The 144179-nt window shown below is 33.4% G+C and overlaps 2 protein-coding genes across 7 annotated transcripts; one reads left to right on the top strand and one right to left on the bottom strand.

Moving 5' to 3' along the window:
- Window positions 1-2393: 2393 nt before the first annotated feature.
- Window positions 2394-66646, top strand: LOC129221154 (probable phospholipid-transporting ATPase IIA). Of its 6 annotated transcripts, none has more exons than XM_054855605.1 (26): window positions 2394-2419; window positions 6506-6679; window positions 15193-15334; window positions 16744-16857; window positions 18518-18685; window positions 19921-20067; window positions 21869-21949; window positions 24666-24815; window positions 29659-29748; window positions 37797-37867; window positions 40979-41144; window positions 42595-42651; window positions 43492-43767; window positions 46411-46572; window positions 48040-48132; window positions 48256-48339; window positions 48427-48597; window positions 51962-52150; window positions 55144-55288; window positions 57507-57660; window positions 59735-59866; window positions 60851-60959; window positions 61051-61108; window positions 62046-62249; window positions 63518-63673; window positions 66273-66646. In XM_054855605.1, exons 1-25 carry the CDS (start codon window positions 2394-2396, stop codon window positions 63649-63651), a joined length of 3297 nt encoding a protein of 1098 aa, XP_054711580.1. In that variant the 3' UTR covers window positions 63652-63673; window positions 66273-66646. The 6 variants fall into 6 exon arrangements, with proteins under 6 accessions (XP_054711580.1, XP_054711579.1, XP_054711578.1 ...); XM_054855603.1 differs by having other exon boundaries at window positions 2396-2901; XM_054855601.1 differs by lacking the exon at window positions 66273-66646 and adding an exon at window positions 64718-65468 and having other exon boundaries at window positions 2406-2901.
- A 329-nt stretch (window positions 66647-66975) lies between these two features.
- LOC129221155 (protein CBFA2T3-like) lies at window positions 66976-108829 on the bottom strand. Its single transcript, XM_054855607.1, has 10 exons — window positions 108395-108829; window positions 83566-83649; window positions 80698-80900; window positions 79893-79982; window positions 79021-79208; window positions 77174-77391; window positions 75585-75649; window positions 74302-74491; window positions 73191-73360; window positions 66976-71548 (listed from the first exon to the last, which is right to left on the bottom strand). Exons 1-10 carry the CDS (start codon window positions 108438-108440, stop codon window positions 71297-71299), a joined length of 1506 nt encoding a protein of 501 aa, XP_054711582.1. The 5' UTR covers window positions 108441-108829; the 3' UTR covers window positions 66976-71296.
- Between the last annotated feature and the right edge of the window lie 35350 nt (window positions 108830-144179).

Below are 144179 nucleotides of genomic sequence, written 5' to 3' on the forward strand. Positions count from 1 at the left end.
GGATTCGAACGTTTTGAGGTGTGTTGAGTTCATTTCAACTATTTTTGGAAAATGTCTGTCTGTCTGTCTGTGTGTTTGTGTGTGTGTGTGTGTGTATGTGTGTGTGTGTGTGTGTGTCACGTCTGTGTGTGACCAGTTTACAGCTCTACAGCAAAAACTACCGCATGAAATCGAACGAAATTTGGTACACATATGTGCCCCTATTTGAACTTATGCCCATTGGCTTTTGGCGTGAATTCCTCCAAGGGTGGTGGAGTAATGGGACGTTTTTTGAGTTACGCGTGCTTGCTATTCCTCAGAAAGTAACAGGCGGAATCAAACAAAATTTGGTCCATATGTTGCCATTAACAGGAACAGGTGCTGATTCAATTTTGGTGTCAATAACTCAAACGGGGGTTGAGCTATAGAACGTTTTTTGTCGTCAATTGTGACTGCTGTATCTCAAGAAATAATGAACGGAATGAAAGAAAAATTTATCGGCAAGTAGCCCTTAGTAGGTATAAGAGCTGATTTTATTTTGGTGTCAACAGCTAAAAAGGGGGGAGCGCAATCGCCCGTTTTTTTTTTTTTTTTTTTCCATTGTGAGTGCCCTATTTCAAGAAGTAATGCTATGTTCTGGTTGAAATTTGGAATATATGTGAATCCATACGTAAACAGGCTTTGGTTCAATTTTGACTCCAATCGCTAAAAGAGGTGATGATTTTTTTTTTTTTTTTGCGAATAAAAATAGCTTTATTAATGCAACAATAAGAAAGATAAATCGTAATAGATTGTCGTCTGCGTATTGCTCTTGATTTTAATTGTATGGAAATGATCGAAAATATTATCTCAACTAGTGATACCCGCACGGCTTTGCCCGTAATAGAAAAAATCAAAAGGTCTTTTGGTTCGCCTGTATATTTACAAATAATGTATGGTGAATTTTCTCGCCAGTTGGCTTGTACCCATCTTACGGTTCCACGTTATGATAATTTCGTATCTCGCCAATTGGCTTGTGCCCATGTTACGGTTCCACGTTATGATAATTTCGTAATTTACTCGTCCATCTTATGATATTTTTTTTCTTAAAATTGGAATAGAAAAAGAACCACATCGAATTTCCGAAAAATCGCTTCGAGGTGCACACCCCCATGCTACATACTAACTTTGTGCCAAATTTCATGAAAATCGGCCGAATGGTCTAGGCGCTATGCGCGTCACAGTACAGACATCCAGACATCCTCCGGACAGAGAGACTTTCAGCTTTATTATTAGTAAAGATAAAGATAAAGAAGATGATTTAAAATTTTTAACTGTTGCCATCTTATGTTTGTTAACACATAAAATATTTGTAATTAATTCAAGCAAGACTTTTAAAATAACTTTCAATTTTCGCTCTTTGCTTTGCTTTTGCAATAATTCAGACATTGGGATGGTCGTCAAGTTTTTGCATGAGTAATTTTGTTTTTGTTGGGAATATTGCTTCTTCGTCAAGCATTTGGAGGAATCAGAAAAAAAAATAAAAATATAGAAGAAAGTTTCGTGATGGCCACAATATACTAGTTTTTAAATAGTTTTGTTTTAATTCATGATATTCTACGTTTTGGACATTCTTCACATTGAATTCAGTACTGGAAATCGGTTGAATTCAGTACTGGATTTTCGCTCTTTGCAACCTAAGTTTGCAGTTTTCAAAAACCTGTGCTCGTCTGCGTAACCTGTGCTCGCTGCGCACCGGTCTACCGGTGAGGAACCGGTTGCTAACTGCAGCGTTCTTGAGAGCTACCGGTTCAGCTGGTTGCTTCACGTGATTAACCAACCGGTCGTGCTCGTCTAACGTAAGCTAATTAATTATTTTGGTTACATTTGACAAACTCAACCCGTTAGTAATCGCAGCGTTCTATGATCTATTGGTTAATGTAATGCACCGGTTACCGTTTTAAGCTGTTGATTGAAGCAAGTGATCATTGCCTGTCACGTGATCAACCAACCGGTATTGACCGATTGAGATCGTCAAATGTAAGCTCTGAGTTAAAATCAACAAATAATTCAGAAGGAGCTCTTGAAAAATAAAATATTTGTTGCTTTTTAAAATAGAAAAACCTCAAACTAAAAAGATAAACGCATTATTAAGTTTTTTTTGAAGACCATATGAGTGCAGGAAAATAGCTTTGATGTTTGCTTCAAATGCAAGCGCGTATTTCATATCTGCTTATTCAATACTCGAAGCATTCAAAAGCCTCTTTATCTTTCCGAAATCTATCTGAAACATAGATATTTTTATATATTTGTCTTTTCAAGAAGCGAAGCATCCATTCCAATCCTGTTACTGCTCGAAAGCGTCACAGATTTTTTTTTTTTTTTTTCGCGATTGAGAACGCTCTGCTCAATGTAAACACTTTTCTGCTTCAATAATGGCCCTTTCGCAGAGGGAATTGAAGTGAGTTGTCATATGATAATAAAGATTCTTTTCTTATTAATCAAATTAGGATTTGTTTCAGACAAAATTTATTGAAATATATTTTCTAAACGCTGCTTAATCAAGTATTATTTTAGTCATTAGTTTCATGCTATTTGAATGGCACACATAAGATGCAGCACTCCCATGTATGCAAATAAACGTTTGAGAGTTCAATTCAATTTTATACTAAGTTTCAAATCCTTATAAGCTTCTTCATCTGTGTTAAATAATTACAATTGATTGTGATATCCAAGGTGGAAACTGTCATTGTGTGTCACGTGAAAGTTGCTGAATGAACTTTATCATAGGCAAAGTGAATGACAGGTGGTTTTGTGATGTCATCCTATACATTTTGTTGTAGTGTGTATTCAGGTTTTTAAACTCTAAAGATGTGAAATGATGACGCATAAGTACACCGTGGAAAGTACCGCGGAAAACATCGGTCTGAAGGCGCGATCTAGGTAATTATTTTAAAGAAATCTTATAGTATCGTTCATCTTGTGCTTATGCTGAAAAAAGTTCCTGTTTCCAAGTCGTATCGTGAAATTGCTTTTTTGACATTTTTCGTTTGTTTTCCCATTTATTTTTGAAAATGGAATATGCATGCTACATTTGTATGGGAGTAGAAAACATTTTATGCCTGTCCCACTCTTGCATTTTCGCTTTGTGATGTTTCAGAAACTGGACTGCTTGAAGATAAAAACATTCTTAATATTTGCTTCTTATAAATTTAGCACTTTTTTTTTCAACAAGTTCTAATATTTTATTTGTTTGAAATTAGTTAAGGTTATTGCATCAAAACAAAATGTAATCTTAATGTAAACTAATATTGCTGGATCAGTTGTAAAAAGAAAAAAAAAAAAATACTGGTACTTTTGTGTATGTTTTTATTGTCAATGTCCCGTGTCATATGCCACACACAAACAGCTTGCTGTATTACAGTCAACTCTCAATTACTCGAAGTCCCAAGGGACCGGCTGAAATGTCCGAGTTGGTAATTTGAGTTATGTGAACACTCTACAACAGTCTCAAAAGTCAGGGACCCTAGGAAAACTTAAAGATAAATTAGTATTCGAGTTATTGAAATCTGACTGTATATGACGAAACAGTTCTAAAAATATTTTGCCCAAAAATATTTTTATTTTGAAGAAAACAAAACAATATTTTTTTAAAGTAATTCTAAAAAGAGGTTATATACAGTAAAACCCCTCAAATGCAGACACAAAGGGGACAATTTTTTTTTCCGCATTAGAGAGGTTTAATAATGTTATTTGTCTTGGAATCGGGGAATTAAAAATTGTCCGCATGTGAAGGGTGTCAGTTAGGAGGGGTTTTGCTGTATTAATGAATAAACAAATATTGCAATAAAACTTGAACAAATAAAAGTTATTTGAAAATTGAACATATCGGTGTCTTGCATGCTGTCAGTAAAATTTATATTACTGGATTTGCACATTTAGAGGGGAGAGGTAATGAATGGGCCAATCTTTGGTTTTTAATCTTTGTAATTTTTTCTAACAGTTTTTTTAAACTCATAATTGGCTCTAGTTACTTTACTTATTTGGTTATATAAAAGAGTTATAAACGTTGGATTAGAAAATGTCTATAATGAATGATAACAGAAAATAAAAATATAGAAATTTGGCCCATTCATCCCCACCCATGGGGCTGAATGGGCCACTTAATGAATTCAATGAAAACATGTGGAATTTATCTTTTATTTGGGTCATTCTCCAGAAAACGTAACTTTTGAACGCAAATATTTTTCAATTTCAAAACCTTTTGTTTTCTTTTTTTTAAATTCTTACATGAAAGTGTTCCTTACTAGAAGTAGCTATATAAAATGGCCCAACTAAGTTCCAATTATTTTACTCATAAATAAAAAAAATTAAAAATGCCTTGTTCACCGAAAAAAAAAATTTAATATTAAAAAATCGAGGCCAATTTAGCATCAAAGTAGCAATTCTGGTAATTATGCAAACAATCAGCTATTTTAATGATTGGTGGGAATATAATGTGCTCTCTCAATTAAAGTATGGCTTAATTAGTAGTTTCAAATGTATGTAAAAAAATATTTAGTAAATTTGAGAGCAATTTATAATTTTAGTAGAAAGCCTATTATTAATGTATTACCCCTCCATCATTTATTTTCACCTCAGAAATAATGACATTGATAAGGTCTGTCACGAAGGTGAAATTCATGGAGATGAGGAATTTTCCATTAATATGGGCCTACTAGATACATTTCCAGGGCAGTTTTGTTTTCTTCATTGCTACAATCTGCACATGTTAAGCATATGAAAGCATGTTTATTCTTTTTTTTAACATTAATTTACATCCCTGAAATTCAAGTTCACAGAGGTGAGAAGTCGGAATAACCACACTAAGTTTTCAAAGCAAAATCTACATTCTTGTTTTTTGACGAAACTCTCACAACTTCAACTATGACTGAAAACAAACAAGGGGCTCTCTTGTATCATGGAAAATAAAATTTCATGTCATAACGGCCACGTGTTAATGAGGAATGGCATTTTGTGTTTAGGTAACGGAGATGAGAATTTATGTGTGACATGACTCCTTGTCCTACTAAAACAAACTAAAATGCATTTAAGAAAATATGCTTAAACAATTAGTATTTGAGCCACTTGTGAAAGGAATAGTAAATAAATAAGTATATAATTTTAATTAAACAAGTTATTCAGCAACCTAAACAGTCACACAAGGTGTGTGACATGCCATAGAAGTGAGAATTCATATGTTGTGAACCAAAAATGTACTAAAATAAAAATTATTATTAAAAAATTGTTGGCGGGTTTAAATAACATATATATTTTTGATGAAATTAAAAATTATTGTTAAATGAATTGTTGCTTAAATTTTTACTGTAAAAACCGTGTGACAGCAGAGTTACACTTTTTGCAGAATGACCCATTTACTAAATATGACAAAAGGAATGGAACTTGACAATCAATTTATTGATTTCATTACAATTACTTTTCAATTTTATATATATTTTCTAATTACAATTTTAATTGCTTTTCTTAAAATTCAATATTGTTGTTGACAAAGTGTTAGTAATAAATAAGAATTATAACCTAGATTTTCAATTGGACAAGTAATTTTTTTTTAAAAAAAAGTATTATTTAAGTATACACCAGCTTAAAAAAGCAAACAATAGGACATTTTCAAAAAATTATATGAAATAAACCAAGCAAAAGCACTATTCTACTCTAACCTATTTATTAAATACTGAATGGAATCTCTCATAGCAAATCCAAATGGTGAAATACTGGTAGGTGTGGTCAATAACTGGACAGTTCATTTTAATCATTGATAAACTTTCACTTATGTTTCTAATAAATAGCTAATATTTATTAGGGTTGAAATGTGCAAATTATTTTTTAGAAATTACTGTAAACCTATTCTAACAAGACAGTAATATAAATCTATAACAGCTAGTTTTGTTTCATATTAAAGAGAAAATCAGAAAACAAGGAAGAAAAACATATTTTGGTGGCCCATCCATAACCATGATATAGTGGCCCATTCAGTCCCATCTTACTTCTGATTATATTCAGGTTTTTTAAATACATTAAATTCAAATAGCATGAAAATACATCTTAAAATTAGTTTACAGGTATGGAAAGACTTGCTAATGCACATATATACAGTGAAATAATAGATACTTTTTAGCTAATATTTATTTTTCTGGCTTCTCTCAAACTATTGAAAATTGGATGAGTTTAGTATAACAATTAGCTCCATCTATTGATGGCATCTAAAATAATTTTATGCAAATCCTTTTTCATATTTTGTTAGTGGCCCATTCATCCCCATGGCCCATTCATTACCACTCTCCCTATAGTCAAAACAGCGTACATTTTTTACATTTGAGATTCTCCCAATTTGGCAACTCTGGTTTTGAAGAGTAATGCAAAACATTATGTGATAAATTTTTTTTACAAAATTAGTACTGGTGTGTTTTAACTATGACTTTCAATTCTTCTCCATGTATTCATTTGCTTTTAAATTCAGCAGTAATAACTATTATTTTTTTCTTCCCAGCAACCGGCACCTCATAAACGATTCTGTCGAGACCATCGTGAGTAGTGATGAAGGCTTTGAAGCTGGGGAAGATGATTCTCTCCTGGAGCCCCATTACATGCTGAACAATAAGAGGAGTTTTAAATACAAGTTTTTTTGCTGCATATGCCACTTATACCAACTGTTGTGCTCAAAGTAAGTTTTAATGCTTATTCATTTCAAACAATCACATGTCTGCAGATGTAAGGGCTCTGCCTCTAGGTGCTGCAAGCTGAGAGACTATACTCGGTGACATATAGGCTCTGCTTTATCCTTGTGATTGCTAAGTAAAATGATGCCAATCAAAGCACTGCTTGAATGGGGTGGGTCAGCGGTCAACAACTTAAATTGACTGAGGATCTACTTTCCAAGTTCGGTGAATGCAAAGATCGACTTTTAAGAGGGAGGGGAGGTAAATGGTCGTGTTGCATTCGCGGTTAAGTTGAGATTATACTGACTTTGAAGTGTAGGCAAGATCTTATCAAAATAGACATTACTACTTATTAAATAGTTGCTTTAGTTTGAAAAAACTAGGGGGCTCTGCCCCCTGCTTGTTAGCGCTCACCAACCCACGAAGATCTTATTTGATTCACAAAGATTTAAACCGACAGTCAGAAAGAAACAGATTAAAAACGCATTATGAGCTCCCTTTATATTAAAAGCACCCCTTCCCTGGGTTTCAAAAGAACTTGTACCTACTTGCAGAGCCATAAGGGCTAAGGGGCTCCTAAGCATAGCAATATTGCAGTTTTATCAGTAATATAATTATGCTTTTTAGCTCGGGGCTTGAATTGAGTTGAGTCTAAGATTTTCCGTTAAAATCAAAACCCTTAAAGTTTGTGAATAAAAGAAAGAAGAAATATGCAAATCGAAAAGACATAACTATGGCAACACCAAATAAAACATCAATAATTTTAATGGAGATGAGGATTATTCAAACTTTATTTTTAACGACTTGTAACTTTTTCCCTTTGGAGATAGAAGCTCAGTTTTTCGACCATAGGTCAAGTTAAATCTGGAGTAAAGAACACCGCCCTTTTAAGTGGTGTCAAAAAGAAAACTGTAAGACGATTCTTTAGCTTTTTACTGAAAGATTTAATGAAGAAAGTAGTGCCTAAATTTTAGCTATGCCTAAAAAAGTTTGAGCTAAAAACGCAAATAACTCCCAATGTATTTAAGTTACAGCAGTGAAACAAATTGCGTAGAATGCGGAAAATTCTACCCTTTCCAACGATATATAATATTAATATGTGCAAGTAATTTTTACCCCTTTAATAGGCAATAATAGGCAATTTACATGAAATTTGAGCTTAAAAAATTAATTAGAAAAAAACTAATTTGAATTTAAAAAGAATAAAACCCCAGGTGCACACCTCTGGGGCTCAAAGTAATTTTGTACAAAATTTCAAGGCTGTAGGTGCTATGGGGTCTCCTGGACGCCCATCCGCCACAGACTTCCTTCTAGAATTTCTTTGAAACCTTACTTTTATTTACTATAGAGATAATGTTATGTGAGCACTGTTAGCTCACATAGAAATATTTTCACCCATAAGTATATTGCTTGTTTTAAAACTGATAAAATAGTGACCATGAAAAGTTCCACAGAGAGTAAAAAGTTTGGAAATTTTTCAAATAATTTGATGTTAAACCTAATTTTGTTTCAAAAAATAGTATTCTGATAGAAAGCAAGGGAAAATATTCTCGCTATCGATTGAAACTAGGATCGATCGATGGGTTCTCGACCGCTACCGTATATCATTTGATCATCATTACGCACAAAAATTTTTTATTTGCTTCAAAAATCGTGATTCAGTTTTTCTGATAGGCCAAAAAGAAATGTATAAAGTTATATTGTCAGTTTGGGTAGAAGGAGATATGGGATAAATGGAAACCAATATTACCCAGGGGCTTGCACAGAAATTTTCGGGCCCGTCACAGATTACAAATACAAATACAAATACAAATGTGACGACCAGCAACAGACTCTGGGCCCAGCTAGGCTGGTCCTAGTCAATTAATTAGTCTCCAATGAAGATCAATGGCCCTCTTAAAGCTATCCACTCCCTTGCTCATTACCGTCTCTTCCGGTAAGCTATTCCAAGTGCCCACGACCCTGCTAAAGTAGTAGTTTTTCCTGATTTCCAAGTTAGCCTGAGATTTAAATAGCTTAAAACAGTGACCCCTTGTCCTGCTTTCCCTGCAAAAATTTAATCCATTTACATCTTTCATTTTGATAAATTTAAATAACTGAATCATGTCCCCTCTGACTCTCCTTTGCTCCAGGCTATACATGTTAAACCTATTAAGTCTTCCCCATTGATTGACCATAAAACTTTTTATTTAGGGAAAGTTATATTAAGTTAAGATGCAGGGCTTGCTGTTATATATCAGTCAATATATATCCGATATTTATTTTGAAAATATCATGATATTTTGATATTTTCGATATTAGTTTTTCAACTACAGTATTTTCAATACAAAAATTATATCAATCATTGTAATATTGTTCATTTACTATTCGAAATAACCAAAAAGCTATGTACTATATTTTTATGATGCATTAATACATCATTAATGTAACAAAGTAATATATTCCTTTTTTATTTCATTTTCATAAAAGTATTAGTAAGGTGACAATTTTAATTCATATTACAAGTGCCTAATTAACTATTAAACATTAGTCAGAAAAGAAGAATGTGTCTTATGACTGTGCACTGACTAATGCATATTTTTTATGTCTGAATCATATAACTTCGTAAAAGTAGCTAATAGAAGAAAAATGAGTAAAACAGCTAATGCTAAATTAACTCCATTAAAATTGATAAAAATGTCAAATGAAATATTAGATATAAATAATGAAAGAAACCGTAATTTTAAGTCTACATATTATAAAAACAATATAAGAAAATAAATAGTGATTTAAGGATGCATTTACTATTTTGAAGACTCTACCTTGTGCTGATTGAAAATATCGTATATTTTCGATATTTTCAAAAATATCACGATATTTTCCAACCCTAGTTAAGAGTTAGGCAGTCTTTGTATATCTAGAAATATGGTGGGGGGCCATTTTGACCCCCGAGAAGAAATCTGCATAGTTCCTTACAAAATATTATGTATTCGTAAAAACTAGTTTAAAATAAATATATTTATAATAAATGCAGTTTATTTAAAGGATGCAAAGATTTTAAGGATATATAGCGAAGTGTTTAAAAAGTTTAAAATTCCCTTAAAATAACCAGTGCTGTTTCAGTTGCATTTCACAAACTTCAGTTCACAAACTTCAGTTGCATTTTCTCAAGGGGGGGAGGGGCATGCCCCCCCCTTGAGAAAATTTCAGGAATAGCTTAAAAAACCCTTTTTGAGCATAAATGCAAAAATCTTCCCTTATAATGCATACAAAGTCTAACAATAAGGAAACAATGAGAGGGGGGCCATCGTTACTCTGAGAAAATTTCAAAAAATAGTTAAAAACCATTTTCAGAGTTGAATATTAAAAAAATCCTTATTGTTCCTCAAAGTCTAACATGAATATAAAAACAGTGCCGAGGGGCCATAAAACTACACTGGAGGAAGTTTCAAGTGTAGTTTTTTAAGCCTCTTTCCTCGCTTAGATTTAAAAAAAAATTCATTGCAATTCATGTGAAGTCTAACGTGAATAGAAACAATGAGAGGGAAGGCATGGCCACCCCACGAAAATTTCAAAAATATCAAGTGTATACCAAATATTTGAGTTCATTTAGCACTTATGACCGCGGTGTCTCCCACAAAGCAAGCAAGAATACCCAGATGGTTTCCGGTCTCTCTGGAAGGCCCACTTTTTTTTTTGCTATGTCAGAAAAAAAAAACCACAATTTTGAAATCTAGAGAAAATTTCTGTCTAGTTTCATATGTAATTCGATATAAATATATGGTATTTTAAGAAATAGATTCACACCCCCGACAAGCCAATTTCTCGCTACTGGATAAAACGAAAACTATTTTTTCAGCCCCTAATTTAAGAAATGGTAAGTTATTTTAGTAATTAACACCTACACAGATTAACTATATTGTATGCAATACTAAGTTAACATGCTATACTAAAGGTTAAAGTGCTATACTAAAGGTATTCCAATTTGAGAAAAAAAACATAAGCGCAATTAGATCCGAAGATTTTGTCTGATATAATGTTTTTGTGTTGTTCTTTTTCATATTTTAAATGCGTTTCATTTCAAAAACTTAGTTTTTCCAATTTTCAAACTAAAAGTATGAATTTTGCTTACAAATTTACATTACAAAAAACCTACGCTTATGTACATTGGACATAAAAGCAACTCCTAGCTTAAGATTCGAAGAAATTTGCACAGAAATTTTTAAAGAAACACTTTCTATGTATATAATATTTTAAAAATATTTTTTTACTCTCCTGTCAATAGATATACTACCTGTTTTAATGTTCCATCCGAACAGACGAACGAAAATTTGTGAATAAAAAGTTAATAATAAAATACATTTAATGATTGCACATTAAGTTAAAGTTAGATTTAAGTTTTAACCTGGCTTTATGCTGTGCTATGTAATTATTCTTCATTCCCTTTTTAATATGGGACCCTCCAAACCACTTCTCTTGTTAATATTACCAAAGATCGTCTACAAAGATCGGCGTTTAAAAAAGTAACTTGTAAAAGTTTCCAGGGGAGGGTTCCCCACCTCTCATTTTTGCTAACATCGTTCAAGATCGGCCTAAATTTTGTTTTAAGCGCTTGAGTTACAAAATGTTTCTGGGGGAGAACTCCTCCCTCCCTAACATCATTGCAAGTCTTCAAGAATTACGTTTCTGGAGCTTCAATTTCGAAAATTACTGGTTCTATAAAAGTTACTCGTGAATCATGGATTGCCTACATTTGCAATTTGAAGAGTTCAATTTTGAAAAAATTTGGAGAGTGGGCCTCAGAATTTTTTCAATTTCTAACCTTACCAAAGATAGATTAGAATGTGTTTTTAAGTCTATAAATTGGTGAAATTTCCTGGGATGGGCCTTTTAATCTCTCCTCTCCTTAACATCACCAAAAATAGCCTGAAACAGCCTTTTTAATGCTACTATTTTGGGGGGAGCGCTCCAAACAACCCCCTTACCATTACCAAAGATAATGAGAATGCATCTTTAAGCCTGAAAATTAGAAAAATTTCTTGGTATGGGCCCTCAAATTTCTAATCCACGTATCATCACGAAAAGATCGTATTAAACTGCGTTTTTGGCTCTACAATAGGAAAAAAAATTCGCCGGAGAACACCGAATCTCCCTCTTCTTAACATTTTTGGAGATAATGTTTGCATTTTTAAGGTTCCAATTTCAAAAAATGGGGGGGGGGGGGGAGTCGCACCCGGAGCCCTTAATATTACGAAAGACAGTTAAAATGCATTTCTAAGATTACAAATCAGAAAAATCTTCTTTGATGGGCCCTCAAATCTCTCCTCCCTCTAACATCATCAAAGATCGTCTAAAACTGCATTCTTAGAGCTTCAATTTCGAAAAATATGCAGGGGAGCGGCATCGAATCTCTTCTCCCCTAACATTACCAGAGATCGTCTAAAATGTGTTCTTAAGACTACAAATTTGAAAATTTCTCCGGAGGAGAAACCCCCAGACCCCCTTTACTTCGGAGTTAATATTATACTTACGGTTGCTTCATATGGGCTTCCTCTTAAAATAGAAGTCCTATACAGTCGCCTTAGAAACTACTAGTACTAATTACAGGAATACCACTTTGAAGTGACGATATATGCACACGTTTGTTAAGAAAAGAGGAAAATTATTGGGAAGGTTATACAGCCTTTGTGTTCAACTTGTGTCGCCTAATGAAAATTCCTAAAAAATGCTCTAGTTAAAAGGTGGGCTATATTGATATTTGTTAAATTCTAAAATTTCCCAAGCATCATATTTTTCCAAATGGCCCCCTCCGAAAATTCTGTCTGGATCCGCCCCTGACTAAGACTTTAAGAATGCCGCATGTTCTTAGGATGATATGCTCTAAGAGGCATTTTTCAGTTTCTATCCTGTTTCAGCATCAATAAATGTAATCGCATTTCTTTTTTCTCAAAAGGATCGAAATAAAATCTGCCCAAACTTTTAAGCATAATCCTTAGTTTGGGTTTTTAAAAAATACATTTTTCTTGAGAATTTTATATTATTACACAGCACAATGACTTGGGAAAAGTCAAGGAAGGATTGAGCTTTTTGTGAAAATACAGAGGAGCAGTTAGCAACATAAGTTGACTTGAAGTCAAAATAACCCCTCTCATAATTCTACTGTTTACTTACAATCTCCATGTCAAGGGACGCGGAAACATCCTTGTTCTCCAAGGATGCCAAATGTCTACCTCCTAGGAAACCAAACGTTTACCATCGGGAAAACCAATATTTATTTATACATGTTGTTCAAATCTTGCAACTAGAGACGTACTGAGTACTCGGTAACTACTCAGTACTCGGCCTACTCGCCGAGTACTCGGTACTCGGCCAATACCAAGTAGTTGCAAAAAATTGAATATCGTCCAAGACAGATACTAAAATTTATGAAAAAAAAGAACAAGCATTATATTCTGCAATCATTTACAATTAAAATTTATAAGACAAATTTAAATTTTGAGAATAATGAAGTTTGTAATGCTTCAATGGAATAAATCTTTATTTTAATGTCCCCAAAGTTAATAAAACTTGTTTATTAAAAATTATGCAAAAAATGTAAGTATAGAAAATATGGAATTTTTATATTAAAAATGGTCTTTTGCTACAAACAAAAATTAGTTATAAAAAATATAAAAATACCTTTGCTTAAAAAAGCACAGTGTAGGAACACTGCAGACATGTGTTTTGGCGTTACAAAAAATTCCTTTTTCAATGCACAAAATGGGAGCTTGTGGATTTAAAGGCATCCAACAAAAGTCGGATTTTTTTGTTGAATGTCTTTACATTCTTTAGCTCACATGTTATGCACTGAAAAAGACGTTCCTTGTAACGGGGGGGGGGGGGGGGGGGGGGGGGGGGGGGGCAGAAACACATGGTCTGCAGTGTTCCTGCACATTTGTTTTATCTGCTTTTAAAAAATATTTATGTTTGGCGGACTAGAACTATAATTGGTATACAGTGAAACCCCTCCTAACGGACATCCCTCTTATGCAGACAATTTTTAATTCCCCAGTTCCAATGCAAATTACATTATTAAACCCCTGTCCTGCGGACACCTCTCAATTGGGGACAAAAAAAATTGTCCTGTTAGTGTCCGCATTAGAGGGATTTTACTGTAATTTGTTTTAATTCCAACTTGATTAATCAAAAATTTTATTTATTTTTAATTTTAAGAATAATTTTTTAGTAAAATTTTTGACACAAAAAAAATTGTTTATATAATGCGGAATTAAACTTCAGCAGGAATTTAGTTTTAAAAACTATTATATGGACAAGGAGGTCTATACTACTATTCCAATAAGTTCAAAATTCATCACATGTGTGTCAGTGGTTCTTCTTAAAACATAATTGATACTTGGTAACTCGGCCGAATCGTGAAAGGCCGAGTACTCGGTACTCAGCCGAGTAGTGAAAGGCCGAGTACTCTGTACTCGGCTACTCGGTACGTCTCTACTTGCAACTCAATTTTCACCTACCTCCGGTGATCAGAGTATATTGAAAATTGGTATGCGACCTGATGTTAATATAATATTCTATAATAAAATCAATTTAATTAACTATTGATTGTTAGTTGATTTCGATTTTAATCAATGTTTTTGCTTAAGTCCTATAATTTGAGGACTAAAAAATGCTCGTAAAAATTTGATTAAAATATGTATAGGAACCCTTGATTTTATGCATCAGATAAAATTTGTTCCAATGTTCTAAGGTAATTAGAATGTGAATAATAATTGTTTTAAATAATTTCATGCTAGAATGTTGCCTTTAGTTAGAAATTCATTCTTGATTATGGTCATTGTTGAACGATGCTTTCATTGAAATTTGTATTCAAACTTTTAGATTACCATTATCTCCAGCTTTTTTAAAGCATGATAAAAATGATTTCAACACACTGGGATCAACTTGACCTAACTGACGTGTCTGTGTATCTGTAGCACCGTAGCACCTAAATAGATGGTCCAATTAAAAATTTTTTTTTGGAAAGGAGAGTTGATGGAAAGTTTTTTATAGCTAGGTTGCCTCTTCGGATGACATTAATTAACAAAGATATTAATTTAAAACCTCTAAAATGTTTTTCACAATTTTTGCCGTGAAAACATATTAAAAAATTTAGTACCAAAATAAAGAGTAGTTTTTTTTGCGTCTAATAGAATGTGTTTTGAACTTCCATGTTGTATAGAATTCAAATTATAACGCTTTTTAAAAGCAGATTTTAAGTACGGCTAAGCCTTTATTCACGTTATTGGTAACCAAATTCATCATTGGCTGACAAGGAGAGGAAATGCAGTGATTCAAAATTTTTGTCTGTTGCTAATTTCTATTTGTTAACAAATAAAATATTTGTAAGTGATTTTTAATTGTGTAAGGCTTTTAAAAGAATTTTCAATTTTCCCTCTTGATTCTACATTTGCTACTCAATCAAGGGTTTTTAAAAATTTTAATTTTAGTTACTTGTTATATATGTTACTTGTTTGACACCAGAATATTTTTGTTTTTATAGGTGCTGTAAAGCTATGCCAAAAATTTGTGGTGAACGTGAATATAAACCTCGAACTGTCTTTCTTGGAAGAACAAACAATGAGAGCTTTCCACCAAATATCATTAAAAATCAAAAATACAATTTCTTTACATTTATACCATTAGTAAGTATATATTTGATTTAATGGGTGAAATTAAATATTACTTTAATTTTAACCTTGGCTTTAATTAATATTTATAATTTTAACCATTTGAATTGTTAAATATATTACGGAAACATCTTTGTCTATATCTTACTCATTATTTGACAGTAAAAGGGGTTTTGTCCAGCTGTCAGACATCAGACACTATGACTCAAGATAGGCCCCATGATTTTGTTACACAAAGTTGTTACTTGTTGAGTTGACATGATATGAGCTGTTTAATCTGAAAATGCCGGAAGTCCATTTTTGGGGATAAAAAGGAAGATACTTATTGCAGTGGTGTTTCTACAGGGGGAGAGCGGGAGGAGGCAGTCCGCCTCGGAGGGGTGACACCCTAAGTGGTATTGCAAGTTTTTTGAAAATATGAAGCTAAAATACATTTTTGAGACTACAATTTTGAAAATTTACCGGGGGGAGGGAGAACCCCAGACCTCCCACTTTTATCTATTTTTCGTACATTAGCGGATTAAAAATTTTGTTATAACACAAATGTAGTTTCTGAATTGCATGAATTTCATGTTTTATATATTTTCTTTTGTGTTTGTGTGTGTGGGGGGGGAGTGACAAAACAAATTATTGCCCCGGGGTAATTTGTTTTGTCACCCCCCCCCCCCCCCCCCCCCGGGTGTCACCTATGCTAGGTACGTCACTGCTCATTGTGCATTATAAATTATACTTAATATGAGGCTGTAAGAAGCAAAGGGGTGTAAGTGGACATTTTCAAGTTTCAAGTAAATTGCATCCTAGGAGGGCTTTCATTGATTTTTTTTTTTTTTCTAAATCATGCTGTGCAGCAGCACCTACCAGGGCTACTAGTACTCTTGTCCCAAGACAGAGGAGGGGTTCACCTACCATTTGTACTGATTATCTCCAAATTTTTCATGTTGCCACTTGACTTGCATCCCTTTGCTTCTCACTACCTCATATGATCTTTTTACCTGTAAACAATTTAGAGTCAAAGTAATTGAAAATCCTAATATTTGGAGGATGAAAGTTCTTCATGAATAATGCTACTCGTTGAATCCCTAAATCTTTAAAATACTAAAAGTGTATGTTTTCTAAGTTCAACTATGAAGCATCAAACTTTAAATTTTGTGAAAAAAGTGTTTTCAGTACAAATTTTGAGCCCAGGTTCAAAACTGCGCTTTTAAACTTAATTTAACCATTTTTACTGCAGCCTTTTTTGTGCATTAATTTAAGCATGAATCAAATTTAATTTTGAAACCTTGGTTGATTCTATGTCATTTTGACCTTGGAATTAAAAAAAAAGGTAATATTTGCCCTTTTAGTGTGGCAAAATGCTATATAATTTTGAAATGTTTTGTTAGTTTCAATGTTATTTCTTAAATTTGTTTTATTTATTTTTTCAGGTCTTATTTCATCAGTTCAAATTTTTCTTAAACCTTTACTTCTTAGTAATGGCTCTTTCACAATTTATAAAAGATGTTAGAGTAGGGTTTTTGTACACATATTGGGGCCCATTGGTAAGTTTTCAGCTTCTCATTTTTTGAATTGAATTTTATGTAGATTAGTTAGTACTTTTTTAGTACTTTAGAATTAGTAGTACTTTTTGTGAGATAAAACTTAAAATGTTGTACATTTTTATCAGAGGTGATCGTGTTTCTGGTTGCATCCAGAATTCTGATTTTTTTTTTTTTTTTGTGTTAATACTAAAATTCCAGTTTGTGTTTTTATGTTTCCATCTCCGTTTTTTTCCCTTGCTCCAAATTTTCAAGGATTGTGTCAGTAATTAATGATATTCATCACATAGACCTGTTAAAATAAATTTCTGAAATTATTTTAATAAATTCTTTTATTTTAATTTTTCTACTTTTGATTCAGTCTTTTTGAAAATGCCTTCCTTTGCATCTGATATAATTGAATTTTTCTCATTTTTCATGTTTACTACGCTTTCTTAGGAGGAAAATAAATAAAATTAATTTTCATTTTTACTATCAACATAAATTTAAAATTTAGCCTTGTCGATTGTACCTTTAAAATACATTCCTAAAATAATACATTTAAAATACATTCCTAAAATAATTTTACTTAAATGCTTTCATTTGCCATTTTTATACTGTTGATGCCTTTATTTTTAAAATTACAATCTTTTTGTATCCCCAACGAGAATCCGATTGTCTCATATTTGATGTTTACTACACTTTGTTCAGAGACAAACGAATAAAATTTATTTTTAGTTCTCCTAAAATCATAAAATTGAACAGTTTCATGCTCCTCAAAAGTGTCAAAACTAAAAGTTAATCACTGCCTTAATTTTCTTTTTGTTTCGATTATTTTAAGTTTTTAAATGTCGTCGCCTCAGAGCGACAGTAAGACATCTAATCCCATAAATAACACTTAGATATCTTACTGTTGCTGTGAGGCAACGATGTGTACAGCATTAAATGTATTGTAAGATTGTTCAGGAAAATAAAAACATTTATGCAATTTAATTTCTAAAATTTCCAACAATTTCAAAACATCTTATTTTTTCCCCCTTATTTCAAATGCATGGGAGAATTTTTTTCTATTGTGCTCCACATGAGACAAACCATGTGAACTCAAGGTGCGCTGCAATTGGTTTCACTTGACTTTCTTCATTGTGGCACAAAACATACTTGTGACTTTTCATGAAAATCATGAATTTCACTCTGTGTTTTCAATGAAACTAAACTTTTGTTTTAGTTGAGTTAGTTTTAGCTTTTTTTGTAAATAAATTGTTAGATATGTGCTGCTATCCTTTCCATCAAAAAAATATTTTGTGTTAGATCTAGATTTTAGAGTGCTAACTGGCTCCATGGAGTGAAAATGATCTTTTTCTGGACTGCTGCTTCATTGTGTATGTGCATACCTTTTAAGCATATCATAACCTGAGGCTCAATGTAGTGGCATACAAGATAAAGATGAATAAATATCTGAAAATACTTCAATTTTTAACAGTGTTGTTTAATTGATCAGAGAAACTTCAGAGTTCATGAAATATCTTATTGCTGAGACAACTAAAATTTATTTTACTATATCAAATTAAGAATTACATTGTATTTTGTTAGCATTCAATATCCCTTAAATATATGAGTTGTGTACCATCTTGAATGTTCTTCTGAATTAATGTATTAATTTTGTTGAAACTTTATAAAATTTCAGGGGTTTGTATTGACTGTTACTTTGATAAGAGAAGCAATTGATGATTTCCGAAGATATATGAGAGATAGAGAAGTCAATTATAGAAAATACAGGAAACTAACGTCTAAAGGTGTTGTTCAAATTCCTAGTGCAAACATAAAGGTTTCAGACCTCATTATTGTTGACAAAGTAAGTTTTATTGTTGTAAATAGTTGGAGGTTATGTTAATTTTTTGTATCTTTGCAATAACTGAGTTGGGCTACTAATTAGTTTTCTGATCTTTAACTTTTTAAGAATAAATTTTTTACTTTTAACTCTAATTTTTTATTTAGAAAAAAAGAAATCAAGTGATTCTTTTTGATGTAGCACAGTAGCAATTTTTGTGCTTTTTGCTGTATTATAATTTTAGTGATGTATATTTAGACACTTAACATGATTATACATTAAATTTGTGTTCAAAATACATTGTTCCACAGAAATTGCTCCAGTGAACTTTCCAATACTTGCTGAAGTTAAATCCTTGTGGAAGAAGATTTTCAAGTGAAAAGTTTTAAGTCTACAAAATTAGTTCTTTAGGGAAAAAGACATGTTTTTACTCATTTTTATCAGAATTCTGAAGTTTTTAATTGTGTGTTTTAGAAATCTGAAACTGTAAGCAAATTTTTGTTTTGTATTAACTTCCCAAAACAAGTGTTGAGTATTGTCATGCAAAGATTCTTGTGTATAACTCATTTTGTCACAGCTACCTGAAGTGTTTTTTTCTTATTTGAATTTCTGGATATCAATGATTCATAAAATGATCTTTAGCCTTTAAAGTTGAGAAGTGCAGAAATATTATGTGACCAGGGGTGCCCATGGGGGGGGGGGGGAGATTATGGCACAAGTTGCATCATCAAAATTTTTGAGAGGGGGATTTTTTAATTTTTTTAATTTATCTATTTAAATGTATTTATTGATTTATATTTGATTTAAGTTATTTATTTTATTCTGTTTATATTTCATTTCATTTATTTATTTAGTTTGTGTGTGTGTGTGTTTGTCTTTGGCGTAGCAAAGAACTTATCTAATAAAATAATGATAATAATGATTAAAAATAAATAAGCAAATAAATAAAAAATTGTTAAAAAAAAATAAATTAACATATTTTCAAAAAAAAAAAAAAAAAAGAGAGAGAGAGAGAGAGAGCTAGAAAATAAAAAAGGGGGGAAAGAGAGTTGAGAATTTTTTTTTTGGGGAGGGGGGGGGGGAATTTACACTATTGAACTTGGGGGTGATAGGCACTCCTGTATGTGACAAAGTCAAAGAAACAAGGAGTTGTAAATACTTCATTGTTTATGATACAGATGTCCCTGCTGGTTATAGAACAAAATAGTGTGTTACAGTTTCAAATATTTGAATTTGAATTTTTCTTCGAATCATTTCAGGATCAAAGAGTTCCTGCTGACATGGTATTTTTATCCACAACAGAAAAAAATGGATCTTGTTTCATCAGGTCTGATCAACTAGATGGGGAGACTGACTGGAAATTGAGAGACGCTGTTCCTACTACCCAAAGACTTTCTTCTACTGAGGTGAATGCTTTTTTGTTGTGGCTGGCCATTGAATTTGATGTTCAAAGCTTGAATTATTTGCAGGTTTTTTTTAACTATATTAAACATACCAAAAAAAAAAAAAAGAGGGAAAATGATAGAGAATGCTTTGTGCTAATATATGAGTAAAGTGAAAAGAACAATGTAAGCAAAGCAATTTTTCAGAAAAAAAGAAGAATTTTAGAAGTATTTATAACACCTTTCTTGCTCTAATAATGGGGTTCTGCTGTAGCTTGAAATGGGCTATTTGCAGCATCCTATTGAAAAGTTGTGTTTTATTTACTTTGTTTCTTTTATTTGCCTTATTAAAAATGATAACTTACTTCAATTTGAGTTCGAAGTTCAATTTCAACTTCATTGAATTTTTCTTTAGCTCTTGGCCTTGATGCAGCAAATATTGTAAATAAGTAAAATTTTATTCATTATGTGTAGGAAAAATGTATTAACTGAATGTGCATTTTCTGTAAAAAAAACTGTTAAAAATGAATTTAATATTGTTTTATTTATTTGTGTTTACCTTTTGACTCTGGTTGAGCTCCAAAACTTAACTACATTTTAGTGTTCTAGTGTTTAATGAAAAAACAGGTATCCCTCGTATAACACGGTTAATTCGTTCCATGTAGTATAGAAACCGTGTAATACAAGACTTTTTTATAAATGTTTTTTTACTCATTTTTTAACCTAATTAATCATGTACATATCATAAGTCATGTCAATATGTACTGTGTTGTATCGAAACCGTGTTATATGAGACCTTGAAATAATGTAAATCAAGGAATGTGTACCGTGTTATATTGAAACCGAATAATAAGGTATAAATTTTATAATAGCTGGAATTTCAGCTCAATAGAACATACAAACGAAAACTGGCAGCCAGAAAGACAAACTGATTTAAAAATAAGAGTTGTTATAAAACGATAAAACTTAATTATTTTACATGCCTCAAATTAAAACTGTTATGCACAACAAGAAAAAACTTTATCTGCTTTTCTTTCTGTACTAAGACAAAATGCATTGTATAAGAAAAAAAATATCAGAGCTTTTCTGTAGCAATAAAGTTCGTCTGAGCAACAATAACAAAACCAAATTCAAAATGAAATAAATAGAATCATTCTATTTATTTTATTTCATATTTTGTTTCGACTACATTTTAAATTTATTGTTTGCCAAATTTAGCTTATGTTAATTTCTTACAATGCATTGGAAACAAAATAATATTCACCTTTTTGCTTTTAGAACACTGATGAGAAAAATCAAATATATATTTAAAGTTAAAAGTTAGTGTTGTATGGGGAAACCAAACTTTTGAGCCCAAGACAAACAATTTTTCGTAAAAGTTTCATAAAAACAAAGTAAAAACTTATTACAGTTGTTACCATACTTTTTTAAGAGTGTATTGAACAAAAATTAAATTCCTTCTTTTAAAATTCATGTTACATAAAAACCATGTAGTTATGAATTAAAGTTTTGTACTGTGTAATGTCGAAACTGTGTTATAATAATCACAAATTTGGTACCTTGTAATATCGAAACCGTGTTGTGGAAGTACTGTGTTATACAAGGGACGTCTGTACATTGCTTTTTTATTTTATAATTTGTAAATACTTAAAGTATTCTCACCTTGCAATATTGTTCTTATAAATATTTCTACAGTACATGAGAAGAAATTATGAAACATAATGCTTTTTTTGGTGTAATTCAACTATATAAATGTTTCTTAAAATGAACCTGCTAACATTCATTTCTGATATTAATTTTTAACGACATATTTATTGCTTTTCAGGAATTATTTCTAATGGATGCATCAGTGTATGCGGAGGAACCTAAAAAATCCATCCATAGTTTTGTTGGAAAATTCACAAGAGTAAGCACATTTCTTAGTGTCCCTATTTTGTTATTTTTTAAAGTGTGCTTTGTAAGCTCAGCTAATGACAATTAAAAGTCAATTAACCGCCATCCTGGATTTTAAAAGCATAATGTAATGGGGTTTTTTCCATCAGGCAAAAGTACTACTTTTAGTCACTGAAGTTGATAAAATGAGCAAAAAAAAAAAAAAAAAAAAAACATGGAGCGAGGGAAATTTTTTATTTTCAAAACATTTAATTTTTAATTAATTTTTTTAAATGTCCAATTTTTCAAATAAGGCGTGGTGTATATGACATCACAAATGATGAACTTGCTCACTCCACTGGCGCACTAAATGTTTACGCTTGCTGTCTCCCGTCTTTCTAGGTTATGATAATTCAGAAGTGAATTAAATATTGTACTAATGGCATCAGTGAATGGCATTTCATCACTTATGATGTCATGTGCAAAAGCCTAAAAAGGGAAATTGAATTTGCGCACTGATTAAAATAGTTAAAAAAATCTATTAAACTTTGTCATATTATTTTTTAAATGGTCAAATCCTATGTTTTTAAGTGTGCTCTTTCAGAAAAAAAATACTTTTAAAATTTTAAATACCACCCTATTATGAATTTTTGCTAGTATTGTTATGCTCTTTCTCCATAAAATGCATCCTGCACATACCCTATGCCCTTCTCCCTGGAAAACTTTGAAATGACAGACCTGTTTACATCTCTTTTCTTTTTTCTTCTTCAATTTATTGCTTGTGCTGCCTTTTGATTGGTTGATGCAGCACTACCAACGTATTTTGGGGGCTTTGCCTCCTTCTTACCGCCTGAGGTGGAACATTAATTAATCCCATATTCTACCATGGTTAACATCAAACTTTATGGACTTTCACACCAACCATGAATTATTGAACCAAGGTCAAGTTTTCTGTTATGTCACTTTCGCTCGAAGCAGATAAAGGAATTATTGACAAAATGCCAGTGGTAGTGTTTCAAAGATTTTGAAGAGCATGAGAACTCACTGCGAATTGACATTTTTATCAATGTCTGCTTTAATTAAAATTGTACAAAGGTATGACTATGCTTATAAGGTTTCCTGAAAAATTATGAATCTTTTCGTATCTGTATTGAGTTTCAGCTCTTTTGTTCTCAGGGAGAAAGACATACCTTCATAGGTACAATAAGATTTTAATATAATAGATTGATTTATGTGTATGGAGCTCAATTGTGCTTCCTTTGATTCTTGTATTATTTTCCAGTGTTTTAACCTTCAACTTTCTCAAATTCAGTAAGAGCTGTGGGAACACATCATATGTGTGTTAATTTTTTCCTCAATTAATTTCTCAAAAGTTCAGGACTTGTCTTGTTCAGGATTGTAGTGTCACTAGCACTACTAAAATCTTCTGGGTAGGAGAGGGTTGGAAATAATGTGTTGCTTTAGCTTTATTCTAGGGATGTGTGGTTCACGAACGAACGGGTCAAAAAGAACGAATCCTTAAAATGAACGGATCTGTTCGTTCACTTAAAAAATGAATGACCGTTCTTTTGAACGGTGAGCAGTTTGGAACATTATTTTGATGCATTCGTGATAAAATCTCATTTTTTAAAAAAATTACATTCATCTTCAAATTTTTTACTCTCAATCAATCTCAAATTTCCTTTTTCTCAGTGCAGTACAATATAGTCACTCGAACCTTTTTACTCTCTGCTTTATTCATCATTTTCCTTTAATCATTGCAGTTCATTTGCAATTTTCTATTGTATCCATTACTAATGTTTTGTGTGACTTGTTTGGGCTACTAACAAAATGTTTGGACATTCCACTGCCTGTCCCACTCACCTGCTAAAATCCTTGTTGCGCTTTCTGCCGCCAAAATTATTTCTAAAAATACCTTTTATCACTTTTCTGGTAAATCTTTTGTCTTCTATACCATCCGTATCAACTACCATCTATATTGATGTGGCTTTATTTTGTGATAATTATTATTTGTCTATTTTTCCCCCTATTTAAAAAGTGTTGCGTTTTTTTCCTGTTCTCATCGGCACTGTGGAATAATTTTGAAGCTCCTTAATATTGTTAGGTGGGTCTTTTTTTTTTTTTAAATTAAGTTATCTGGTACTCTGGCTGAGATACCAAATTATTTGTTGCTACCATTTCCTTTATACATGGTCTATTGGTAATGTAATTATATATACAGCGCTGTAGCTGAAAAAAATTAATAACTTAGTTTTTTGACACGCTGAAATGGAACCTGCAATTTTTGAAATGGAAAACATACCATTTGGCAATTGAGAAATATCTTACAAAATGTACTATAATTGCTTTATACATTTAAACCTGAATAAAAAAGATATTTATTCATTTTTCACAGGCATATTTTCTTTAAGATCATTTTGGTTATCTTTCTTTCAAAGAATATTACTGATCAAATGTAACATTTCGAATGTGCGTGAACATGTGGTGCAGAGAGATCACCTGCAACTTTTTGAAATGAATGAAGTCGTTCAAATGAACTAGTTGAATGAACAGATCGAAAAAATGAACGGTCCTCTGATGAACGGATCATTAAATGGAACGTCATTGGCCACTTCTGTTTTATTCACTAATTTTTTGATATTAATTGAAACTACAAAAATATTTTAAACAAGAATCTAATGTGGTGTAGCTTTTACTTAAATTTGCAATTTTATTGTTGAATATTCAACTTTGATTTTTCCCTCCAACAGCATGATGGAGATGGTGCCGAAGTTTCACTAGGAATTGAAAATACCTTATGGGCTAATACAGTAATTGCATCAGGGACTGCTATTGGGATTGTAATCTACACTGGAGCTGAAACTCGCAGTGTTATGAACAATTCTGAGCCAAGAAGTAAAGTAAGTAATACGTTAGGATAGTTAAGAGTTAGAGTAAGATTTGTGTAATTCATACAAAAATCGGTTGTTATGATAACCCTGTACAAAAACAGAACTTAAATTGTTTTTACTTTGTAAAGGATATGATTTCAACTAAGTACTGTAAGTCAAAAAAAAAAAAAAAAAAAGCCTAAGTGTTTGTCTAAGCTTGCATTAATAAGAAAGTATGTGTGCACTCAAATTCTGGTTTAGTATCCATTTCTAGTGCTAAAAACTTCTATTTAAATTAAAAAAAGACAAGTGTGCTTGATAGAAATGAATTAATTAATTAGTTTGATGCAAAATTGCAATTTTCAGAAAGATGGACATCAGCAAAAAAAAAAAAAAAAAAAAAAAAAAAAAGGATTTTTTGACCTAATTTTTTAAATTCTTTCTTAAAGTTGAGTGTTGTGCAATTTTTAACACATATTTGAGCAAATCATGGTTTTGTTCCCTGTCTTTTTTTTTTTTTTTTTGATTTTATGTTCATGTTTAGTTCTTTTTTTGAATCTTGAGGAAAGTGTTGAAACGCGTTGATTCAGTGCAAAGTTCCACACTTGTTTTCAACATCTAAAACTGCTATTGTAGTTATTGTTGTGTAAAGTTAACTGCAGTTCTTTTCAAATATTTGTCTGTGTTGTATCTCTAAATGTTTAGGAATTAGGATATCTTGATGAGAGAAGTTAAATCTTCTAATAAAAGTTTATTGATACAGCTTCTTTTACTCATTTATGTTGTTTTATTTATTTTGGAAGATATTTTTTGTATAAACCTTTGTATTGCATGTATACTAATAGGATCAAATTAACCATGCTTGATTTTTTTTTTTGAAGGCATCAACTATTAACTGACTATGTTTCCAAGAAGAATAAAGAGTCTCATTAACAAATAACAGGAGTAGTTACCATTAATTTACGGGCTCAAAGGATTTCAATAATCATAATTGACTTACAAATATAGCAGCTAGACCAAAGCATTGTTTCAAAAATTAAAGCTTGTGTAGAGCCTAAGAAAACAGGGCTATGGAGTCAAAGGAAAACTGATTGACTCCAGCTCATGGAATTTTAGTCTTTGACTCTGACTCCTTTACCCCAAAATCAGTGTGACTCTGACACATATTCCTAAGTCCTGGAAGATTTACAGACTTGGAGGGAAAATGACCAACTCCGACGGCATTCTAGTCTTCGATTCCCGACTCCTTCACCCCCTTTCACCCCCTTGTGGGAAAATTATCAAAAGTGTTAAAGTTCAACAGCCTTGGGGCACGTGTTATTATTGACCGATCGACTTCAAATTTTTGCACACGTTACTTTTTATTAAAGTGTCACAAAACTAGGGGGCATCACTTGTTGAATTCCGAAAAAAAAAATTTCCCATATAAATAAGGACCACCCTAATATATATATATATATATATATATACACAGTATAACTTCAATTTATAACCATACCCGATCAAGCAATTTCCTCAGTTTAATGATACATTTCACTGGTCTGGATTTGACTGCATTGAATGTCTATGTTCCTCAATTTAAGGATATCCTTTATTTAACAATAACTTTTCCCAGTCCTTGACAATCATTAAATTGAGGTTATACGTACAGGGGTGTACCTCATATAACACGGTTAATTTGTTCCGTGTAGTATCGTAACCGTTAGGGTGGTCCTTATTTTTGAAGTTGCAGATATTTTACGCGACGCCTCCTCAATTTGTTCCATTGTACAAATAAATGATCCTTGCAAAATTTAAAGTCAATCCATGAATATTAACACGTGCCCCTAGGGCTCCCTTCTTTGAGTTTCGAAGAAAAAATTGCGGATTTTCTCATTTTTGTGTAAAAATTTTCTAACGTTTTATATTTAAAGTAATTTTGAACCTCAATAGGTGCTGCTACTTCCAGACCGACCATTCTCTCACTTTCATTCTGTAAAATTTAACACACCAATGGCCTTGGGTCAAGCGTGCCGCTCTTCTGCGCTTGTTCCAACCAAGCGGTATCACATCACACCCGAGGGTCCCCTGTTCCTATCACACTAGTGACTTTCCCATATTAGGGACCCTCGGGAAGGCAACCAAGCGGCAGGGGAACGTTTCCTCCCATCAAGATGGACACAAGGGATTCTATAGGCCATTGTTGATTTACAAAATTCCCTGTGTACATAATAGGTGTGTCAAATAGAGTCGCAAGGTTTCAATGCTATAAATATGAGTAATTGCAATTATATTTTAATTCGCTGTTCTTAAGTTATAAACATACCTAAATGCTTATGCAATTTTTAATTTTTAAAATATAAATTTCGAAAAATCCTCCATCACTCCTAACATAAAAATACACTGTCTTTTCCATAGTTAAAATATAAATTTAAAAAAAAAATTCAGATCGGAACAATGTAGAAATCTATACTTTAAATTACTTTTCTTCTATTTCAGTACGTAGTCCTTTATTATCATCAAATTCTTGCGATTCACAAGATTTAGAAACCGAAATGGGTATCTATCCCAACCTGTTGAACTTTTGTTTTCTGCAGCTGGTCTACTACAATGCAAAAAAGCTTGACAACTATTGATATCTGCTCGCCTTTGGTCACTTTTAGACAAATGTCATATTAGGGATAAAGATGTTCATTTATTTACAGCCTATGTAGATGCAGTAAATTTAAATCCGACTGACCTAGTGATCAATCGTACATTCCTTAAGAGAGCAAAAGAAAATCTTCGAGAGGTAAAATTAAATTTCATGAATTTAAATTTAGATTTTGTGGTTATTCACTGGGATACAAAGCTACGTCCATATGTAACTGGAAAAAGAACGCCGACAGGACTACCGTGATAGCTTCAGGTCCTAATACTGAACAGCTACTCGGAATTCTTTAGATATTCTTCAGTTCTATATGATATCTTAGATGATAGCTCTTTATTGCTAACTGTTCTAGCTGTAGTGTTTGATGCAACGACTTGCAATACCAACCGTATAAATTGTGCATGCAATTTTTTAGAGCAAAAACTGAACGGTGATATATTACATTTGGATTGCCATCATCATGCACTTGAAATCGTACAGCAGAGTGTGTCCTTAAAGAATTTCTTGCCTTTCTTAGTTCTTAATCAGATATTTAATTACTTAAGCGCTGCAAAATTTTGTAGAAAGATCTCCATCATTCAGAACTTATAACATTTCAATCAAGTGCACATACCGCTTAAATTCTAAAAGACGATGTTGATGACACATTATTGTTCGTAAAAAGCGAAATTGAGAAAGATTACAGAGAATTCTCATAACTTGTAATAATATTTCCTGGTGAATTTCCTCCTACAGGGATATGTTTTCGGCAACCTGGAGCTTATCCCTGAGCCACATGGGTGGCGAAAGGAATTTTTTTTTTGAAAATTTTTATGTTTAGGAAACAATTTAAATTGACCTTACATGAAAAGAAAACCCTTCAATGCTGTTTTACAAAGCTGTTTTACGAATAAATGCTGTATGAAGATATGGTTTTTTGCAACAACCCAATCGAGGCTCCTTTGAATAATATAATATGTCTGAAAAACTAGCAACGTACAAAATGACAACAAACATGCAGCAGAAGCAGTGATTGGAAAATTCATAAATCACTTATGGTATTTAGGGGATAAACTAGTAGTTTTGTCCGTATTGGATGAAGGAATTAACTTTGAAGATATGAAAAGACTAGTCCATAAAATGCCTGTGATAAGGAAGACGTGTCTGATGAAGAGTCAATAAAACTGTTTGATAAGTTGCTAATACTAAAAGAGTTTTTCCTATTTGATCCTGATTCATGGCAAAATGAAGGAAGCTATTTAAAGGGAAGAGAGATCGTTAAAATACTGAAAATTGTGAATGATACAACTGAAAGAGGAGCATAATATTAATCGAAGAATTATGCAACTAATTTTCCAAATATGAGTCACAAAGCAATTTATTTTACAGATCGTCCAAGACTGTCGGAAAAAAATACACACTATCGGGATACATTGAGAAAAGCGTATGATTAAGGAAAGTTTCTAAAGCATTATTTCATTCTTACACAACGTAAAATCTTTAGATGATGTACAGTAATTAAATAGATTAATTTTAGTGCTACCTCACTGTAAAAATATTTTGAAAACCTAGGAGAAACGATGTACTGGGTCTGAAGTAAAAACTCGGAAGACTTGTGGGAAAATTATCAAAAGTGTTAAAGTTCAATGGCCTAGGGGCACGTGTTATTATAGACTGATCGAGTTCAAATTTTGCACACGTTACTTTTTATTATAGTGTCACAAAACTAGGGGGCGTCACTTGTTGAATTCCGGAAAAAAAAATTTCCCATATAAATAAGGACCACCCTAGTAACCGTGTTATATGAGACTTTTTTAAAAATAACATTTCACTTGTTCTTAAGTCTAATTATGTATGTGCATGAGAAAAATCAGGTTAAGAAGTATCGTGTTATATTGAAACCGCGTTCCATGCTATATTGAAACCGTGTTATACGAGACTTAGAAATAATGTAAATCTAGGGATGTGTACCGTGTTATATCGAAACCAAGTGTCATAAAAACAAAGTAAAAACTTATTAGATTTATCAACCATTAACAGAATGTATAAAAAAAATGAAATTCCATCTTTTTTAAATGTAACATTCGAGATATATCAAAACCATGAAGTATTAAATTCGAGTTTTGTACCATGTAATATCGAAACCATGTTATAATAATCTTAAATTTGTTACCATGTAATATTGAAACCATGTTGTAGAAGAACCGTGTTATACGAGGGACGCCTGTATATATAAAAATGATTGTGATATTTTTAATTTATTAGGTTGGAATTACTGACCTTGAACTAAATCAACAAACAAAAGTATTATTTGCTGCTGTCATTGGTCTTGCTCTTGTGATGATGGGCTTGAAGGTGAGCTTTGTAGAAGAAACCAAGTATTTTATAACTATTGTAAATAAATATCTTTGTATAGAAAAGATACAAACTTCATTTGCACTCTTTGGTTAATAATATTTAGATAAAATAGTTTTGATTTATATTTCCCTTACAAAAGAATGGTGTTTATCAAGTTTATTTTACAATCTCATTTAAGGCAGTGAGAAGCAAAGGGATTAAAGTGACAAAATTATTAATTTGCAAATGACCAATGCAAATGATAGAACCTTCCCCTCTGCTTTGGAGCAAGAAATAATACTGGTGGCCCTAGTAGGTGCTGCTATACAGCCTGATGTAGAAAACAAATTTGATAAATGCCTACCCAGGGTCTGAACTTCAAACCCATTTTACTCGAAACTTGAAAGTGTCCACTTGCTTCTCACTGCTCAATTTGAACATAGAACACATGCAATAAAAATGCTTATCCTCCAACTGCTATGGAAGTTCTGTAGTCACTACGGAAATGGGGCAACTTCAAAATAAATGAATATTGAAATTGATTTGGATATTCTGACAACTAAAAATGATTTAAAATTTAATGACATCCATATTTGGCAAAGGGTTTTTTAAATGTGGATTGTGTTCGTGTTATTGTTATTTTTAATAACCAGGCGCAAGTTCGATCCATATATTTAATGAAAGCAATGATTATATACAGTGTGATGAATATATTTGCATATGAAAAACATTATGAACTAAAATATATAATACATAATCGCCTACCTTTGGTAGTGCATAGAACGAAACATGTGGTATATATAATGGCTGACTGGAGAGTACTGCGCAGTTCGATTCTCTAGTGTTACAATTAAAAAATGATATAAGTGCGTTTATTAAAGACGCTTAAGGCGACATCTGGTGATCTGAAAAATAGTTAAAGGAATTAAAATTCTACATTAAGTTTCTGTAAGCAAAATGTTCTATCATATCCCCTGGTTTTGTTATAGAAACTTAAACCAGGTTCATTTTACCCCTACAGTACTGGTATTTCACTTTAGGAAGAGGTTTAGTCATTATATCTGAAAGCATCTCATTAGTTGGAAGATAGTCCAAGTCTATAATGTTTCTGTTGAACAAGTCTTTGATGTGATGATACTTCGTATCAATGTGTTTGGTTCGTGAACTGAATTTCTCAGACTGCACCAGCTTTATTCTGGGATTGGTTATCTTCAAACACTTTTACTGGCAATGACTGAGAAAGTTCCAAATCGTTTGTGAGTTTTAGCAGCCATAAAAGTTCTTGCATTGCTTCAGACAGAGCTATATATTCAGCTTCAGCTGACAATAATGAAACTGTAGTTTGTTTCCTCGATGCCCATGAAATTAGTGAGTTTCCGAGAAATATCAGGTATCCAGATGTTGATTTCCTGTCATGCTGGTCTTGTGCAAAATCTGCATCCGTGTACACAGTTAAAGTTGGTGCTGATTTTGCTGTTAATTGTAAACAAATTTCTTTTGTACAGTTTAAATATTTGATGACTTTCTTTATTGCGTTCCAGTCCTTTTGGGTAGGATTATTGCATCTTCTGCTTAATATGTGAACTGCTGAAGTTACATCTGGACGTGTAACAGTTGAGATAAACATGAGACTTCCAATTGCTTGCCTGTATTGATCATTCGAAGTTAGAAGATTTTCTTCCTTTTGCAAACTGTAATAATTCATTTCCATTGGTGTGCTGGTTGGTTTAGCATCATCCAATCCAACCTGTTTCACAAGTTGATCAATTTTATTTGTCTGTGAGAGCACAAAGCTTCTGTCCTTTTTCCTGTTAACTTCCATGCCTAGAAAATATTTGGTTTCTCCCAGTGATGTTATTTTATAACTTTTCTGCAAATCACCTATTATATTCTTGATTAACTTTTCCTCTTTAGCTGTTATCAAGATATCGTCAACATAAACGATTAGATTTTTTCTATCTTCATTAGTTCCTTTTGTAAATAAACAAGGGTCAGCTTTGCTTTGTGAGAATCCGAGATTCGTTAATGTCTTCTCAATTTCAATATTCCAACATCTTGCAGCTTGCTTTAAACCATTAATTGATTTTCTTAGCTTGCAAACTTTGTTTTTATGATTTAGATCTTCAAACCCTTCTGGTTGTAGCATATAAATTTCTTTGTCTAGTTTACCATTCAGGAAAGCTGTTTTAACATCTACTTGATACACTTTTGCCTTGTTAATTGCTGCCCAACTAAGAAAAGTGCGAATTGTTGTATGTCTGACGACTGGCGAATATGTTTGATGAAAATCAATTTTGTACTTTTGTGTAAAACTTTTTACAACAATTCTTGCTCTGCATTTAACTTCTTGACCGTTTTTGTCATATTTAGTTTTGAAAATCCATTTGTTTCCAACTGCACGTTTTCCTTCAGGTAGTTCGGTCAGTTCATAGGTATCATTTTCTTTTAAGGACTGTATTTCTTCTTTCATAGCTGTGAACCATTTTGCTTGCTCCAATTTTGGTAATCTCAGTACTTCAACAAAAGATTGTGGATCTCTATTTTCATGTGACACAGGAAGATTTGTTTCAGCCTTGTATATCAACCTTTCTGGTGGAATACCTTTTGTTTTTCTTCTTGATCTTCTTTGAAGATTTTCTTCTTCCTCTACTTCTACCACTCCTTCATTTGTTTGCTCATGTTCTTTTTCTAACACTTTTTCACTGCAGTCTTCATGTTGCTGAGGCAGATTAAAGTGAATTAAATCCGATTGATTGATGTAATAATCTTCTGCTTTTTCCTTCGATTCATGTATCTCTTCAGAAAATTTTACTGTTCTGCTTACTACTATTTTTCTTCCACCTGTATAGATTCTATATCCTCTACTTCTCATATCATATCCTACAAAGGTTCCTTCTATTGCTTTTTCATCAAGTTTCCTCCGTTTCTGTTTAGGAACTTACATATATGCTTTGCATCCAAAAACTTTCAAATGACCCAAATTTGGCTTTTGTCCGTTCCAAAGTTCGTAAGGGGTCTTCGGAGCTGCTTTTGTAGGCAATCGATTTTGAAGCTAATTTGCTGTTGAAACTGCTTCTGCCCAAAAAACTTTGGTAACTTTGAGTTTATAAGCATAGCAATAGTCATTTCAAGTAGAGATCTGTTTTTGCGTTCAGCCGTTCCATTAGAAGACGGTGAGTAAGGAACTGTGGTTTGATGAGAAATTCCTAGCTCTTTGAAGTAATTTTCCATTTCTTTGTTACAGTATTCTCTTCCATTGTCGGATCTTATTGCTTTAATCTTCATTCTGAATTTATTAGTTGTTGATGATACGTATTCTTTGAATTTATCGAAAACTTCATCTTTTGAAGAAAGGAAATACACATGAGTATACCGCGAATAATCATCGATAAAAGTTAAAAAATATCTTTTTCCGCCTAAACTTTCAACTTCAAATGGGCCTGCTAAATCAGTGTGGATTAAATTTAAAATCTGTTTTGATGTATAATTAGCATTCTTAGGATATGGTTTCTCCGTTAACTTAGCTTTAATACATGTTGAACAATCTAAGTTATGCGAGCAGTTTTTAATTTGCAGACATGCCGATCGCTACGGATTATCCGTAGTTACTACGGAAAAATTTTTAAAAAGTAAGTTAACTACGAATTACGGAAAAGGCCCTTTTTTCTACGGAAAATTTTTGTGACATCAACAAACGCTAAATGCGATGAAAAAAAAAAAAAATTGGCGATCGCCAAAGCGAGCGAGTACTGACGATTATGGAAGTCTGCAGTCGCAGACAATGGGAGATGGAGAAATGGCGACGGTAGAAAGCAAAAGAATCCGGTTCTAACCGGAAATTCTCCCCACCACGTTGGGTGATATTTGCAGCAACCCTGTTCGTTCGCTTGCTCCTTCTTGCTTCTTCGCACGTGTGTTTTTAGTCTCTGGTGTTTCTTTTCTCTGATTTGTTTATTTTCTTTAATGGATGGAAACACTCGATCGACGTCCCCTCTTCCCGAGAGTCGGGCTAAAAAAAAAAAGTTGTCAGAAATTCACAGACGTTTGCACCAATGAGTTTCCTTGCTTGGAAAAATCTAAAATATCGGAAAATATGGCGTTTTGTACGATTTGTACAAAAAACTTCAGTTTGGCGCACGGCGGCCGCGACGATTGTCGGCGGCACGTTTCAGCGAAGTCGCATGTTGAAAACTCCAAGGCGGTGCAGAACACTAAAGAAGTCTCCACTTTCTTCAGAAAAAAAAGATGAAAACTTGGAAGTCATCAAAGCAGAGTGTCTTTTCACTCGTTTTTTGATTGAGCATAATTTGCCCATTGCTACTGCAGACCATTCTAAACAGCTGTTTAAGGAAATGTTCCCAGACTTTTTTTCTTCAAGTTGTTTAAATTTTTCAGAATGATTTTTGTTGGAAAAAAAAAAACAACCGAAGGAGGAATTAGTCAGCACAGCATGTTTAACTATCTTCTGTTTGGCTTGCAACAGATTTCTAAAATTCATGGACTCAGATTAAAAAGTTCAATTATTTCATCTTTTTTTTTCCTTTAAAGACTTTGCTTTAAATGTGTTTTAAAATATCTTAAAAAATAAGCTGTATATAAGTAACAGTCATCCTCATGTGAAAAAGGTATGTCATTTGAAAAATTTAAATTAACTTTTGTTATTAGTTCTGTACATATGAATAAATATTTTGAAAATTGCTTTAAGCTTTTCTGCCATAGCACACAAAATTATTTAAGTGGATTCATAGTATTTAATATTAGATTCATGAATGCTCTTGATACAAAAAGGAAATCATACTTGCATTAAGCAGTGAAGAAATTCAAATTATTATCCAGTGTATATTTAATTCCGTATTTCCTCTTATAATCTTGATGAACAAGTTTACTTGGTATAATACATATAACCTTTTAATTTTCGACGTCGCTATATGTTTGACTTTCGACTTTTGTGTTAGCGTTTGTCGGGCATTGTTAACTACTGATAAGCACTGAAAACTACTGAAAATTTTTTGAACTTCTACTGAAAGCTTGAATAAGAGAGTGGCATCTCTGAATTTGTATTCCTCTTGCTAAGTCATCCTTCATTATTTTCTTGGTCGCTTCAAAACTTCTGTGACCTAATCTTTGATGCCATTTTAAAATACAGTTTGAATCCGAGCAAGTAACATCTTTTTCAGATACGGTAAACGATCTTTCATCACTTTTAATTATATCCAATTTGAATAAACCATTAGTTGGTTCTCCTTTCAGTATAATCTTATTATTTTTCGTAACTGTGCATTTATCACTTTCGAATTTAACAACACAACCATTATCAGTACACGCTTTTACAGATAATAAATTGCTATCCAAGTCTGGCACATATAAAACATTTTCCAACTTGATTCTGTTTGTGTTGTCAAAAGTTTTCACTTTGAAACGTATATCACCAATACCTTGAGATTTTAGTTTCTCGCCATTCGCAATAGTCACACTTTGTTTCTTACTTTTATCTAACTGACAAAAAAGATTTAAATTACGCGCCATGTGTGAAGTAGCACCTGAATCAATCAGAAATTCAGTATCTTCTGCTAAATTAGAATATTCATTTGTTATTAAAACCGATTCATCTCACTACAGTAAGCATCCCTGTTATTTAGTGCATTGGTTTCATTCCCGTTATTTATGGCTTCAGCATTTATTTTATTTTTGACATACAGATTTATGGCTTCAGCCAAGCACACTTGCTTCTTTCTTCATATTTTACTTCTGCGTTGGAATTATTTGGCTTGTACTGACCTTGAGCGCTGCGGAATCTGCATTCGTTAGTGAAATTTTTATTTTTGTAGTTTTGTTTCGGCTTTGAATCACTAGAGGCGCCGCCTGCTTGTCGATTTAAATAATAGCATTGCTCTCGAAAATGGTTATTTCTTTTACAAATATCGCAAAACTTTTTCGTAAATCTTTTACTGGTTCCTTTCAAAGCCATAGAATCTACTTTGTTAAACTTGTTTCATTTCTTCTCTACGCGTATATTCGTCTATTAATTTCCCTTTTACATATTCTAAAGTTAATTCATCTTCCGATTTACTTTCTATTGCAGTTATTAAATTACTGTATGAATTTGGCAATGAACATAACAGAATCGCTATTAGGTTATTTTCTTTCACTTCTTCGCCAATGCTTCTTAATTTTTCTGTTAATTCTAAGACTTTGGTAATATGATCTTGAATTTTTGAGTTTTCATAGTATTTAATAGAATATAATTTTCTAAGGAGAAATAACTTATTTGTTAAATTTACTCTCTCATGCACAGATTTCAAGTGTTCCCAAGTTTCTTGTGCTGATTTGGAATGCAGGAATCGCTAATATTTAGGCAAATTAAAGCCCTAGCATTTCTATCACTTTTATTCCATTTTTCATCTACTTTTTCCGGTTTTGCTTCGAACACTACATCTTATAAGCCTTCTTTAATTAAAAGTTGTTCCATTTTAAACTTCCAAATTGAATAATTGCTATCATTAAGTTTGTCAATATACATAGCATCCTTTTGAGCCATTGTGATAAATTGAAAGATTTATGTAAACACAATTTAAAATACACAACAACAATACTTATAGCGAAAAAAATCTTCTTTAAAGAACTAGTTTTTCTTTTTTCAGTTTTTACACTTGCGCCTTTTATTTTCTTTTAAATCAGCCCTTTCAAAATTTATACTTTTTTTTAAAAAAAAGGTTAAGTTTCATTTTGAAGCATTTACAACTTTAGATTTACTTAATTGAAGTTAAATACTAAACGTCAAAATCTTCAATCACTTCAGTCTCATAATTAAATGTTATTTTTAATAACTAGGCGCAAGTTCGATCCATATATTTAATGAAAGCAATGATTATATACAGTGTGATGAATATTTTTGCATATGAAAAACATTATGAACTAAAATATATAATACATCATCGCCTACCTTTGGTAGTGCGTAGAACGAAACATGTTGTATATATAATGGCTGACTGGAGTGTACTGCGCAGTTCGATTCGCTACTGTTACAATTAAAAAATGATATAAGTGCGTTTATTAAAGACGCTTGAGGCGACATCTGGTAATCTGAAAAATAGTTAAAGGAATTAAAGTTCTACATTAAGTTTCTGTAAGCAAAATGTTCTATCAGTTATGTTGGGTGTACTTCAGTAAATGATATGGATGACTAGATGGGCAATGTTGGAGGATATGATAAGAAATATTTAAAATGTGGCTATTGAAGCTATGCTGTCTAGTAAGGTATTAAATTTGAAATTGCACCTTTTATTATAACGCAATAAGTTATATACACGGAATAAAGTTAATTATTGGCAAAAGCTGTAAACTCTATAAGAGAAATAAGTTACTTTTTGTCCATGGAAAAATGGACTTCAGGTAGCTTTTTTCTTCATTGGAGTAACGACAATGAATCCTTCAAAATAATATCAGGGGAGAGGGTTTTTTGAAGTGTTATTATGTGCCTATTTTTACAAAATCCACAGAGCTCTTAACAACAAATAAATATTATCGATTAAGTGGAGTAATAAAAAAGAATTTAATGGCATTAATTAAATCTTAAATGTAACGTTTGTTCAAATGGTGTATTGCAAGAAAGTGGATACTGTTGAAAATAATATGGAAAATATTTTGAAAAAGATATCTGCTTTTCATCTCTTATTTGATCAGTATTTCATTAAAAGCATTCATTTGCATTATTTTGTTAATTTATTTATTTTTCATTAGGAGTTTAACAAAATAATTAATAGAAATTTCAAAATAAGTATTTTTCATTGGATGTAAAAATAATATAGTAAGGCAAAATCAGCAGGAGAAAGAAAACAGAAATGTTTTTGTTACGTGTTGCTATAAAAGCGTATTTTTTATTTAAATCTTAGTAAAATAAATGAAGTATTCATAAGTTATGATATGACACAATTTTTTAATTTCTTAAGAGAAGATACCTTAAATTTTCATACGTATTCAACAGTGTTACGTTAAATTTTTTCAGTAATTATATTTAAAATTTTATTCATCTGTTAATGGTGTCATTTTAAATGTATTTATTTTAGGGCTTTCATGGATTATGGTACAGATATTTATTTAGATTCATTTTGCTGTTTTCATACATCATACCCATCAGGTAATATTTTTCATATTTTGTTACTTTCTTCAGTTCTTATATGTTATAGTTTCTTTTACCAATGAATGTTCAAACCCAGATTTAATATTATTAAAAAAAGTGAAAAGAAATAATGCCATGTGTGGAAAAACATGAAATTAGGTTTACAACAATCTTTATTTCTTTTAGTTACTTTATTTTGTGTTAGGTTTCTATCATCTGCATGACATATTGCAATTTTAACTTCTTTAAACTTTCTTTCCATTGGAAGGAAAGCTTCCCTGTGAAAAGGAATTTTTATTTACCTTGTGGTCATCATTTTGCCTTAACGAAACCTGAATCTGCCGAATCATTTAGTCTGGTCTCTGATAGACTTTTTTTAAATCAGAAGCTAGATAACTCTTGAAGTTTATATCTAAAGTAGATTGCTTCTTTTTTTTTATTTGAATCCTTGTTTTTCAAAGATATTTTACCCTCATCTGCAAGCATGTTTCACACATTAAGAACTGGAGATGCACCTGAAAATTTTGTCGAGCATATTTTTACATTTTGTATTTTAAACAAAAATTTAGCATCCTGAAATGGTGTGGGGAAGTTATAGGAATATTTTACAAATTACATTTTAATGTTTTTCCTAAGTTTTTTAAATTCAAGATGTCAAACATTCTAGAGATTAAAAATTGCAAATGCAAACATTTCTTCTATTCCTGCCATCTTCCATTTCATTCTTTCTTCAGTTCTTATATGTTATAGTTTCTTTTACCAATGAATGTTCAAACCCAGATTTAATATTATTAAAAAAAACTGAAAAGAAATAATGCCATGTGTGGAAAAACATGATAAAAATTCCTTTTCACAGGGAAGCTTTCCTTCCAATGGAAAGAAAGTTTAAAGAAGTTAAAATTGCAATATGTCATGCAGCTGATAGAAACCTAACACAAAATAAGATATTTCTTTTTTCTTCTACTTCTTTTTTTTTTGAAATTGATCACTACTATATTCCTCACGCATTGTTTTTGTAGTATTCACTCCTTTAAAACAAATTTCAGTTCCCCCCAAAATGCCAAGCAGTGTTTTCATGCCTCAGGCAAAAACCCTAGCTCTAGTGTTAATCAGTTTTGATTATTTATTAGAGAACAGAAAGTCATCCTTTCTTGATTACTTACTATGGTTTAAAAACAAAAAAAGTATTATTAAAACAAATTTAGCTTTAGATGTTTAGTATAGTCTCATAAAGTGGGTATGTGATTATCAGTTAACTACAGATTAAGTAGGGATGTGTATTTAGAAAGCATATAAAAGTAGCTAAATAAACTCAAAGAATTGACGAAAACTGTGCACAAACAGTACATTATAAAAAAAGTTTTTTAGAAAAAGTCATGAAATATAGAGAGCTTCTACATAATCTAAATAAGAAGAGAAAGTAATATTAAAAAAAAAAAAAACCCTTATAATAAAGCAAAAGCAACCCATTATCTCTAAACTAAAAAATACAGGGTTCGTACGGGTCATGGAAATCCTGGAAAGTCATGGAAAAAAATTAACAGAATTTCAGACCTGGAAAAGTCATGGAAAATTGAAATTTTCATTGAAAGTCATGGAATTTTTTTTCAAGTCATGGAAAAATGTCCTGGACAAAGAGAAAGGAACAGTAGCTAAAGGAGCATTAGAAATCTTGAGTGATTTAACAGTATAGCACATAAAAGCTATTAAAAGTGGAAAACTGAACGTTTCAAAAATCAAATCTGAATTTTTAAATCTCATTGCATCCACTTCTGTCGCAGCCGCTTGCCATTTTTTGCGATGTGATTTTACTGCCTGGACATCACTTATTTTGAATTTTTTGTAATTTTCAACACTTTTTATGTTTTATATTCTGTAGTAGCAAAATTTCACGTTCTTAGTTTCGCCACGCCCACTCAAAAAAAAAAAAAAAAAAGCCATTCAATTGCATGCAAGTTCGATTCCATCACTCGTAAGGACTTTATTATTAAATTTATCAGAGTTTATCTTAATTTGTTGAATGTTTTAGAAAATAAAGATCTATAAGTCAGGCGATAGAATACAGAAAAAGAGGAATTCTAATGCTCTAAAACAGTAGTGCCCAACATACTACAAACTAATGCATGCGACCCACTGCTACGTGCAATGTCGGGAATTAAACGTGTTCTGCAATTTCTGAACCTATCAATTTATGTGCATTTGAAAATATGCAAATTTGTAAACAAAACAAATATACTTTTGAATCAGAATATTGATTCATTACTAAATGGTTTTTTCAAAGAAGATCTGGTTTAGAAACATAAAGAACTAAACTATGTGGCTTTACTTTAAAGAACCAAAATACTGTCAAGTTACGTGGATGATTAAAGGCACTGTTGACACTAAAAGGTAACTTTTGAAGCAAATTCATTGAAACTTAGTAATGACTCATTCAACCTTTTTCCCATTCAATATCATTCTGCCTGTTTTTATAAAAAAAACATTTAAGCATCATCATATTTGTTTCACTGCATTTTTACTTTACGAAAATTTATATGTTGAAGAAGACAAATAAGAATAGTTTTTTAACTGTGCACTTATATTTTTTCCACTATGAGTAAGTGCTTCAATGAGGCTGTGGCATTCATATAGACATTTTGCTAATGCTCATTTCCAAATATTACCAAGTTTGAGATTAAATAGTGCTATTCTCTTCGTATAACGAGGTCATGGAAATTTTCATTGAAGTCATGAAAAAGTCTTGGAAAAGTCATGGAATTTTTTCATCCAAATAGAGTATGAACCCTGAAAATAAGTCTTATTTTCAGTGTTATTTGACCTTAAATGTATTGTTTGAAATTTACTTGCAATTTATGTGCAGCATTTATTATTTTATACCAGAAGTTAATTATTTTGTTGATTTCTTGGTTCTTTTCAACAAAGCATAACTTATTAACACTAGTCCAATATTTAAAAAAAAACATTTAAAAAAAATGCAATGTCTTGTACATTTGCATTATAACGACCTCCCGTTATAGCAACTGATTTTCTTTTTGCACTACAGGGGTCTTTATTATGAACATAGACTGTATATTTAAACATTTCATTTCTATCTCCATAGTTCTAAATATTCACAAATAAATCTTGCAGCCTTCGAGTCAACTTGGACATGGGAAAAATGGTTTATTCATGGATAATTCAGAAGGATCAAGAAATACCCGAAACTGTCGTCAGAAGCACAACAATTCCCGAAGAGTTAGGTCGATTAACATTTTTACTCTCTGACAAAACTGGTACTCTGACAAGGAATGAAATGGTTAGTGGATTGAATATCGTGTGTGGTGCCTGTGATTTAAGTTTTGCTTTGAAAATTGAGCTTGTTGACTTAGTTGAACTCATATTTTAATCATTTTTAAAAAGTTCTTTACATGTTTTAAATTTGTTGTAGTTTATTGAATAGCTATGTCTGCAGTCCCGTTTTCCATTCGTGTTGGCTGTGTAAACTTTTTGCTTATTTTAAAGTAAGGGGGGAAAAAATATGTTTTGTAAATTGTGTTAAAGTTTATAGTTTGTGTCCAGTCATTTCCCCATCTATGACATAATTAATGTTTTTACCATTTTTAGATCAGTATTAATTTAACAACATTTGTTTACATCATTTTACTTATCTATTTTTTTCTTTGGGAATTGAAATATTGTTATTTATTTTAAGATAAATTGTCTTGCATTAAGCATAAAAATCATAGGCAAAATTAAAATCAATCAGGTTAAAATACTGGATCTTAATGATTAAAGTCCCATTTTAAAATAAGATTTTAATTATAAAGATTCAGTTCTTTTAAGAAAACATTATTATCATCTAAAATGTTTTTTACCCATGAGCAAGGGCGTGCACAAAGGGAGAGAGGGGACACCTATTGGCCCGTGCTCGAGCCTGAAGGGAGCCCGAGATATTTTAAATGAGGGATGACATATATATATATATATATGTATATATATATATATATATATATATATATATATATATATATATATATATATATATATATATATATATATATATATATATATATATAGGGAAGTAGGGGTAAATGATATGGAGGGGAACCCATAAAAGTTATTTGTGGTGGGCCCCAAAATATCTGTGCACGCCCCTGCCCATGAGTAGTTTTCTGTTTTATTTTGATACTGGCTTTTTTAGAAGACAAAAATGTGCATGTTCATCAAATTTGTATCAACTGTAACTTTTATTCAGGGGTGGATTCAGATGCAAATTGTGTCTGCTTTGCAGCTGCTTCACAGAATTCTATATCGTAAAAAAGGGCTTTTCAGAAAATTTCACATCTCAAAATTAGACCTTTCACAAAATTTCATTTATTAAAACAATTTTTTCATCACTTTTAAGCTCAGTCAGTTTGTCTAAGAGCAAAATATCAGTAAAAACAAACTTCTAACTTTTAAGTCATTCCCAGTAAAGTCATTTTTTCAAAGGAATTTCAGATTAGACTTTTGCTGTGTATAGGGAATGTGCATGCTGTATATAACAGGATTTTTTACAAGAAATGAATTAAAAAAAAGTGCCGGAAAAAAAAATTTCATGAGAAATTTTTTTTACATTCCCCCCCCCCCCCCAAAATAAAAACAAAAGCGGACCTTAAATCAACACCTAAGATCAACCCCTGTTATTTTCAGAGCATCATTAAACTTTTCTATGATTTTTAAATGTTCAAATATTTGGGTTCTTGTAAATATAATTTTACTTTCAGGTATTTAAAAAGCTGCACTTAGGCACAGTAGCATATGGATCAGATTCATTTGATGAGGTAAAACTTTTAATTTCTTTCTTATTTTTTTTTTAAATATATATATATTTTTTTACTTCCATTTTATTAATTAAATATTTACTACAGTCATTCAGAGTAACTTTGAGCTGTTCCAGTTAACATTGCCACTTCATATGTTTTAGTGTAATTAATTGAGTGTTTCTGCTGTTGTATGCCATAAAATTCTATAAACTCTTAAACTACGAAGGGGCCGGTTTAAAGTGGAGAAATTGGTCTCAAAGTTACCCTGAATGGCTACTGGAATTGGATTGAAATAAGTATTTCTATTTTGTTGTGCTGTGATACCAGTGGTATAGCAAGAGCATTTTTACAGTGTAATATCTAAATGCGTGTTGGCAAATGTACAATTGGTTTTGTTATCTATTATGATTTTGCAATAGTTACTGAATTTTTTGCATATTTGAACAAGAAACTGTTTAACAAATACAAATGCATTAAACAAAATCTTGGAAATAACTTTTGCCGAAATACTTTTTGACTATATTTAAGAAATATATAAAATTTTTGTTAAAACAGTTTAATACTCCACTCTCTCATAATGTCGGTGTTTTATCAGTTTATTTTTGTGCGATGTGCTCAAAACTTTTCACATTAAAAGCAATTAATTATATGTTTTTAAATCTAAGTACATTGCTTACTGAACAAAATAAGTGATACAAAGTGAAGCAAACATTGTCAAAATAAATAACAGCATAAATAAGAAGGAGGGCATTTTTTTTTGACAGTTTGCATTTTTCTTCTGTCAATTTCTCATTTAATTAATTTTTTTAAACAAATAGCATGTTCTTTTTTTCTCATTCCTTGCTCACTATTGTATAGGTGGCTTCCCACGTAAAAACTGCATATGCCCCAATCCCATCTGGAAGTTCCTCTTCTGGGCCTTCTCCGGCCAAAATGCCTGTGCCAAAAATGCGGAGAACGGTCGTGACGAGAGTGCAAGAAGCGGTGAGAGCGTTGGCCCTCTGTCATAATGTGACGCCTGTTTATGACGATCCAGTTGTCAGAGAAACTTCAGAGTCAGAAGGGGACTTTGATACCGAGGCAGACCAGCAGGGGAAGCAGTCTTTTGTTTATCAAGCCTCCAGCCCTGATGAGGTCAGGTATCATTTAATTATTCAATCACTTTAGAACCTATCACCTTTTGTTACAATGCAAGCAGAATACCTTTTATGAGATTCTTCCAGAAACATATTCAGGAATAAATTTAATATAAATGATAACTGATGCAGCAGGGAAAATGTTAATGAGGTTTTAGTGGTTGAGAAATTAGTTGCTTTGTTTTCTTAGGTAATTGGTTAAAGATGTTTGTTTGCAATAGCCTTTTCATAAATGTAATTTTGTTAAGCAAAAAGATGTTGACATTTTAGGTGACCCAGTTATCAAATGATTGTGAGATACTAAAATCAAAAACAGGAAAAGAAAGCTTAAAATTCAGAGATCAAAACGAAAGCTAATAAAGATAATCTATATTATTATTTATTGTCAATTGGCAACAGTTAAATGTAAACATAGTTGCATTTTAGAAAGCAGATTATATTTGATTAGTTTGCACATGATTTTTCAACCTTTGCTCAACATTCTAATGTAGCTGAAAATATAAGTAGAAATGCTCAGAAAAAGGCTCACTGTGATTTAAATCTCTACTCATACACAGTAAAACAGACCTAAATGAAATACTAATAGACCAAATAAATATTTTAAGAGTCATAAAGCAACTTTGAGAAATTCATTAAAATGTGAAATAGTCTTCTAACTCCATTTTTTTCCCCTAATCTAGCTAAGCCGACCACATTATCGTAACACCACCCTTTTGTTCTCGAAATAAATCTTAAAAACAGTCGTGGCCATAATAATCTGAAAAATTAGAACAGCATGAACTTTGTAAGTGATAGTAATAAGCAATTCGTGATTGCTCAAAAAAAAAAAAAAAAAAACCTCAAATAAATGAAATTACGCTGAAAATATTTAAAAGAGCGTATTTTGGAGAAGATAACCATACTTTATTTACATTAACTAAATCAAATTTACTTTTAGCATCTCACTGGAATGAAATATTTTGTAAGAATCTTCTTTCAAAACAACCCGTAAAAACTTCATTTCCCTTCTTATTATGTCAGCGTGGCAGTTTATTCATTTGTGTATCAATTTGATCCACGTTGGTGGGTATAGTTGATAAATTTCGAGAAGAAATTTAAGATTTTATTATTGTGAATACATTATGTCAACAAAGGTTTGAAATCATTATTTAATAGGAAAATAGTACTTGCATCCAATGAAATTTTGATTTGGTATGTAGCACCAGTAACAAAAAATATAACTAACAAATGTAACAAAAATCAAAATGTAAAATGTGTATAAACTACAACAACCGGTCTAACCTATTATTAGTTATCCTTTAAGTATGGATTTCTTTATACTGTACGATTTTCAAGCAAGAAACAAAAGCAAATACTGTCTGACCATCATGAGAAAAGCCATCGTCGAAATGTCTGCGCCTGTCTACTGCTATAGCAACAGACTTCGTTCATTTTCTGTAAGGGTTAGCAGGAAGGCTTTATGGTGCCATTTTGCCACTCTGTTTGTCTTTGTGCAGTCGTGGTGGTTTTTCCAATATGTTAAGCTTTCCTTGGAAAAATGAGACCTGCCTTGTTACTATAGCAGTAGACAGGCGCAGACATTTCGGCGGTGGCTTTTCTTGTGATGGTCGGACAGTATCTCACGAAGTTTTTCATCAGATTTTAAATATCCCGTAAAGTTTGTCTACAGTTGCGTTTTTGAAACTACAGCTTCGAAAATTGGGAAGGGGGAGGGGAGGATTTGATTTTTCGATCTATAGTTTTAAAAAAAAATCAATTGGAGGCAGTCCCTGAGCTTCATCCCTTACCCTAACATCAATAAATATGGCCTATAATCGCGTTTTTAAGGCTTCAATTTCAACAACTTTCCGCTGAAACTCCTACACCCAGGACCAGGTCTATAAATTTTGGACCTCTGCAATAAAATCTGTAGGGCCTCAGAGGCCAGCAGTGTATATTTGTAACGTTAATAAGTCTTAGTGCTAGTTTTTTTTTCAGTTTTTTCTTCAATTTCTTGGGCCGTATTTGGGGGCCCCAAAGGGCCTGGTGCACCCCGGCACTGCGGATGCGCAGATCCAGGCCTGCCTGCAGCTGCACCTTTTTGCTCCCTAACATCAGCAAAGATTATCTAAAATCGCATTTTTAGAACTAAAAGTTTAAAAATTTTCCCGGGGGGAAAACCCCCGCCGCCCCCCTTTTTCCTCATTTTCCTTATCCGATCAGAGGTTCTCTCTCTCTCCTTTTTTTTTCTTGCCAAATGAACCCCCCTCCCCTCAAACTTGTTGCGCTACTGAGTTACGTGCATTGGAAAACAGGGTAAAGCTGGGATCTTGCTAGATACCTGAAATTGGAGCTCCCTCCTGCATTACTTAAATTACGAAAAAACAGAGAAGACAAAAATTTTCACAGTAAAGTTTTTTGGTCAGAAATGTTATTGTTTTTCCCTTTTAAATAAGAATGTAACTACCCCCACCTCCGAAACTTATTAATTCAAAAAATAAAAAAAAGTTATGGTTTCTTGCATTGTAAATATTAGTGAACTACATAATTTTTGTTGTGTCAATTAGAGGACTTCCGGATCTGGCTTCGCCTGGGGCCTCAAAATCGCATGATCTGCCCCTGCCTATGCATCTGACTTATTATTTCAATTTTGTTTCAGTAGGTTGCTTTGGTTAGCTGGACTGAGAGTGTAGGATTAGCCTTGATTCACCGTGATCGATCTGAATTGAAACTGAGAACAGTTCACAAAGAAGTACTGAACTACACTATTCTTCAGATATTTCCTTTTACCTCTGAATCAAAACGAATGGGTATCATAGTGAAGGTAAGTTAAATTTTTTGCTTTTTTCCCCTTGTGCCATAAACATATCTATGTTTCTTAAACTATATTTTCTTTATACTTATAAGTGCAAAAGATATTCTGTGCAGCAGAAAGTGGTCATCTGATCAAAATGTTGGTTCGTTTTTGATATTAATGAGAAGAATGTAATGAATTAAAACCATTAAGATTTGAGTTCTCAAAGAATGATCTGTTTTTTTTTTTTTTTTTTTTGTAATTTTAGGTCTGAAACCTAAACTAGGTCACTTTCAGACATTTTAAAGATTATATAGAAGTTAGAAGCCATTACTGCTGCAATTCAATTGTGAGCAATAAAAATTAATGTACTAAAATGTTTGCTACTAATTTTGTGAGGATATTTGGTTTCTATATTTTCTTAATTAAAAATTCAAATTTATTAAAAACGTTTCTTTTGTATACTATAAAAAGTTTTTCTTTCTATCTATAATTCAATGATTTATACAAATGTCAAAAAATACCCATAATCCTCTTTTTTTTCTTTTCATTTCCAAAACGAACATGCTTTTAAAAGTTATTGTTGAGTCTCTCTATTTTGGGAACTTATTATCCATAGTTTTTAACATGCCATTTTTTCGCTTGTAAAAAGGAAGTAACTAGTACAGTTTAACTTTGCCACTCTTGAAATGAATTTTATACTTTACTGGCATGCAGAACTTTAAAATGGTTGCTAAAAAAATTCTGAAATGAAATTACAAATAGTTTTTACATTTAATAGAAAAATTAGAACATTATTCAACAGAACAAGTTTAACCGTAATCGAGAGTTTATCATTAATTTGCAATATAGTTTCAAAAGCACTTTTAAAGTAATCATAACAATTTATGAGATTGTTTATCAAATGTAGCACTTACTTCACTAAAGCAAAGGCAATATTTTGAAACAAGTAACTGTGACTTTCATGAACTACAAAACTGCATATAGAACTAAATTTTTGATATTATAGCAATGAATTCTCGATTTTTATCATTAAATAATGAAATTAAGTTAAATTACTTATCTTTTTAAAAACGTTTATTTATTAATTTTGTTTTTTCTGGCCATGATTTTCAGGGGTAAAAATCAGATTTCTTAGTTTAATTAACTGAATTAAAATATGAACCAAGGGTTCCCAATTATCTGAACAATAAGCATTAAATAAAATTAAAACATCATGCTTGCAATGCTCTGGGTTGAAAAATGTTAGCTATATTTATATTTTTTATGAAATTATTTATATTAAATTAAGTATTTTCAAAAGAGACATTTTTTAAAAATTAAATCAAGTATTTTTAAAAGAGAGAAATATTAAAATTTGGGTAAATGTCCCGAATCTCATATGCGGGTTTTCTAATGTAGCTAATTGCTATTTCAAACATCAAATTATGTTAAAATTTTAATGTTTATTTATTTTTTATGTCTAAATGTTTTCATGAATATTTGAATTTATTTTAGGAGGAAAGTACTGGCGAAATAATATTTTTTCTAAAAGGTGCTGATGTTGTTATGTCATCCATAGTACAATATAATGATTGGCTAGATGAAGAGGTAACTTCACTCAAACTTTTCAGAAATTGCTGAAATTTTTTAAAGTTTTGATTTTTATACTCCATTGAAATATATTTATTTTTAAAAATTATTTTTCTTTTGTTTGATAACATGTTTTTTTAGTGTGGAAACATGGCAAGAGAAGGCCTTAGGACTTTGGTAGTGGCAAAGAAAGTTCTTACTGAAGAACAATATGCTGATTTTGAGGTTTGTTTACTTTTAATTTAATGCAATATTGTCTTAATTTTTTCCCAAAATTTGTTTCAGAACAATTGCATTTACTTTTTAATTTAGGTCCGCTATAATCAAGCAAAGGTCAGCATACATGACAGAAGTGCCAAAGTCACAGCAGTCATTGAAAGCTTAGAAAGGGATTTGGAACTTTTGTGCGTGACAGGTGTGGAAGATAAATTGCAAGATAATGTCAGGCCAACTCTAGAGTTACTGAAAAATGCGGGAATCAGGGTATGAAGTATTTAAATCCAAAGAAAACATTTTATGTTTTAAATGAAGAAAAACATAAACTAATGCTGTATGTAACAGCAAAAAACTTTTTGTTTTTGTTTCTTTCTTTAGTTATATTTTGAGTGTTAATTTTAGAGAAGGAATAAAGTTTTGCAGCAGTCAATCAAATCAATGATAGGTCATGACGTTGAATAAAAGTATTATGAAACATTTTACGCTGTTTCGAAATGAAGGCTTACCCTAAGTTTAGCTTCAATCAATTTTAAACAATTATATTTGAAGTTGTAATTACCTTGAAAAATTTGAAAAAATTTCATATCCGGCAGACAAATTAGGGCTTTCTATTGATACATAATTTTAATATACAGTGAAATCTTGTTGCAACGAATACCAATGCAACAAAATTTTCGCTTCAATGAAATGAATTTTTATTTCCGATGTAATTGCTGTTGCATTGCTTGAATTCCATTGCAACCAAACTTCTGTTACAGCAAGAAATAAAATTTGTGGTCCCTTGAAGTTCGTTTCAACGAGATTTGACTGCATAAGTATTTTTTCTCCCACATATTAGAGTATTAATGAAAATTTTGCTTTATATTAGAATAACCTCATTATTAGGGCTTAGATAATTAATCTGATTATGGAATATTGAATTGTCACCATCAGCTCATTGCTCATCAGCTTTTAAAAGAATTTCAGCACAGGAAGTGGGTGAAAGTTTAATTGAAAGACTCCAATGAAAGGGTTGAATGGTTATTAGGTAGAAATGTCAGGATGAATTTCTATTTCATAAAACCAAAGTAGAAAAATTTTGAGCAAAAACTAACAGATCAAAGACTATAACTTTTGAAAAATATTAAAATAATAATAGGAAAGCACTGTTATACAAATTTGTGGCGTAAAAATTTTGTAGTTATTCAACAAAATCATTTGAAGTTAAATTAGGCTCTCAGTGATGGGAAATGTATTGATACAAGATGGCGCAGATAAGTCGGGTGGATTTCTAAAATCCACCAAATTATCAATTTTGAAGGTATCGGGGTGAAAAAAATTGTAAAATGTTCAGTGACAATGGAAATTTATTGAGGGAAAACAAATTTTATTAATTATGACAGATTATGTCCATTAAATGTTTTCCTTCTCGGACGATGCATTCTTAGTGTCGGGACATCCGAAGCACTTGAGCTCTAAGTTTGGTTGAGTGATGAGGGCTTGAAATAACATCAACTCTGACATGTTCCACATTCACTGTTGTTCGTTTTTTATTCCTGTTCCACGTCGCAACACTTGAACCCATTGCACAGAATTTTTGCACCCACTCCAATATCATGTCTTGTTTAGGAACAACACCATGAGGAAGAATGTTAAAATGAAGGTAACAATAGACTCGTTATTTCAAAAACACTGCTCTACCTCGAAAACAAGATGCTCGAACGGCCAGGTGGCCATGCTGACTGAAATTTCCGATCCTCCCCGCCAAGGGGATGAGGTTGGCGACCTTGCAACCCCCTCCGTTCGGCTGTACCTTTCTGTTAGAAAAACACCCGATCTCTGAGCACCACCTTATACTTAAGATTTTGGCAAAGTTGCAAACTTTGGACATATTTTAGCAAGATTAGCTGAGTTGAAAAAATGAAGTGTCCAGAAAATATTGCTATTATGAACATAGTATTGAACTCTTACTTGCTGGACAAAAATGATGTTGGTGAGGGGTTCTCTGACTTTGCCGACTCACGGCCACCCTTTAAAGAACTACGAATTTTTTCACGGCACCCTTGTTAATTTTCAGTTCAATGATAATATCCTCGCCTCAGAGCAACAATAAGACATCTAATCTCAGGAATAACAGTAACATACCGTCAAATGGTCCAACTATGGGCCACTTTTTGATGTTTTCAATGAAAATTCCATGTATATCTTTGATTTAGAAATTTGAGAACTTAAGCAATGGTAGCTACACATCTCATCTTTCATATGAAACTTTTTAAAAAAATCTAAGTTGGAAAGAAGAGGAAGGGGAATTTTTTCTCCGTGGTCCATAGTTGTACCCCTACTGGGTATAACTATGGGCCGCCTCATTTTAACCTGGAAAACACAGTGAAAACTTGATCTGGCTTATTGTTGTCTGAGACTACATGTTGTCCTCTGCTTGAAACTATTCCCTCATTTACTTTTTTTTTTTTCAATTTTTAAGACTTAATCATCACTTGTCGTTTTGAGAGATTAATAAAGTTCAACATGGTAATCGTAGGTAACGTTCTTTACTATCTGCCTAGGTTTTGACATAGAAACATTTGAAAACTAGAAAAATCTCACCAACTAGAAGCTAGGTACCTTTACATAGGTCTCAGAAAATATGTAGGTCTGACAAATTTTAAACAAGATCAAAAAAAAAAAAAAAAAAAATTGAAAACTAAAATGAGAAATCACATTTCTAATTCAAATCTCATCAAAATAAATAATTTTTAAAAATTATCTCAGTTTGTATTTGGTCCGGCTTTCAGTCAGCACCTTCTTCAAAAACTCTTAGTACGGGCTAATGAGAACAGGCGATAGGGCCTTCCCCAAGCCGCGTTCTTTCTTTTCTTGCCATTATTTACAACAAATAGCACAAAATATGACGAAAGCATCCCTACAGAGAATAAAATGAAGCTCTAAAGCCACTAAAAGCCATGAAAAATAGGTTTCCCATTGTTGTACTCAATTTGTGTATACCCATTGGTGTACATTCCCATTTTCGATAAATGTTGAGAGCTTGTGAAAACTACGAAACAATTTAACAAGTTAACAAGCGGCTCAATTCATAACTGACAAATTAGTAAAGCAAATCTGAACTTACTAGATCTTGAAAAACAGTTTTAGTTGTCTGCCTAAAGGAGACTTGGCTTTTCCACAAATGAGTCGAATCACTCGCTAAGAACGACTAAATTATCTGAGGCATACAAAAGCAATGGCAATCTGAAGAAGCGTCTTTAAGTACCTAAATGGTTACACTACTTGGTGATTTTTTTTGGAGCTCGCAAGTTTGAAAAAAAGGGCACTAGAGAGCAAAGTTGTACCATTTTATGGTATTCTACTGTTGCTTTGAGACAACAATATGCAATTTTGTATGGATATATGCATAATAACAAGTTTTAAAGTGTTTTGTTTTAAATTAAACATTGGAAACGAATCTTTTTTTCCTAATATTATAATTATATGCTAATCCAACAGGTGCAGATTTCCTAAAACAACTTTTTGCGAATGTTGAAAGATTACTGTATTTGCATCTTTTAATTAGTTACTTAATCTTTTAATTAGATGCTTAATATTTGAAATTTTTTGTAAATTAAATTTTAATTTTTGTTAAATATTTTAAAAATAGATATGGATGCTTACTGGTGACAAATTAGAGACAGCCATTAGCATAGCTAAATCTTCTCGCCTGGTTTCCAGAACTCAGCAGATCCACGTGTTTGAGACAGCTGCATCTCGCACAGAAGCCCATTTAGAACTCAACGCATTTAGACGAAAAAATGATTGCGTCCTAATTATTAAAGGAGATAGCTTAGAAGTAAATTTATTGCTTTTGATTTTAGCTGTTTTACATACATTAAAAAGAGTTCTTCTTTTCAAGTAGTAATTTATACTGAACTTGTGAATTTTAGTACAATTAGCAAAGGAAAAGGTACTATTGATTTTTTCAAGAATAGAATTATATCATTAAAACACTGATGGAGCTTCTCAAAAAATAAACAAATATTTTATTGAAATTAAAGTGACAAGAATGAAATAGGATAGGTGTCAGAGTGTTTGAGCAGAAATATAGTTAAAAAGGTAAATTTAGGTTAAATTTTATAAATGCTCCAAATTTTAGTTTCTGCTGAAATATGTGCCCTTGCCATTAAATTTATAGATTGATGAAGCACTATTCTTTTTTCTCTTCTTCCATGGGAAATTTAGATTTATTTCTAATTTTAATTCATTGTTTAAAATTGGTCCATATCATCATAAAAACTTATCTTTACTTACTTATTTCTCTTTTCTATAAAGTGTCTGTATTTTCAATTTAAAAATGTAGTCAATGTTTCATGTTAAGTGTTAAGTGTTTTGTGTTCTTCTCTGAAGAAGTCACACATAGGAAACTTTTTCCGGAATTGAGGAAGTAAAAAAAAATATTAACAAATAATTAAGTTCTTTTAAAAGAAACATTAAAAGATTTCAAATAAATGTGCATTATGACCAGTTAGGTAGAATTTATAAAGCTGCGACATTACTGAATAAAATATGAAATTATTGTGCAATTAAGATCTTCCCAAGTTGACTGGCATCATAAAATCAATGTTTGATTTTTATCATCTCTTTGTCAGGGTTGATAGTTAAAAACAGTGAAGGATTATCATAAATCAGTCAAAAAGTACATTAATTCAACAGGACTAAATGTTCTTTTAATCTTAGTTTTATAAAGATGAACATTATGCCAGAACATTTACGTATAATTTATTTATTTTTAATTTTCTAAATAACATTGAAATTTATGGAAGAGAAGAAAAATACAAACTAAAAATTATTGTCGCTTCAAAGAGAGTCGTAACATTGAACGTAACAGGATGCATGGGTCAACATCGCAATCTGTAGGTTCCACACCGCTGTATGAGTAGTTGAAAAGAAAAATGACAATGAATAAACTTGAATAGGAATCAACTTGGGAGAAAAAATCTAGATTTGCAGATTTGTTGAAATAAAAAAAATATTAATGTGTTTTAAAAAAAATGAAAGTTTAGCTCTAGGTCAATTAAAAGAGGGTATGAAAAAACACTTGAAAGCCGCTGTAGACAAGACATTATGGAAATGACTTTTGAACAGAATTTCATATCTGTAGGAGCTGGTCAATTGCAAAAACTTGGAACTGTAGATCTTTGAAAGGGAAAAGAACGAATTTTAAAAAGATAACAAATTCAAATGCTTTCTGGCTACTTCATATAAATTAGTTCAAAAAATTATTATTTCTGTTTTGTTTCAATTCTCTCTTTGGGAAAATACTTGTGTTTATGCTATAAGGGTTAGAATGTATTTTCAGTTTGGTTATTCAATTGTTATTTAATTAACTATGGTTAGGCTACGTGTTTGTAATCGAACAAAATTTTGAATTGCCCCTAAAATTTTCCTAAAATTTTGCTGAAAAGCTCTTAAAATTCCCTTAAAGTTTTGAAAAAGTCTACTGAGACCCTTGTGAAAAGGTCTCATTCAGGCAACATGAAACATATTTTGTTTGTCCACAAGTTTACACACTTAAATACATACAGACATTATGCAAAAAAGTAGGGAAAATTCCTTTAGGAGTCATTAAAATAGAAATTTATGTTGAAATTTCAGTGATATATTTTTGGTGAAGACAATACATCCTTTTGTACAAAGATGTAAAAAGTGTGTGTTCTTAGGTCGCCCGTTTCAATCATTAAGAATTTTTCTGATAACCTGAGTTTTCAGTAATCTGAAGGAGCTGGTTCGGCTGTAGCATGAGCCGAAATTACCTCTAATTTTCAAGACTCTGCTGTATAAGATTTGAACCTCACTTGCATAAAACTGTCTGACACCAAATAATTGACTGTTATGGGAAGATAAAGGGCAGTAACTGCACATTTTTCATTTTTTTTGCATATTTGCCATCTATTGTACATTAGCTTTATTGTGCGAGCTTGCTTATTTGGTTTCAGCTGAAAAAAAAATCTAATTACAACATTTCTCTATTGTTGGTATTGAATCCAACACACATTTCTTCAAATATCTCGAAAACTCATTTCTGCAGATGCTACCATTACCTGCCCACAACAATATGCTTCATTATTCTAGTGGAGTGTGTCAGCAAAAATGAAGACTTTTTTCTAGATAGTGTTAGTGGACAAAAAAGTAATTTCACATCATGTGACTAAACAAAAGTTAAAAGAGGAAATGCTAAGAAAATCATTCTTGTAAACCCCTTTCTGAAACTAAATGGTTCTGTGGTGTCTAAAAACCAAATTTTAAACAAGGTAATTTTTCTTGGGAGGGGAGAGCAATTTTCAAGTTTTTAAAAACTTTTTGTCATTTTGCCAAGTGGTTGTTCTTGTTTCTGCTCCCCCCCCCATCAAGCATCACTTCTGGTATATAATGAAATGTCTTGTTTAATGTACTCATGTACAATTGATTGAAACATTGTATATATCCTGAAATTAAAGCATTTTTTTAGACACTTAAATAGAACTTGTTTCTAAATTTATAATAAGTTTCCTGATAGTTTTCTTCAATCACCCTTTAAGTAGGAAAATTGCTCTTTTATTTGATAATTTTCATGAAATTTATGAAATATTTTAATTTTCATGGCAATAAACTAATTTATACTTTTTGTATATATCTCAAACTTTTGATGAAATGCAAAGGTATTTTTGTTTTTGCATATTTAAAAAATATTGATGTAACTGTATGTAAAAACCTGCTGTATCCTTGCACATTTTTTTTCTTCTCAATGACCATTTTCAAGGTATTTCCTGTGTATTGATTTCCCCTTTTCCCTATCAAACTTTGTAGATGTGTTTAAAATTCTACCCTAATGAGTTTATGGAACTAGCCTGTCAGTGTCCAGCAGTAGTCTGCTGTAGGTGCTCTCCAACTCAAAAAGCTGCTGTGGTGAGGCTCATACAAAATCAGACTGGAAGAAGGACATGTGCTGTTGGTAATGTTTTCTCACTCTCTGTATTCCAATTATTTGCCTTGATACTCTTCTATTTACTTTAATGGGGAAAAAAATCCCAAAAATATAAACTAGAAGAATTTTTCTTGTGCCTGGTTCATATCAACTCTGAAATAGTAAAAGGAAATAAAACAATGTTATTAGGCACAAGTTTTCAGGAAACCACACACAAAGTTTTTTGGGATAGGTTTTCACCCATAAGCCCATTTTTTAGCCTTCTTTTTCAATAAAAGAGAAAGAAGAAAAAAGCATGAAAGAAGGTCTTAAAAATATCACGAAAAACAAAAAAAGTCAAAAATAAATAAAATAATTAAATAAATATCGAAAAATTAAAAATTGGAAAGTAGGGTATTGAGATGGGAAAAAATGTCTGTCGGTCTGTCTTCTGTCCCCCCCCCCCCAATAACTTTTGAATGAATAGTCCGATTCGAACAAACTTTTTTTTGTTCGAAAGATCTTGGCAAGGACAAGTCATTCCCATATTTCACTTTTTGGTTTGAACTATTTTTTGTTCAATTTTGAACAGTTCAAAAAAACTTAACATTAGCCCCTGTGGGGAAATTCCAGGCAATTCCGAACTGTGAGGCGAATTTGCTTCAAACAAACTTTGTAGGAAAAAGATGTTGATGAAAAACTTGTATATAAAATATGCTTTTGATTGGAACTATTTCCTGTTCAATTTTGAACTGTTCAAATCTCTTAACATTAGCGCCTACCAGGGAACTGGAAGTCAATGTAGATTCTGTACTTGAAGGCGGATTTACTTCAAACAAATTTTGTTAGAAATAGCTCTTGATGACAAACTCGGACTCCGACTCCTGTGCCCAACAATTAGTCGGAATCCGACTCTCCGACTTCGACCCTGACTTCGTAGCTTTGTCAAAAATTTATACATGGAGGACAAATGACTGACTCCGATTCTTGGATATTCCACTCCGACTCCTTTATCTCAAAATGAGATTGACTCCGACTGCGCCATGGTTTTAACTGTGAAATAATTATTATTAATATGACTTGTTTTTATTTTCACTATCAAGTTTTAATTTAGGTATCCAGTTTTCGGCAGACAAACTCGAAGTCATATATGTTTCTACATAAAGATATATGCAGACTTTTTTTTTTTTGACTGTTAAAATTATTTCTTTAAGTTGACATTTTATTGTTTTTATTTATTTTGGTGAGTGCATTAATTCGTTTAAAAAACTATTGTTGGCAAGTGGGGGAAAAGACGATTTTTTTTGACATGTATTTATTTTAATGAGCTTATTAATTTTAATTATTATTTTTTCGTTTTGAAAGCGGATATTTTTTTTTCAATGGAGAAAAGTGAATTAGCTGCTTTGTTTAAAAGTTGCTGCTATTTTATTTGTTCATGTATTTATTTATTTATTTTTTATGCATCTAATTTTTTAGACGAGTAAGGCATATTTTATTCCTAGAAATCAGCTTAAAAAAATATGTTTGAAACAATTTGCAATTTTAGCTATTTTTGAGAATATTAATGAGATACTAGGATATAGTATAGGTATATAGGAAAGTAGGCTCGTTTAGTTCAAGACGAAACTTCTTGTTTTGCTTTGGAAAAAGGGTTCCTTGCAACCCTGAAATGCAGTTCAGCAGTTTCCTGCAAATTTGTGCCTATTAAGATTATTTTATTTTTTTTTTACTTTTCAGCACATTTAATTCAAATTCTTAATGTTTTAATTAAGTTTGAAAGTACCATTAGTGAACTCCAACTGACCTTTATTTTTTAGTTACCCAATCTTTTTTTTTGTATGTAGTGGAAATAAATGCAAACTTAGTGCTATCTCCGAGTTTTCATAATGCCGTGAGTTGTTTAGTTCTGTATGGAGTATGCAATTGCTAACGTAGAACTGCCTTGCGACCCTTTTGCATTCCTAAAAAATAATTAAATTATAGTGACTCACTTAAATATTTTCATTTTCGTGCCCCTTTCATAGCCTCCACATGGGAAGGTTGAAAGGTATGACAGCAAATGAACTTATTGATAGGAAGGGCCCAAGATGAAAAAAGTTAGATTAAAACTTAATTATATTGAAAGAAAATTTGACAAAACTAAAAAGAAGACCGGTGGTGATTTAGAGCAATGTACAAGCGACAAACAATCAGTGAACAGCTAAAAAAATTTCTATGTCATTGTATTCACTTGAAATTTATTTCATTTGACCAATCCTTTCAGGTGATGGGGGCAATGATGTAAGTATGATCCAAGCTGCAGACGTGGGTATTGGCATTGTAGGCAAGGAAGGGAAACAGGCATCGTTGGCTGCCGATTTTTCTGTTTTACAATTCAGTCACATTGCTCGTCTTATACTTGTACATGGAAGGTATAGGTAAGCAAGATAATTTTATTCATGGTATTTCTGCAAAATATTTTATTTTATGAGCCCTTATGTTTGAAAATTGTTTTTTGATGTCTGAAAAAACATCTTTTGAGTTGTTTAAAACAAAAACTGAGGAAAATTTCTGAGGTTGTCACATGTCCTGCAGATGTCAATGAAAGCATGTTGTGTAATACAGTTCAATTTGAATGATGTTGTAATTATAGTTGAGGCAAACTTAACCTGGTAGCATTGTGAAGGCTATACTGATCCTAATTGCAGCATTACAACTGACAAATTAGGTTGCTCCAACTTTTTGGCTGGATGTAGAATTCTAGAAGCAGCACCTTCTAGCACCCACCGCTGTAGCATAGGAATGAGGAATATGAGCAGTGTTGCCAGATTGGGGGAAATTTCCCCATTTTGGGGAAATCTGGTGCTCTCTGGGGAAATTTTGGGGAAATGGGTTTTGAGGGGAATTCTTTGGGGAAAAATTTTTTCCTTGGGGAAAACCTGGGGGAAAAAAAACCTCGGGAAAAAGATTTTTTTTCATATTTAAATTCGCGTCAAGTAGTGGGAACATTGTTTGTGTATCAAACAGCGTTGGGTTAGCTTTGCTCAACTTTATGGAATTCGCATTTCGCATTATGTGGAATATTATGCTATGGAATTCGCATTAATGTTCTGCGTGATAACTAGTTAATACGTGAAACAGGTAAAAATAAGTGTGATGAAGAGTGTTCTTGGATAAATATATACAAAAATCATAGTTTAAATGTACATACAGAAGCAGAGTAGTAAATGTAAGTTGAAAAAAAATATTTGGTTATTTCTTGCCTCTCGGTCAGGTGCTTGTATTTATGACGAGTGGCACTCGCACGGCTTTGCCCTTAGTAGAAAATTAAAAGGTCTTTTGGTCCCCCTGTATAATTACAAATAATGCATGATGAATTTCTCGCCAATTGGCTTGCCCACGTTACAGTTCCACGTTATGATAACTAGGTAATTTACTTGTCCATCTTATGATACTTTTGCTCGGGAAAATGTTCTTAAAATTGGAATAGAAAAAGAACAAAATCAAATTTTCAAAAAATCGCTTAAAGGTGCACATTCCCATGCTACAAACTAATTCTTTGCCAATCTTCATGAAAATCAGCCGAACAGTCTTGGCGCTATATGCGAGTTAGAGATTCCGACAGACAGAAAGAGATCCGGACAGAGAGATATCCAGAGAGACTTTCAGCTTTATTATTAGTAAAGATAAAGAAAGATAAATATAAAGAAGACAAAAAAAAAGTTGGAATTTTATAAGAAAATTTGGCTATTTGGGGGGAAAAAAAATTTCAAGAGACAAAAATATTAGTGGAAGTCGATTCATTTTATGAAAATATTAGTGGAAAAATAATTTTTGCATTTGGGGAATTTTGGTAGAAAATATCGCTTTTTGGGGAAAAGTTCGAAGGGAAATGGGGAAATATGGATTTTACCATCTGCAACACTGAATATGAGGTTTATCATTTATTCACGATTGTCAAAATGTGACTGTAAGAAATTTTATACGTACTAAAAATCTACATTTGTTCTTTTTTTTATAAATGCATTATTGGGCCATACTATACAAGTATCAATTTTTATCTACTTATTCTTTACTAGAAAACTCCATGCTGCGCTTGAATCCATTGGAATTCCAATCTCAATGGATCCTCAGAAAGAATTTTTTTACTTCATTTTACAGGACTGAATAATCTTGCTGTCATTGAACTTCGAATTAAACTTGTTTATGTAAAAAAACAGGTGTTTATGAACTATTACAACTTGCTCTAACTGTATCTAATGAGGAAATGACCAAAAATGAAGAAAACAAACATGATATAAGAAAGTAACCCACTTTGTATTTTTAACATCAGCAATATAGTGAAAGTTTTTGTTCATGTCATGATCCCTTGTGATGAGCTTGAAAAACCACCTATCTGAAATTTTAAGATCAAATTTCTTTGCCAATATTGCTGTAGTTGTGTTTAATGGCTTAACATTTTTTAAATCTCTCAAGTAGTTTGGTCATTAATCAAATTCTTTCAATTTTCAGTTACAAGCGATCTGCAGCTCTTAGTCAATTCGTCATTCATCGAGGTCTCATCATATCCACTATGCAAGCATTTTTTTCTGCTGTGTTTTACTTTGCATCTGTAGCACTCTATCCAGGAGTTCTCATGGTTGGGTAAGTTAAAATATTAAGCTCATTTTTTAAACTGATTAAGGAAAACTATCTGTTGACTAACTGATGGTGAGCCCCACCAAAAGCAATATTGCAACAATTCAGTTGAAAACAAAGCATTGTAGAAAGTACGGTTGTTTAAAGTGTTATTCAAAAAGTAAGCAAACCCTTATTAAAAGGTATTTTAGAGTTGAAATAAAAAAGGTAAGTTCTTTTTTTTTTTTTTTTTTTTTTGTGTTATGATTTTGAACTTGTCTGTCAATAATTTAAAACGATGTTCATTTATTCTCATCAAATTAGTAGTTAACTTATTAAATATGTAATTTTATTACAAAATATTGCTTGATTATGTACTTTTAACTGTTCTGGCTAACAGGCCACTTGGGCTATGACAACACTTTCTTTAACAGTCCTAAGGGTGACCTGATAGCAAGGTTTGAATATACAGTGTCGTCTCAGAGCAACTGTATAAGATCTAAGCTTTGAAATAACAGTAAGATAGTCTACTGTTGTTCCAAGACGACAATATGTTCTGTATGAGAAACTAAGATTGTCTCAAGCTTAAACTAAAACTGCATGTACCTTTTTAGTGTTTTTCTATTTCTAGTCTTGATTTTAAAATACTTTTTACAGTACACAATATAATATTTAAAGTTTGTAATTTTTAAGATGCTAATCCTGTAAAATTGAAACAAATTGAGTAAATTTTTGAATGTATTTTAAGGTTTGTGTAATGTGCTGTATTAAGCTTTATATAATCGTAAATATATAAATTTAGTATTCAAAAAATTGTAGCAAAGTAAGCCAGTATTACAGATTTTTTGATTGTTTACAGATATGACCATTTCCTTCCATTAAATGAGAAATGTTTTAAAATGAGGAACTGTTTGTGTAAAAGTAAAATAAGTGAAGAAATATAGTAACTCTGAATTGCCCCCCCCCCCCTTATTACACATAAAATATTTATGAATCCTTTTATACCAACAGATATGCTACTATTTATACCATGTTTCCTGTGTTTTCCCTTGTTCTGGATAAAGATGTATCATCTGAAATAGCCCTTACATATCCAGAACTCTACAAAGAATTGTGTAAAGTAAGTTCAACTTCTTTAAATTTTAAATATTACGTTAAATCAATTTTGTGTTACCAATTTATGAGCAATTTGTCTTTTTTTCTCCTCTCAGGGGCGGTCACTATCTTTCAAGACATTTTTCATCTGGGTCATAATTAGTGTTTACCAAGGTAATTTCTTGAAATTTTTACTAAATTTCGCCAGATTTTGTGTTGCATTTCAACATGTATTGAGAAAACAATTTTTTTAATTGGAAATTTAATCCTGTATGAATGCATTGTTTTATAAATTTGCTATTTCATTGTTCAGTTTTAAAGTATGATTTATCAAAGATTTGTGATCCTTTTTTTACTCTATACAAATGAATGTTGTTAATATTTATTTCTATGTGAATATTAGAATGTGTTTAAATGATCAGTAACACATATTCTAATATTCATTTGATTGTACTGAAGAAACACATTGGTATATATTTTCTTAATACTCAATGTAATGTAATGAAATATATATTATTTCATTGAAATATATATTATTTCATTACATTTCTGCTTCGTTCTTATTACCATAAAAAAGTCTAAAGTACCAATCATATTAGGAAACATTTTTTGGCTGTTATGCACTAATAGTGTGCTTGAAAAAAAAAAAGGATATTTTACCTAAGACAATTATTATTTCATAACTGTGATAAATACATTAATAATATTCTTTGTACACATTGCTCAAGAGCATTGCCATTATTTCAGTGCAAAGTTTTCTGCTGCAATGTCATCATGTTAATGCTAATCACATCCTGACTTTCTTTAACATTATTTTAGCAAGGTTACCAAATTAATTGTGTTCCATTGTTTTTTTTTTTTTTAATTTCAAATCCAATTTTTAAAAAAGTTTTATGAAGAAGAATCTGTTTTCTCCTTCTTAGAATGACGAATCACATTCAAGGTGCAGACATTTTAAATTCCGTAAATTGTTTTGAAAATCACCACTTCTTGTTCCATTGCTAACTTTTCAAGAAAAAATCATCTTAAATGTGTCATATATATTGCCCTCAGATTTTCTGAATTTTTTTTTTCACATTTCTTCACTTATACCTGTATCATTCTTTTATAGGTGGTATTATCATGGGCGGAGCTTTGCTGCTTTACCAAGCTGAGTTTATCCACATAGTGTCCATCAGCTTCACGGCACTCATCTTAACGGAGCTGTTGATGGTTGCACTGACAATAAGAACTTGGCATTGGTTCATGATCGTTGCAGAGTTCTTTAGTTTGACAATCTACCTACTTTCTTTACTCTTCATGAGACAATATTTTGGTAGGTTTTGCATTTTTATTGTTTCTATTTTTGCTTAGTTATGTAAATACAAATGTGAGAATCAGCAACAGGCTCTGTTTATTTGTGAAATATTTTTAATGTTGTTGTAGAAAAAAATAGATATGTGAAGTGAACCGATTAGCTGAACAAAAACAAATTGTGTCACTTCTAATCCCCATATTGAGTTGAGTTAGTCAGTGTGCTTGATACCTTTTCTTTTAACTTTCAAAGCTGATCCATTTAATCCAACAACAATTGAATGATTGCTCTCTTCAATAAATCTGATAACTCATAGTAATAAAATTTTTTTTCATTTTGAACCTTTTTCTTTTTTTTTTTTGTGACTTTTGATTTCTAGAACAATGTCTGCCTTATTCTTCTAGCTGTATTCATGCTTTTTTTTATTGCACAACTTCATATTTTGTAAATTGGATGTTCGCAATCTACTTTTGTTTAGAAGAGAAAATATGCATGATAGTCTGAGCAGTAAATTACCATTTTGCGCAATATCATTTTCTGAATTTCATAATATTGCAGATTTTATAACGGTGGATTGAAATGGTAGCATTTGGTACTCTTGACAACAAAACAATTTTTATTAGGAAATGTATAGGAGAATTTTTATGATTCTGCTTCTGGTGTTTTTTTTTTGGGGGGGGGGGGTTACATATAGTGGTGCAAACCCCCGGCCAATGAACATGTCTAACCAGTGAACAAACACAAAATTTTCTACTCCAAAAACATTTGGGATTTTTGCTTGAAACCAGTGTTTCATGTAAGACCTACTCAGTATTTTTAAAATTCTCTTTTGTTTTATAGTCTGCTTATTGCTCCTGTGATTTCATTGCTTTCTGGTTTTGTTTTTTTTTTCTCTTCACTTTTCAATATGTTTTTTTTTTTTCATAGATCCTTTCCTTTTTTCTTCCTTTTCTCTCATTTTTGAAACTGTAACAATGGAAGTAACTGCTATCAATTATCTAAGTTAAAGTCTTTTATGTCCTCCTTTTTCTCAAAAATATAAGCTCTTCATTCACTGGAGTGTGTTTGTTAACTTTGTTAAACCAAACCTGATTTAAAAGATAAAATATGGTTGAACATTGTGCAGACAGGATGAGCCACATTTACTGTATTTATGCTACTTGTGGAAAAAATGTAATAGGTAGTCTGAAGAGTGGGTTAATATTTATTTATGCTGTATTTTTATGTGTCTTTGAAATTAATGTTAAATTAAAAAAAAAATATATATATATATTTTCTGCTTTCTTTAGATTCAGAATTTATATGGTCTTTGGACTTCCTATGGAAAGTAGCACTGATAACCGTGGTCAGCTGCGTGCCTTTATATTTCTTAAAATATCTGCATCGAAAAGTAGCACCGCCCAGCTACACCAAGCTTACATAATCCTCTCTAGTGATTTTATAAGGTATTTTAAAAATGTGTATAAATTTGCTTTTCAAGTTTTTACGTTATGTTTTTGGTGTTCCTCACTCAACTTTTTTGCCCATTTTGTACGTGATTTAGAAACAATGTGATTTTGTTCCTTTAATTTATCCTTGTATGTTCCTGTCTGAAGAGTGTACACTTATTACTTTTGTGTTTGATGCAATGTGGTGTTTTTGAGTATGAGCCCAAATACAAGATGATTGTGTTACCCCAGGCTGCTGATGGGGTGGAGATGAAAAAGTAATTTGCATGGGTAGGAATAAGATTTGGTACCGTTTTATCAATCGAACCATTTTGTGCTTGCTGGCATTTGTCATTATTTAAAAAAAGTTTTATTATTCCATTCTATCATCATTAATTAATACTCATTCCTTTTTACATTTTTTTTTGTCTGAATGTTGTTCTAAGTTTGTGTTCTCTTTGAACACAAGAATGTGGATGAAGTATATTGTGTCTGTATAACAATAAATTCCCAAATTTCGGAAAGCCAAATTCTATTATTTCTTATTTAAATTGCTGCTAAAATCCTAAACAAATAGATTTGATATAGTTGAAATTTAAATTTTTTAAACTTTTCTGTAATTTTTTTTCTTTTACAGTGGGAAATAAGCATACATAATTTCAGTCAGTTGCTATAATGCAGCTATCTTTCAGCATCTGCTTTTAATTTATGGTATATTTTATTGTTTGTTAAATTGAAAAATTAATAAATAAATAGATAAAGAGAATAACATTCGAAATATGAAGCTGTTTCTCCTCCAACCATCACTTATCATTCTTCCCTTTATGTTGAAATACATCCTCAACATTACACCAATATGTGATTGCTTAGAAGAAAAAAATAATAAACTTTTGTTTGTGTTTTTATTAAATGTGTGAAATTTACGAAAATTGCATGACTTGGTTTTGCAGGCATTCTTTAAAAGATAAATAGCAAGTACTTTCTTCTATCTCATCCCATCTCAGTCATTATGTGACATTTCTCTCTCTCTCTCTCTCTCTTATTCTTTTTTTTTTTTGACAGTGCAAGACTAAAATCTGTGATATTGCTGTGAATCAACATTGGAAATGAAATTGTTGTTAGTATTTGTATTGAAACTTGAAAATATTGTTTGAATAACATAAATGTCTTATTTTCTAAATTTTTATGCAAAAATGGTGTGTATGTACGTTTGTTCATTTAATAATTTTCCTTCTCCTACTCTCCTTTTTTTTAAATTTTCAAAACTCTTTCCTTGCAAGATGTAATGTCAATTTTCTAATGATTTTCTTTGATATGAATTAGGTTGAAAGTTTAATCTGAAGTACATTTTTTACTTTTCTAGATTGTCATTTGAATTTAAACTGTGTTTTTGTTTATCTTGCTTGTACTTAAAAAAAATAAATAATTTTTGAATATTTCTGCTAATATATCAATGTTTTCAAATCATAAATGCTTACAAAAGTAGCTTATCGTTAAATCTTCTGTACTCAAATTCCTGTAAAAAAAAAAAATTGTAAATTGATTATTTTTTTCAAGAAATGTCCTGTATCATCTTCTTTTCTTTATATCTTTAATCACAAATCAAGATAGTACAAGAAAGTTTTAAATCTCGTACACTACTTACCATTTCAATTTTTCTTTGATAGAAATTTTGACTTTTTTTTAAATTTAAATGTTATTTTGTGTTTGGAGGTACTGTGAGAAGAAAAGATAAAAGTAAAATAACTATTAAATAGTGACCAATGATAAAGATTCTGACCAAGTTGTACGTTTTAATCTTAAAAGAAAGAAAGGGAAATAATATGCATCTTGCATTCTGAAAAAGTAATCATTTAATTAACAAAACTAATAATAATAATCGAGTTAATGTATGGTGTCCCTGATCAGTATTACTCAATTGTGATTATATTAGATTAAATTTTCAATTTATGCAATCAACAAACGTGTCATGTTTGTCAGAACTGAACAAATATAATGTGCTCGCTTTCATAAACTTTTGTGCGTTTGATTCTGTATGCTTGGTTGAAAACTGAACTAAAATGTAGATTCATCTGATTTTTTTTTTGTTTTGGAGGGGGGGGGGAGTGTGTTAATGTGCAATATTTTCCAATTACAAAAATTTTATTGATTTTGTGCATAAAGGACGAAAACAATAGGTAAACAACTGTATCAATGTCGAGTTATTGCATGATGACTGATTGGTTTCTATTTAAAATAATATTCTAAAACAGCGCTTTTTTTTAAATTAGCAAAATCCACTATATGTATTTTTCTCTAGTCTCCAAACTACATCTTTTGTTCCGAGTTTTGTTTTGTTTGTTCTTAGGTTGGCTAAATTTTGTCGTGATCATAGCAAACCGGGGCAGTGACTTGTTAAAAATTACTTATATATATATATATATAATTGCCGATTCATATTCCACATAAAATTATGACTAATCAATTAAAATTCTCAATTTTTGAAACTTTTGTGATGTACTGGTTTTTTTCCCATGCTGTATTTGTCTCGTGAGTCATGTGCCTTTTTAGTGTTACCCAGAAACCAAACAAGAAAATTTTCTGCGACATTAATTTTTTTTTTTTTGTATTTGTACAGTAAAACTTGGTTTTTAAATGGCAGATAACCTTTCAGACTTGCTACTTGGGAGACGCTTGACCTTTAGAGACATTCTTTGTGATTTGAGAAAGGTGCTGCTGGTTGTGTAAAAACTCTTGTTGATGTACATATTTATCTACAAATAAAGTAATATTTTAAATTCTTTAAACTTTCTTTGTTTTACATGTTTTAAGCAATCATGGATAACTTATTGCTTTTGCGTAGATGTAATTATTACTTTCTTGTTACTGCTCTGTACTTTCTTGTTATATCCTTTTAATGTTGGGAAAAAAGATTTTGTTAAACTTTATATTTTGTCTCTCTCTTTACGCAGAGCTGCCGAGTCAGAGTTGGACTCATTTTGGGGTGTAAAGAAGTAGGAGTTAGCCATTTTCCCTCAAAGTTCTCAACTCTGCCAGTGCTTGCGGAGTCAAAGATTTTAAATTACAAAAGTCGGAGTTGGCCATTTTCCTTCCAAGTCAACTCTGCTAGAGTTTGCGGAGTCAGAGTTGGGCTGTTTTTGGGTAAAGCAGTGGGAGACGCATTCGGTCATTTTTCCTTCGACTCAGCAGCCCTAGCCGTGCTTTTACTGTTTTCCGAGATCAACTCCAGGTAGAGCATTTAAACTTTTGGTAAGAAAAGAAATACTCTGATAAAGGGAAAAGTTATCAATAAAACACTAGTGATTGCACATCAGACTTCATTACATATAGATCTTTATTTTCCTTTTATATACAATAGCATTTTAAAATGTAAAATATTCAATGCAAAAACACAAAAGGTATAACAGCCGTGACTAGACATAAATGATCACATGAGATGAGAATAACAAGCATGCTTAGGCCTACATGAAGCAAATCATGTGTAGTTCCATTTACTGTTGTCCGTGCAGACTTGACTTACAATATTCGAAAAGGGCAACCATCAGGAACCTTGCCAAATTGTTTGGCCACAAACGTTCAAATCTGGCATCTTAGCGAGCTTGGGGTACAGTTTGAAGAATACTTCTGATGACCAAAATTTGGTCAAGGTTCGAATATCAACAAAAATGTCCATAACTGAAGCAATTTCTTCAGAAGAAAAAGTGAATTTAATTTTTTATTTCTGTTGGTTTATTTATTTTTTCCACAACAACTGAAGGGTTCAAAGGGAAAACATTTCATTTTTAAACTAAATATTTTTATTTATTTATTTTTGGTATCTTTGATCTATAAAGTTAATTTTGAACTTGTAGGATGCATATCTTACCCCGGCAAGGAAAGTGACACTACTCAAAAAAAAAAAAACATTCAAGAAAATTAACTTTTAACTAGTAGCTTTATGTAGTTTCATCTCAAATACAACAATACAAGTAGAAAAATTATGATGTGATGTTTAGTGGTTAGTTTTTGTTGCCTAAAGTAAAAATGCATACTTAAAGTTCAAAAATGTTTCTTCTAAATTATGAAAATTTAATGATGTATCAGTATTAGTCACATTGTGCAAGTTTTGGGGCAAGAAAGAGCATTAAATTTATATTTTAAGTCAGCAGCTAGTATGTGTTTCACAAATTTTGAGTTGTGTTGCTTTCCTTGCTATGGTGCAATGTGTCCCATGGTCCTCATGTTTTAACGGGCTTTAGAAATTAGTCTGCTCAGTAAATAAAAGATTTTGTCTTAAAAAGGAAAAAAGCATTTTAATCGTTAAAAAAAGCACATTACTTATTAGCGACTAAAATGCACCTGCAATAATTCTTCATGAAAAAAGTGCTTCAAACGACTTTCCCCCATGAACCCTACATTTATTATTAGGTTGAATTTCAGTCAGTGTTTGATGCAGAATTATTGTGAAGTACATATTGTAGTTTAACACTTAAAAATCCTGCCCATTTTTCAAATTATTAAGTCTTTCAAATAGGATGTGTTACAAGCTGTGTGAATTAATAAGAGAGGTTCATTTACTTAGAAAAATGTTTTTTTACTCAAAGAGATGAGTGTGTTTGTTTAGACTGATACCACATTTGAATTGTTATGACAGACACATAATGATTTCTGATTCAATAATAATTCAAAGCGAGAAAACTGTTGTGTTCATTAGAGTCCTTACAGCAATTGATTCCAGTGCATCAACGCCTAACTTTTTACATATGCTGTGGTTCTGCTTAGAACTTATAGCACTTCTTGGGTTACATTTTGCAAAGCTAGCTTCAGGGAGGGAAAAAGTTGTAAGGGGCTACTCTAGAATTCCATAATGTTTTATTTAATATGTCTAGGAAGAAAAACTTTTGATTCTTTGGTTTTTCAGAAAGTTTTTTCCACGACAGTACTTTTAAACTAATCCTTTCAAACAGTCATAAACGGTTCAATTCGAACAAATTTAATCGTTTAACGATCACTGATGTTGTTACTCACCTTTTTGCATTAATCATTCTTTATTGTGTCTTTGTTAGCTTCAATTAGCCTTCCAGAACAAGGCGTCTTTTCAACATCAAAATTGCCAAATTAAAATTTTGCGAACTAGGCTCTGGTACTGGCATACTGTCAATATATCTTCTCCTTGTACATCAGTTTTTTTTTTCTTTTTTTTTTAATTTTTTGAGCGAAAGTTTTTCCTTTCCAATAGCAAAAAGTAAGATATGCTGAAAACTCTGCTTACACCCTTCATATTTGAAATGTCACCTACCAAAAATTACTGCCTAGATTCAAATGGACTTTTTTTTACAAGTAAGCCTTGCTACAGTAGCTTTCAAATTATATCACAGTTATACGGCATAAGTGCGAAAAAATACAATGAAATTCTGTCGGAGGGTGGGGGGAATGAAATTACTTTCCAATCGAATAATTTGTTTACAGGTATCCAAATTGGCAATAATTAAGCAATACAATTTTATACTTATGTTAATGCTACCTAAAATATTATTAACATTTAGTTCCACCAATAGCTACCCAGAGCATTCTTGTTGCGGGAAAAGTGCTCAGCATTCTAATTTTTTTTTTTTTTTTTTTTGCTTAAGATGCAGAATATGAATGAATCCTTATTTTGGCTGGAGAGGGGGGGGGGGTAATTTTCTCAGGCAAGTGATAACCATACAGCTGTTTTGTTTTATTTTTGACACATGTAACACTTTTCTGCATCTTGGGAACTATACTACATTCACAGGACAGATAGACTAAATGTACACAAAGAAATGTGCCATTTGGCGACCTCAATCAGGTGTTTGGCTTGGAGAAGAAATAGTATGTGTCAAGCAGCTAGCAAATATTATTGATTTAACTTTTTTTTATTCCAGAGTAAATCTTCAAAAGTGGCCAAATAGCAGTAAACCAAACCTTTTCATAATCTGGTTGTTTTCTTTTGATATAAATTTTCTGTGAACGGAGTACAGGTCATCTACCTCTATTTGTGGTATAAATAATGACTGCAGTAAGAATTTTATCTTTCTTACAGTGATTGCACAATATACCATTTTAAAAGTTTCCTCGTTCTTTGGTCTATTCTTTGGTTTTCTAAACTCTTTCCAACAACATTTTCCACAGTTGAAAGCCATGCAACAACTGACAATGTAGATTATTATATACATGATTTGACTCCTGCATTTCACAAAACTTAAAACTGAGAGAGAATATAAAAAATGCTCATGAATATTTACAAATGTCACGTAATAGAAAGACAATTTCAAGCTTGAAGATCACACATTTGAAGCAGTTATTCAGCTTGTGATGACTCGAAATCAATCTAACACAAACATATACATTTACAGTTCAATGGTGAAAACTTACTTCTAGAAACATAAATGCAGTTCTGAGAAAGGTGCCTGCTTTTCATGAAATGCATTGAAAATAGTTTCTTTCCATCCATTTAGAAATACAAATGTCAGCAAATAATATATTTCCATTGTGTCGGCCATCTTATACTTGGATCTTTTTTTTCCCATTGAGCAACGATTCTGGTAAGAAAGAAATTAATTTGAAACTACAGGCTTCAATAATTTTGATTATAAACTTCAGCTTTTACATCTGAAAACCTTTTTTCATTCTTAATGAAATGAACAGGCCAAATCATACCACGAATTCAATTCTGGTTCTCTGTGTCAGATCTATCAAATTTAGATCTAGTAAAAGTAACAACTTTGTTTCAGTCTTTGGTGTATTTGAGAGTTGATTAACTCACAATGTTTACAAAAGACACATTATTTACAAAATGATTTCTGAAAACACTTTCTTGGCAAAAAGAATCAAGTGCTGTTGTGCGTCTACAAGTGTTACAACTCCTCCCATCTAGTTTTTCGACTTGAGCTCACAATTTTGCTTTGAATTGCGAGTAATGAATTCCAATGGTAGCCTCGAATGATTGCACATATATTCATCAGGGTTGCCAAAATAAAATACTATTTATAATCAAAATGTAAGCCATCAACTCAGCGTTTAGTCTTGAGCTTGCAAAATATTGAAAAGCATTTGAATATTTGGCTGGTATAAAACGCAAAGTACTTTCTAGTTGTTTCAGTTCCAAAACTCTCAAATATTCAAAGCAACAATACACAATCAAATATACACTAATAGCACCAAAAACAATTATAAAAAAAATTAAATCACACCCATTTGACGACAGTTACTGTCACACAACTGAATCCTTAGTCTGTATGCAGGCATAAATAATCTTTGCACTAGTATCTTGTATTATATAATCAGTAATGTTTTGTTTTCTTTTTTTTTTTTTTTTTTTTTTTTTTTGCTCATTTGCCATGCATAAGTTTTGGATATATCACAGTAAACTTTACAGATAAAACAAAAACATAGAGAAAGTCCCAATAAAATATAATGGCAGTTAAATTTTGCAAATAGTCATTGTTCAAATTTCAACTTTTTTTTTCTATGATGGAGTAAATAGAAACGATAACTTTTATGAATTTTGTACTAAAAAGACGAATAATTCGACGATGTGAGCATTAGATGAAATCTGGCAACCCTGGCATCTATGGAGGAACGATACCTTTCCAGACCCGTATTAAAAAATCAGCCATCATTTTGAGTGTATGATTCAAATCACATGTTGTCCAGCTTGATGGGTGGTTTGACATCGATGAGATTGTTGATTCGAGGTGGGCTGGGGCTGTGGTCGGCAGTGGTCCTGGGGGGCGTACCCACGGAGGGGGGCCCTGAAGACGATGACCCTGACTGCCCGCAAACGCGGTGGTGGGACTCCCAGTCTTTGTGCTGGCAAAAGGAGCCACAGTAACGAGCGATATTGCAGCCGCTGCAGGTCTCGCTGGCCTTCCGACCGCAGTTCCAGCAATTCTGAAACAAATATGTACTTGAAATATCTATACATAAATGCAAGGTATGCATAACAGTAAAAGCTCATCTATCCAGCATTTCTTTTAAATAAGAAAGAAATAATGAAGAAAAGATAACATTAAATAAATTATACAATTTATTAAGCTAATTATTTGTTTAATGATCAAATGGCTATAAATCGCTCGAGTTGGGTGCAAAGAAATTTTTCATCTTATACTGTTTGCAACTCATTCATAACAGATTGACCATTTTTGTTTGAACTTGCAAATTTGAGCATTCTTTAACGCCTATAACGACCTACATGTCTCTTACCAATTAGACAATGCATTGTTTTGACGATAGTGCAAAAGTTGAAAGTAAATGCTTTGACAAGAACAAATTTGAATGAGAACCATATAAGGATTCGTGCTCCTAAATGAGAATGATTCGTTTTTGAGGTGGGGTGTTCGTCGTGGGGTGGCTTAGGTTCGTTTTTTGGAAATGCGATCATTGTTAATCGTTCGATCTAATTCGAAGCAATAACATTAAAGGTTTCTTTTTAATTTTAGCTGTTGCTTTTACTGATTATTTTTAAAAGAGCTCGAATTTCCACGACCTCGACTACCCAGCTGTGAGACACCATCTTTGAGCTCTCTATGTCATTGTATCTCAAGGGGTTATGGATTTAATTTGTTACCCCTCTCACTGCGATCCCAACGAGCAACGTAGGAGTTGCAAATTTTGCTCTTTCCATGTGCATAGCGTATTCTAAAATCTTATCCGGCAATTTCATCGTTTAAATGTCAGTAATATGCTTTTCTGAAAGTATTTAGATTGATTACTCGTTCATTTTGCAAGCCACATACCTCATAATTAAATCAAGAAAGACTTTCTTCGAAAGTGTGTTGTTTGGTTCTCAAAAAATTGTCTGGAGGGGGTTTCTAAAAAAAATTGAATTTAATATGAAGTAGAACTTTTCCTTTAACTTTGTTTTGAGTTTTATCATACTGAAAATAAATTTTAGTGATATTTTTGTAAACTTAATACATGTATTTTTTTATATACATAAAAAATATGCATACTGTGGCATAGTACGCTTTCTGTCAACGGATGCCACTGTTTCCCACACTTTTTACTCATTCCGACGCTTCAAAGCCAGCTGCATCGAATTCTTTCAAATCCATAAAATACTATGTTCCGCCCCCAAGCTGACCTTTGGCCGTTTTGGCTCAAGTTTAACATTCCGTTCCCAGGGTGATCACCTGCATCCATGGACCAGCAGCATCCTTGGGAAAGGACAGAGAGAATCCCCGTTTATATTCCAATAAAAAGGGGAGATGAATTTTGCGGGGGCTGGGGCGCGGCTGACTCGGAAACGTGGAGAACGATCAAAAACTTTGGAGAGGTCAGTCATGCTTTCTGACTCTCCAGAAATCTGTCTAACTATGGATCATTTCTAAATCTTGTAAATAGCTGTGTAAATAAAAAATGTTAAGTTTACCCCTGGTAACTACTTGCTTTCCACTCAGCATGCCACACATACTACCAACACGCCACAATACTATTTTGAAGTGGCTTCGTAAAAATAATTGAACAATCAGAGAGTTAAAAGAATGGAGGAACAGCGAATTGGTCAAGGGACAGCTAAAAAAGCAAAACTTACCTCTGTGGCCTCTTCCTGTTGTGTGGCCAGGGCAAGGGCGTCCTCCGCCGCCTGTCTTCGGGCTTCCGCTAACAACCTCTCCAGACGGTATCGCTCTCCAGCCATTTTGCCCTCACCCAAGGCAGCTACCCTCTGCAACTCCTGCCGCTTTGCCTCCACCTCTTCTGCCACTGCAAGATAAAACAGACTATGATCAGACGCTACTACAATACTGATTCGACTCAGAGTGCAACAGCAATGAAACTTTGTTGCCTAATGCTACGGCAAATAAATGATTAATAATCGCCTTTGAAATGTCCCAAGATACAACTCTCTCCTACCCTGCTCCACTTGAAATAACAGGGGGTAAGCAAAGCAGCGCGATATACAGATTTCTAGTGGTATTGCTGTCGGCTTAATGCTGGGAAGGTTGAAAACTATGAATTGGACGTTTTGGAGACATGAAACTTTTTAGACTTTCGCTTTTTCTTTCTAAGTATCATTTTAAAAGCAATATGTTCCAAACTAAACAAGTATCCTCTGAAAGAAGGAAAAGTGAGCTTCTTTTTGGGTAAAATTTATTAGGTGGAAACTACATCGTGCATTAGTAGGAACAGAACCTTCATTCGGCAAGGAAACTAAATGTGGCAAACATTGGAGACAAAAACAGCAATTCTCTTTGTATCCAAGGGGGCCCATATGCAAAATTGTTGGAAGGGGGGGGGACTCAGATATTTTCTACATCGTTTAGCGGGATATTTTCCCCATGGAAACTGATTTCAGTGCAGATTAGAGTTATTACAATTAGACATTTTTGATAGCTTATTCATTTCGGCTGAAGAAATGTTTTCACATTTTTGCAAAGAAAAAAGTACTAAAAGCAAGGAAGTTCTAAAATCTATGGGGGGAAGGGCTTGAGCCCCCACTTGCCCCCTTCCTCCCATATGGGCGCCCTTGTTTGCATCAGCTATCACTTCTCGTAAAATAAATTATAGCTATAAACATTTCAGATTGGGGGCCCGACACAAACGTTTGGAAAGTTGCTTGCAGCCGAAAGTTATCTTTTTGATCCATGTCTGTCTTTTAGGCTAGTAGAATGTAGAATCAAATTAAGAAAGGCATTACTCCTTACCTGCCCTTCTTCGGGCCTCAGTCACTCTGTCCTCTGCCCTTCGGAAGTGGGAGGCGATCTTCTTTGGATCCGGGGGGTCGGAGGGTGGTCTGGGGGCCCACACGCTCCCTCCAGAGAATTCCGCTCTGTGCTGCAGGATGCAAAGTGCCCTCTTTGTCTTTTCCACCATTCCCAGAATACAGCTCAGCATCTGCATTAACATAGAGGGATACCTTTTGAATGGTATAACATGCATTGCAACTCTACAGATTAGATTTAAATTTCTAATTTAAATATCACGTCTTCCTTTAAAAGTGAAATGCATATGAATATTAAGCCAACAAAACAAATGTTCCTAACATTTGCTAAAGCGAATCAAAAAAGATATCTCATTTTTAAATCTTTCAATTCAAGAACTTATCTAGAAATGACAGTGCACGAAGGAAACAAAGATATAAGGCATCGTTTTTAGTAATTGTTAGATTCTCTCAGTACTAAAGCAATCATTTAAACTACTGGGTTTTACTCGTAAAAGACACAGCTGAAAATTTAAAAATAAAAGGCGAATCAGGTAAGAATTAAGGGCTATGAATTTCTTTAAAAAACGTAAAATATACTTGAGATGAGTGAAAGTTTTTTTTCCTGTTTGAAGGTAAAGTAAAAAATCATTTATGGTAGTATAGTAATTATTCAAGTATATTAGAGTGAACATGTGCTAAACATTAGGTAGTTAGCTATGTACATAATTAATTTTGTAGGTACAGATATATTCTGATGTTAATTAAAACATTGAATTTTAAATTTTGTAAAGATTAGTAAGAGAGTATTAAAAATATTTTCGCTAAAACAGCATTTCAGGTAGTAAAAAAACTTATAAACATTGACTTATTAATAAAAAAAAAAGATTATCTTAATACTTCTCTTGCCACAGTTAAGTGCAGGTTATTGAAAACTTTCCATCCATTTCAGTACTATGAAAGGGTTATCTATCAGTGTAGGTTGAAATAGAATGTTGCCTTTCAGGGTTTCAAATTTGCCGGGACTATTCGTCTTGGATGTTTGTAGAAAGCAAAACAAATCTCTGTCATTTATAACTACCCCCCTTGAAAAACAAATACACAGCGCTCCCCTCTGTCTGGGGGGGGGGGGTGGAATCTGAAAACCTTACTTGAATACTACTTATTCTACTGAATATTGATAGTATATAATAATATAAATGAAATGCATAACTGATGGTCACCAACATTAACAGAAAAAAAGTTTTTGCCGACATATAAAACATATGACATCAAGGTTCAACGTACTGTGTGGATGTTTCGCCATTCTTCGTCCATTTCTCTGTCTTCTACAAAGTCTCGGCTCAAGTGTCCTGTTTGAAAAGGAAGTAGAATTGTATGGAAGTGGAGAGGTTAGAGAAAATATGAGGAAAATATTGTAATCAGGAAACTATAGGATAATGAGCATAATAATTAAAAAAGAAATTAATTAGTAGCATACTGCACTGGGCATGTAAAGGGCAATAACTGCAAGTTTTTCATTTATCTTTTTTTTTTTTTTTTTAAATTTCAACTATTCCCTATTGTTAATATTTAATCCGAAACGCATATCTGCAACTGTCTCTAAACCTCATTTCTGCAGAAACTGCCGATTACCTGCCCACTACAGCATAGTAAAACATGTTCCTGGAAGCATGAATTATTTTCCCTCGTATCTCCGTTATCGAAATATTACGAGGTCTCAAAGTCTGCTGAAGATTTTAGAAAACTCCAAATTTAGCAACTTTCGTTGAGTAATGGAAGACGTCTTCCACACGCTTTGCAGATGGATGATCTATGCCATATGCAGAAGATGAAATCATATGGTGCTTCCAATCTCTCGCCAGATCTTTAAATTTGGAGCTTTTCTCAAAATTTCGGCTCATAAAATCTTGAAAACTGGGGCTCAAGGGCAAGTAATTTTTGCATCAAAAAATGTCTTAATATGCTGTTTCAGTAGCTACCTATTACAACTTTCTTCATTATTCTGCTATTCATGAGGTTCTTTCGTAAGCAACAGTAAAAAATATTAAATTAACAAGAAATTCACAAATTTATACAAATGAGTACTCGGGAGTCACATATGCAGTCGTTTATAGAAAAATTTTCACTTTGAAATATCCATAAAAGGGAACACTTTCCAAATGTGACCAACTTTGTAATATTTTTCAAGAAGGATTTCATTTCCAGCAAAAACAAAAGTTGAAATGCTTATCGGCGGAGGATGGCGCTGAGTGCAATATTGTTTTTTATACGATTAGATGCAAAATGCAGACTTAGATTTAAAACATTTTTATTCGTCTTTAAAACCCCACTGATAATGACGGTATTCAACTAGGAATAAACAATATGGCTGAATTTTAAAATATTATTTACCCACACGTTTGTAAGATTTTTTTTCTTGCATAATAAAAGCTATTCAAAATTCTAGAGCTTGAAATTGCCACTTTGCAGTGATTTAAGAAATAAGCCAAAGAGGTAAAGCATTTTACATTTTCGCGTATAAGGCGGATGTCTGAGGCCATATCCCTACGGAAGGTGCATGGTCTTGGTTTTACCTCTTTCTGTTTGGCAGAAACTGTTAAGTTAGTCTCATCAACTTAGAATGCAATAATGTTAGTGTTACAATTCCCCTCTTTAACGGGGGAGATTGAAATGCTCATTAAAACAAACGTATTAAAATACAGCAAGAACAATCCAAACCCATCCATGATCCTCTTCTCTCCATTGCATGAAGAATTTTCTTAACACTGTTTGAAAATGCCTCCACTGACCAACTTTTTAGTCAATGTAGTCAATTGGCTCATACAGACAAAATGGAAAAAGTATTTTCAATTCAAAATTTAGGAAAAACTTACCATAGAGCGGTCTATAGAACTCTCGTTCGAGCCTCTCGTATCGGTCTAGGCGCCCGTCCCTGAATGCATGCTCTTCGGCCAGGCGTAGGCTTAGTCCTGGAGGTAGTGCAGAGGTGGGACTTGTCCTGGAGTTTGAAGGGGGGAGGGCAATCTGGTGGCGCTTGGCCGGGGGGAGATCCCCGTTCAAGTCGCCGTAGTCGGGATCCAGCTTTCCATTCCTAAGGACGAAAACAATGATGCATCAGCTTCATTTACTAAATTTACCAAATTTTTTCTAGTTTTATTTGATCAAATTTTATTGACTGCTCTAAAGAAACCCCAGGGTTGTGGAGTCAGAGTGAAAATGACCGACTCTGAGGATTTCAGAGCCTTCGACTCAGACTCTCTACTCCAAACTTAGTCTGATTCCGACCCCACAAGAACTGGCAGAGTTACGGGACCCTTTGTGGGAGAATGACAGACTCCAACTTTTCTAACTTTAAGTCTTGGACTCCAAACTCCGACTCTTCAGCCTTGAAAAATTTTTTTCACCTTGGTTATTTACTATGAAGTTATACTTAAGAGTAGTAATAAAACTCTATCAATATCAACACAGAGACTAATCAGCGTATAGATAATGATTAGCCGTGTTTCAATGTACTTATTTATTTATTTTTTGATTCCACCCGATGTATCTTGAGCAAACAGTTTTGGTGCATCTTTCAGAAGTTTTGAATTAAAGTCCTTTGTCACAGTGTAGTGATGAGTACCTTGGGATAGGGAAAAAAGGCCACTTAATGATTCAAATGAACTTGATATCCAAACAACTCAAAGGTGCCCTGATAAGGAAGCAAGGGGGGGGGGGAGGGGGGCTCGAGCCCCCAACCCTTAGAAATTAGAACTTCCTTGCTTTTAGTACTTTTTTTACTTTAAAAATGTAAAAACATTTCTTCTCCTGTCATTAATGAATAAGTTATTGAACATTTTAAATTTTAATGACTCTAATCTCTGCTGAAATTAGTTTCCATGGGGAAAATATCCAGCTAAACCATGGGGAAAGTATCTGAGCCCCCCCCCCCCCCCCCCGCTAACAATTTTGCATATGGTCACCCTTGAAACAACTGGATTAATTCATATCATCCATAGAAGGCAAAATGCGGCATTGTGTTTACACACAGTGATGACAAAAACGAGCTCTAGTCCTTCCGGATTGACACCATGTGACATTTTTGAGGGGAACTGGGACATAATCCAGTAATACATCGTGTCGTTGAGTTGAAGTGGTGGAATTATTAGTTAGTAAGTCAGAAGCATTTTTAGAATACTTGTCCTCTGCACCTCAGATTGCTGTATAAAAAATGCTTCCTGAATATTCATATATATATTTTACTCTGCCTCAACCCTTCTGGCGTCATGCGTCAGGATGGAATATATTGGGGATGGTCAACGGAATTGAACATTTTATGCACATGATTCTTCAATGCATCCTTGGCATCGGGATTCAGGACAGTTAAAGAGTTCAAAGACAATTTGTATTCAACCGCAAGTTCTGTAAAACCTTTATTTCTGTTTCACTTTTCTTTTTCCACCTCGCAAAGGAGGGCAATTTGCTGAGAGGAGTGTCTTACACTCAGAAAAAGTATAACAATAAGCTATTATTCCCTTTTGGAGCTACCTATTTTGCGAAGACAAGTCATTTTCTTCATTGTCACATGACAAGCTTTCGCACTCCTCTTTCAATCATTGGTTGGTTCAAGCTTGTTTTATGATTCTCACCTAGACAGAAACAAATATGCTAGAAACAAAACCGGTTTTTCATTGGTGTCTGGTAGGCAACCCTGTGCTGCCGCTATCGGATGTGTTCTCACCTGTGCAGCGGCGATCTCCTCTTCCCGTTGTGCTGTGGTTCTCTGTCCTGGAAGATCTCAAAGGGAGGCTCCGATCCGGACAAAGAATCCAGGAGGGCGTGCTCGTGCTGGCGCAGATACTGCTGGGGGCTCTGTTTTGCCAGACGTGCAAAATGCACCAACTCCGCTTGCAGCAATGGTAAGTGAGACTAAGGGATATAGAGAAAGGAAAGTTAGAGAAATGGTGATATAGGACATATTTCGACTGAAATTATGTCGTAGTGTGGATTTAGCATGGGCGTTAGACTTGCTGCCATACATATGTTTAATCGAATGGAAATAAATAAGGACTTCTAAGGGTGGATATCTGCAGTGCGTCGAACGAGAAAAAGCTTGAGAATCTCCTATCCAGCTCACTAAAATGGCTTTTGAGATCAAGGACAAGGTTAGAGCCCGGGACTTTTGTTTCCAAGCCAAATGCTTGGCCATGAGTCAGAAAAACTCATTTTTCAAATACAATGAGTTTTATACCCCTGAACTGAATTATGTACAATATTCTAACACAATTAACTACTCCTATGATTTTTTTACTTCAGCATTATTTTTTCTGAATCAATGTCAATTGACTTCAGAGTAGCATTCCGTTGGTGCACAATTAAATTGGGGATCACTGATAGACGTATTACTATTTGTTAGCATTAACTTAAAATATAAAAAATACCTATTTATTTCTTTGAAAAATTGAAATTGCATCCTGACTGCATTCAAATTTGGCGTTGCGACGGATTGTTACATGACATTTAAATACAAATTAATTTCCTGTTAGCGGTTGGGAAGCAGTCCTGTGCTACCGAAATCAGATGTCTTAAGAGTTTAGTAAACGTGACACTTACTTTTAGAAAAGGGACTGCAAACGGCCTCAAAGGGTAGTTGGTTATTTCTTGGATCTTATGGTGGAAGTCTTCGACAGATAGCGAGGAACTCTGAAAACAATAAACATAAATGAATAAACATGATATGACTGAGAAAACATCTGTAATTATGCATTACAAGTGTACAATGTGCGATAAATAAAAATCCTTTTCTAATCAACTTACTTGCTTAGTGACATTTCATTTCTAAGCTCTCATTTGATAATGTTATTCCCTTTAAATTTGCTTTTATAATCACAGTTAAGCATGGAAAGAAAAATATTAATTCTCGGAAGCTAATCTGAATCAGTGAACCTTGCAATTGTGCAGTGGCGGATTCACCACGTCGCAAATGTTGTAATTGCGATGGGTTTCCGCGACATAAGAGAATCGAAATTGACTCAAAACTGCACATGTTAAAAGGTTTACGCCAAACAAAGGGGCTTCAAAAATGCATTGGGGCGTGTTCCAAATTCCGTGAAATATCTTACTGTGGTTTTCGGATTTAAATATCTTACTGTTGCTCCGAGACGACGCACAAAAGTGATTTTTCTATTTTTCTCCAGTTTCAGCATAGTACTTGACAAAAAGATCTTACATGTAATTTATGCATATTTACTGATTTTTTTTTTTTTTGTTTGTTTGTTTTAGTCTTATTTAAGACTTAATAACTGACATCAACGAGAGATAATCTAAATAAGTCCTATTCGTGTACAAACTAGATATTTTTATACAAGTGGAAATACAACGCAGCAACGATCGACTCATGCTTTTTCGCGGCACTCACCACGAGTCCTATGATGAGGCTGTGGACACGATCGCCCGTCTCTACCGACAAGTCGGAGGCGAACTGCCTCAGCGTGGCCAAGAAACGCTTCACTTTGCCCAGCGCCCGGGTACCGCCCCTCGTCCCCCCATCTGCCCCGGAAGTTGGGGGAGAGGGCGTGCCCCCGTCTCCGGGTGGGTGCGGAGAATGGCTGCCGTTTACACCTGGAAAAAGAAAACAATTTTCAGTTTATAATATTTTAACATAAATCAAAAATTAAAAACTTTACTATTCGTTCGTTTTTATTTTGATAATGTAAAAACTAATAACAATAAAAAATAGTTGCACTGAATTCCATAAAAGAAATCGGTGCCAAAGATTAGGCTCTAGATTAACGGTCGCAAATTGGCGACCATTTCATTGAAAATAGCTACCAAAGAATCAAATCCAACTCGCCGAAAATGGTAACCAAGTGTTTCTTTTTTGTTGAAAACAATATCTATAATAATGGGGTCGTTTCCAAAATTTTAAAAGTATTTTTTTCTGAAAGAGCATGTTTAAAAACATAGGATCTGACCATTTTTTAAATTATTGGTTTAAGTTAAATATTTTTAAAAAATTACTTAAATCGGTTCGCTTTCATTATTTGCGCTTCAGCCGGATGACATCACAAATTATTAAATGCCATTCAGTGTTGCCAAATACAGAGCTAAATATTTAATTCTCATCTTTACTCACGTGTATTGGCATTGATAATGCTGATAGCAAGCGTAGAGCGCAATTTTAATTCGGTTCTTGATTATCATAACGTGGAAACGCTAAAAAGAAGCGCCAAAGAGCTTCATTTGTGACGTCATCAAGACCACGCCTTGTTTGAAAAATTGGACATTTAAAGAATTAATTAAAAAATAACTGTTGGGAAAATGAAAGTATTTTCTAAGCCTATATATTATTTTTGCTTATTCTATTAATTTCAGTTACTAAAAGTAGTACTTTTGACTGAAGGAAACCACCCCATTCCTAATGTTTCCACAATACCCAGTGTTTAAAAAAGGTCTGTTTTTACAATCGCGATTTCTTTTCTTTTCTTTTGGTAAAGGGTTAATTTTTTGCGTTTACGGCCTTTTACAATTCAAATTCCATGAAAAATAATCGTGTTAGGTGAAACATTTCGGACTAATAAATAAACCAAAACCTGCATAAGCTGTCACATGTTTTCATTGAATGCATGCACTTTAAAAAAATTGTAAACTGTTTCCTATTTCCTTTTGTTGTATACTGATATCTTTATATTAAAAAAAAATTCCAATGGAATTTTGATCGTTTTTTCCTTAGAATATCATAATCTTTTACGTTGTTAATATTACTACTATCGAATAAGGTATTTACTTTTCGCGCTGCGTGCATACTTTTTCTTAAAAACGGCTACCAGAAGTAAAAAAGTGGCTACCATTTTTTCTGACTATAGTAGTCAGTGGCTACTATTCATAAATCCGGGTTAAAGCATTGATAAATGTTTCGCAGACAAACGCAAACGCTTCAACAACACGCTTGATTATTTTCAAACTTAACTCATCTACCCTTTTTCTCTTGAAATGTCGCATCGAGAATGCTGAAAACTTCTAGAGAACACAACATATCTCTGGCTAAGTATGATAAATTTTGCCCTTTAAAAGTTTTCTTAGTACTTAAAAAAAGTTGAAATAACCACAAAAAGTATAAAATAAAATAAGTGGAACAAGATTATTTCTAAGCCATAGAATGATGTCCCCAAAAAGAACACCATTCACGCACTTATCGTGCTTTCAAAGGGCATATTGCCACAACCCGACTCAGCACTCAGCATTTATTTTACCTTGCAATCGACAACACACCACCTTGAGATTAAAAAATAAACACTTGCAATTAAAGTGAAGTAAAAAACTTTCAACAGAGCGTTAGAATCATTTATTTCTGTGATAAATCTCAAAAGATAAAAATTTTAATAGTCCTTTTTACTGAATGCGTACTCAATCTCTTTATAGTGTGTCATTGATTACAAGAAAATTAAAAAGGTACTGTATAAAAACATGAATTGTTGACACTTAAAAAAAAAAAAAAAAAAAAAAAAAAAGCAGTTTGGTTTCTTATGACTTTGATTTATCGCTAAAATGGTGGATAAGTATTGAAGTCAAGCCAATCCTACGTTAATTGTCAGTTGAATTTAAGAACTCTGTAGAAGTTGTTTTTCTGCAAGAACAGTGCTAATGCAAAGGAAACAACTTGCCCGTGATCCTCCTCTCCTCCTGCACGATTCCGATAGCTTCTAGCAGTTAGCAACCTGTTGACATCGATGTGCCGTTAAACGAGCCTGAACACTGCGCTAATTCTATTGTATGTCTGCTTCAAGATAGAAGCAAATCCATTGATTATTTTTTTTCTAAATCAATCTGTTTCGCACCAAACCGTTTTATTTTACTAAAAAGCTTTAAACCATTTTATTGGATCAAATTAAGTTATTAATTCAATTCCTACTGGTTCACACTTTCACAAAAATATGTTTATGCATCTTGTTCGAAATTTCAATCGTCAATAAAATATTTTTTATTCATCCACTCTAGTTTAAATACATTTTTTAAAAATTGTAGTTAATATTTAATGCCAATAAAAATTTTCAAACATTATTCCACTAATTAAATTTAATTTCTATTTTGCCACTTCACATTGTGTGTCATACGTACATACATATTTATCTCAATTGTGATTTTTAAATAACAAGTAACTAAAATAAAATTTTTCTTTGTTGACCTAAGTAGAAATTGACTTTAATTACTATTTTACATATAAATTACTTGTTTTATATGTATCGTTAGAGAGAGAGAGAGAAAAATAGTTTGGTAGTGGACCCACCTGTGAGACTGCCATTTGTTGCAGATGTGGTATTTTTGATGAGAGTGTCAGGCGATGACGGCATCTTGACGCTCAGGGGCAGATCTGAAACACACAAAACAGCACGCATGAGTAGAATCGGGAGTATTTTTAAATGCCGCAAACGCAAGGAAAAGCAGTTTTAACTTTGTTTATCGTAATTAAATTATTTCTTAAGTTTTAGTAACATATTTCAATGAATGTTTTGCTAAAAATATAAGGAATAGGCAAAACAAAGACTTTCGGGAAAAAAAACGTTTAATTAGTTAATAAATTTAATGCTCTGTACACACTACATCGTTACCCTTAATTTCGAGCTTTTTTAATGTTTTTGTGCAACATAAAAATATTACCAGAATTGTTAATTTCTGAATTGTTGTGGTAAATACAGAAATAAATATACTTTGATGAAAAATAAAAAGCTCTTTTGTTTTTAATCTCCTTCTTCTACCTATTAAACGTATGTGAGCATTTTTAAATATTGATATACAAGTGGAAAATAAGTAAGACCTTTTTAAAAATTGTAAGGTATATACAAATGACGAAAATAATGATAAACATTTACACGGTTCCCCCCAGTTCCCCTAAATAATCCTCCACCAGTGATACGTGAAAATAAGATGAGGCATAATGACTTCATTTGAGTGTACCTAGTTGATTCCTTTTAATCAGTCGACTGACACAGTGGCTTCAACAGAATCTAAAGGGTGTTTTTTAGAGGTATAGAAGTTTAAGTTGATAACACTGTTTGATATGTGTGCCATTTTGATAGCTGTCACTTGTTTTGTGTTCAGTTCGGTTTGCCATTACATCATGAATAGACAACAAGGCGATGCAACATGCCACACAGCGCGTGTCACAACTGATTTATTGAAAGAAACGTTCGGTGAACGAATAATTTCGCGCAATGGACCCGTGAATTGGCCTGCAAGATCATGCGATTTAACACCGCTAGACTACTTTTTGTGGGGCTATGTGGAGTCTCTGGTCTACACCGATAAGCCACAGACGATTGACGTTTTGGAAGAGAACATTCGCCACCTTATTACTGACATACGGCCTCTATTACTGCAAAAAAGTGAGAAAATTGAACTTTCCGATTAGACTTTCCCCGAGCCACCCGAGGTGGCCATATGACAGAAATCATATTTAAATAAAAATGGCAAAGAATCACTTTCGAATAAAGCAACATTCATGGCAATTAACAACATTTAACTGTGTTTTATTTAAACCTAAAGTTCTCTACCTCTAAAAAGAAACACCCTTTACTTTGCTCTCAGCCTATCTCAGCTCAGTAATTTTATTTTCTGTGCCTCAAAGGGTTGCACATCTTCAAATACTAGAACAAGGTAAGTGTGTAAAAGGAAAAAAGCAACGTTTCGTTGCACAAAATTAGAGTACTGCAGAAACGTGTTTCGGGGTTTCAAGGAACCGCCTTTTCAATGCAAAATAGTGAGCTGTTGGACCGGATATCTTTACATCCAAAAGCTCACTATTTTGCTTTTAAAAGGAAGTATCTTGAAACCTCCAAACACGCGTGTCTGCAGAAATCTAATTTTGTATTACAAAACGTTGGTCATCTCCTTTTACACTTCTCTGCGCAAAGGTATTTATTTCTTAAGGTAAGTGTGTTTGGCACTTTAATGGTGTAACCATTAGCAAAAAAAAAGAAAAAGGAACTGCACTTTTCTGTTCGTTTCTTGCATCAAAATACTGCTCTTTTTCTTCTTTGTTATATTTTGCAAAACGCTATTGAGGAGTAATTTATCAAAAGGAAACATATCCACTTTTTAGAAAAATTCATTTTATGACATTTTCTAAATCTTTCAGATGACCTTTATGAAATTAATTACTCTCAAGAAATCCAAACGTGGAAAACCCTCTTTTATTTAAGGGTAAAGTGTGGTTTTTTGATCAAAAGGTAACAAATCCGTCCCCTGCACGTTTTATTTTGAACAAAAGGGGACACATCCTGAAAGAATCTGTAGTACGAAGACTTTTAAATCCAAAGGAACACATGCTCAAAATCCTCAAATTTTAATCCACTACTTTTAGGTTCATGTACTTTGTTAAGAGAATATGAGAAGGTGAAATGTTGGAGTTTTGGTGAAATTGGAATTTTTAACATTCAGGTTTTCGTTCAAAAGGGCACATATCCAAAATTAAGATGGCTATATCTCCTTGTTTTTTTTTACACAAACATTCATTACTTTGGGCCATGCCTTGCTGCGATTTTGTGCTCAATTTTGTACCCAGAAGTTGATAAAACTGTTTTGCTCCTTACCCTAATTCATTTTTCTCACCTCCTGAACATTTTTCGAAAATGGATATGTTTCCTTTTGATAAATTAGTCCTCTACTATCTTGTGAGAGGTCGTCTACAAGCGATGTCTCGCTTTGAGGAGGGGGGGGGGAGGTTCGTGACATTATGACGAGGGGAGGGGTAAAGTTAAGTGTGACACTTTGTGACCGGGGGGGGATCAAGTTTGAAGAAAAAAAATGTGACATCATTTATGGACAGCTATACAAGCGTAAGAGTGAGAGAGAAAGATAGTGCATGTGCACTGTACAATACAGAAGAGATGAAACTCGGAATAAATTTTATAAGGAGAAAGATATGATAATTTGTGTCACGGCAATTTACTATCATTTTCTCCCGATAATAAGGAAATGAGGTGCTACAAATGCTTACAACAATCAAATTCTTTCCTATTCATTAGTTGCAAGGCCTGATTGTTCAATAGACCATTGACTAGCGCCCCCACTATTTAGGGGCTACAAAACAGCAAAAATTGTTAGAGTCAATGGCTAAAATTGTTCTATCCAATGGCTAAAATTGCAATGTTTGAATACAGAGGGCCCCAAAATATTATTTAGCCTTAGACCCCCAGACATCTTAACAGGTAACCGGTCCCTGATAAAAACTAACTCATTATCCTGATCAAGTAACGTGATTCTTTTCTATGTATAAGAATGAGAAGATGAAACACATCACTTTTGTGAAAAACCAGAACCAGTTTCATCGATCGAGATTTATTCTTCGAAAAAGCAATCTGTGGCATATAAATCACTAGTGCTTTAAATCATCGGAAGCGAAAATGAAATGATTCTAAACAGATTCTTTTCTGGAATCTCATTTACGAAATGGACAGCAGCACAAAGAAGCAGAGAAACAACTTGATGATAGAGAGAGCTGTATCATAGGCGCAGACGTTTGAAAAGAACAGACAAGGTTTTAAACGTTACACTCAATAAGAAGCTATGTTGTAAATTCAATTATGGATTCGTAAGTGGTATCACATAAAATAATTTATCTTTCCTCTCCAAAACAGCTTGATGATACGTTAAGCATTTGGGAAGTGTGATGATGTTTCTCATAAATTTAATAAATACGAATAAACAAGCTTTTTTGGAGAAGATTTTTGTAACATTTCCACAAATGTGAGAAATAAGCAAACGAGTTCTTATTCTTTGAAGCCTCAATCTGTTAAAGAAGAAGATTTTTAAATTGAAAGCACACCAAAAAATCAACAAAAGCAGTTTTCTTATTTAACAAAAACCGATATAATAAGTTTACAATGTAATTAATGGAACATTATTTGAATTTCTTGATTCCAGGACAAAAATTTTAAAAAGCAGTTTTTCCACATTTTTCTTTTTTCTTTGAACTTCGTTTAGCAACGCACAACAACAGCTCTGAGCAAAAAGCATTTCCATTTAAAAGTATTTAACGGGATTTTTTTTCAATGGATAGATGATGCTCTAAGGTGCCTTACCTTTGTTAGATCATTTTTGTTATGGGCAAAAAACAGTAAATTTCATGTAAATAACTTCTTCAATTTCATTCAACTTACATTCCCACCATAATAACGATTAAAAGTGAACTTAAATATGCTTATAAAGTAGCATTAATAAATAGATATTTATATTTATGGAGATACACCGCTCCATTTTTTATCACTTCTTAAAATAGTGAAAAATAACGGGGACAGTTCATCCGCAGAAATATAAATATTCATTAATGCTATACTATAAGCATAGTTAAGATTATTTTTATCTTAGTTATGTCAGTGAATTATGTTGAATAATACGGGGAGGTTCTTTATTGAAGATCTGCAATGCAACTCTTACTATGCAAAATGCGATGCTTCCAATAATGTTTTTTAAAAAATTTCACAACGTAAAAATTTTTTCGAGTATGGAGCTCATAGGAGTGAGTCCAATGCTCTGGTTTTATGCCTAAAAATGAGAGAAAAATTTGTAAAACAAATCGCTAGAAAAAAAGATCAGTTTTCATGATTTAAAAAATATTTTAGGGGGGAATACCCCCTGAGTCTCCCAACTTTCCCAAAAGGTTCATTGAACTTTGCACCTCTCTAGCCCCTTAAAAGAGTGTTAATGGATAATATAATGCTTCCTCTTCCCCCCCTCTCCTCGAATAAAAATAACAATCTCTGAAACTACCGAAAACTGAAAAAAATTGGAGGGCGCTATTCCGAAAAAGTGGAATGTGTAGAAAGAAAACGGTGGTCACATTTTGACTCAGGGGGTCTCTTACATAACTAAACCACGCATAAATATATGTCAATCAATAAATTATGCAATGCAACGTAATCAAAGCGTGGTATTTTTTGTTTTAAGAAGTTACGTTGTTTTATTTAAAAAGTTGTAAAATAAGTGACAGAATATTCATCATGGTAACTGTTATGATTGTGAGATTGGGCTGAAGCATATTGATATAGCCGTTATCTCGAGTTTCATTGATGAAATGGAGCGTCAGGACCATTATCGTCCTGTAGAGAAATTTTCCACTCAAAAGGAAACCAATTCGCATTAGGCATTATTAGCCACACTAATTATACAAGCTCAGTATTGTTTGTTTTCCAAATCATTTCAGCTCCCCTCCCCCCTTTCTTACAATTTCTTGCTGAATTCAGATTTCCCTCACATCCGAAATATCATAAACAAATTGGAAGTAACTAGAGTGGCGTAGCTGGGGGGGGGGAATATTGACGTGAATATAGTTAGTTTTAATTATTTTCTTTGATTAAAAAAAATGAGTTTCGGTGATTCCCGAATTTAGGAGCCGAAAATTCGAGAGAGAAGAAAATTCCTGAACGGGAGGGGGAGGGGGAGATTGCGAAATCCCCCCTCTAGGGTATGTCCCTGAAGGAGTAACCATTTCTCAACCTTTATGCGCAAACCTGTGCATGAGACAACCTTAGTTGAACAGTACAAATTGTAAATTAAATTGCGTACGTACGTTTCGGAAATGCAAGAAACCTCGTAATCAGTGGGAAAAAGTTTTCAACTTCCGGAACCAATGCATTACTCTTATATACCACAAAAAAAAATTCACGAAATATTACTTTTCACATTTAGTACTCTAAGTACTTGAAAACTTAAATACCTAACAATGACATATACAATTAAAATAATTACTTTCGTGCGAAAAGTTAGAAACGTATAACATAAAAAATTGCACGAATAGCAGTACGAATTGCATGCACGTGTTTTGAGGTTAGAATTAAGCCTTTTTTAGTGCAAAAAGTGAAAACAAGAAATCTCTGTGGAAAGCCTTTTCCCCCGTGATTAATTTTTCTACATTGAAAGAGAGATCCCATGGATTTCGTTTCTTCCATAAGCTCATTTTTCCCTTTTGCACTGAAAAAGGGCTCATTGCAAACCCGAAACGGGTGTCGAGTTCTGACTGATTTTTGCGTTTTGTGGACGTTACAATATTTTTTATTGTCATGATTAGAACTGAGACTGAAGACACGTCCTTTTTAACTAATCACTGCTACTGAACAGAACCTCTAAGCATTTTCGCATTGTAAAAGAGGTGCCTCCCCGAAACATGCCAATTACACCACGGTCTTCAACCAGAAAAGTTATTAACAAAGAACCGTATGTTTGCAACGACAGCTGGCAACCTGCTTTGAAACTTAAAACGTTCGTCGTTGATTTTCTCATAAACAACTTTGAAACAATTTGATATCAATTGTTCTCTTTTCAGTCCCTTCCACGTTGCATCGCATATTTGATTGACATGCGGCATGAAATATTCGACCGCAACAATCTGACAAGTGTAAATGTGATGTGGGAAAAGCAAGTACGAACCATAAATAGCCCCCGAAAAGTAGAACTCGTTCAAATTCATAGCGCACAGTCAACAGTAGTCCAAATTTCCTAAACAGGGCGTGGGTAAGATCTCTGGATGAGCCACATGTCCTCTGGAAGCACTCGATAACATTTCTGGCACAGAAAGGCTTGAACTCTTGCAGGAAGGATTCGGAGGCGACACCTGTTTCTCGGGATTCTAAAAGAGTGTGTGAAGGGAGCAAGTGTCACGAGGCATTTCATGCGCACTTGGGGGAAAGTGTCAATCTGCCGCTGTGAGAGTGCATCACCTGCTTATCGCCGGGGATGATCCAATAACAACTGCTGCCGATCTGACGAAACGAAGGAGGTCCTAGATACCAGGGCTGATGAGTCAGAAGGAAAATGACCGACTCCGACTAGTTTGGAGCCTTCGACTCCGACTTCTTTGCCTCAAAATCAGTCTGACTCTGCATTCATGACAGATTGCGGACTCTGAGTGAAAATGATTGACTCCGACTCTGACTCTTTTTTAAGCTTTCGAGCCATTGTTAAGTCTCGAGTCTTTTTTAAGTCTTAAGTTTTTTAAGTCTCTGAATTTTAAAGCCTTTGAGTCCCATCTTCAACGCCTTTACTCCAAAATCAGTCTGACTCTAACCCTACGACTCCGACTCCGACGCTCGTAGAGAAGAACTTCCGTACAAGAGAAAGATCCACTATTGCAAGGACGCAACTAGATTTTCCTTGGGAGGGTGCTTTATTCATGAATTCAACTTCAAAAAGTGATTTCTGGGCAAAATATCGATTTTTCAGTATATATTTATACTTCGATCTTTAATATCAATTTTAGAAAACAGAATGCACTAATAGCTTCCAGTGCAAGAAATTAAACATTTGTTTAAACCAGTGGTGTCCAACCTACGGTTCGTGAGTCGCATGGGGCAAATGAAACTGATTTATGTGTACCACCATTGTTATGTTCAATGTAACGAACCGAAAACTCACCAGGACCTTTTTCTTTTGTATGTCAATGCAAGTCATTGACGCGAAAAAAAAAAAAAAAAAAAAAAAAAAAATCAGCATCCAGCCCCTAGCATTAATTTGAGCTTTGACGATTTGAATTCAAATTATGTTTTTCGCAATCACGAATTGCGATAGAATCCTGCTCGTCGGGTTTCTTGTTTCTACGAATGAAATGTAATGGAAATGGGGAAGAAATTCTCACCCTTCATATCATGACTGAGAATTTCCTAGGTTAGGTAATACGAGCCATATCAAATAAAAGAAGTGGTAATTAGGGTGCGGTAATAAAGATGCGGTTATTATGACCAATTTGCATTCTTACACTTATGATAAAGATTATATTTACAGCGTATATACAAATTATGATATTTTTATTTCTTATCAATCGTAAATGATAGGAATTAGCAATCAGGAAATTTTGTATTTGTAAACTTTCACGTTTTCAAAAAAAAAAAAAAAAAAAAAAATGGTGATGATTTTCTGAATGTAGATAAGGGCACCCATTTTAACTTAACAAGTGCAAAATCTATTTTTATACATTCCTACATCTTCCTTGTCCCTCCCTTCCAATGATATCAAGCCTTCCAACTTCACCGAAACCCGACTGATTTTTAAATCAGCACTACTTACTGCTTTATATTTACTCTATTTACTGATTTTTAGATCTACATTACTTACGAGCGTAATCAAGTGACCAGACCAGTTTGTTTGAAAAAATTCTCCACCCCTTCCTTACGTGTTTTTGGTGTAACCTAGCTTGAACGGTTACAGTTCATCTGTTTGCAGGATTTACTCGCATTTTTGTGTAATCCGTTTGCAATAATGAGCGAACCCTTTTTTTTTTCTTTTGCATGCTTTTTTACATGCACTGTTACAGCTTTCGCAAAAGTTAAAATGTATACAAGTGTATGATTGCTTTTAGCTATTGCTTACACTAGTGGTAGGAAAAGCTACATTTTCTTTGTAGCGAACTACAATTACTTAATTACAAGTGTAACTAACTTCAAACACAACTACTTTTTTCAAAATGTAGCGACTACAAACTACTTTTGAAATGCAGCTGATGCTTAGCTACTTTTTGAAAATTAAATAAAAAACATACACACCGTTTGAGGATTGAACGAAAAAATTCAAAAACTGGTTTACATTAATAAATTGGCTCATTTGAACATGGTAAATTACCAATGATGTTCCCATCAATTTTTCTGAGGGCATACTTCCAGTAATCCACTACGCACAATTTGTGTATGTGATCATATACATAGTATGTCATAATATGAAAATTTATGAAGCTTGAGAGTATACGCTATATGTCTAAAAATGTTTGAGAGCATACGGCTTATATGGAGTATAACTCTATGGGAACACCACTGAATATTAATAAGAATTATTTATTCTTTTCCTTTTTTTCAGCCAATTTGTTATTCCAAACATTTTTTACGATTCTTACGAATATTCACTGCAAGAAAGGATTTACAACTTGAAAGAGTTCAACCTTCAAATTTTTAATCCTTTCCTGGCAGCGAATATTTAATTTAAGTGCAACTCGGCTACTTGAAAATGTAAATAGATTCAGTCATAATTTGATTTAAGTTTTTCATAGACATACATAAACATAAAATTGATTACATGATGAAAAACCTCTAATAAACAGAAAAGAAAAACTTTCATCATAGGAGTTAATTTTATAGGAACTTATATTTTGTAGGAACTAATTAGTTAATTTTGAACTTCAAGCAAGGGGTCCAGACTTGGACACCATCTCCTTTCTTACACCACTGATAAAATGAAATAAAAAGGTTTTTCAATCCTACCGTATTCAAAAACTTACAATATTTATTAATTGACTTTTATTATAATAATATCAACACTCAATCAGTAAAAAGGCAAAAATAAAGAAGTATGAAAAATATCCTAAACGGTACTAGTATTTATTATTAAATATTAATAAATATCCAAAATATAAAACATATAACTAAGAATGTTAAACTTACTTTAATATGCAATTTTAAATTTTACGGATGACATTGATACTAAAAGCTTTTTGCTTAACGGGCGAAGTTTGCATGAGACGGAAAAATTTCCTTTGTCATACTTTTCTTTTAAACTGTAATATTTATTGTTAGCCGGCCAGAAAGAGAGCAGTTCAGTATCATTTTCTTCTATAACATTTTACTGTAGTTTACATATGAGGTGAATATTTGAACAGTAATATCATTGAAATCTAAAACGTTCATCCACGGATCATTCTTGGCGGTCAGAAAACACAAACGTGGCACTAAATTGGCAGTTAATCTCTTATTCTTTTCTTTCTAAGCCACGCTCAATTCAAGTCAAATATTGCGGAAACATGAAAATATCGATGCCACTAAACAAACTAATGGCGTCAAACAGATAGAACGTATGGCGCCAAAATAATACGTCTGAGGTCAGCTCGTATTTTTATGAGTCTTAATTATCATTGCATCCGCTGATGTAGTCGCGTAAGATTTGCTTCAGTAAGATTCGTTTGAAATTCTTCTTTCTTTCTTTCTTTCTTTTTTTTTTTTTTTGAAAATTTTATTAAAAAGTAGTTTTTAGAAATCGTGGTTATTGCGCCATCGTATTCCACGGACAATTGAGAGTTTACTGTAGCTAATTTTCGTAAAAAGACATGAATTCGCTCAAAGTCACGTTTTTTAATGTAAAGTTTGCCTAAATTCAATGCAGACGATTTGTAACCATAACGACGAAAATTAGTCTCTAAATAAATGTTTAAAGCAACGAGCTAGACTTATTCTCTTCTGAAAAATGATTGAAATATCAAAAACGATCTTGATATACAATTTGTCATAGCTAAAAAAACGAAAAAAGAATAAATGAGAGAGACGATTCAAACATAATGAAGTAATCTATCACATATAGCATACTTCAACTCACATAAATACGACTGACGAAAAAAAAAAAAAGAGGTGAGGGAGACGTATCAATCTGTACGGTTAAATTCTCTTTATTTTACGTCGGTGCAAGCGACTAATTAAAACAAAACGCATATACGAGAGGGACGCATAATTACTTTAGTTTTTCATTTATACGTTGACGTAAGGGATTGGCCAAAATGACGCACAAATGAGATTGACACATCAATCCTCATACAGTAGTATGAGGCAAGTGTACGTCAGAGTACGGCTCTCGCTTGTGCACGTCAGATTATGGGACTAACCAGTGTTGTTCCCACAGGGTGTATTCCATATATGCCGTGTACTCTCAAACAAATTTTAGACACATAGCGTATACCCTCAAGCTTAAAAAAATTTCATATTATGACATATTTTGTTTTTGATCGTATACACATATTGTGCATAGAGGATTACTGGGAGTATACCATCAAAAAATTTGATGGGACATCACTGGGCTAACCAAAAAAAAAAAAAAAAAAGATGAATAAGTGAGAGAGACGCATAAATATAGCGATAAATCTTTCTGTTACTATACGTCGACACGAAATTCAACTTGGTTAATAATTAAATAATAATAATGATTTAAAGAAATATCAGAAAAAGTAGAACCGAATTTGATTTCAATGAAACTATTTTCCTGCCAAAAATGTTGTTACCTGTAATAAGAAAAGGAAACTTCACTTAAGTTGCCACATTGAGCAACTTTTGAAGCATTTTGAAGGGGAAGATACTGACGTATCAGTGAGAATTTATCAAAAAGCATAAGGGAAAGCGAGTAACGCCTATGGATTCTAAGGAGAGGGGGTGTAAATTCTGTTGCGATATTGTACTATCGACTCGATTAAACGATAGAGACGATAAAGACAGAACTTCTGATATCCTCGCATTTCTCAGACACTTTTTCTTTTTTGTCACCCGAGTTGATAAAGACAATCTCATTAAATCATTTATCTTTACTAATAATAAAGCTGAAAGTCTGTCTGTCTGTCAGGATCTCTGTGACGCGCATAGCGCGTAGACAGTAAGACCGATTTTCCTAAAATTTGGTCCAAATTTGGTTTGTAGCATGGGGATGTCTCCTCGAAGTTATTTTTCGAAAATTCGATTTTGTTCTTTTTCTATTCCAATTCTATGAAAATTTTACCGAACAAATTATCACAACGTGGACGGGTAAATTACGAAATTATCATAACGTGGAACCGTAACATGGGCAAGCAAATGAACACAGCAAATTGGCGGGAAATTCATCATCCATCATTTGTAAATATACAGGCGAACCAAATGACCTTTTAATTTTATACTACGGGCAAAGCCGTGCGGGTACCACTAGTATTTAAAATATCAGATGCTGTCGCTTCCTTGTACGCCTATATGCAATAGCATCGCTTCACATGAAAAATGCTTCTGACACTATTCCTGCTGCTTCTCACGAGAAATGACTTCCTGAATTCAAATATGATAACGGTTTTCCCTCCATCACCAACCACATTTTGAAGATAGCTGCCCTTTATTTCTTTTCTTTTTTTCTAATACCGATAGTTTCCCAGCCATTATTTAATTTAAAGGAGAAGGGAGCTTTATATTAACCGTTAGCATTCTTCTGAGGGCCTAAAAAGGTAAAAGTTTAAAAACATGCTTATTTAAAACAAAGAAAGAGACTTTGGAGAGTATTTCCCCCCAAAATATTCAAAAAACTATCAAAAGCGATCCGTATTTTCTTGGGGATTTTCTTCAAAAATTTTTCATTCATTTCTCTGTAAGAACCGAAAAAACTGCTTCATTCGTCTAAGTCCTATATCTGTAAATATCTTCACATTGTGAAAAAAAAAGGGGGACTACCCGTCTGTTGTTTAAAGTTACATTCATTCAGTGGCATAAGATTAACAATGATATTAAGCATGTTTATAATACAGCATTGATGTGTATTTATGTTTCTGAATGTACGCCGCAAAGTTTTTTTTCGCTTTTTGGTATTAAAAAAAGCGAAATAATGGGGGCGGTGCATGCCTAGAAATATAAATATACATTAATACTATATTATTAGCACTGTGAGTATAACTTGAATAATAAACATATGTAAATAATACGAGGAGTTCATTTACTAAAGATCTGCGATCAGGGGCGGATCCAGAAATCTTTGTAAAGGGGGTCAAGTCTTAATTTCCAGCGCTATAGCACCGACGTAAAAGGTATTAATTAAGCCAATCGCCCCAAGATCGATGGAGCACCCCCCCCCCCCCTACGAAAATGAGATCAAAACCATTTCTAACTGTCCCTTCTCATCCAATTTTTCCAATGGCGCAGCCGGCGCCATGGATTATATTCTTTCAAATTTTCATCAAAAATCATATTACTTTTGGCAGAGAAGTGGTCACGTTACCCCGTAAGCTTTGAATATATAAGATTACAGTTTGTATAGTAGTTGGAAAAGCATAAACAATACACAAATACACACATGTGGTTTGAGATGGAAGGGTGCTCTGAAAAAACGTTTAACTCATTAGAAATGATTGTAATTTTGAAAAGGATCAAAAAATCAAAATAGCAATAGCCCAGTAAATGAAACCAGTCAATCCTTTGAGTTTCGATGCGCTAAGAAAAAATACCTAACAGAACCAAGCAAAAAAAAAGTTAACCTTAATTCCACTACATTTTTGGATCTAAAAAATTTGAAGTAATAGCAATCATAACAAAATTCTTGTCACAGGGGGGTCATCTAACCCTTTGACCCTCCCCTGAATCCGCCCCTGTCTGCGATGCGACTCGTATGCAATGTGCGAAGCTTAGCGGATTTTTTTTTTTTTTTTTTATATATATAAATGTTTTTTTTACAACGTCAACATATTTTTGGATATAGGGTTTTTCGAGTGAGACCAATGTTCTGGTTTTACACCGAAGAATCGGTGAAAAAATTGTGGGAAACAAAACGGAGAAGATTGTTTTTGATTATTTTAAAAATATTTTATGAGGGAATACCCTTCTAAGTCTCTCTCCTTGACACAAATGTTCGTGTTTTTGACCTTTTCAGCTCTCAAACCCTTCGGAAAAATGTTAACGGTTAATATAATGCTTTCTTCCCCTCCAAATCAAAATAATAACTATAAAAGTGTTGAAAAAAATAAGAGCAGCTTTCTCCCCGAAAGTGGAGGCTCATGATGTATAATGTTAGTGATAATTAGATTCAAGGGGTCATTTTACTGCAGAATAGTATTAAAAGCACTTTTTTTTTTCTTTTTTGTTGATCGTGCACTGTAGTTGATGTTTTTGAATAATTCGAAAAAAAGGGCTGCGCGTTAACAGTAATTCTTTTTAAATGCATCACTTTTTAGATACTCTCCTACACAAATAAAATTGTTGTCAGCATAAAGGATTGTACTTTTAAATATAAAGCAAAGTGATGTTTTCGTTAGCGTCTGAGATCGAAAATTGCGAGAAAATTGTATGGAACTTGCATAAGGAATGAAAATTCATTGTAATAGTGCCTTACAGTGTGCAAAAAAAAAAAAAAAAAAAAAAAAAAAAAAAAAAAAAAACCCTTAAAAAATGTTACACCTCTAAATTAGAAGCGAACCAACGCAGAAAAGATTTTTACAGAGATTCACTTTCCAAATATGAACAATTTTAAAGTTTATTCAATAGGTATCTGGCTATATGTCGCCAATACCGCCAAACTGACCTTGAACTCGAAATGTCTTCCCCCCCCCGTTCTTGTCCCCAAATTTATCGCTAACTTGGTGACAAAAACTTGTTGACCAGAAATTTGGCGATAGGTTCGATATTTACTCCTCCAAAAGGAATTTCTCTCTTCTAAAATATGTAAAGGAGTACTCTCACGATTTGAAAAAAAAAAAAAAAAAAGCAAGGTGTATCTTAGCTTTCAATATACGTACTTATTTGTTTATTTATTTTCAATAGGTAAGATATTATGCCATCATTTGATTAATTAGAGCACCAACGTTTAAAAAGCTGAACTTCATCTGCAAGCTATTGCTATAGGGGTAGTTTCCCGTAGCAGTAACTAGTCCCGCATAACCTTCTAACTGTTCGAAGGAGGGTGAATCGGCTGTGAAAAGAGCATAACGGTTAAGTGGGCAATCGATGAACTAACGCATTCGAACGATCGAGTTGACTGAGAGGCTGATGTTTCTCTTAAATGACTAGGAATTTTAGGAAATAGAACGATTTTTTGCGTTACTCGATTTTTTATATGTTTTTTCCCCATGTTTTAAATTCAGTTCAATATTTTTTTTTATCCATTGCATACACTTCGCTTTAAATAATGAATTACCTCAGTAATACGTTCAAAAAATACAATAATAATATTAAAACAACCCTATAAACATCAAGCCAAATAAAGAAAAAAAAAAGTTTTTTTATTTCTTGTATGCGAATATACATACCTTAAACGCTGGCAGTAAAATTTTATCAAAACACGTTTATTTGCAGGGAAGAAACCAGAGGGATATATATACATGAAAAAAGTAAAAAGGGTTTTTTTTCCGAGTTGAAAAATATTCAAAAGAACATTTTTGACCATATCACAATGAGATAAAGTTGACATCAATTTTGCGTTTGACTATAATCCAACAATTCATATAAAGAAACAAAAAGGTTAAGAAATAAGAAGATAAAATTAGAAAAATTAAGAAACACGGAAGTTACAAAATCTAGTTACAATATACAAATGATTAACGGTAACTTTTAAAATATACCATGAATCACTATATGAATTACCCTACATTTCTAGTGAGATTAAGGAGGCAAATTAAATGTTTTTATGGCCTGACAAAAAATAATAAAGAGAAAGAGAGAGAGAGAGAGAAAAAAAAGACAGAAAGAAGAAGTAGAAGTTTCATTCCTAAAAAGCATAAATAAAATCTGTCAGCGAAATTAGAATTAAAATAGCGATAAAATACAGCTACGAAATGAGAGTAGGAAAAATATTAACACGAACTTTAATGCTACACGGCGTATTTAGTACAGTAAAAATAGGGGTCGGACCCAAACATCCAAAAAAAAAAAAAAGCTAAACCTGGTGCAAATTGTTTATTACCCTCCCAATAAGAACAGGTAAAAAGTCCCACCCCATTGTGCGTCGGGTTTTGGAATGGGGGGCATCTAAAAATTGCAGTTTTGAGTATTTTTTCAGAATTTTTAGAATAAATTTAAAGTGAGAATATTATGTTATACTAAATTTAAAAGCATAAAATTAAAGGTGTTTGACCCCCAAGAGGGATGACAAAACCCAAAAATGCTACAGAGCCCCCCTATCCCCGTAAAGCGAAGCAGTACCCCCGAACCCCCCTCCATACATTTCATATGGAAACATTATTTTATGCCAAGAAAATTGTTAGAAATCAAGTGTGTCCATTTTCCAAGAGCGATGGTGCACCTCCTCTCAAAGCTACAACACCCCACCCCCTCTGCCAAATAAAATAAATCCTCACCCCCCCCCCACACCTTTTATTTCAAGTAGAAGTATTATTTCATGCAAATCTAAAATGCATAAATCAGGACTGTCCACCCCATAAGAACAGTAGCTCACGTCCCAAAACGAAATTATGTACCAAAATATTATCCTGCCCCCCACCCCCTCTGATGGTGCACATTTGATTAAATGGCCAGAAAAATAACGCTGAACTGTTTTTTGCTTTCAAATGATTTCTCCTAAGCTTGTAACAAAAAGTCTTCGTTATCAAGATGTTTTTTGGAATCTAGATCCTCAGCAAAATCGTTATTGTTGCAGCTATGTCTAACACAGTTTGTGCATATAATTGAGCACTTCAGTCTACTTTCAGACTTTTCAAACATTCACTATATCCAATGAACCCCTCAGAGCAAGCACAAGATTTGAGACGCAGAAAGTCTTCTAGAGCAGAAGGCTTGGCTGTTGTAATAGGACTTCATTTATATTTCTGTGGTGCTTTCTTTACACCCATCAAAAATAACACTAGCTTTCCCATACTTGCAAGTGACCTACACGCTGCATTGCTGGCATATTTCCTTGAAACTTACATATCATTACCAAAAATATGTTCAAGCGGGTATCTTCCTTCTATTACATATGAGGCAGTGAGAAGCAAAGGGCAAAATTAAAAATTTGGAGATAACCAGTACAAATGGTTGATGAACCTCTCCTATATCTTGGGGCAAGAAATGGTCATAGTAGACCTGGTAGTTGCTTCTATACAGCATGATTTAGAAAAAAAAATCAATGAAAGTCTACCTAGGATCTTATCTTTAAACGCGTTTTATTCAAAACTTGAAAATGTCCACTTACATCCCTTTGCTTCTCACTGCCTCATATATGACACCAGCTGTTCGTTCTGTGATTTTGGATGAACCTTTTGCTTCAGATAATAGTTCTTTAACGATACAGGATTTCTTTCCTTCTGAAACCAGATTCATCGAATACTGATGGAGGATCAGAGCATAACTCGTACCAGAAGTTTTTAGCAATTTGTTATTCCATCTTTACTGTTCATACCATTCGGTGTAAAAGATGGTTTGGGCTTACACATCTTTACAGATAGTAACTACTCTCCTAACAGAAGCTAAAGACATAACTGCTTACCTCCTTTACAAAGAAATGCCACAAAATTGTTTGACTTCAATATGATTTGATGTTACTACCCGAACGTTAAAGGTCTTATCGCAACTCACCTTATCATCAGCGAGCAGTACCCATACCAACTTGAGAGAGAAGAAACTTCTGGGGCTTTAGAAACGGATTGAGATTTCCAAACTGGGAGACAAAAAGGTGTAAATATTTAGCATTCTATTGATGTATTGCTCATTGCTCTCATCAAGACTTGTTCTATCGTTGAATCACTACAGGTTCTAGACCACCTGAATTTGTCACTGCGTTAGATCGATGGATAGCTGATGTTTGGTGTGATCAAATTTTTTTTATCGCATAATGTACTCAAAAGTTTCAGATAGAGTTGCAAGTATATGTCCGCATATTTAGCATAATTCACTTAACCAGCTGCGTAAAAGAGAGGTAGCTTGGTGTTTGCAAATGAGAACCCCCGCCGACTTAGAGGGTGCAGAATTGCAGCATTGCCCGTCTCACTATTGGCAATTCCGGTTTGTCCCACCCTTACGGTGATGGCAAAAGATTGTAGAAAAGTTGAAGTAAGTTAATCAAGAAGAAGTAGGGAAACTTTGGTCAATTTGGACTTTTTTTATGCTGCACAGGAATTTTTTTTTCCAGCGCTCTAAACAGTTTAATAACTCCACTTACGAATAATTTGGTTACTGAGCTCGCTTAGATCTTTTAGAATTATCATTCTGACATTACCATATCATTGTGAGGCATTCTGTACTTCGGAAAAGTTTAAGTCAGGGAAATGTTTTCGTGAACTTCACTGCAAATGTGCACTCACTGTGATTTTGGAATGTAAATTCAGGGTCCCCCCCCCCTCAAAGCGATGGCGCACCCCTTAAGTGTGACAGAGTACCCATCAAGAATAAAAGTCCTCAATAAAGAAAGAAATACCCCTTGAAAAAACTGCCTTAAAAATTCCAATGACGCAAAGCTGCTCCATGGACACCCCCCCCCATTCCCCCCCCTGTACACCCCGGTTAATTAGAATTTTTTATGTGAGAGTTTATTGTTTTACAATTATAGAGTGGTTTCTGCGAGGTTTCAGAATTTTTTTTAAGTAATAGAAATTATTTTTATTTAAATAGAGGATTATTTCGTCTCCCTCCCCTTCCCCCCAAAACCCGACGCGCAAAGTGCTGGAACTTTTTACCCTTTCTTGCTGGAAGGGTAAGGAGTAATTTGCAACAGGTTTCACTTTTTTTTTTGGATGTTTGGGTTTGGCCATTTTTTGGCCTAATTTTACTGTACTAATTAAAGATAGTTTATTTCATTGAAATGCAATATAATTTCCAAAATACTATCCATCATTTTTTTTTAAATAAATTAAAAAAAATTAATTTGAATTTTGTCATCTTGAACTCAAATTATGTTTTTCGCAATCACGTGTGTGTGTGTGTGTATGTGTATGTAGGCGTGTGTGTTTGTGTGTGGGGGTATGTGTGTAGGGTATGTGCATGTGCGTGTAGGCATGAGTGTGTGGGCAGTTGTGTGTGTGTATGTGTTTGTGTATGTGTGTGTATGTTTGTGTGTGCGTCTGTGTGTGTAGTTGTGTATGTATACGCATGTGTGTAGGATATGGACGCAACCTGGAGACGGTTTTCGCTATAGGAGCAGCATCGTGAGGAGCCAGTCGACGGTGATGCTGCAGAGTGTGGTAGGGGGGGGGGGAATAAAATCATAGGAACGCCAAAAACAGTCAAATGAAAGCAATAAGCAATCGTGATTGCTTGAAAAACAATTGTTAAAAACTATTTGAAAACAATCTTCGAAATTAAACTTAGAACGCCATCAAAATCAATAGAAAATTATGCGTGTGTTCGAATAGAACTATCGGTTAACCAGAAGTGTTCACTTGATTACCGGTTAGCCGATCGTATATGAAAACATACTATGGACACTAACCCACTAAGCTCTGACGCCATCTAACGTCATGAAATCAACCTCCCGGGTTAACTGGTTGCACTATTTAAACACACCCTATGTTGTTTTATCAGATTGAGTATTTGAAGTTTTCTTTAATTCTTCTTTTACAAGTTTTCTTCTTCTTAATCAGTTCTCTCTCTTTTTTTTTTTTTTTTTTTTTTGCGTCTTAGTTTATAGAAACGCCATACAGTACCCGTATGACGTTGCTTCTGACATGATTGATTATGTGGCAGATAGTGCGTCAGAAGTGAACAAACTTTTAATGCCAATAAAAGGAATGAAATCAAAATCATATAAAAATAGCAACCGAAAGAAAGTAAATAATAATAAAAATGAACAATAATAGTATTGCTAATTTTCAATAAAAACTATAGTTGGGGCAAATTGAACCTGGAAGCGTTGCAATGCTGTGATTAGTATAGGATCTGCGTAGCCTTCACCATGCTTCCAGGTTAGGTTTGCCCCAACTACTGTATTTGAGATGTTAGTTACTTAAAACACAAAGCAAAAAAAAAAGGAACATATTTAAGCAAATGAAGAATTTCCCTCGGCTCTGCCAACGCAGCAATACCACGTGATACGATGTAAGGAAACATATTATAAAAATAAAGTGCACTAACCTCATATAAATAATAGCCGATGATCGAGTAACCCGCGTGTTTCAACAATGAATCTCGCGCCACGGCATGATAATTTGATAATATGCTTTGACACGCGAATTACAACACGTGAATTAAAAACATAAATTGAAATGCAGTGGAACTTCATTTTCCGGCCCCCGTTTGTCAGGATCTCCATTTTAAATCTGTACTAAATTTGTAGAGTAAAAAAAAAAAGTTATATTTAGTTAAATAATATTTTTAAATTATGATAGTAAGAACGGAGCTATAAATATTCATAATGTTCGGTTTTTATTTTGGTTAAACGTACAACTCCTGCATAAACGTAAGTCTGCTCATTTAAGATTATGTTTTACTTATTACTCACTAGTGGTACCCGCACGGCTTTACCCGTAGTCGGAAATTAAAAGGTCATTTGGTTCGCCTGTATAGTTACAAACTAGAAAGTCTCCCGTCATGGTATGACGGGTGAAAATTGTTTCTACATTTGAATGAAGCAATTACCTGTTTGATGATCTTTTGATAGTTGAAACGTCAACCCTAACACTAGTGGATTAACCCTAAACTCCAGTAGATAGCGTATATTCGCATCTCCAGAACTCGAATACGCTACCTTGCTGTGATTTACAATACTACTGAAAAAGGTAAAACATTCCATTCCGCGTGTTTTCTTTGGGGGTAAATTACAGGTTTCAGATAGTTTATAGTGTAATTTAATTTCAGAAAAATAGAAAAGAAAGCTTCCTACAAACACTATAATAAATTACTGTCATTCACTAATTTTCAAAGCAAGTTATAAGTTACGGAATTTGTTTACCTTTTCCATCCACCATTAGACAGTGGCTGAAGCGCCTCCTATAATTTATTGGGAGTTGCGAATTGCTTTGGTTCCTTCGTTTTCCTAAAATGACAGTCTTACCAGTAAAACGTTAAGTCGCCGGATCGAGTTCAGCCTTGTCACAATAAAGCTTTTTCATGCATGTCAAACGTTACCAAAACATATTATCAAATTATCATACCGTGGCGCGAGTTTCATAGTTGAAACACGCGGGTTACTCGATCATCGCATATTATTTATATGAGGATAATGGATGGTGAATTTCTCGGCAGTTGGCTATGTTCATTCGCTCCCCCATTCCACGTCATGATAATTTCGTAATTTACTCATCCACCTTATGATAATTTTGCTCCGGAAAATGTTCTTAAAATTGAAATAGAAAAAGAACAAATACGAATTTTCGAAAAATCACTTCGAAGTGCACACCCCCATGCTACAAACTAACTTTGTGCCAAATTTCATGAAAATCGGCCGAACTGTCTAGGCGCTAGGCGCATCACAGAGATCCAGACATCCTGACAGAGAGACTTTGAGCTTTATTATTAGTAAAGATATGACCTGGATTGCCTTTGGTCACAGTTGATCCGGGTAAACGAGGTTGCACTGTACAACGAACAGAGATTTTGTTGATGATTCATTTTTTAAATGAGGGCAAAATGCCTAAAATATTACACTTTAAAGGATTTTGAAACGGATCTTAATTTCTATAAATTAGGATCTTGGATGCTGAAGCTTAAATTTTTACGCGTCAAATCACCCGAGAAAACTTCTCTAGAAAATTCTCAACATTCAAAAATGTACGCGAGGCATCAAAACGGCACTCGTTGTTAATTTCATTTATTCTGCATGGTGGTGCATTGATTTCTTATCATTAATTTTATCCTACTAATATCAGACACAAATACTTTCGAAAAATCTAGTTCAGAACCAAGAGGGAGAAAAAGAGAAAAGGAAGGAAGAAGAAAACATTTTTATAAAAGAGAGAAAAGAGGAAGATGGAAACTTTAAAAGGGAAAGGAAAGGGGAAAAAATAAGGGAGAAGGGGCGTAAAAAATTACGAAAAAGCAAACATTACAAAAAATTGCAAACCAAACTTAAAAATTCAGACTTCGAGGTGCAACGACACTTCTTTCAGACTATCCACACGCCAAAATTCATGATTATAAGCGCGGATGATTCACCTCAACATGGCATAAACTCTTTTACACGGGCAAACCATATATATACCTATATAATGGAGAGCAGAAAGAAGGGATCAGAAACTAACCCTCAAGAACAGTAGTGGCCAACCTACGACCCGCGGGCCAGATGTAACCCGCGATGCCAATCTAACTGGCCTGTTATGTTCAATGTTACGAATCGAAAATATATGTTTTGGAACCTTTCAAAACAACAGATAGTCTTTTTTCGGCACTACGAATGATTGTTGCAAATTTGAAGCCAACTAGAAATTTGTTGCTAAAAAACAGATGGAAATTTCGTATCAATAAAATTAACATGTAGAATAAATAACATGATTCTTTGGTTTGAAACTGTCTATCCTTTACCACGTTTTCCATAAAAAGATTTAAATATCTTTTAATTTTATTTGTGCTATAGCCCACGAGATTCAGTATTCTTATTCTGAGCTGCGGCCCTAGGGCGAAAAATAAGGTTGGGTACCACTTCTTTTGAACACGTGGTTCAACCGCATTGCTAATGCTAGTATGTCTATTTACAAGCGCATGTTAGGATTACCCCTTCCCCCAACTATAAATAAAATTCGCACAAAAAAAAAATCGCATAAAAAAAAGGTTTGGGTACATTAAATATGTTTTTCTCAAAATAGCAAACATTTTTTTTTTTCTGAGCTGTCATTTAAGATTTGCGCCAAGAAAAATGAAATTAGAGGGCAATCAAAAAGGAATTCAGCAAACCTTAACATAGTTCTTGATAAAGTAGGAATTAATTTACATACAGTAGTCTCCGCTTAATGTGATCGCGGTTTATATTATTAATTCTTTATTGTTATCAAAAATACTCGGTCTAGATTATCGCTTTCTGTAATCGTATTATTAGCTTTTAAATCAAGCATCGTTTCTACTAAATCGACCAGAAACTGCTTCGTATATACTAAAGATTTTATAATAAAGTTAACCAGGAAACTAAAAAATAATAGAAAATCTTTGAGCTATGACATTGCAAGAGTTCTAGTCATATACAACACATCTCCGACAACTTGAAAAAACATTGATTATGAGCAATTTATAAATAAGCTTCTGAAAAATTGTATATAATCAAAAAATAATGGGATTAAAAATTATGAATAATTTTTATATTTTAATGGAAATAAAGCAGTACATGAATATGAGATGAGTTTTTCCCTTTTATTTTAAAACTTAATGTGTGTGAGGTTTAAATTCTTAACTTGTCCTAATTTCGTGATTCGTTTATTGTTATCAATTGGTTATTTTTATTAAAATCACTGGGACCTAAAGTGATCAATATCTTGTATAGAAATTCCAAAAACCCACTCTTTTAATGATATTTTACCAGAGGGGCGCACGAATAGTGTAGTAATGAAAAACGGTGAAATAGGTGTGTATCCAAAGAACATTTGGAGACATTTTTACGTAAAAGTTATTTGCCCTCGTGTCCCCGTTATCAAGACATAAAATCTTAACTTCTGCTCAAAATTTTTAAAAAGTGCCAAATTTAAAGACTTGGCAAGAGAGTGAAATTTCTCCCCGATTTCCTGCTTACAGCAGGATATCTATCAGCACAGCGTGTGATTTGGTAAGCCTTCCATCACTCACCAAAACTCGCTGTATATGAAGATTTTTCTTGAAATTTCGGCAAACTTGGAGATTTCACATTTTGATAACAGCACTAGGGCAAATAATTTATGCGTCCAGAAACATGCTTTATAATGGGGTCGTTTTCAAAATTTTAAAAATATTTTTTTCTGAAAAAGCATGCTCAAAAACATAGGATCTGACAATTTTTTTAAATAATTTGTTTAATATTAAAGAAAAAATGCTTAAGTCGGAGCGCTTTTATTGTTTACGGCTTCTGCCTATGACATCACAAGTGATGAAATGCCATTCCGTGTTGCCATTCACAGTGCAAAATATTTATTTCGTATCTTTACTCACGTGTATTGGCAACGATATGGTTGACAGCAAGCGTAGAGCGCAATTTTAATTCACTTGTTGATTATCATAACGTGGAAACGCAATAGAAAGATGAGCCAAAGAGCATCATTTGTGACGTCATCAAGACCACGCATTGTTTGAAAAATCGGACACCTTTAAAAAATTAATTAAAAAATAACTGTTGGAAAAATGAAAGTATTTTCTGGGTCCATGTTATTTATTTATTTATTTTTTGGTCATTCTATCAATTTCAATGATTAAAAATAATACTTTTGACTGAAGGAAACCATCCCATTCTCTTTCCATTGCTACTAAATTAAAAAAATTTCCATAATTACACTATCGTATGGTTTCCTGGTTAGTGTATTAGAATAAAACATACAACAAAAATTCTTACAAAAAAAAATTCTATGCACATATATAATTTAAAACCCAACTTATTAGTCCCTCTATCCCCCCCCCCCAAAAAAAAAACAAGTGCAATTGACTGCGAGTGCAAATTGGAATAAGTTACAAAACGCAGCATTTCATATCTCGGTGAATATTGGTCGTACTAATGTCATTGTTTTTGTTTCTGAATTGTTTTTTTCCCTGCTTGTTATTTCCTTGAATGCATTGAAGGGGATTTGGAAACTATATAAAAAGTTAGAATTCGTATTTTTCCATTTATTCCCCCGCTTCAAATTTATAACGTTTTAACTCCGCACTTATTTTGACCGTTTTTTTTTTTTTTTTTTTTTTTTAAAAGTCGGAAGGTGCGCATCTAAAACTAACAGTTGCGAAAATAGAGGCTTTGCAGGTTAAACGAAAACACCCTATAGACCAGGAGAGGTAGGACCAGATTAAGGCTGCGACCGTGGGGCACAGGTCCAGGGCACCAACAATCGGAGGGCGTTAAATATATTGATAAAGTTTTTAGAAAATCGAATAATTTTATATCGCAGTTACTAAATGTAGAAAAAAAAAGAATTCTTTAAAAATCTAAATACTATATTTACATTATTATTACATTTAAAAGCTGTCTGGTAGACTTTTAATATTTACATATTTTTGTAATCAGGCAAAATTTGACGATAGTTAGTGTTGTAATGTATATGTTTCATACTTTCACTTGTATATTATAAGTACAAATATTAAATCATATAAGTATATATTTTGTTGTATAAAACATTACCAAATTTGGTCATTATTACGTTAGGATCAAAATAGTTTGCTGCTTCACTGCACAGTATAAGCGCGCGGGAGGGGGGGGGGAGCACCAAATAAATTCCGTGGCCGAAGTCCTCAAAAATCATAGTCGGGCTTTGGATAATAAATGCATACGAATTGATAAAAGGCAAGGAAGGATCCATAAATGTTTCAAGGGAGGGGCGATAGATTTTGATCACATACTTTTTACTATGTATACAGATTTAAAAATATTGATCACAAAGGTTTTAGACTTTAATTACGTAACAGTTCCTAGGTAGGGTCATAAACCAAAACCTACTTTCTCCCATTAAAAATGAAACTCGTCAAAATTTACACTTTTTGAACTTCATTTTCGAAAAATTCCCAGTGGAGAGTCCCTCAAGGGGTATCCGTCCCTGATAAAAGGCAATGTACGTGTGGTGTTGCGGACCTTACCTCTGTGTCTAAAAAGGAAGTTCGCGAGCAGCACGTCTCCGGTCATCGCTCCGGGCGGGGAACCAATCACCAAAGTCGACCTTGCAGCTCCAGATGCGGATCCGGATCGGGAGTCGCTCTACGATCTTGAGCCAGGTGGGGCGGGCCACGGGGGCACAGCAGCGGCCGTGAACAATCACTGTCGCAGCCAGGACGGAGGCCGGACACTCACCCGGGTGGGATCCGGGAGACGGGACTCGGGCGCAACGCAGGAGGAGGGGAGAAAAGAGCGTCCGCGGAGTGAAGAATTTATTTTTCGTGACTGAGGAAACTCCCTGGCCCGGAAAGTAGCTTGTAAACCAGCAGTGTGGGAAGAGAGAGTTTTCTATGAGCGGTAGACGCTGGATGCGCTAGAGAAATGATCGCCCGGTCGCCCGCAGGACAACTTTCCTTCGACGTGTCACGGCAGAAAGTGTCGACTCGCGAGTAGAGGAGCGAGAGCACCTGGGTAGCGCGTGTTCTCGCGTTTTCACAGCTGTCGGTGCGGGGTTACCGAGGAGAAAATGTCGCCAGGATCAACTTATGCAAAATGCCTCCCGTTTTCAGAATCATAAATATAACAACACAAATTGTTTATATATATAAATATATATCAGTAACATCACTAGGGGGTGCGGGCAGGGGGGAGGCAATCCATCTCGAGTGCAGGGGTGTGCACAGGGGGGGGGGGAGATGGGACACCTGTTGGACCGAGCTTAGAACGGGCCTGAATTTTTTAAAATAATGGGTGAAATATATATAGCGACGTAGGGGTGAACAATGTGGAGGAGGTCCCGTGAAAGTAATTTGTGATGGACCCCAAAATTTCTATGCACGCCTCTGCCCGAGTGATATCCTTCTGGAGGTGTGACGCTCGAAGTTGAAAAAGAGTTTATGAGAAGTATAACTATACTTCAAGTCTGGAAATTTCCGTCAGGTCTATAGCATGCCTTAAATTGTAATCATCAATGAAAATGGAGCAAAATATTGTGGGCAGGAGCGATAACTGCGTGTCTAAGGAAGTGTTATATGAAATGCGTTCATACTTTTGTCTTTTCAAGAAAGCTTTCGTAACACCACATAAATAAATATCTGTTCCTGAAAGTTGTGTGAAGCTTATGTTTATTTAAGACGCTAATATTGGGGACTAGGGGTGGGAGGTCACACCACAAATTATCGCTCCGGGTGACACCTGTGCTAGGAACGCCTCTGTATATCGTAACCTCAGAGCAACAGTAAGATATCTTAATCCCAGAAATAACACAAAGATACCTTACTGTTGCTCTGAGGCGACGAATGCATATACAGTAGAACCTCTCAGTAAGAGACACTAATGGAACCAGACATTTTGTCCCTTAAATAGAGGTGTCCTTTCTTCGGGGGTATTTTAGTTTATGCATGCAATGTGTTAACTCAATATAATTTGTTTTATGAACTTAGATTATTAACGGTTAAGATTAACTACTATACATTTTTCATGCACAACTAAATAAAATTCACACTTAATACATTTTTTAAGTTTTTATTATTTTATTAATTATACTCGAGTCAAAAATTTGTTAAGTCCAAAATTTTGCAGCATAAAGCAATTATTTTGAAGTAATTCATTGCATGAATTTGCTTCAATTAGTGTTCACATTTCAATTATTATATAAAAAGCAAGTCAGTTTGTGCCCTCTCCTTTGGCCCTGAACCTATCTTGAATAAATATCTTGATAGGCAAATCGTGCATATAACTTTCAGCAAGACTTACAATATATGTTTGTTTCTTTAACATATGTTAATGTTAAACTCTCTTCAATTTTCGGAGGAAAAGTGTAACTTGGATTCCAGTAAATTCATTCTTTCTTCTGCACTTGTACATAATTTTTTGTAATTTTTTTCTCTGTGACTGTCCCTTACATAGAGTGTCCCATAATTAGAGGCAAATACATAGAGGTCCTTATTTAAAGGTACTGGGACCAGAAAAAATGTCCCTTAAATAGAGGTGTCCCTTATTCGGAGGTGTCCCTTAAAGGAGGTTCTACTGTAGATATATAGATAGAGGGGGGGGGAGAGAACAAAAGAGGATGGATTTAAAGAGGTTTATTTTTAAGTACTGAAAATACTCTTATATTATCAATCAGTCGCCACTCGATCACCACCTCAAAAATAAATTATGGACTTGAAAGTGTTCAATAGCTATTAAGTAATAAATTGGTAACATCTTTTTTACCTAACTCAAGAGGCAGTAATTAGGAACTAATTGATTTAAAAAATGTAACGTAAATTAGCTAATGCATTCAAGGATTACGAGTACTAACTTCAACAAATTATTTTTAAAATATCGTTAAGCACTTGAAGTTGCTACTAAGGTAGTTACTTCCTGCCAATGGCGACTAAGGAATTACACCAGTTTTACCGTTTAGTTCAGCTGCCTGCTTAAAATGTGCATGCATTACTTGTGCGTACATATATAGAAGTAGGGCAAGTTTTAACATTTTCATGAAACAATGCAAAACTATAAAAAGCAAACTAAAGCTGAGTGCAGAGCCCTTGCAGTTACATCAAGATAAATATTACGTGTACGTTAATCACGACGGTGAAAGAACACTCGAAAAGGCAAGGGTGCCCACATCGGGAGGGGGTTGGGGCATAGCGCAGACTGCGCCACTGAAATTTTTAGGGGGTGTTTTTAGGGGTATTTCTCTCTTTTGGGGGACTCTTGCACTTGGGAGGGAGGCTTCGTGATACTTAGGGGTGCGCCCTTGCTCTTAGGGGGGCACCCCTGGAAAAGGATACTATCTTCGCGCGAAAACCACGCATCAGTTTACCGAAACTGTACGTTTTTAACGCCTTGAAAATCGGAAATAAGCTGCAAGTCTTCTGTTAAGTTTATTTCCGTGTTTTGTATATTCGATAAAAAAATTAGGATCTTGGAAGATGGGGAAATGAGCAATTCGAGTTTCGAAAATGTTGCAATTGAATGCTTTTTAAATTTTCAAAATTAAAAATTGTAAATAAAATCAGTGGTGCCTAATCTTTTTTTACCCGAGGAACGCACCTCATATTAAGATGACTCTGGTGGACCAAAATACACATACAGCTAAAATATCTTTGAATTATCTTTCCTACATAACATGGAAAGCACAGAAAAAGAAGAAAAAACACAAAACAAGAATTTTCATCATTCACGTTAGAAACGAGTGTGTGTACAGTTAAAACCAACTTATTAATAGGGGCGCCCCGATCCTTAATATTTGGGTGGGCGGAAATTCTCAATTTGTCGAGCGGTAGGGTAGACAGGGGCACATATACGAGGATTTTTTTCAATAAATTTTCTAATTTTTATGTCTGATCCTAGGAAATTTTAGACATTGTGGTTTTATGAATCAAATAAGTAAAAATTTGTATATTCAGTTGTTGCTCAGCTTGTGTTTTTAACCGTAAAAGAAATGTTTTTCGAGTTTACGCATCGAATGGGGCACGTTTACGCATATTAAAAATGATACCAAGGAGTAAGTAAAATAGTATATATTTAACGAAATTTAAATATTTTATCTCTCTTAAAACACTTTAAACATAAAAAAATCTCAAATACTTAATTAAAGAACATTTTATAATCCTAAAATCATAGGACTTATTCCTAATTAGAAACAAACTATTTAGTCATCTTCTGCAACACTGTTAGATTTTAATAACAATAAAAATTTTTTGAAAAAAATAGAACCGACTTCTAATTTGCAACTCCAACGAACTATAGGGGGCACTGCAGCCACCATCTAATGGCGGAAGAAAAAGGTAAAACAAACGGTCAAGTAATTTTTGTTTGTATGCATGACTTTGTTTTATTCTTTTTAAATTAGTTTTTAAAGTCTTGTGGATATTCTGGCTCACGTAGAAAGAAATGAGAATTCAAGAAACATTACTAAACGTTAGAAACGAATGCAAATTTCGTAGTTCGTAGTTGTAAGCAGCCATTTCCCCGATGTTGAATTCGATATTTATCAATTCTTGATGGAACTACATTTTCATTGTGGCCATAAGAGCACTAAAAATATTTCATGTAACAAAACCTTTATTTACCAGTGTTATCAAAAGAGGAAGATGATATTTCTTTGCCTTGTTTGCCTAGCGCTAATTGTTTTACATTTGTAGCTGAGTTATTTCTCAAATTGCCGAGTCGGTTAATTTTACTTTTTTCTGTTTCGTATGTTTCTAATCTCTGAGTTATGATTTAATTCTGTCATGCATCATCAATAAAATTCTCACGGATACATGGTGGTAGTTTTCTTTTTAATTGATCTTTCATTATTTCTTTAAACTTATCGAATTCTGTAATCTTTCTACCATTTTAATCCACTCATGATAAGAAATAAAAATGGTTTACAACTGACATGCAAAATCTCGCCAAGGGCTCTTTGCTAGCACAATACTAAAACTATAACCCTAAACTATTTGGCGATGAAAATTCTTATCTTTACTATTTGTTAACGTTAACGTACGTTAACACTCGTAACAAACTGCTTATGTTTACCAACAGACACACGTGGAACGCAATGTTTTACCTTTTTCTTAAATTTTGTAAATCACCGCAAGGTAGCGTATACGAGCGCTGGAGTTAGGAATTGCTCTAAAAAGGGAAAAATAATTTTATTCTTTAAACACCATCGATAATACTTTTAAACATAATTTTTGAAGTTGGCGCAAAAACAGAAAGTAAAATCCAGTGCAACCATGCTTCGCTCATTTTTTTTTTTTTTTTCAGAAAATCATCCTAAGTTAGGAACGAAACATTTATATCGTTACTCAAATATGCTGTTATCAATGCATAATGTATGTGGTAGTAAAGAAACTGGGCCTGGTTAAATTTATAGTTGTAGTTGAGTTATGGCTGTGAATGATTTCATCTATCGTTTTTGCGAAAACTTCAAAAATTAAGTTTAAAAGTATTATCGATGGTGTTTAAAGAATAGAATTATTTTTCCCTTCTTAGAGCAATTTAAAGTGGGTTCTATTTTTTTTTTCATAATTTTTTTATTTCATTCTTTTTAGTGTAAATGTATTTCAGAAATAGTAAGAAGTTACTATCACGAAACTTCACCTTATTTTTTTCGTAAAAATGCTCCATACTACTAAAAAAAAAAAAAAAAAAAAAAAACTATAAACACGCCTGAAACTTTAAGCGAATGGTACCAGAAATTTATCTTTGTTCGCCTCTGGAATTTATTCTTGCTTCAGAAAAGCCTCCATTCAAAATTATCATTACAATTACTATTAATGTTACTGTTGTATGGCACCAAACGTTTATAACAGTAGGTTTTATATTTAATCATTTAATAGGGAAATTGCATGAAATTTACTGTTTTTTGCTAATAACGTTTTTTCTAACGAACAAATATGATCAAACAAACTAATGGGACCTAAGTTGAGCCATCCCCTATCCATTAAAAAAAAGAATCATCAAAATCGGTTCACTAGATAAGACACTGAGTGACAAAAAAAAAAAAAAAAATTTGAATTTTGACATTTTGAATTCAAATTATGTTTTTCGCAATCACGAGTGTGTGTAGGTAGGCGTGTGTGTTTGTGTGTGTATGTGGTTGTGTGTAGGGGTATGTGTATGTGTGTGTAGGCATGTGTGTTTGTGTCTGTGTGCTAGCATAAGTGTGTGGATAGTTGTGTGTATGAATGTGTGTGTGGGGGGGTATGTGTATGTGTGTGTAGATTGAATGTGTGGGTAGTTGTGTGTATGTGTATGCGTATGCTTTTGTGTGTGTATGAGTGGGTGGGTGTATGTGTGTATGTATGTGTGTATAGGTGTGTGTATGTGTATATGTGTGTATGTGTGCGTGTGTGTAGTCGTGTATGTATGTGCGTGTGTGTAGTCGTGTATGTATGTGCGTGTGTGTAGTCGTGTATGTATGCGCGTGTGTGTAGGATATGAATGCAACCTGGAGACGGCTTTCGCTATAGGAACAGCATCGTGAGGAGCCCGTCGAAGGTGATGGTGCGGAGGGTGGCGGTGGGAAAAATCAAAAGACGCCAAAAACAGTCAAGTGAGAACAATAAGCAATCGTGATTGCTCAAAAAAAAAAAAAAAACATACGTACGGTATGAACTGATAACCGCCTCTTTCATGTCTTCTATTTCTGCTTCAAAGGAGAAATTTGTAAATTTTTAAAGTATTTTCTCCTTTTTGTTTTGTTCTGCCCATTTGTTTTTCTTTGTATATTCTAACTGCGCTAGTCTGAGGGCTTCTTTAAACGGAGTATCAGTTAGGATTCTGAGCATCCTTATTTTTCCCCCCTTTCCTGGCTCTCAAGCTTTGGTCTTACTTTTTCAAATGGTCTCAGTTGGGGTAGTACACATGTGACGATGTGAAAGGCCTACTGGATACAATACTTGGATTATCGATAAGCCTTTTCATTATTTTGACATCTAACGTGGTTCTGTTAGCGTTTTTAACTTAATGTATTACTATCTTTAAAATAAAGAAAATGCATTACAAGCTGAATAGTGTATAAAGTTAAAGCTGAACAATCTTGAAGACAACACTATACGATTGTAAGCTATAAGATACGAATCTTTTACTTAATTTAAAATGAATGGTGATTTTCAAAAATAAATAATCTGATAATTCTAAAGATTTGAAACAGTACAGAGCGAAAAAAGCGTCCGAGGCCCATTTAGAAGTAAGACAGTAGTAAGACACAGTAAGAACGTGCGTAAATGTGCCCCAATGAAAATGCGTAAACGTGTCCCTTTGGCAAGTTTGGATTTATTTTTAACGTGCAAGACAATTTAATAACTTTTCTGTCCAAACAAATACAATTCTAAACTAGTATGTTGTGGCCATCACGAAACTTTCTTCTATATTTTTCCTTTTTCTGATCCCTCCCCATGCTTGACGAGGAAGCAATATTCCTAACAAAAACAAAATTACACATGCAAAAACTTGACGACCATCCCAATGTCTGAATTATTGTAAAAACAAAACAAAGAGCGAAAATGGAAAGTTACTTTAAAAGCCTTACTTGAATTAATTACAAATATTTTATTTATTAACAAACATAAGATGGCAACAGTTAAAAATTTTAAATCATTGAGATAATATTTCCAATCATTTCCATACAATTAAAATCACGAGAAATACGCAGACGACAATCTATTACGATTTATCTTTCTTATTGTTGCAATAAAAAAACTATTTTTATTCGCAAAAAAAAAAAAAAAAAAATCAACACCTCTTGGAGCGATTGGAGTCAAAATTGAACCAAAGCCTGTTTACGCAGGGGCGGCAAATAGGGGGGTCAAGAGGGGGCGGTCGCACCCCCAAATTTTTTGAGCAGAATGATAGAATATGGGTGAATTCAATTTATGTAAATCGGAAATCAAGGTTCATTTTTAAAAAATCTCGCTGGTTCTCAGTAACTATTTGATGAAACTCGACACATTTTCAGACTGGAAAAAGTGTTTTTCGTTATTTGTATGATGACTTAGAAATTCATGAAGTATTTTCCAGCCTTTTTTTTCAGAACACAGAAAACTGATCGAGAACCATGATTAATTTTAACTAAAGAAGACGTTTCCTCATATAGGCTAAATATTTCATACTTCTGTGCCCAGTATGGTGTGTCCAATATGAGAGGCTCGTGCAAAGTGGTGTGGCTGCAAGGTTTTCGCAAGAAAATTCCTTGATATTTCACATTCACATTTACGCTCATTTTTTAAGTGTATATTTATTTAATGAGTGTTCATCGCTTTCTTCTGCTAGAAACACGTTTCAGCTGCTCAATGCATTATGCTTTCATAGAAACTTCTTAAAAATGTATGTGATTATTGAAAAAAAAATATATATCAGCACATACCTTTTATTGGGCTCTATAATTATGCAATCTCGAAGTGACACAAGATGGTCTTCAAGAGTTAAAGCCATAAAAAGATTTCTTTATAACTTCAAAGCAGTGATTTGACGACTGGAAGAATGATTGCATAACCATTCTTTCAATGGTGAAAAACCTCATGCCCTTTTTCATGTATGACTTCGTTTGAATTTTTATTCAATTTGTTTGTATTGAAGAAAGTTTTTGAGAAATGCTTTACTCTATCAAAACATCTTGAATCCGCTACGCTTAATTTTTGGACTATTCAAACCACAGTTCAATCTACAATTAAAACTGAAAATGGATTTTACATAGATGTATGTTTCAATCAATCGTGAAACTTTTCGAAAAAATTCTTCCTCCGAGCCACTTTTAAAAAGGCGCAAAAAAAAAAAAAAAAAAAAAAAAAAAAAAAAAAAAAATCCACATGATGATGTGAAGTCAAACATTGATTTTTCAATATTTTGTATGAAGTAATAGATTCAGTTTCGTGAAATTAACACAAGATTTGATGATAATTATTTTTCTGTATGGTTGGCTCTACATTATCTGGATTGGATTTTGAAAACGAAAAATAAAATGTTTCAATTATAAGTAAAAATTTTAGCATGAGGCAGGAAAAATTACAAGCAATATACCTAAAAACTGGTCATCAGAACCATAGACTGCAGTTTGTCCTTGTAATGGACTCATCAGTCTGGAATAGTGAATAGCAGAGCTGGAGGCAGATGACGTCTCATTGAAGCTGAGAGCGCTCAGGAGACTAGATTATTCAATGATGAAAAATTAAGCTCCTCACAATTTTTGAAGCTGTCTGGGTGATTTTGAGGAGCAAGATATAAAAAGCATACATAACTTTGTTACTTTAATTGTTTTTTAACTATTTCAATTAGCTCAGCTAGTAGAGAAAGATTTTTTTGTCTCAGGAGATTAAAGACTTATTTTCGAAGCACAATGGGCAAAAAAAAATCTATTTGGCTATAGTGGCAAAACAGCACGGCAGTGGGCACTAACAGATTAGTAACAGGATTCCCTGCTCTTCCGAATTTCAAAAATCGTGCACTAAAACTTTTCCAAAAGGTATAAAAGCTTTAGTATCGAGATGTTTTGTACGATAACTTATTAGAAAGTTAATCAAAATTTTATTTGTTTCTAAACACTAATTTTTATTCATATTAAACCGATTTTTTGACCACTTCCTGTTAGCTAATGTGTGTTTGGGACCGCACTGTGATAATACATAATAAAGAAACTCGACACCCCAAATGAAACGCTGAAATGCCGCCCCTGTGTTTACGTATGGATTCACATATATTCCAAATTTCAACCAGAACGTAGCATTACTTCTTGAGATAGGGCACTCACAATGGAAAAAAAGAACGAGCGATTGCGCTACCCCCTTTTTAGCTGTTGACACCAAAATAAAATCAGCTCTTATACCCACTAAGGGCTACTTGTCAAAAAAATTTTGTTTGATTCCGTTAGTTATTTCTTGAGATACAGCAGTCACAATTGACGACAAAAAACGTTCTATAATTCAACCCCCGTTTGAGCTATTGACACCAAAATTGAATCAGCACCTGCTCCTGTTAGGGGCAACATATGGAACAAATTTTGTTTGAGTCCGCCAGTTACTTCCTGAGGAATAGCAAGCACGCGTAACTCAAAAGCGTCCCATTGCTCCACCCCCCTTGGAGGAATTCGCGCCAAAAACCAATGGGCACAAGTTCACATAGGGGCACATATGTGTACCAAATTTCGTTCAATTTCATGCGGTAGTTTTTGCTGTAGAGCGGCCACAAAAAACTGGTCACACACAGACGTGACACACACACACACACAGATACACACACACAGACAGACAGACAGACATTTTCCAAAAATAGTCGAAATGGACTCAGCAAACCTTAAAACGTTCGAATCCTTCGAAATTCGAAAATTTGCACGAATCCAATACTTTCTTCTATATATTAGATATAGAAGAACGTAAAAAAGAAGGATAAAATTCTGCTAGCTTTTATATATTTATTTGTTTTTAACTGTGAATTATTTAGTCACAATAAGCTTCAACTCGTTCAACACAAAATGTACTCAATTTAGCAGAAAAAAAGGATTTTCCTATCCGCATGCTAAACCGAAGCTCGACTGATGCTCAAAAACTTGTGAGAAGATTGGCTAGAGAACAGCATCAATGTGATCACTGTTGGCTCTCCAGTTATAACTCGTTTTTGAACAAGAAGTTCTGTCTAGAACTAGACGAGCCTACTTTCCCGTATACCCATACTACTTTCTAGTACCTGATCAATATTCTCAAAAATAGCTGAAATCGCAAATTTTTTCAAACATATTTTTAAAATACTTTAAGCTGATTTCCAGGAATAAAATAATAAAATATTCCTCACTTATCTAAAAAAATTAGATGCGTAAAAAAAAAAAAAAAACGAACAAATAAAATAGCAGCAACTTTTAAACAAAGCAGCTAATACACTTTTTTCCATTAAAAAAAATCTTTAACAGCTTTCAAAACGAAACTAGTATGTTGTGGCCATCACGAAACTTTCTTCTATATTTTTCTTTCTTTTTTTTTTCTGATCCTTCCCCATGCTTGACGAGGAAGCAATATTCCCAGCAAAAACAAAATGACACATGCAAAAACTTGACGACTATCCCAATGTCTGAATTATTGCAAAAGCAAAGCAAAGAGCGAAAATTGAAAGTTATTTTAAAAGCCTTGCTTGAATTAATTACAAATATTTTATTTGTTAACAAACATAAGATGGCAACAGTTAAAAATTTTAAATCATTGAGATAATATTTCCTATCATTTCCATACAATTAAAATCACGAGAAATACGCAGACGACAATCTATTACGATTTATCTTTCTTATTGTTTCATTAATAAAAATATTTTTATTCGCAAAAAAAAAAAAAAAAAAAAAAAAAAAAAAAAAAAAAAAATCAACACCTCTTGGAGCGATCGGCGTCAAAATAGAACCAAAGCCTGTTTACATATGGATTCACGTATATTCCAATTTTCAACCAGAACGTAGCATTACTTCTTGAGATAGGGCACTCAAAATGGAAAAAAAGAACGGGTGATTGCGCTACCCCCTTTTTAGCTGTTGGCACAAAAATAAAATCAGTTCTTATACCCACTAAGGGCTACTTGCCGATAAATTTTTCTTTCATTCCGTTCATTATTTCTTGAGATACAGCAGTCACAATTGACGACAAAAAACGTTCTATAGCTCAACCCCCGTTTGAGTTATTGACACCAAAATTGAATCAGCACCTGTTCCTGTTAATACCAACATATGGACCAAATTTTGTTTGATTCCGCCAGTTACTTCCTGAGGAATAGCAAGCACGCGTAACTCGAAAAACGTCCCATTGCTCCACCCCCCTTGGAGGAATTCGCGCCAAAAACTAATGGGCACAAGTTCACATAGGGGCACATATGTGTACTAAATTTCGTTCGATTTCATGCGGTAGTTTTTGTTGTAGAGCGGCCACAAAAAACTGGTCACACACAGACGTGACACACATACATACACACACACACACACACACACATACATACATACACACACACACACACACACACAGACAGACAGACATTTTCCAAAAATGGTCGAAATGGACTCAGCACACCTCAAAACGTTCGAATCCGTCAAAATTCGAAATTCGAAAATTTGCACGAATCCAATACTTTCTTCTATATATTAGATATAGAAGAAAGTAAAAATAAGAATTAAAATTAATAAACTCATTGAAATAAATACATCATATCAAAAAAAAAAAATCATTTCTTTTTCCCCTGTTGCCAAAAACACTTTTTTAAATGAATTAATGCACTTACCAAAAAAAAAAAAAACCTGTGTCCCTCTTCCTCCAATCAACTCTAATTTGAATTCTGAAACTTTGAATCCAAATTATGTTTTTCGCAATCATGAGTTGCAACAAGATCCTACTCATTAGAGTTATTGTTTCTAGAAATGGCTCCACCCCAAGCATGTCCCTCCTCCTCGGTGGTTATGTGTGTATAGTTGTGTGTGTGCAGGCTTAAGTGTATGCACGTAGGCCTGTGTATGTGTGTAAGGGCGCGCGCGTGTAGGCGAGCGTGTATGAGCATGCGTGTGTAGGACATGGACGCCACAACCCAGCAGAAGTGGATTCCGGGGGACAGTGCTTGACCTGAGCAGCCGTGTCGCCGCCGGTGGGCGGTGGTGCTGCTGGTCCAAGCTGAAAAAGGAACCACAACATCAAGGATTGTCAAATAAGAACAATAAGCAATCGTGATTGCTCAAAAAAAAAAAAAACTATAAAATGTCAACTTAAAGAAATAATTTTCTTTGTCAAAAAAAAAAAAAAAAAAAAAATCGTCTGCGAATATCTTTATGTAGAAACATAAATGACTTCGAGTTTATTCGCCAAAAACTGAGTACCTGGAAACTTTAACGTAAAAATAAAAACAAGTCATATCAACAATAATTATTTCACAGTTAAAACCATAGCTGCGGAGTCGGAGTCAATCTCATTTTGAGATAAAGGAGTCGGAGTCAAATATTTAGGAATCGGAGTCAGTCATTTGTCCTTCGTGTATAAATTTTTTGCCAAAACTACGAAGTCACAGTCGAAATCGGGGAGTCGGAGTCCCATTAATTGTCGGGCACAGGAGTCGGAGTCAAGTGCCCCTAAATTCTCGGAGTCGAAGTCTGGCGTCAAGAGTTATTTCCAACAAAATTTGTTTGAAGTAAATCCGCCTTCAAGTACGGAATCTGCATTGACCTTCAGTTTCCCCGTAGACGCTATTGTTAAGGGATTTGAACTGTTCAAAATTGAACGTAAAATTGTTCAAATCAAAAAGATATTTACAAGTTTTTCATCAAAATCTCTTTCCTACAAGTTTGTTTGAAGCAAATTCGCGTCACAGTTCGGAATTGTCTTGAATTTCCCCATAGGCGCTAATGTTAAGTTTTTTTGAACTGTTCAAAATTGAACAAAAAATAGTTTAAATCAAAAAGTGAAATATGGGAATGAGGTGTCCTCGCCAGATCTTTCGAATAAAAAAAATTTTTTTTCGAATCGGACTATTCCTTCAAAAGTTATTAGGGGGGGGGACAGACCGACAGACATTTTTCCCCATCTCAATACCCTACTTTCCAATTTTTAATTTTTCGATATTTATTTAATTATTTTATTTATTTTTTTATTTTTGACTTTTTTTTTTGTTTTTCGCGATATTTTTAAGATGCATTAAGCCTTCTTTCATGCTTTTTTCTTCTTTTTCCGACTTTTACTGGGAAAGTAGGCTAAAAAGGGCACTGCGTAAACGTGTTCAATGTGTAAACGTGTCCCGGCCTACCCTACTCTAAATTTCGTCGAATAATGATGATTTTGCCAAATAGAACTCCAAATTTTGCCGAATGATGATATTTTTGTAGAATTGTTAGATAGAATTTGCCGAATAAGGTAATTTTTGGAGGAAATTATATGCAGGTGTGGATACCGAGCGATTTCAGTGAGGCACTGACGGGATAAGCTGTTACAGCATTTTCTAAAATGATTTAGCAAACATTGAAAAAAAAAAGTGTCCTACAGTTTTAGCTGTAGCGGCTTTTCCTTTCTTAGTTTCACTCTGAAAAAGTTTTGGATGTACTCATTAAATTACCCCTCCCCTAAAAATTTCAATGGTGCAGTTTGCGCCATGACCCCCCCCCCCCCCTCCGAGGTGGGAACTCCTGGAATCTTATAAATTTCATGGGTGGAGATAGAACCGACCGAAAAACAAACAAGGGGAACGATTTGGCTCTCGGCGGCCCTGCATACAACTCCCTCTATATGCGATAAAATTATTTTTTTCCCGTTTCCTGGCGTAGAAATAAATATTTTGTCTTCGAATGTCGCAAAGGACGGAAGAAAGCGCAGCGATGGCACAGGTAGGCTCAAAAATAAGGCGTCACAGAGCTTTGTTCACGTGGCCTCCACCTGCGCAGCTAAGTCGACATGAGCTAAAAACATTCATCACATGCGCCTATTTTCTTTCCGCGAGATGTACCACTGATACGTCATGCTTTCCACTATCCACTTTCAAGACCGATCTGTACACATCAGAAAAAATAATCGATTTTTAAAACCATTATAGATATATACACAGAAATAAAAACAGTAGAATATCGTTTATCTGGCCCTCATTTATTCGGATCACTAGATCATCCGGATCAAATTTGAAGCTTAACAAAATCGTGTTTTTTAATTTCGATTAAATGTACAGCTCCTATGTAGGTTGTACAGTAAATTATGGTAATGTTAACACCACTGCGACTGAACTATAATGATAAAGCGTTAGATTGACCATTCTCTATTTAAACGACACACATGCAGGCCGCCATTTCAAAATTTTCTGGGGGGGGGGATTTGTATTCAATTATTTTATGGGGGGAAAATAACAAAATACATAAAAAATGCACAATTAAATGATGTTTCTAAAATCCAGGGATGGGGGTGAGTTGACCCCTTCCTCCTAGTTCTTTGTTAAGAAATGTGAAAAAATTTCTCTGATACATATTTATATATTTGTAGCAATTGTAATTTTGCTGCAAAATATGACTTTTTGTCGTAGTACAATTGCCCCTCCAGATATTAGATCATGTTCAGTTCGTTAATGCTCAATCCACTTGCTCATGTGTCACATTTTTATCCATATTTACACTTTTTTACCAGAAATTCAAACTTTGGCTTTTAATTTACATTTATTCGAGTACAAGGATTATAATATATAGTAACGAGAAGAATCAATGTTCTGAAAGGTTTTTTTGTATTTAAAAAATGATAATGAATAAGTATTGGTGTGACCGCACGGTAGAGTGGTGGGCATAATCGAGTTTTCATAATCGAATCACTCGATTATTCAAGATCATTCGAGAACTCTACTGTCACGAGTTCTCGATTGTCAGATCTCGAGTTCTCGATTGTCAGATCTCGAGTTCTCGATTGTCAGATCTCGAGTTCTCGATTGTCAGATCTCGAGTTCTCGATTGTCACAACTCGAGTTCTCGATTATCAGACCTCGAGTGCTCGATTGTCAGATCTCTAGTTCTCGATTATCACAGCACCGGTTCTCGATTTTAGAAGATCTCCATTGTCAATCACTCGATTATTAGAAATACTCGATTCCCGAGATCTCCATCATAAAAAGTTCTGAATTGTGCCCATCACTACCGTACGGTTACACTCGCAACACATACAAATCACATTTTTCAAGTGTAACAATACTTTTCAGAAAGTGGATGCTTCATCTTATGATATATAATGGCTTTTCATATTCAACTAGCGGTAACCGCACGGCTTTGTCCGTAGTAGAAAATAAAAAGGTCATTTGGTTCGCCTGTATATTTACAAATTACGGATGGTGAATTTCTCGCCAATATACTATGTTAATTTGCTCGCCCATGCTATAGTAGTTTGCAAGTCCACGTTATGATAATTTACTCGTCCATGTTATGGTTATTTACTTGTCCATGCTATGATAATTTGCTCGATAAAATGGTTTTAAAATTGGAATGGAAAAAGAACAAAATCGAATTTTCAAAAAATCGCTTCGAGGTGCACACCCCTATGCTACAAACTATTTTTTGCCAAATTTCATAAAAATCGACCAAACGGTCTAGGTGTTACGCGCGTCACAGACATCTAGACAGAGGTCCAGAGTTTTAGCTTTATTATTAGAAAAGAATAGATGGAAATTCAAATTTTTGAAAGCCGAAGTTTAAAACTCCAGGAATAAAGTACAACAAATATATACGCAAAAATGTGACACCTGGGCATTATGGATTGTATTGCACCTCAACTGACACTCGTTACTTTTCGTAACTAAAATTGTATTTTCGCTAGAAACAGACGTTTTCCTCATCAATATTGTTTTATCATACCTGTATACTGCCGTGGGAAGGAAGTGTCTGCAGAATTTTTGAGATATTGGAAAAAACGCGACTTGGTTCCCTTGAGATTTTTCTTTTTTTTTTCTTCAAAATTGAAGTTTTTTTTCAGTTATCTTTGGTGACTTAAGAGAGTTGGAGACTTCTAGAAATTTTGCGCTACTGAAGTCTAAAAAAACTGAATTTTTGGCTGTGTTTTACAACAATAGAAGAAAGGGGAGGGTATTCTCTCCCGAATTGTATTCCAAACTGAAGTCAATTTTAGGTTATGCTTGGGGAGAAATGGTTTGAGGATAATATGGATGAAAACGAAATTTCAAGTCATGTGCGGAGTTTAGGGCTGGGGTGCCTACAGGAAAGGGGTTTTGGGTGCAAGTTGCGCCATCAAGATTTTTAGGACGATTTTTAAAATTTTTTAATTTAAATTTATCTATTGATTTATTTTGAATTTAAACCATCTATTTTTATTTTGTTTTACTTTATTTTATTTATTAAATCATTTTGTGTGTATGTTATTGGTGTAGCACAGAACTTTTCTAACAAAATAATAATAATAATGACTAAAAACAAATAAATAAATAATTGATTAAAAAATATTTTTTTTAAAAATAAAATAAAAAAGAGGGCTAAAAATAAAAAAGGCAAAAGGGTTGAGAATTTTTGTCTTTTGGGGGGTGAGAGGATTTGTGCCATTGAACTTGGCGGGGGGGGGGGGGCAACCCTGGTTTAGAGAAAGGGCAGGGAGACCTACCTTTTTCCGGAAAACTTTTCAAATTGAAGTTTTAAAAGGAAGTTTTAGGATATCGTTGGAGACGTTATGCTAGTAGGGAAGGAGTGAGGGGAAGAGCATACGGATCTGTTTCATAAATTGCTCGAAATTGAAATCTTAAAGACACAAATTCTTTAGTACTAACATTTAGTAAAGACTGCGGGTTGGGAGCCCTTCTCGTAAAGTTTTTTAAATGGAAGTTCTAAAACGCGTTTTAGGCTGTATAATGTTAGCAAAAGAGTTCAGGGCAGTTTTCCAAATGTTTTTGATGCTGAAGTTGATTTTAAGACGCTAGGGAAGTGGTTGGGTAGCTTCTTTTGGAAATTTTTCGAAATCAAAAATCTAAAAATGCATAGTCAGGGATGATACGAGATAGGTGATGCGAGATATTTCAGGGACAACATCCGGGAATTGTTTGGAATTGAGGCTCTAAACACGGACGTCTAAAAGCTAACTTTGGGGAGGTAGGGGAAGGAGTGGTAGATACTGAATCTCTAAAAACACAAATCCTAACAACACATTTTAAAGCTCTCTTTGGCGATGTTAGAAAAGTTAGTTTTGAGTCATCTTTGACTCTCTTTGGTCTCTTATTGGGTATTTATGTCAGTTTTTCACCATCAGAAGTTGTCGCCTGTGACACGAGTCCTTGGATCCAGCCCTGTTAACAACGAGCAAAATTAAAACGACATGAGGTAAGAGCAACGCCTCGTAAAATGTTACAGGTTAACTTAAGTTTCTGATTGTTCGGAGAGAATGTTTTTGACAAAAAAAAAAAAAAAATTCGCAACTTTTATTTATTTTAGGTAGGCTATTGAGCTGTCAACGGGGTCTTAGTCCCCCCCTTAACTCTGCCCATGAATACTAATATAACAATATTTAATTACTTTCAAGTACAAAACAAAAGTAATTACGCCACTCAATTTCGGATCGGAAATTTAAATTCCTTTACATTTTATTGCTATTTGTTATTTTTTTACATATTATTTATCTTATAATGAATTTCTTTACAAATGTAATCAAAACACGCAGAGAAGCACATGTAAAAATATTTCTGCTTTATTATTTTAATTTGAAGTGGCATTTAAATATGTAGTTTCTTAAAAAGTTTTTACTCTGACGTAAATATGAAAATATTTTTTTATTGCGACTTCTTTTGTTTAACCGATTTAACATTTATTTAATGTTATTTATATGTGTATTCTGCAATGAAGTGATAAAACGATACAAAACCCATGTCAACTTGCATAACAGTTGCAACTTAAAACTTCGTCAACTTCTGCGGACTGTAGACAGGCATTTTAGTGAAAATTTTTGAAAGTATTAAACTCATTCCGCTCTGGTACGCATCGAAACGAAATTTTTGGGAGGGGAGAAATTCTCAATTTTCCGAATGAAAGTCCAGATTTTACCGAATGATTATGATTTAGCCAAATGAACTCCAAATTTCGCTGAATGATGATAACTTCGCCGAACAGAACTCCAACTTTTGCCGAATGATGACAGTTTTACTGAATCGAAAGATAAAATTTGCCAAAAAAAGAAATTTTTGGGAGGTCACAGTGACTTTTCGTGACCTTCCACCGGGGCACCCCTGATTCCTCTAATGATTAGCTTATCGGAGGATCCAGGGCTCAATTCCCGATGACCATGCCTTCCCATCACCAAGTACATGCGGAGTATGTGCCCCCGAAATCTGTGGACTCTACAAGTCCTGTCTATCGGTTGTTAAACAATTTGCTTCAAAATATTGGAGAGTTTGGTGTAGGAGTAATTTGGCCAAAATATTGGTATAGGAGACTGGAAGAAATTTCCTTCTTCTTCAACCACATACCCAAATTGTCAAAGTGGAGATGACTGGTGACACCATCTATCGATGATTTAGCCAGTTATCTTCGTTCTTTGTTAGGGACATCGACGGTTTTTCTACTAGGAGCCTCTTTACAAAGATCCATAAGTTTTGTGCATTAAAAAGGCGAATACTGAAATGACAGTAGAACATCCACATTTGAATATAAAAATTGATACTTTGCCTCTGAAGCTCGAAATAAGTTACTTTCAAAATCTACACCTCAAAAGTGATATCTTTAATAAAGCCCTTTTTTCAACAAATTAAATAAAACTACCTGAGTGGTATTATTAATAAGTACTATTATCAACTATACAATTGAGAAATTTAACATTTAAACACAACAAAACTACAAAAGAACAGGAAAAAGAAAGCACATACGCAGTTGAAGCAACTCCTTCTATTCTTAGGTCAAAGTTAAATCACTTCCAGTTTTTGCTAGCTCAATGAATTCACACCTACGTTTTCAATTTACAAGCTCTGTCAACAAAAGAAACTTTCTGGGATATACTTTAATATCCGTCGAAATATGACCGTTCAAGTACGCAGCTGTTAAAATCCGTCATTAACATTGGATGTCCTCTCTACACCGGAAACGCAGCTCGTGTTGCATTAGAGAGATACGTTTTTAAAACGTTTTATGTACAAGTTACAGTGTAGCACACCTATACGCAGTAGCAAGGGAGAGTAAAAGTTGTTGTTTGAATTTCGGGAGTACTTTAATTCAAATAACTATGAAGGAAACATTTTAATATTGCTGTCATCGAACATTTTTTAATTTTATCTAACTGTTGTATCTGCTTTGCAAAAAAAAAAAAAAAACTATTTATTATCCAATATATTGTTATAAAATACGACGAGATTAAATTATAGCAAAGCTTGGCGAACGATAAACAACTTAAGATGGGGGGTAATAACTATTCATTCAAAAAATATGTACTTTTAAAAATCAGACGATATTTTTCACAAAATTCTGAAAATATGAAACAGCACCAAGCCTTTCAAGTCATTTGCACTAGGCAACTAATCAGCACTAGTTCCAAACGAGAACTATAAAAATACTTACTTTCATTTAATTGCTTTAAATAACTTCCTGATGATTAGCAATCAAGAGAGTAATAAGTTAAGAATCCGATTATTTCACCGTCATTTGAGTGAATAGCCATAAAAACTACTCTATACCAGTTATCTATGGGGCTAATTTTAAACTTAGAGATACACACACACAAAAAAAAAGCTCACCCACATAGTTATGTTCCCAAAGACAGATTTTACTGAATGAAAATGCACTTCACAAAACCGGAAATGTTTTCAATTTAACTTGAGATATTGGGGGGAAAAAAAGACCAGTCAGTACATGTGGAAGCACCCCACTCTTTCATATTAAAGAGCTTTCCTTTGACGTATGATGCTTATCCTGCATTTTAAAATCGTGTTCATATGTAACCCCAAGCGTGTTCAGACTAGAACCCCTATAACTCCACTGTAGGGGCCTTAGTTCAAAAGTGACGCACCGTAGTGGCACCTGAGGATGTTTTTTAAAAATTACTGGTAAAGTAAAGAAACAGTATTCTTTTTAGTCTCAAAAAATTTCATAACACAAAAAAAAAAAAAAAAAAAAAAATTAAAAAAAATGCACTCATCGGGACATTTTTGCGATGAGAAATCTATTATATTTTTTGAAGAATTTTTTTTTCACGTGTGCCACTTTTTTCCTACATGGTTTTTGATGCAACTTTTTTTTTAAATTTTAATATCAATTTCTTCTGCTTAATATTGCATTTGAACTTATTTCTTCATGCACAAGTATTATTATCGTAACTTTTAAACTGTTACGATTCATAAGTGTCCTTTTCGTATGATATTTAGTATGAATTTAAAGTACACAAGTATTAAGAAACAAGGAGTAATTAACTCTAAAGTATAGAAATTCGGAAAGAAAAAATTGTTCCGAAAATTGAAAAAAATACTTTAAAGCCTGCCTGTAGTTCATGATTGTTTTTGACGCATTCAAGCTTGGACAAACTCATTTTTTATTATTTTTTCTCTTTACCTTTTCCCGAGTACACATTAGCAACATCAATGAAATTAATAACAAAAACTCGTCACCGATAAACAACGTTGCTAATGTTTTTTTTTTTTTTGAATTAAGTCCCAAAAATCTTAGTAAAACTTGTTTAACTGTTTTCCCAAACAGTTCGTTTCGAACGCTGAGAATGTAAAATAGTTCAAAGTTTCTTTTTCTCTAAATGTCGTGAGTTTGATTTTCGCGTCAGAATCGGTACAGTCAATCTGGAATCTGGATCAAACTTCAGTACTCAACACCTGTGCCCCGAAACCGCTCTCTATCCTGCTATCCACAGCAGGGCTGCCAGATAGAAATTTAGGAAAATAGCTAGAGAGCTTCTAGAAATTAGTCAAAAGTAGCCAACTTGTACGAAAACCATACTCCCTTCTAGATATTTTGGATATCTTCATTGAGGATCCATTTTCCCATATCCTCAAATACATAATAGCGAATGATCGAGTAACGCTCCTGACGTCATCAACAATGAAACTCGCTCCACGACATGATAATTTGATAATAGCTTTTGGTAATGTTTGACAAGCAGGGAAATGCTTTATTTTGACGAGGCTGAACTGTATCCGGATCACGAAATTATCCGGATCAAATTTGAAGCTTAAACGAGCTAATGTGTGCATCACAACACTTCCTTTTACTCCAATTTAATGTCATTTTCTCATTATTGGCAGTTTTAATGTGATTCAATAGTTTATTCTCGAAATATCACCAATAGTGGGCAAATTGAAACCAGATTTAAAAAAAAAAAATCGCCAAATTTGTGGCAAAACTTGGCGGCTAAAAGACTGGCGATATATCGCCAAGTGTTCGCCAATTTATAACACCACTTGAGTTTACATCGAATTAACAATGATTTCCCCCCAAAAAAGGGGCAAAAGATCCCCTTTGGAGCATTCGAATGAAATCAAAAAGAGAGGTGCACAACTAGACCCCACTAGGAGTCTAAGTACCAAATTTCAACTTTCTAAAATATTCCGTTCTTGAGTTATGCGACATACATACACATATAGTACTCACATACGCACATACATACGTACATACAGACGTCACGAGAAAACTTGTTGTAATTAACTCGGGGATCGTCAAAATGGATATTTCTGGTGTCTGTATGTTCCTAGGCATATATCCACGTGTGGTTGGGTTGAAAAATAAATTCAACATTCATTCGGGATGAGCTAAATGGAAATTAAGGCCGCTTTGTGATTCAAAATTTTTTCGCGAATACAATACTTCCTTTTTTGTAAAAGGAAGTAAAAAATCATGTTTTTGATTAAATGTACACGTACAACTCCTATATAGGTTGTACAGTAAATTATGGTAATGTTAAACATCCATGGAAACGAAATGTCTGACTCCCTGGCCAAGCAAAGTTCTTTAGATCGCCAAGTAAACTGTCCCATTCTCCTCGTTTCTGCAAAAACCAAACCCAAGCCCAACTTACGGCCATAAACAAAGCCAACTCGAACGGCAAACCTTGGGCCAAAATTCAAGAGATGTGGAGGACTTACTGTAATAAACCTCGAGCGGAAGTTGTGGCCCTTTTTAGGCTCTCTACAGGCCATGATTGCCTGGCTGAGCACCTCCACAAGATGGGTCTCTTAACATCTAGTACCTGTCTAATTTGCGGTTCTGGCAACATGAATGCTACTCATCTCCTCTCCTGCTCAAAACTAGACCCAACTGATCAAAAGCAAAATTTACTCGGAAAGCTTTACTTGTCCGCGCGATCAGTCATGGACTCCCTGAAATGACTTTCTCTTTATTTCTGCTACAATTCTGAAATCCTCTAATTTACAGATTTCTGTTTGATTTTAAATTGTTACTTTTGTTGTTTGTTCAATTGTTTATTGCATTTTTTTTCCTGTTCTTGGCTGCCTTTTAAATGGATTAATATATTTCTGAATAAAGCCATATGTAATAGTAACAACGAATATTCTTACATTTACCTTGCATAAAAACATAAAAATGACACCAAGTCACTTAAAATATCATTACAAATTGCAATTTTTTCAAATGATTTTCTGTTAAGTTAATCTTTTCGGTTAATGATAAATTGTATTAACATGAAAATTGAAAAATGAAGTTTCAAACATTGTCAGACATTTTTATTTTCAACCCCCGACGCACAAAGGAATGGGGTTATAAGTTTGACGTGTCAGTGTATATGTGTGGCTGTCTGTGGCACTCTAGCGCCTAAATGGATGGACCGATTTTGAAAAAAAAAAAAAAAAATGTTCAAAATGATAGTTGATCGAGAGTGTTCTTAGCTAAGTTGCGTCTTTGGATGACATTAATTAACGAAGATATTAAAAACCTCTAAAAGTTTTTCGCGATTTTTGCAGTGAAAACAGTTAAAAATTTTTAAAATTTAATACCAAAATAAGTATAATTTTTTTCTGCGGTCTGATAGAACGTGTTTGGAACTGCTATGCTTCATAGAATTCAAATTATAACGTTTTTTAAAGCAGATTTTAATAACGGCTAAGCCTTTATTTATGCGATTGATAACCGAATTCATTGTTGGTTCAACAAGGAAATGAAAAGCAATGATTTAAAATTTTAATCTGTTGCCAGTTTCTATTTGTTAACAAATAAAATACTTGTAATTGAATTTAATAGTATAAGGCTTTTAAAAAGGATTTTCAATTTCTCCTCTTAATTCTATGTTTGCGACTCAGTCGGGGTTTTTTTTTTTTAAATTTAATTTTAGTTTTCTCTGTTTTAAGTGCAAGGTATAGTTCAACTTCAATTACAATGATTAATTTGAATTATGTTGTTCTTAAACAGTATTTAATTTTGAGTATGGAACATAATACTTTAAAAATTCAGGTGCTGTAAAATGTAATTTTCAAGTGTTTTCGTTTTTAGCTACGTATTTTATACAAAAAATTAGCAGTTAAAGTTAAGTAGTAATGAATTGGCTTATATATTTATTACTACTTAGCATTATAATTTTTTTTCTTACTACTGTGCATATTAAAATGAGTTTGTAATAGTATGGCTAATGTTATGTGTCATAAAATTGAAGAAAAATTGAAAAGTAACAAATTTAACATATATATGAGTGTTTTCTCCTACAGTAAAATTACTCGGAATCTGATAAAATTAATAAGAAATAATGTGAATAATTTTGTACTGCGTACCGTATTGTAACTTTTATTCTGTGTATAAAAAACGTATTTGTTAACCAATTATCGAAAATTTTAGTTTGCAGACTATTTGGTTGGCGAATATTGAAGAATATTCAGTTTGTCTGCCGAATATTCGGTGCATCTCTACAAAAAAAAAAAAAAACATTTAATTCTGGTACACTAAAAGTGGCAAATTCTTCAGTCTGCAGACCAGCTTCGTTAGGCAACACCTGAAATAGGCGACTGAACGTTGGAGAACCTAATTTGATTATTTTTATTTACAGCTGCTGGACGTTATTTTTTACATGATCCCCAGCTTTCCATTGCCACAAATAGTTATGTTTCTACCACGGTACACTATTCTATGCACGATAAACATTTGTACCGTAACAACAAACAAGTAAAAAACGCTTGATTCCGTGCAAAAAAACCAAGACAAATTAGTAAAAAAAAAAAAAAAATAAATAAAGCACAAATTTGCAAATTTATCTTCTTTCTTCCTTTCTTTTCTCTTTTGCAAATTAGTATTTAACTATTTCGCCCCACTTTCAGACGTTCAAAATAATTCAAAATTAACCTTTAATCATATTTTTGTATTGAACGTGGCATTAAACTTTTTAAGGGGTGAATTTGACAGTGTTTTGATCTCCTCCTGGAGGGGACTCTACATTTATTCAATTTCGGTTGAGGGAGCAATTGAACCTCTTGATCCCCCCCCCCCCCCCAAATGACTGTGTATCAGCACTGAATCGCGATACTAAAACCGCTCTGATTTGTATGAAGAAAAATGAGGAAAAGCAAAAAAATATATATATATATTGAAGCAAATTATCTCGAATTCACTCATTTCTCACGGAACATCTGTAAAGTGTCTCAGTTAATTAGGAGCAAAGCTCAAGCGCCATTTGATTTCGAAATGGACATCTGAGTCAATAATAAAAATTGCTTCCAGCCACTTGCAGAACAGATATTCAGTGTGGGAGAAAGGAGATTCATTGCGCACTCGCAACAGGTGGGATGTGGCTGAGCAATGGCGGTAAATAAGGGATGGTGTTTATATTTGCAGTTCACAATCTTGGTTTCATCCGAGAGTAAAACTGTGTTCACACTCATCATCCAATCGAAAATAACAAACCGTCAACCAGCTACAGATTTTACCAATGAAATTGTATAGTTTTTAGTGACGCAATGCAGAAACTACGATACGAAGAGAAATTATTCTTGGATTTTATTTCGATTCGTATTTGAGATAACATTTGATTTAAGAGATTAAGTAACTTTTCTCTCTAACCGGGAGTTACTTTCGATTGTATTTCGATTTTCTTTTTGGGGGGAATTCCGTTTTTAGGTGGCTGCTCAATGGTATAGGGAATAGATACGCCATCGGTCTTGAAGGGAATGGCACCCCTGCCACAGGAAACAGAAAAACTTATGAAAAAGACTGTAATACTAGATTTTGATGACAATTATATATTAGAAAATCGCCCTTCAAGATATGACGGGTGAAAATAGTTTCTAGATTTGTACGAAGCCATTGCCTGTTTGGTGATATTTTGATAGTTGACATTTTTACCCTAACTCCAGTGGATTAACCCTATAAACTCCAGTAGCTAACGTCCATTATTGACCATTTTATCGTTGCTTCATTTCCCTGAAATGAGTCTTATTAGCAGCAAAACAGTTCAATCATTGGATATAGTTCATTCTTGTCACAATAAAGTCTTTCCCTGCATGCTAAACATTACTAAAACATGTTGTCAAATTATCATGCCGGGGAGTGAGTTTTCATTGTTGATGATGTCAGGAGCGGAACTCGATCATTGGAATGGTATATATGAGAATTTAGTAATTTCACAATGTGTTCTTTTTTTTTAGATCTACTAATACATGGGAAAGGCTTACGGCGGTTACAAGGGGGGGGGGGGGAAGCGGATTTCGGGCACATTTTTTAAAAAAGTGATTTTTACGTTTGAACGAAAAATATAGAAAATATTTTAACTTATTACTAGAAAATTATTTGGTAAGAAACAGGTTTTTAGGAAATATGATTGAATAAAATTTTGGTGCGGCATTGTAAAAGAATCTCCAACCAGTTACGAACGAAAGCGAAGTGTTTTTTTGAAAAACATTTGCTTGTTTGCTCTACATGCTTTGTAGAGCAGATTTTTTTTTTTTTGTAAAAATAATTTGTTTTTTATATTAGTGAATATATTTTTCTCTAATATGATCACCTGAGTGGCGTAGTGGTTACACGTTGGCTCCGTACATCTTTTGTCGTGTGTTCAGAGCTCAAGTGATCAGTCGGTGGAACTTTTGCATGCAAAAAAATCGCCAGTGCCTGTGCTACATGGTTATGTGGCATAGCAAAAATTCCTAAAGTGCCTATTTGGCTATGGCATTCTCGGGCAAGTCAAACTCCTAGTGCAATTTCGCATTGTGAGAGAGCCTGTGTGCATACCAACTTGTGGGAAACTGGATGGCGAAATTCTATTAAAAATTGACATTCTCTTAAATTGGCATATGAAATTCTAGATAGCTTCTCGAGAGGAGGTGGGGGGGGGGGGTGCACTTGCACTAGATCTTCAAATAGGTTAATGCAGACTAATTGTGAAAAAAAAAAATGTAGCAGTTATTTACAGAGATTTACATCTTATGGATAGAATAGCAAATGCATAAATTAAACTGTAATAGGGAATGAAAAGATATTTTTCTGAATAATACTTAAAAATCCAACTTTTAATAGTTTCGAGTCGCCTAACTTCGATTTTGGTATTTATGGCTATGATGTCAGGTACTTTATAAAAAGGGCGTGGGATTAAAAGTTTATTTATTTATTTATTTATTTTTTTTTTTTTTTTTTTGGAAAAAACTTTAAAGATAATGAATTTACACTTTAAAGATAATGAAAAAACATAGGTAAACTAAAATACAATTAGTGGTGCTAGACTAGGGAAATTTTCGCTTTTTACCGTCTAATTGGATAAATTGATACATAAAATTGTCAACTAAAAATGGTCATAGGATCGGAATTTAGTTTTCAAATTGTTTTCAAATATATGCGCGCAATTAGGGAATACTGAAACAAGCATTCCGCGCACTGCGTCATAATGAGCATCGCGAACTGCCGTATTAATCAGAACGTTTCGTGTTTGCTTGTAAAACTAGTTTTTCGTTCGGTTTGTTGTCACTTACTGCTGACTTACTTCCACTGTTGGTAAAATTATTTGATTGTGTCAAGTGCCTTGTGGCGTCAAAATGAAGTTTAGTTAGTCACGCCCCGTTTTTCGAGGATGGAATTTAAAAAAAAAATAACATTCAACTTGCAATTTTTCGAGTTTTATGACTGTCTTTAGGGTAACTAAAAGTCAAAATAGGATTCTATGAAAACTGAGCATTTGCAACATTTTTTATCTTTTAAAAATTAAAAAAGTTTAAAATTTTACATTGAAATGTTTTCTGTAAAGTACTTCAATCAGCCAAAGAAATCTTGCACTTTTTAGCTTTTTCAAAATGATTCATGTATGCCGATCAACATCACTCATACAAATTTTAAAAACAGCATTATATAATCGTGCAGCAGCGATTTTTATGATATTTGTCGCATATTTCGCAGAGCGAAGATAAAAAAAGTCCATTTTTCCTGGAGCGGTAAGCTGATGCAATAGCATCTGTGACAATTTTGTGCGTTCATCACCCGAAATAAAACAATAAAACGAGCCGCCTGTACTTCCAAATAGAAATTTCTGTTCCTTGGGGAAAGCGATTCTACGTCATCGCGATTTCGGATATTATTTATTCAGGGCGCAGTGGCAACACCTGTGTTGTGTCAGTTGTCACTGGGCGGGCAAGTTCTGGGTAAAGAATCGGTGGGAAAAAGTGTCTTCTGGTGACATCATCGGGCAGGAATGGACAGTTGCTGCTGGAGAAAACATAAGACTCGATTGTTTGCTTGTTTCATTTCGTTTATTTTTTATTACAGTGTATGTCTGGCTGCTGTTACTGAGTTTTTATTTTGCATGAAAAATATTTCTGATAGAATGAAATGTTACATAAAATAACATTCTTATGAAAACATAAATGGAGAAAAATACAATACAAGTAACTTTCTCCAACTTCATAGTTAACAAAATAAATGCTCATATAAAAAGAAAAAAAAAGTACGAAACAAACATAAGCGTATTTACGGGGTGGTGCCAAGGGCTGTGCCCCACTCCCAACATTTTTGGTTGGATTTCGAATTTTTGTCATCAGAAAAAGCAGTTAGGAAAATTACTAATATTTATTCACAGCCACAACGCAATTTTATGAACCGCCCCCCCCGAAAATAACAAAAAAAAAAAGTAATATTGGTAATATAGGTTCATTGTGCGACCTGTGAGCTTTACCACATGTCGCCAGTGCGAGCGAAGTATGCCTGTGTTTGCGCATCCTTATATATGTAATAGCCAATGATCGAGTAACGCTCCTGACGTCATAAACAACAAAACTCGCGCCACGGCATGATCATTTGATGATATGCTTTGGTAATGTTTAGCATGCAGGCAAAGGCTTTATTGTGAAAAGGCTGAACTGGATCCGTTAACTTAACTGTTTTACTGGTAAGATTGTCATTTCATGCAAATGAAGAAAACGAAAAAATGGTCAACAATGAACGCTATCTACTGGACTTTAGGGTTAATCCGCTAGAGTTAGGGTTAAAATTTCAACTATCAAAATATCACCAAACGGACAATGGCTTCGTTCAAATGCAGAAACAATTTTCACTCGTCATAGCTTGACGGACGATTTTCTAGTTTAGAATAAGAGTATTTTTATCCTTTTGAAAAATTGTTTACTCTATAATGGGGTTGTTTCCTTCATTAAAAAATTACATTAAAAGGTACATAAAAAAGTACAACCTTTAGTCACTGAAATTGATAGAATAAGCAAAAAGAAGAAGAAAAAAAAAAAAAACATGGAGCCAGAAAAAAGCTTTTATGATCCCAATTGTTATTTTTTATGCAATTTTTTACGTCCGATTTTGGAAAAAAGGCATGGTCTTTTATGACGTCACAAGTGATGTACTTTGGCGTGCTACTCCATCGGTGCCATGAATGCTTACGCTTTGTTTAAAAAAAAGGTTGCCATAAAAACAGTAACATTAACATTAACAGCAATCATTATGAGGAATTTTGAGTGGAGGCTTTTTCTGCAGCAAACATGAAATTCATTGCTGTATAATATATACTCTAATACTTTTATCTTATTTTTCTGATGCCAATAATTATCTTTGTCTAATGTCAAATATTTCGCTTTGCGCTAATGGCATTAGTGATAACATTTCAACACTTGTGATGTCATGAGCAGAAGCGAGAAGAATTAAATTGAATCTGCGCACCAATTAATACATTTTTTTAAAACTATTAAACTTTGTCAAATTATTTAAAAAAACGATCAAATCCCATGTTCTTAAGCATGCTCTTTCAGAAAAAAATACTTTTAAAATTTCGAAAACGACCCAATTGGATATTTATTGTTTCATCATTTCAATTTATTTTACTTTGAAACAACCACGGTTAATGAAGTCAAAAACACATCCTATTGTAAGATATTTTATCAAAAATCATATAAACGGTTTCAAGTTCTTGCTCATCATTCCAGTAAACAGTGCTAGAGTGCCTGCTCTGTCTGAAATCAACTAAAACCACAAACCAATAATTTTAAGAAAAATTTGCCAAGTTTTCCGTAGAGAGCCTCCGGATCCCCCGTTTGTCCTAAGGAATACCCCCACTCGCTCCCTCAGACCCCCCACCCGGCCCGTATAGTTGCACATCAAAAATTCACTGCCTAAGCTGCCTATGAAAGTAAATAAGGCTCAGTATAGCCTATTAAGACCCTTGCGCCATTCCAAAGGATACCAAAGGGTCATTCCATGTCAAGTGATCCAAAATTTCGGAAATTTTTTCCCTCACCCTTTTGTATTTCTTTGAAATTTGGCTCATCGGTTGTATCCTTTGAGGTTATCAAAAGTCAAAATTTTTAGATTTTTATCTCTATTTTTTTTTATATATATATGACACTTTGATTTTTCGAAAACCCCTCTTTTTTTCATGGATGCTTGAACATAAAATGGACGATAACTCAGCACCAAATATAGATATAAAGATTTGGTAAAAAGAATTTTAAAGTACATTAGTTGCTGTTTAATGAGATATGCAACATGCTTTATTTCAGAAATTTTTTAATTTTTAAAAAATAAAATTTAAATTTTAAATTTAAATTTCTCAGAAAAGGTATAATGAATTTTTTCATAAAAATTCTCAAAAAATTGTGTGTATTTTATCTTTATGTGTGCAAAGTTTCAAGTTGGGATCTCAATAGGATCATATTTTTATGAATTTTTAAATAAAATTTGACTTATGAAATAATGACATTTTTCAGATTCTAACTAATTAAATATTAGGTTCTCTTACTGGGGGATGGTCTAGTAAGTAGTAATTGACCATGACTATGCTTGAAATGAGCTGACATGAATTTGTAGATTATTAACCCCCCCCCCCCCCCCCCGTGTCACACAACCTCTTTTTGTCTTTTTTTTTTTCAAAAGTTTTCAAAATGTAAAAAAAAAAAAAATAAATAAATAAAAAACCAAAATGAATAGAAAACTTATTTTAAAGAAGAACATTTACCAATTTTTAATAAGAAAAAGCCCCCTCCCCCCCCCCCCCCCGGACCACCACTTTTATTTATTTTTTTTTCAAAGCTATTTTCAAAATGAAAAAAATAAATAAATGAATAAAATAAAACAAAATGAATAGAAAACATATTAAAAGCTGGTAAATGTTCTTCTTTAAAGCAAGACGAAGTACATTGCCCCCCCCCCCCCCCACACTCATCCACACATACCATTAACACTATACTAGTATCACGTCTCACCTAATGTTTTTATTTTTTTATTTTTACAGACCAAGTGTTTCTTTTTCAATCCGACACAAAGTGTACTTGATTAATTCACTATCTGATAAGAAAAGTTATGATTCATTTCATCCCTTACCCCTGCGCCAACTTTCAATTTTGGAGGGAGGAAAGAAATAGTTTGCCTCAAGATCATAGCAAAATAGGAGTGTTTCCTCCCGTGTTATTTCATTCTTTTCACACTAAACTAAAAATAAATCTAAGTATTAGATCATATGTCTGTCCGCATAAAACTAAATGTCTTTCCACACATTTGGAGTGCAGCTGTTTTTTTCTTTTCTTTAATGCTAGCTTTCTTTTAATTTCAGTTGTAAAAGAGAGCAATGCAGCGAGATCTATTTATATATATATATATTAAAAGCAGTTATAGATCAAACAAATTTTGCTAGTTTGAGCATAACCTTCCATGTTGTAAAGTTACATTCCAGATTGCCTCCCCTCTCCTCCTCCCCCTCCCCCCTATCCGTCCCAGTTTCCGAAAGAAAAAAAAAAGCTGTAAATGAGGTGGTTCTATTTGTCTGTTAAAGTTTTGATGACTTTTAGTTTTTATGACCCCCTCCCCCCCATTTTTAAACTTTAGTCACCACTGATGTTTAGCAGCGTACGTCCCAGTTTATTACGGTTACGTGCCAGCTTTTTTTTTAATACTGTTTTTTTTTTAAAAAAAGGTAAAAAGTGGTTGGGTGGGGGGGGGATACTAATCTACAAATTTTATGTCAGCTCATTTCAAGCATAGTCATGATCAATTACTACTTACTAGACCATCCCCAGTAAAAGAACCCCATATTTAACTAGTTAGAACCTGAAAAATGTCATTATTTCATACGTCAAATTTTATATAAAAATTCATAAAATTATGATCCCATTGAGATCCCAACTTGAAACTTTGCACAAATGAAGATAAAATACACACAAATATTTGAGAATTTTTATTTAAAAATTTCATTATACTTTTTCTGAGAAATTCAAATTTAAAATTTAAATTTCATTTTTTTAATTAAAATTTTTTTGAAATTAGTCATGTTGCATATCCCAATAAACAACAACTAATGTACTTTAAAATGCTTTTCACCAAATCTTTCTATCTATATTTGGTGCTGAGTTATCGTCCATTTTATGTTCAAGCATCCATGAAAAAAAGGATTTTTCGAAAAAATCAAAGTGTCATAAATAAAGAAATAATAGAGATAAAAATCTAAAAAATTTGGACTTTTGATTACCTCAAAAGGTACAATCGATGAGACAAATTTCAAAGAAATACAAAAAGGTGAGGGAAAAAAACTTTGGATCACTTGACATGGAATGACCCAAAAGTAAATAAGATAAAATACTCTTTAGTGTTTAAACAGGGGATAACTTATATATTGATTTAAATTGAAGTTCCACTTTCAAAATGCAGTAAAAAAAGAACATTGGTCAGATTAAATTTAGACGGAATATACATGACGAATGGAGAAAAATGGTATGAAAAAATAAATAAAAAATCCAAAGTTTATGACTCTTTCAATAAAATATGCTCTCTGCTTATGAAACTATTTTACAAGAACGGTGAAAGCGCTAGCAGCTTCGAAAAAATTTCGAACATAAAAAAGTAATGAAAAAATATTTCAGTTCGATGCCTTGCATCACCTTGTTTTTTTACAATTTGAATTGCTCATTTTTCTGTCTCATTATTGTTTGCCGAAAGACTTTACATGCATAAATCCACATATTTTCGCATTGAAAAAGAACTTGTTTTTGACCCTGAAAACATGTCTGCATTTTGTTCTGCGCATTTGTGCTTACTTAACGCTGTTGATTTTGCTTATACTATCACAAAGGCATTTACTTATTTCTTACGTTTAAAACGTTAGGAAATTTTTCGAATAGTTGCGTAAAAAATATTAATTACCAAACGATAAGAAAATAGTGCACATAAAATAAAAAAGGCGTTGCCAGTTTGCTGTAAAATTTTTAAAAAGAACCGGGGGGGGGGGGACATCAAGACAGAGATATTGATGAAACTTTAATCTTATTTGATTTAAAAAAAATTATAGCTATCCTAAGCGAAATGAATTGAATTAAAATTCTACTAAACAAATAAACTAGATTTTATTTGAAATAAGTTCAATAATTCGGCCACCACCTAGATCACTTTAGTATTAGACGTTTTATTACATGCCTTTCACGCCCATTAAGCTTTTCTTCCACACACTCTCGTATCACTCGAACAGCCATAACTTTTCCTGCACCGCTTTAAGCACGTCACTGTTGCGCGGGAATCCGGCCGAGCGGATTCATTTCATGCCAGAACCCACTTCCCAAAAATCTTGAAATAATTACTCAAACAAATACTCACCCGTATGTGGCGGCTAAGAGACGGATTCCAAAAAAAAAAAAGAACAAAAAGAGAAGAAATAAAGATTCCGGGGACGGCGAACGAGCAAACTCCGGGATCCCTTCCGATGCTGGCGCTTCTATTGTCAGAGATGATAAAAGAAATTTCGCGGCGCTGATTGAAGGCGGGCGCCCGCATCTCGCCCTCCCCCCGCCGCCTCGTCCTGACCTTTCCTGGCGGTTTTAGGGTTAACTCGTGCAGGACAGCGTTCCATCGGGGTGAAGGGATTCCCCGCCATTCCACGCCGCATTCGTGCCGCCCCCAGTTTTCTGATCGCCAGTGATGAAATGTTTAAAATAGCGTGTGTCTATAAATGCTTAAGAAAGGGAAGTTGGGTTCCAATAAAATTTGCTTAACAGGCTACGGAACCCGATACGAGTCAGAAAATTTTGACATCCACCGCCAATTCACTGATCGAGTAACGCTTCTAACGTCACTGACATTGAAACTCGTGCAACAGTATGATAATGCCACAGTATGATAATTTCATAATAATTTTCGGTAATGTTAAACAATAAACATGCAGGGAAATGCTTTATCTTGACAGGGCTGAACTGAATCCGGTAACTTAACTGTTTTACTGGTAAGACTGTCATTTCAGGGGAATGAAGAAACAAAAACAATTAACGCAACCTACTGGAATTTAGGGTTAATCCACTGGAGTTAGGGTTAAAGATTCAACTATCAAAATATCAAACAGGCAATGGCTTCGTTCAAATGTAGAAGCAGTTTTCGCCCGTCATACATTGATGAGCGATTTTGTAGTTATTTAATACAGTGTACGCCAGGAAATCAGAAAAACGTCAACTTTTCTTAAAAACTATATTAAAGCAGCGTTATTAATATGCATTACTAAGCAACTTTTTTTAAAATTAATAAAAAGGGAAAATAGTGTTAATATCAGGGCTGCGGAGTCGGAGGGAGAATGATCGAATCCGAGAATTTTAGCACCTTCGACTCCGACTCCTTTACCCCAAAATCAATCCGATTGACCTCCGCAAGCACTGGCAGAGTCACGGACTTGGAGGGAAAATGACCAACTCTAGGAATTTTAAACCTTCGACTCCCTACTTCGACTCTTTTACCCAAAAAATCGCCCGACTCTCCGACTCCCTGGCACCTTTGTGCCTCGTTTTGCGCCTTTCTTTTCCGGAGGGAAAAGTAATATCCGCCAAAAGTGGCCATTACAGGTGTAATTTTTATTCCAAATCAAATAATATCTTCCTTTGTGAAGTATGGTATCAAAATTTAATGGAACTTGGGGGAGAATTATGGTCAAAAATTTTGTGCAAAAACACTCAAACCGCTGATTTTTAGTTGCAGTAAAGAAGTCCTATTTTGCATTAAAAGATGTCAACTGTGATGATGTTTGAAGTTTCAAACCTAAAAAAGGTCAGTTAAGTCAGGTATATGGACTTGACTGACCTTTGATCTTAATTACACTTATAATCCAAATGTGAAGCGAATGAAAATTATGATATCGAAAATAAAAAAAATCTGCTTATTGTACTGAATTGCCGTCCTCATTCAAGCAACCAAAGGAAGCGATTTTGTTTTTGTTTTTAAGAATACTAAACTGATTTTATGAGGTTTCAACACCAAATTTCACCACAGTTGTCATTTCCTAATGCAAAAAAAAAAAAAAAAAAGACCTTTTTATTTATATTAGTGAACATTTTAGTGTTTTTACTCAAAATTTTAAGGCTATATTTCTTTCAGAAAATATTATTTTATTTAAAAAAAAAAAACGTCTGCAATGTCCATGGGGATTGACCACGTTTGGCAATTATTACAGGTGCCCCCACAAAAGGGGAGGGAGCGTTTTGAGGGGTATTTCCCTTTTTGGGGGTCTTCACGATATTTAGAGAGTATGCCCTTGATCTTAGGGGGTCGGGCACCCCTGGGCAAACAAAAAAAGGGCAAAAGAGACACCCCAATGGGTACCAGTATTGTTTTTTTTTTATTGCAATTACTACTTTAACTTCTAAAAATGTTAGGGTTTTGGGTTTCATTAACGACCATAGTAATTTTTACTAAAAGAGAGGAAGCAAAACAAAAATTAATATCAATTATTTCAATTCAAACACGAAGATTTACAACAATGCTATTAAAACAGCACTACAAAAAATGGAGTAGAAACATGGACTCTTTAAAAAGAAAAGAAATGAAAAAATCAAATGCTTAAAAACAAGATAACAATAGACACAATTTTACTAGATAAATCATTTACAACAGAAAATATTACAACTAGATAACTAATTCAGCTGTTTCGAAAAAAACTAAAATTAGTATTTTTAAAATTTTCTTGGCGAATGTAAAGATTTACTTAAATATTATTTTACTACCATTTCTAAGTTTTTTTAGTTCAAAGTCTTTATGCCTTCTCTCGAACAAAAATTTTCAACTAAGATTAAAAACAGTCTATGAAATCTAGATATTTATGAAAACTAAGTTGCTGGAAAATCCAGTTACTTAGTTTTTTGCCCAAAGAATGCTTTTGATATGGGTTAGCAGTAGTATTTAGGTACCAAATGTTCAAGTAAATTTTTAATCGGAATGGTGTTTTTAACATATTTTTGTTTTATATTCCGTTTAGGAAACCTTGCCAATAAATCTTGACATAGTATAAAATGAAGTCTCCAAAAAGCGTCTGTTTATTTGAACGCGCAAAACTCGAGAACTACCCGATCAATTTCGCAGAAATTTTCAGAGTAGTATCTTTTTTTCAGTACCGGAAAGGTTTGCAGTCCAGTTCCAAAAAAAAAAAAAAAAATTCGATAAATAGTTCTTTTTCTTATTTCAAT

The sequence above is a fragment of the Uloborus diversus genome, chromosome 4 (genome assembly GCF_026930045.1).
Source record: "Uloborus diversus isolate 005 chromosome 4, Udiv.v.3.1, whole genome shotgun sequence".
Taxonomy (NCBI): domain Eukaryota; kingdom Metazoa; phylum Arthropoda; class Arachnida; order Araneae; family Uloboridae; genus Uloborus; species Uloborus diversus.

Coding starts and splice junctions, on each gene's coding strand:
- LOC129221154 (XM_054855603.1), top strand. CDS start 2,837: ATGATGACGCATAAGTACACCGTGGAAAGTACCGCGGAAAACATCGGT. Junction 15,335..16,743: donor TCTTTACATTTATACCATTA/GTAAGTATATAT, acceptor TTATTTTTTCAG/GTCTTATTTCATCAGTTCAA. Junction 60,960..61,050: donor TCTACAAAGAATTGTGTAAA/GTAAGTTCAACT, acceptor TTCTCCTCTCAG/GGGCGGTCACTATCTTTCAA.
- LOC129221155 (XM_054855607.1), bottom strand. CDS start 108,440: ATGACCGGAGACGTGCTGCTCGCGAACTTCCTTTTTAGACACAGAG. Junction 80,901..83,565: donor AACAAATGGCAGTCTCACAG/GTGGGTCCACTA, acceptor TTCTTTTTCCAG/GTGTAAACGGCAGCCATTCT. Junction 77,392..79,020: donor AGGAGATCGCCGCTGCACAG/GTGAGAACACAT, acceptor TTTCGTCCTTAG/GAATGGAAAGCTGGATCCCG.